The sequence below is a fragment of the Myxine glutinosa genome, chromosome 1, assembly GCF_964187855.1.
Source record: "Myxine glutinosa chromosome 1, kmMyxGlut1.1, whole genome shotgun sequence".
NCBI classification, from domain to species: Eukaryota; Metazoa; Chordata; class Myxini; order Myxiniformes; family Myxinidae; genus Myxine; species Myxine glutinosa.
This window is the reverse complement of record NC_136261.1, coordinates 351,079,228-351,223,406: the sequence shown is the minus strand read 5'-3', so window position 1 is coordinate 351,223,406 and position 144,179 is coordinate 351,079,228. Positions and strand designations below refer to the sequence as shown.

At 44.5% G+C, this 144,179-nt stretch overlaps 1 protein-coding gene across 16 annotated transcripts; it reads right to left on the bottom strand.

Annotated features, from left to right (window-relative positions):
• Window positions 1-27,358: 27,358 nt before the first annotated feature.
• Window positions 27,359-142,630, bottom strand: LOC137415977 (nuclear receptor subfamily 2 group C member 2). 16 transcript variants are annotated; one of them, XM_078769916.1, is made up of 15 exons: window positions 142,586-142,611; window positions 131,041-131,156; window positions 130,218-130,379; window positions 123,608-123,844; window positions 119,578-119,713; window positions 115,922-116,101; window positions 115,547-115,694; window positions 80,898-80,973; window positions 49,736-49,929; window positions 46,410-46,542; window positions 43,797-43,918; window positions 36,335-36,474; window positions 32,688-32,825; window positions 30,377-30,482; window positions 27,359-28,261 (listed from the first exon to the last, which is right to left on the bottom strand). In XM_078769916.1, exons 2-15 carry the CDS (start codon window positions 131,095-131,097, stop codon window positions 28,087-28,089), a joined length of 2,004 nt encoding a protein of 667 aa, XP_078626042.1. In that variant the 5' UTR covers window positions 131,098-131,156; window positions 142,586-142,611; the 3' UTR covers window positions 27,359-28,086. The 16 variants fall into 16 exon arrangements, with proteins under 16 accessions (XP_078626042.1, XP_078626040.1, XP_078626039.1 ...); XM_078769914.1 differs by lacking the exon at window positions 142,586-142,611 and adding an exon at window positions 142,425-142,565; XM_078769913.1 differs by lacking the exon at window positions 142,586-142,611 and adding an exon at window positions 142,191-142,414.
• Window positions 142,631-144,179: the final 1,549 nt, after the last annotated feature.

Genomic DNA, 144,179 nt, shown 5'->3' with positions numbered 1-144,179 from the left:
CGTACGGGGGCCGTAGCGGTGCCGGGTGGGCATCGTGCCGGACGAAAACGTACTCCGCCGTGCGAAGCTCCGGGGCGACGTGGGAGGACGGGCAACTGTGGTGTGCCGTCGGCACCGGGGCGAACCTCCGGGCGGTCTCCTGCAGGGTGGAGCGCTGTTGCGCCGCGGACCAAGGAGCCGTGGAGTCGGGGATAAATTCGCCCGGTACCCGCAGCGGTTGTCCGAAGACCAGCTCCGCCAAGGACGCACGCAGGTCGTCCTTGGGCGCCGTCCTGAGGCCCAGCAGGACCCAGGGGAGCCTGTCGGCCCAGCTGCCGTCGCGGAGGCTGGCCCGGAGCGCGGCCTTCATCGAGCGATGAAAGCGCTCGCACAGGCCATTGGCCTGGGGGTGGTAGGCCGTGGTGCGGTGCAGTTTGACACCGAGCCCTTGCGCCACCGCACCCCAGAGCTCCGAGGTAAACTGGGGGCCGCGGTCGGACGAGATGTCCGACGGGGCACCGAACCGGGCAACCCAAGTGGCGATGAAGGCTTGCGCCACATCAGCCGCAGACGTCGCCGCCAATGGCATGGCCTCCGGCCGCCGTGTGGTGTGGTCTACCATGGTGAGGAGGTGGGTGAACCCCTGCGAGGGGGGCAGAGGTCCCACCAAGTCGACGTGGACATGGTCGAACCGATGCTCGGGCACCGTAAACGGGGCCAACGGGACCTGGGTGTGGCGGTGGACCTTTGCGCGCTGGCACGCGAGGCACATCCTGGCCCAGTCGCGGACGACGTTCCTGAGGCCATGCCAGACGAACTTCGCCACGACGAGCTTCTGGGAGGCCTTCGTGCCCGGGTGGGACAGGCCGTGGATGGCATCGAAAACCGGGCGCTGCCAGCCAGCGGGCACGATGGGGCGAGGCCGGCCGAGGGAGACGTCGCACAGGAGGGCCGTGCCCGTGACATCGAACGGCACCTCGGTGACGCGGAGGCCCGTGATGGCGGTCCGCTAGGCCTGGACGCCGGGGTCGGCGGTCTGGTCCTCTGCCATCCGGGCATAGTCGATCCCGAGGTGGACTGCGTGCGCGACGGACCGGGAAAGGCAATCCGCCACCGGGTTGTCTTTACCCGCGACGTGACAGATGTCCGTCGTGTACTCGGACACGGCAGAGAGGTGACGTTGCTGCCGGGCCGACCATGGCTTGGTGACCTTAGCCATCGCGAACACAAGGGGCTTGTGATAAACGAAAGCCATGAACGGGCGGCCCTCGAGCAGATGGCGGAAGTGTCGGACCGCCAGGTGGAGCCCGAGCAGCTCGCGGTCGAAGGTGCTGTAGCGGCGTTCGTGCGGGCGAAGCTGCCGGCTAAAAAACGCCCGGGGCTGCCAAGCACCACGCACCCACTGCTCGTGCACCGCGCCCACCGCGTAGTCCGACGTGTCGGTGGTGAGGGCGATCGGTGCATCGGGCGCCGGGTGCGCCAGCATGGAGGCGTTGGCCAAGGCCAGCTTTGCGCCCGCAAATGCCGCGGCCATCGGCTCCGACCAGGCGATGTCACCTTTGCCCGGCTTCCCCCGGAGGGCCTTGTGCAGGGGGCGGAGGAGCTGGGCGACGCGGGGCACAAAGCGGTGGTAAAAATTGACAATGCCCAGGAATTCCTGGAGCCCCTTGATCGTGCGGGGGCGCGGAAAGCTCTTGACGGCCTCCACCTTGGCCGGTAAAGGGACGGCCCCGTGCCTGGTGATGCGGTGCCCCAAGAAGTCGATGGCCGCGGCGCCGAAGTGGCACTTTGCGGGGTTGATGATCAGGCCATGCTGGCCCAGGCATTCGAAAAGCGTGCGGAGGTGGAGCAGGTGCTCCTCCCGGGACGCGCTCGCGACTAGGATGTCGTGCAGGTAGACATAGATGAAAGGTAAGTCGGGAAAGACGCTGTCCATGAGCCGCTGGATTGCCTGGGCAGCATTCTTCAACCCAAAAGGCATCCGCAGGAACTCAAAGGGGCCGAAAGGGGTGATGACGGCCGTCTTTGGGACATCGTATCGTTGTACGGGGACCTGGTGGTAGCCCCGGATGAGGTCCACCTTGGAGAACACGGTCGTGTTTGCCAACTGGGCAGAAAAGTCTTGGATATGCGGGACCGGGTAGCGGTCAGGGGTGGTGGCATCATTGAACCGGCGGTAGTTACCGCATGGCCGCCATCCACCGCCGGGCTTCGGCACAATGTGCAGAGGAGAGGCGCAAGCGCTGTTGGAGCACCGTACGATACCCAGCCGTTCCAGCGTGGCGAACTCCGCTTTCGCCACGGCGAGCTTCGTGGGGTCGAGGCGGCGTGCCCGGGCGTAGACCGGCGGCCCGACCGTGGGGATATGGTGCTCCACCCCGTGTTTGACGGCCACCGCTGAAAAGGTGGGCCGCGTGAGGGCCGGGAAACTGGCGAGGAGGCGGGTAAACTCGTCCGCTGCCGGAAGCGTACAGACTAACCTCGCCAGGACGGAACCTTTCAGCAAGCCACTTGGCAAGCCGCTCGGTGAGCCGCTCAGCGAGCTGCTCAAAGAACCGCTCAGCGAACAAGCGAACGAGCTGAACGTTTCGGCCTGGACGACACGTCTGCGCTTAACGTCGACCAACAGCCCATGCGCACATAGGAAGTCTGCGCTGAGCAGGGCCATTGGCACGCTGGCGGTGACGAACGACCATTGAAAGCGCTGTCCTCCGAACCGCAGTGAGAGGCAACGCTTCTCGAATGTGTGGATGGGTGTACCGTTGGCGGCAAGAAAAGCGGGGCCCTGGCCCGCGGCTTGCTTGTCGGACGCGGAGGCAGGGAGGACGCTTACCTGCGCTCCCGTGTCGCAAAGAAAACGGCGCCCGGACGAGGTGTCCGTGATGAACAGGAGGCTGCCGGAATGGCCGACGCTCATGGCCGCAAGTGAGCGCCGGCCCGGTCGTTTCCCGACCCGTCAAAAGAACATGGCGGGTGGCACGTTTTAGCCTTGCGGCCGAACCTGGCATGGTAGTAGCATCAGGTTTGCGGCGGTGGCCCCCGCGGCGGCCGTGCCGGCGGCGGTGGTGGTGGCGGCGGCGGTAGTGGGTGGGGCGTAGCAGCAGCCACGAGGGAAACAGGGGGCGCTGTAAGCTCTGCGCCGGGATCCACTACGGCAGCACCGTACACCGACCGTGTGTCGCAGGCCGCAAAATACTTGTCGGCCTCTCCAGCCAGGGCGCGGGGTTCCGTTATTTTGGAACCGGCCAGCGCGAGGCGCACCTGTACAGGTAGCTGGCGTAGGAAAAGTGCTCAGAATAAGAAATCCGGGCGCTGGTCTCCAAGCAGGGACAGCATGAAATCCATCCGGACGGATGGTCGTGTGTCGCCGAGGGCGGGAAGGTCCAGGAGGCGGTTGGCACGTTCGACCTCCGTGAGCCCGAACGTGGCGAGGAGGAGACGTTTGAGTGCCTCGTACTTGTGGTCGCCCAGCGGGCACCGAAGGATGGACACGACGCGGGCGGCAGTGCCGGGCCCGAGGGCGGCGACCACGTGGTAGTGCCTGGTCTCGTCCGCCGTGATGCCCCGGAGTTGGAATTGAGCTTCGGCCTGCACAAAGCAAACGTCGGCTTGCGCTTCCCAAAACTCCGGGAGTTTGATTGCGATGGCGTTGGTAGCCATGGCACGTTCGGGGGTCAGCAACGGCTGAACCAATCGGGGTCACCAGTGTGGTGCTGTGCACACACGACTCGATTGCCAGAGAGGTAGGCCACAACGCGTGGATACAAACAAGTCTTTATTACAAGCTCGCATATCAGCACTGGCTGGGCTCGAGCTTAGAGCCCGCATATATGTCCCGAAGCCACGCCTTGCCCCCGGGCATGGCCGATCGGCCGAAAGGCGGGGCATGTATTTCAGTTCCCCGCCTGGACGCTCGCGCCACCCACTGGTGCACGGAATTATTGACCCTTGTGCCCGCCACAATATCACATTTTATAAACAATTGAAGTTGAAAAAAAAAAATTCCCCACAAAAATCCCCAAAAAATAAAAATAAAAATTCGAAAATTTTTCAAAAAAAATACCCTTAGGATATACCGACTGGAGAGATATGTGCATACCAGAAGTTTGGTACGATTTCACAAAAGTTTGAGAAAGTAGTTCAGTGACAACACAACACAGGACAGGACAGACACTGCACAGATATATATATATATATATATCTATATATATATATATATATATATATATATATATATATATATATATATATATATATATATATATATATATATATATATATATATATATATATAATATATATATATATATATATATACAGTATATATATATAAAAGCAAAATGTCTGTTTGTTTGTTTGTTCTCTGTGAACCTACGCCTTTGAGCTCGCAAGGTTAATCGACACGAAACTTTATAGGATAACATATTTTACCACCCTGCACCTAAATAGGGGTTTTAAAACAGTTATTTTCTCACAATTCCTAAATTAAGACCATCCGAGCCGCCACCTGTCACCATGATCTCCGAGGGTCAATCCACATGTGCAAATCTTTATAAAAAGCCCAATTTTGATCGGATTTCAACACGGATATCGATATAATTAGTTTGATGGTGAGCTCCGATCATCAAATATGTTATCAGATGTGAGAAACAACTCTTAACTAGAACGGCACTCAGTAGAGGGCATACCTCCACCTGGTTGGCCATATCACTCATTGGTGAAGAATGACTTTAAAAATTCTACGAGCCGGAACCGGATATTCACCAAAATTGAATCGATTCTTCTTTGTCACATACACAACATGTCCAACAAGTTTCGTCCCAATCCATCCATAACTTTTTGAGATATCCTGCTATGTATCGTCTTTGGCCCTATCTCCAAATGGGGCAGAATCGCTTAAAAAATTAAATAATTCTCATATCCGAATCCAGATTCAGATCTTCACCAAAATCTAATCATTTCGTTCTTGTCACATACGCTACATCTCTGCCAAATTTCGTCCGAATCCGTCCACAACCTTTTGAGGTATCTTGTTCACAAACAGACAGACAAACGGACAGACAGAGGGACAGACAGACAGACAGGGGTGAAAACATAACCTCCATCCACCTTTGGTGGCGGATGTAATTAAGACGTTACCATGATCGGTCAGTTCGGCAAAGAAGGTGTCACGTGACCCCTCAAATGCGCTAGTTATTCAAAAACCGAAAATAGTACAAACGCAACTATACTTCCTTTTAAAGGTAATTTTACTGTAAATCTAACTTCACCCTCAAGAGTGAAAAAATAGTTTGAAGCAAAAAGGACACACGTGATGCCAACTCCAAACCACCACTTGACAACGGGTGACCTCTTGAATGATTACCTCGTCCTCACAACAAGGTGAGTTGTTGTTTTGATGTGTTGTACACCGCTCCTTTCCTATGCCATCTCCAGGCATTGCAAATCGTCATTGCCGGGCACCAAAGGGGGCTCGGCAGTGACGCACGCTGAAAGAGAGTACTCAGTTTTCACTCTGGTTTCTTGTTTTCTTGTTTGTTTGTCCGGGCGATATCTCAGCCATCCTTTGAGCTAGGAAGCTGAAATTTCGGCACAAGAGTGAGCAAGTCCTTTGTCAAAAACGGTATTTTTTGTTTTTTAATTAATCAATTAATTGAGGAGTTATTTAATTATTAGCGATTAATTAAGTACTTATTTAATTAATTAAATTTCCTTTCTCTTCGTACCATTAACTCAGGCACCTTTTGAGTTAGGAAGCTGATATTTGGACATGCCAATGACCAGGTGATTGTGCTGCAAAGGATATTTTTGATTTATTAATTAATCAATTAATCGATTAATTATTTAATTATTCGAATAATGACAATTTTTTTATTTTTTTTAGAGTTACAGATTCTGATGAAATAGTGGTAGTTTATTTGTTCTCTGACCAAATTGATTAATAATTTAATTTTTTTATGATTATTATTTATTTATTTTCATTATTAATCATTTATTTATTTTCTTTCTCATTTGGCCAATATCTCAGGCACCTTTTGAGCTGGGAAGCTAATATTTGGACATGAGTGACCAAGTGATGTGGCTATCAAGGATATTTTTGATTTATTGATTAATCATTTCATCTATTAATTATTTATTGATTAATCGATTAATTATTTATTGAGTAATCAATTAATTATTTAATTTATTATAAATGACATATTTAATTAAATTTCTAAAAGATACATCTTCGGATGAAGCACTAGTGGTTTAGTTATGCGATTAGCCAATTGATTATGAAAATATTTTGTGATAATCTTTTATTGATTTTAATTATACAATTAATCAATCAATTAGTGTACACCTCTCCCTCCCAATGCAGCCTCAATGAGCTGCACTGCGGTATTGCCGGGCGCCGGAGGCGCCCCGGCAATGCCGCGCTGCAGCATATTTAATTATTTGGCATGGGGCGGTGTACTTTGAATGTATGTGTACTTGTCAAGGATATTTTTGATTTATTGATTAATCATTTCATCTATTAATTATTTATTGATTAATCGATTAATTATTTATTGAGTAATCAATTAATTATTTAATTTTTTATAAATGACTTATTTAATTAAATTTATAAAAGATACATCTTCGGATGACGCACTAGTGGTTTAGTTATGCGATTAGCCAATTGATTATGAAAATATTTTGTGATAATCTTTTATTGATTTTAATTATACAATTAATCAATCAATTAGTGTACACCTCTCCCTCCCAATGCAGCCTCAATGAGCTGCACTGCGGTATTGGCGGGCGCCAAAGGCGCCCCGGCAATGCCGCGCTGCAGCATATTTAATTATTTGGCATGGGGCGGTGTACTTTGAATGTATGTGTACTTGTTTCCTTGTTGTACACCGCTCCTTTCCTATGCCATCTCCAGGCATTGCAAATCGTCATTGCCGGGCACCAAAGGGGGCTCGGCAGTGACGCACGCTGAAAGAGAGTACTCAGTTTTCACTCTGGTTTCTTTCTTGTTTTCTTGTTTTCTTTCTTGTTTGTTTGTCCGGGCGATATCTCAGCCATCCTTTGAGCTAGGAAGCTGAAATTTCGGCACAATAGTGAGCAAGTCCTTTGTCAAAAACCGTATTTTTTTTTTTGATTAATCAATAAATTGAGGAGTTATTTAATTATTAGCGATTAATTACGTACTTATTTAATTAATCAAATTTCCTTTCTCTTCTGACCATTAACTCAGGCACCTTTTGAGTTAGGAAGCTGACATTTGGACATGCCAATGACCAGGTGATTTGGCTGCAAAGGATATTTTTGATTTATTAATTAATCAATAAATCGATTAATTATTTAATTATTCGATTAATGACCCAAATGTTTGTTTTTTTTAAGTTACAGATTCTGATGAAATAGTGGTAGTTTATGTGTTCTCTGACCAAATTGATTAATAATTTGATTTTTTTATGATTATTATTTATTTATTTTCATTATTAATCATTTATTTATTTTCTTTCTCATTTGGCCAATATCTCAGGCACCTTTTGAGCTGGGAAGCTAATATTTGGACATGAGTGACCAAGTGATGTGGCTATCAAGGATATTTTTGATTTATTGATTAATCATTTCATCTATTAATTATTTATTGATTAATCGATTAACAAGTACACATACATTCAAAGTACACCGCCCCCATGCCAAATAATTAAATATCCTACAGAGCGGCATTGCCGGGGCGCCTCAGGCGCCCGGCAATACTGCAGTGCAGCTCATTGAGGCTGCATTGGGAGGGAGAGGTGTACACTGATTGATTGATTAATTGTATAATTAAAATCAATAAAAGATTATCACAAAATATTTTCATAATCAATTGGCTAATAGCATAACTAAACCACTAGTGCTTCATCCGAAGATGTATCTTTCAGAAATTTAATTAAATAAGTCATTAATAAAAAATTAAATAATTAATTGATTACTCAATAAATAATTAATCGATGAATCAATAAATAATTAATCGATTAAATGATTAATCAATAAATCAAAAATATCCTTGATAGCCACATCACTTGGTCACTCATGTCCAAATATTAGCTTCCCAGCTCAAAAGGTGCCTGAGATATTGGCCAAATGAGAAAGAAAATAAATAAATGATTAATAATGAAAATAAATAAATAATAATCATTAAAAAATTAAATTATTAATCAATTTGGTCAGAGAACACATAAACTACCACTATTTCATCAGAATCTGTAACTTAAAAAAAAAAAATTTTTTTGTCATTAATCGAATAATTAAATAATTAATCGATTAATTGATTAATTAATAAATCAAAAACATCCTTTGCAGCCAAATCACCTGGTCATTGGCATGTCCAAATGTCAGCTTCCTAACTCAAAAGGTGCCTGAGTTAATGGTCAGAAGAGAAAGGAAATTTGATTAATTAAATAAGTACTTAATTAATCGCTAATAATTAAATAACTCCTCAATTTATTGATTAATCAAAAAAAAAAAATACAGTTTTTGACAAAGGACTTGCTCACTATTGTGCCGAAATTTCAGCTTCCTAGCTCAAAGGATGGCTGAGATATCGCCCGGACAAACAAACAAGAAAGAAAACAAGTACACATACATTCAAAGTACACCGCCCCATGCCAAATAATTAAATATGCTGCGGCGCGGCATTGCCGGGGCGCCTCCGGCGCCCGGCAATACCGCAGTGCAGCTCATTGAGGCTGCATTGGGAGGGAGAGGTGTACACTAATTGATTGATTAATTGTATAATTAAAATCAATTAAAGATTATCACAAAATATTTTCATAATCAATTGGCTAATCGTATAACTAAACCACTAGTGCTTCATCCGAAGATGTATCTTTTAGAAATGTAATTAAATAAGTCATTTATAAAAAATTAAATAATTAATTTATTACTCAATAAATAATTAATCGATTAATCAATAAATAATTAATAGATGAAATGATTAATCAATAAATCAAAAATATCCTTGATAGCCACATCACTTGGTCACTCATGTCCAAATATTAGCTTCCCAGCTCAAAAGGTGCCTGAGATATTGGCCAAATGAGAAAGAAAATAAATAAATGATTAATAATGAAAATAAATAAATAATAATCATAAAAAAATTAAATTATTAATCAATTTGGTCAGAGAACACATAAACTACCACTATTTCATCAGAATCTGCAACTTAAAAAAAAAAAAATTTTTGGTCATTAATCGAATAATTAAATAATTAATCGATTAATTGATTAATTAATAAATCAAAAACATCCTTTGCAGCCAAATCACCTGGTCATTGGCATGTCCAAATGTCAGCTTCCTAACTCAAAAGGTGCCTGAGTTAATGGTCAGAAGAGAAAGGAAATTTGATTAATTAAATAAGTACTTAATTAATCGCTAATAATTAAATAACTCCTCAATTGATTGATTAATCAAAAAAAAAAATACCGTTTTGGACAAAGGACTTGCTCACTATTGTGCCGAAATTTCAGCTTCCTAGCTCAAAGGATGGCTGAGATATCGCCCGGACAAACAAACAAGAAAGAAAACAAGTACACATACATTCAAAGTACACCGCCCCATGCCAAATAATTAAATATGCTGCAGCGCGGCATTGCCGGGGCGCCTCCGGCGCCCGGCAATACCGCAGTGCAGCTCATTGAGGCTGCATTGGGAGGGAGAGGTGTACACTAATTGATTGATTAATTGTATAATTAAAATCAATAAAAGATTATCACAAAATATTTTCATAATCAATTGGCTAATCGCATAACTAAACCAGTAGTGCTTCATCCGAAGATGTATCTTTTAGAAATTTAATTAAATAAGTCATTTATAAAAAATTAAATAATTAATTGATTACTCAATAAATAATTAATCGATTAATCAATAAATACTTAATAGATGAAATGATTAATCAATAAATCAAAAATATCCTTGATAGCCACATCACTTGGTCACTCATGTCCAAATATTAGCTTCCCAGCTCAAAAGGTGCCTGAGATATTGGCCAAATGAGAAAGAAAATAAATAAATGATTAATAATGAAAATAAATAAATAATAATCATAAAAAAATTAAATTATTAATCAATTTGGTCAGAGAACACATAAACTACCACTATTTCATCAGAATCTGTAACTTAAAAAAAAAAAATTTTTTTGTCATTAATCGAATAATTAAATAATTAATCGATTAATTGATTAATTAATAAATCAAAAATATCCTTTGCAGCCAAATCACCTGGTCATTGGCATGTCCAAATATCAGCTTCCTAACTCAAAAGGTGCCTGAGTTAATAATGGTCAGAAGATAAATGAAATTTAATTAATTAAATAAGTACTTAATTAAACGCTAATAATTAAATAACTCCTCAATTAATTGATTATTCAAAAAACAAAAAATACCGTATTTGACAAAGGACTTGCTCACTACTGTGCCGAAATTTCAGCTTCCTAGCTCAAAGGATGGCTGAGATATCGTCCGGACAACCAAGAAAGAAAACAAGAAACCAGAGTGAAAACTGAGTACTCTCTTTCAGCGTGCGTCACTGCCGAGCCCCCTTTGGTGCCCGGCAATGACGATTTGCAATGCCTGGAGATGGCATAGGAAAGGAGCGGTGTACAACAAGAAAACAAGAAAACAAGAAAGAAACCAGAGTGAAAACTGAGTACTCTCTTTCAGCGTGCGTCACTGCCGAGCCCCCTTTGGTGCCCGGCAATGACGATTTGCAATGCCTGGAGATGGCATAGGAAAGGAGCGGTGTACAATTATTTATTGAGTAATCAATTAATTATTTATTTTTTTATAAATAACTTATTTAATAAAATTTCTAAAAGATACATCTTCGGATGAAGCACTAGTGGTTTAGTTATGCGATTAGCCAATTGATTATGAAAATATTTTGTGATAATCTTTTATTGATTTTAATTATACAATTAATCAATCAATTAGTGTACACCTCTCCCTCCCAATGCAGCCTCAATGAGCTGCACTGCGGTATTGCCGGGCGCCGGAGGCGCCCCGGCAATGCCGCGCTGCAGCATATTTAATTATTTGGCATGGGGCGGTGTACTTTGAATGTATGTGTACTTGTTTGGGATCTTACTGCTTTGAGCTCCCCAGGTTAATCACAACGAGACTTTCTAACATCAGATTTTTAACCATGATACACCTGAATAGGGGTTTTATATCGTGACGGTGATGAGGATGTCATTTGGCCCGTTATTGTTTGTTGCACTCCCGAGGTAATTTATTTACTACACCTTCATGCCTTTACACACTTTAGACCCTTTCCACCCCTTAGACCCTTTTAGACCCTTTCCATCCCTTAGACCCCTTTGACTCTTTACACCCTCTTCGAAACCTTTGACCCTTTACACCCCTTATAACATCTTTAGACCCCCGAAGACCCCTCTTAACCCTTTACACTCCTTAGACATCTTTAGACCCTTTACACCCCTTATACCAGCGGTTCTTAACCTAGGGGGCGTGACCCCCATGGGGGTCGTTTGGGGGTTTCCAGGGGTCATTAAGGGGTCATAAATAACATATCAATTTGTTGAGCCCATTTTTAGGAACCTAACAAAGGTACATACCACACACAGTATTTTGTTCGCGTATGCACGTACGTCACGACCCCCAGGTTAAGAACCGCTGCCTTCGACGCTTTAAACCCCTTAGACCCTTTAAAACCCTTAAACTCCATTCGACCCTTTTCACCCCTTTAGACCCCTTAAACTCATTAGACCAGTGTTTCCCAACTTTTTTCGCTATGTGGCCCAACTGGCTTTTGACCTGTCATGTCATGGCCCAGTGGGGATCATTGCAATTTTTTGAAACCAAAGAAATGTCAATAAGAACCACAACCTAATTCAATTTAGACTTTTAGAGTATTTAATGGAACAATATTTCTCATTTGAACAATTTCTTTGTGAAATGAATTAATGCGAGTGAAGTAAAGCAAATTGTTTGTGACAAAGGGTCTTGCGAGAAATTTTTAGAACAGAACATCAAGAAAATCAATTGAAAAGGCAAATTAACACTTCAGACTTCATGGCTTTTCCAGAAAAAACAAATATTTATTTGAAATTAAGAAATGAAACTCTATTAACACATTGCAATAATAACCAGGAAAATAAAAAATATTTGAAAACTCATCTCCAGGGTGTGTTGCTTGTGGGCTGTAACACAAAACATTGCAGTAGCTGCCAATTGAAAAAAAACTCAAACCAGTTTAACCTGAAGCGACTTTAATGAGAGATGTTCTCCTGAATTTTCTGCACCAGTTTCCAAATCCTAGGTTCTGTTGTAGAAAACGCACATCTAAGATCTGCCTCACATTCAGGGCGGTTCCGAGCCTTTATCTTCAGCTGCACCAACGTTGAGAAGCCTGATTCACAAAGATAAGTTGTTGCAAAGGGCAGGAGTTTCCAAAGGCATTCCTTTGCAATGTTTTGGTAGCTTCCCATCATTTTTGGCCAAAACTCAGAGATAGAGGAAGCTTCAGACATCTCTGCATCCAGATACATTTTGAAATTCAATCAGTTCATCTTGCAGGTCATCCTGGACGTCACTGACTTTAACAAGAAAAGGATTTTTCATGAGCGCCAGTCCTTCTCTTCCAATTTCTGGAAAGTACTGCAGAAATTCTTCTCGGAGACAGCTGAGGTGTGTCACAACATCCTTTGCAATGCCAGGATCCAACGGCTCATTAATAGTGACTTCTGAAAGAGATTCGAACATGGTAAAGTTCCCTTCCTCAGCCTTTCGTTTCCAGTTTTCAAGCTTCTGTATAAATGCACTGAGAGAGTCAATGAACTCAATGTTCCAAACTCAAATGTTTGTTCCCTTTCCTTGCAGCTTTCGATTCAGTCTGTTCAGTTGATCAAAAATATCCACAAGGTATGCGAGGCGAAAGACCCACAGCTTTTCATGGAAGGAAGCTTTAAGTTTGTGCTTTTCTTGCATCTGTAGGAAACTCTGCATCTCTTCTCGGAGTTCAAACACTCATGCCACAACATTTCCTTTTGATAGCCAAAGCACCTTGGTGTAGTAAAGCAGGTTCTTAGGCTCTGAATCCATTTCTGTGCACAATTGCTTGAACAGTCGAGAATTCAAAGCACTGCTTTTCACGTAGTTCACAATTTTGATGATTTGTTCAAGAACATCCTGAAGATGAGATGGAAGGGTTTTTGAAGCAAGAGCTTGCCGATGAATCAGACAATGAACAGAAATGATGCCTGGAGATAGATTTTGAACAAGTGCTTGGAAGCCACTTTTTGCTCCGAGCATAGCTGGGGTGCCATCGGTGCACACTCCACAGAGATTGTGCCAGTTCAGTTCCTCATGGTCAAAGAACTGTTACTTTTTCCATCACATCCACAGCTCTGGTATTTCTTTCGAGAGACGGCAGAATAAGAATTCTTCCTTGATGGAATCACCCTTCACATACCGAACGAAGGCAAGAAGCTGGGATAAGGATGAAACATCTGTGGATTCATCCAACTGAATTGAGAACAATCCAAATGCAGCGTCTTTGATTACAACAATCACCTGTTCTTTTATGTCACTAGACAAGTCAGCAATCCTCCTTTGAACCGTATTATTTTACAGAGAGATTTTGTTGAACTTTTTTTCAGCTTCTTCTCCAAGCAGAATCCTAGCCATCTTTAGAGCACATGGCTTGATCAGAGTCTCTCCGACTGTGTGAGGTTTCTTCTGTTGCGCAATGAGGAGGCTGACGGCATAAGAAGCCTCCGTAAGACGCTTGTTTTGCTGAAATAATGTTCCACTTTGATCCAAGCGCTGGCGCTTCACGTTCTCTTCCATTTGCTTGAAGAAGTCCACATCCTTATGTTGATGATGTGGATGAATCTTCTCCAAATGGAGCTTTAACTTCGATGTCCGCAAAGATTGATTTCCGAGAACTTTCTGGCACAGGACGCAGTCCCTTTAATTCTCCACTATCATGTGAGGATGTGAATCCAAACTTTATGTATTGCTCATCATATCCTCGTTTTGTCATTTCAGAAGGGTTTCTGGAAAAAAAAATAAAAGGAAAAATATTGGGCAGTCTCTGTGGCCCACCTGGAAAACGTGCTGTGGCCCACCAATGGGCCATGGGCCAGTGATTGGGAACTCATGCCTTAGACCCTTTACACCCCTTAGACACCTTTAAACCCCTTAGACCATTTACACACCTTAGACCTATAAACCATTTAGACCCTTTCATACCCATTTCGACCCTTCTGAGACATATACACCTTTTGACACTTTTCAGACCGATTGACTTTTTAAGACACTTTGGCCAATTTAAGACCATTTGGACACTTTTGACCCCTTTTTCTCTTTCGTCCTTATACACCTTTATACCCCATTTGGCCCTTTTAAGATCCTTGATTCTTTAAACCCTTTAGACCCATTTCTGACCCAAAACATTTTTTAGACCCTTTCGATAATTGTAAAAAATTTCCTCCCAAAATAAGTTTTGTCGACCTTTTCCATGCACTATTCGCGTCGCATCACAAGTGGCGATGATGAATCTAAATTGATATCTCAAAGTGAAACTGATGTTGAAACGTGAAACTGAAACAACTGATCTATGGATCATCAAATGGGAAACCACAATGGAATGCTGTGGGAAATTGCTGAAAGCAAAGCTGTGGTGAATATAGAGATTGGGAAGGTTGGAGCTGAAGAAACGATGTGGAGAGGGATAGGTGCCTGGAGATGGTCGGTTGGTAAGGAAAGAACTTTGGTGATCTTACATCAGGCTGTAGGCCCAAAACATGCCTAAACCCGTTTCCCAGCGGAACTTTCATAATATCACCCTCACTCATGAGCAGTACTTTGGAGGTACAAAAAGCATGGATTGGAAATCCTAGCTGATAGAATGGAACAAGGTTGTCAAGGTTACCAGCTGCACCCATTGCGACATTTGCAAAATGAATATTTACACTGAATTCCCATTTCTATCAATACACACTCCAAAGGGAATTGCTCATTTCAGGTGAGACATTTATGCACGTTCCGATAACAAAACAGATTTCAAATATCTCAATAAAGTCGTGATGATCTAGACTAGAGTGGAATGATTAGGACAATTGGTGCGTATTTAACGAAGGCATTTATAAGTTCCCATAGGCTGTAGTTTGAAAATTACAAGTCGTACAGATTAAACAAATACAGTAAATTAAAGCCAGAACAGCCACACATTCAATGATACAATTGAAAAGGGCGAAAAAACGAGATTTGGTACAGCACATGTGGAAAATCATCAAACTAGAATAGATCCGAATATACAATGCCCGCCGTGCAACCCAAGTGTCACCATCTCCAAGCCACCACATGCTGACGTGTCAACCTCAAACACCCACCTAATGATAAGGTGAGTTGTTGTTTTGCTCTTTGTTTGGGATCATGATGCTTTGAGCTCCCTAAGGTTAATCACAACAAAAATTTCTACGATAAGAATTTTAACCACGATTCACCTGAATAGGGGTTTCAAACAGTCATGTAGCCCATTATTACGTCTTGCATTCCCGAGTTAATTTCTTTACTGCAGCTTCTTTTTTTTTTTGTATACAAGATCGAGGCTCGTGAAAGAGCTTACATGAATCACACAAAAATCAAACAGACACATAAAACATATAATAAGGGGAGCGGTAGCCAATATGGGGAGAGAGGGTGAAGCACATAAACACAACATTTGAGAGCAGGGACATCGGGAGATCTGTGGGAGGGAGAGGGCTTGGGGGGAGGAGGCGTGGGAAAGAGGTGGGGGGGGGGGGGGGAAGTAGTATAAAACACATGGACACTGCAAGGACTTCCAGGAAAGAAGTTGGTATTTCAAACAAGTGGATCTGGGGTGAATTAGCGGGGGTAGAAAAGATCAAGGTTTTGGATGGGGGAAGATAAGAGATGCTGGTGAACAGCTGTTTTAAAGACATGGAGGGAGGAGTGGGATTGAAGAGAGGGAGGGAGTTTGTTCCAGAGGCGGGAGAAAAGAGGAATGAAATAGTGAAGGTGAGCAGAGAGTCTTGATTTTGGCAGTTTAACCATAAGAGGGTTGCTGGCAGAACTTGTGTGACCTGTAGGAGTATTTGGGGGACAAAGCCCAGAGAGAGCTGGGGGAGCATGGCCGAAGAAGAGTCGGTAGAAGACAGTAAGACCACCAACCTGCCTGCGGTGAGTGAGTGAAAGGCCCTCGGAGTTAACTTCATCGCTGGAGATTCCAATGATTCTGAAAGCTTTGGTTTCAAAAGCGTGAAGCCGTGCTAGATGTGAGGCAGGAGCACCGGCCCAGAGGGGAGAACAGTATTCCATTGAGCTGCGGATGAACCCCTTGTATGTGGTGAGGAGCTCAGGTGTGCCAAGGAAGGACTTCGCATGATGGAGGATGCCCAGTCGGCCACTGGCTTCGGAGGCCAGCTTGGAAATGTGGTTTTCCCAGGAAATATCATGGCAGAGCTTCACTCCTTTAGATCCTTAAACACCTTAGACATTTACACCCTTTAGACCCCTTCATACAGATTTAGAAACTTTGAGATATACACATCTTTTTCAACACTTTTGAGGTCTATAGATTTTTTTTTTTAAGACGTTTTGGACAATTTAAGTCCATTTGAACACTTTTGACCCCTTTTGCTCTTTTGTCTGTAGACCCATTTAGACCCCATTTAAGAGCCTTAAACCCTTTTTACCCCTTTAAAACACTTCAGACTCCTTTGAAAATCGAAAAAAATCCCTCCCAAAATCTGTTTTGACAACCCTTTCCGCGCACTATTCACGTCGCAATACAAATTGCAATGACGAATCACAACTGATATCTCAAAGCGAAAGTGATGTTGAAAAGTGAAACACAAACTTATCTGGATAATCGAATGGGAAACTAGAATGAAATGTTGTGAGAAATAGCAAATGGAAATTGCTGAAAGCAAATTGGCATGCAAAGAACTTCAGTGATCTTCCATCAGGCAGGAGGCCCAACAATCAACATATGCCTTAACCTGTATTCCAGCTGAGCTTTCGTAGTGTTGACATAACAGGGGGTGGGGTGGTCACCAAGCAGGTGACAGGTACCTGCAATATAAAAATCACTCATCAACCAGTTTGAATGGAGAAAAGGAGTCATTCTGCTGTTTTGTGTCACTGTGTGTACCACAATGAGCATGTAAAAAAGAAAGAAAACCAGAGAATTGTCTGAGGAGGTCAGACACAAGATTGTAGCCAAGCATGGACAATCTCAAGGCTACAAGTCCATCTCCAGAGACCTTGATGTTCATGTGTCCACCGTACACAATGTTATCAGGAAGTTTAAGGCCCATGGCACTGTAACCAACCTCCCTGGATGTGGCCGCAAGAGAAAACTTGATTGAAGATTGCAGCGAAGGATTGTTCGAATGATGGAGAAAGCACCTCGATCAATGGCGAAACAGATTCAAGGTGACCTTCAGACACAATGGACGACAGTTTCAGCTCACACCATCCGTCACCAACTCCATGAAAGGGAGTTTTATAGTAGGAGACCCAGGAGGACCCCATTGCTGAGAGGGACATAAGAAAGCCTCACTGGAGTTTTCCAAAACACACCTGAACAAGCCAAAATCCTTCTGGGAGAATGTCCTGTGGACAGATGAGACAAAATTCGAGCTTTTTGGTAAAGCACATAATCTCTATGTTTACAGAAAACAAAATGAAGCCTTCAAAGAAAAGAACACCTTCCCTACAGTCAAACATGGAGGAGGTTCAGTGATGTTTGTTGTTGCTGTGTTGCCTCTGACATTGGGTTCCTTAAATGTGTGCATGTTATCATGAAATCAGGAGATTACCAAGGCATTTTGGAGTGCAATGTTCAACCCAGTGTCAGAAGGCTGGGTCTCCGTCAAATGTCATGGGTCTTGCAGCAGGAAAGTGACCAAACAATGACCCCAAACACTTCAAAAAGCACCCAGGAATGGTTCAAGACAAAACGCTGGACTGTTCTGAAGTGGCCAGCAATGAGTGCAGATCTAAATCCCATTGAACGCCTGTGGGGAGATCTGAAAACAGCAGTTGGGAGAAGGTACCCTTCAAAATCTGGGAGAACTGGAGCAGTTTGCACAAGAAGAGTGGGCTAAGCTGCCAGTGGAGAGGTGTAGGAAGCTCATTGATGGCTATAGGAAGCACTTGACTGTAGTTATTTTGTCTAAACTTTACTCTAAAGGCTGTGCTACCAAATAATAAGTCGACGGTGTCAATAATTTTGTCAATGCCATTTCTTTTCTTTTCTGATTTAAACGGATATATGAAGTTCTGAATCAAAAACAAAGGTTCTGTAATATCAACAGTGAAATAAAGAATTGTGGAGACCAAAAACTTTTGTTCATTTCAACTTGTTTTTGGGAAAATGTTGAGTTATTTGAAAAAAGTGCAAGATATTTTTGGCTTTTTTTTCTTTTTCTTTTTGTATACAGAATCGAGGCTCATGAAAGAGCTAACATTTATTTCACAAACAAATCAAACAGACAAACAAAATATATGAAAAGAGGGAGTGGAAGACAAGATGGGGAGAGAAGGGGAAGCACACAAACACAACATTTGAGAGCAGGGAGATGTGTGGGAGGGAGAGGGCTTGGGGGGAGGAGGCGTGGGAAAGGGGGTGGGGGGAGAAGTATAAAACACAAGGACACCAAGGACTTCCAGGACAGAAGTTGCTATTTCAAAAAAGTGGATTTGGTGTGAAATTAGCGGGGGTAGAAAAGATCAAGGTTTTGGATGGGGGAAGATAAGAGATGGTGGTGAACAGCTGTTTTAAAGACCTGGAGGGTGGAATGGGATTGAAGAGAGTGAGGGAGTTTGTTCCAGAGGCGGGAGAAAAGAGGAATGGAGTGAAGGTGAATAGAGAGTCTTGATTTTGGCAGTTTAACCATAAGAGGGTTGCAGGCAGATCTTGTGCGACCTGTAGGAATATTTGGGGGACAGAGCCCAGAGAGAGGTTGGGGGGGGGGGGTGGGCAAGGCCAGAGAGGAGTCGGTAGAAGACGGAAAGACCACCAACCTGCCTGCGGTGAGTGAGTGAAAGGCCCTTGGAGTTAGCTTCATCGCGGGAGATTCCAATGATTCTGAACGCTTTGGTTTCAACAGCGTGAAGACGAGCTTGGTGTGAGGCAGGAGTACCAGCCCAGAGGGGAGAGCAGTATTCCATTGAGCTGCGGATGAAAGCCTTGCCCGTATGTATGTCTTCGGCCCACCTTGAAAATAATTTTTTGTTATTGTCACATTGGCATATTTTGATAAATAAAAGCTGTTACAATGATCATGTTTTATTAAAGAAACAAAAATGAATTGTATTTTCCAATATCAATCCATGAAATTTCAATGTGGTGTGATCACCTTTTCATGTAAAACTGCAGATATCCATTTTCGAATGCTTTCCTGCAGTTTCTAGAGAAATTCCATTGGGAGGTTGTTTCCATGCATCCAGCACTTCCAATTTATCAGTTTCCATGTCCAAATAATCCCAGATATATTATGTGATGTTGAAGTCACGGCTTTGAGACGGCCATTCTAATAGTCGTGGAGTTCCTGAATCTGCTTTACTTTGTAAACATTCTAATAGTCGTGGAGTTCCTGAATCTGCTTTACTTTGTAAATGTTTTAATGACATTTGCAGTGTGTTTGGGGTTGTTGTTGAGCTGGTAAACAAAGTCGTCGCCAATTAGTTGCCTTCCTCATGGGTGGATTAGGATTTGTTTTGTTCTTTCAACTCAAGAAATCAATAACTCACAGCAGAAATACATCCCTAAACCTGAACAGAGTTTCCACCATGTTTCAAAGTCAGCTGTAGATTCATCCTTACACTTCTAACCAACCTTACGTCTGACATACCACCTTCTCTTTGTTCCAAAAATTTAATGTTTTGATTTTTCACTCCAAAGTACCTTTCCCCACTAATTAGCATCCCAACTCTGATGTTCTTTAGCATATTGTAATATCATAGTCTTATATGCATATTTGGACAGAAAGGGCTTTTTGACAGTAACGTGCCCATGGTGACCACTTTTGAAAAGAAAACTTCTAAAAGTAGATGAGTCCACTTAAATCCTGATTTATATGCCAGTTGTGTAAATTCAGCACTTGATTCATTTCAATTACTTGAGGAACATACACTACATGGCCAAAAGTATGCGGACACCACTTCTAATTAGTGGATTCGGCTGTTTCTGCCACAGCCATTTCTGACAGGTATATATATTCAACCACACAGCCATGCAATCTCTATTGACAAACATTGGCAGTAGAATGGGCCGTACTGGAGAGCTCAGTGACTTTCAACGTGGCACCATCATAGGATGCCACCTTTCCAACGTCAGTTCATCAAATTTCTGCCCTGCTAGATAGAGCTGCCCCGGTCAACTGTACGTGCTGTTATTGTGAAGTGGAAACGTCGAGGAGCAACAACAGCTCAGCCCCGAAGTGGTAGGCAACACAATCTCACAGAACGGGACCGCCGAGTACTGAAGCATGTAGAGCGTAAAAATCATCTGTCCTCGGTTGCAACACTCACTACCGAGTTCCAAACTGCCTCTGGAAGCAACGTCAGCACAATTGTTCATCGAGAGCTTCATGAAATGAGTTTCCATGGCCGAGCAGCCACACACAAGCCTAAGATCAGCATGCGCAATGCCAAGCATCGGCTGGAGTGGTGTAAAGCTCGCCGCCATTGGACTATGGAGCAGTGGAAACACGTTCTCTGGAGTGATGAATCACGCTTCACCATCTGGCAGTCTGACGGACGAATATGGGTTTGGTGGATGCCAGTAGAACGCTACCTGCCCGAATGCATAGTGCCAACTGTAAAGTTTGGTGGAGGAGGAATAATGGCATGAGGTTGTTTTTCATGGTTCAGGCTAGGCCCCTTAGTTTCAGTGAAGGTAAATCTTAACGCTACAGCATACAATGGCATTCTAGATGATTGTGTGCTTCCAACTTTGTGGCAAAAAGTTTGGGAAAGGCCCTTTCCTGTTTCAGCATGACTATGCCCCCGTGCACAAAGCGGTCAATACAGAAATGGTTTGTCGAGATCGGTGTGGAAGAACTTGACTGGCCTGCACAGTGCCCTGACCTCAACCCCATCGAACACCTTTGGGATGAATTGTAACGGCGACTGCGAGCCAGGCCTAATCGCCCAACATCAGTGCCCGACCTCACTTATGCTCTTGTGGCTGAATGGAAGCAAATCCCCGGAGAAATGTTCCAACATCTAGTTGAAAGCCTTCCCAGAAGAGTGGAGGCTGTTATAGCAGTAAAGGGGGGACCAACTCCATATTAATGCCCATGATTTTGGAATGAGATGTTCGACAAGCACATACGGGCATGGTGTTTGGGTGTCCACATAATTTTAGCCATGTAGTGTATCTTTAAGTAAGTATTGCTCACATTTTTTGCTGAGTTTATTTTGGCCTTCCAATTCCTTTTTCATCTTTGACTTCTCTTGTCTCATGTTTCTGTATATTGTTGCTTGAATGCTATGTCTGGAAATACCTGTTTTGTGGGATTTTTCTCTTTGGAATTACCTTCCTGGTGTAAAACTAACTTATGATAAGTCTCGTCAAGTTTGATGCCTTGGGAATAGTATATGAGTTTATAAAACCTGCAAGAGAAATTTAAACTAGTATCAATGGTGTCCACAACCATCCTTGACCATGTTTGTTTTTTCACTTTACTTTTTATTCACCTTTAAATTCTGAGAGACGAGAGACAAATTAGTCAGGTTTGCCTTTCAGAAGAATGCAAGTTTTACTGTGATGGCTTCACCACACAAATTAACGTACCTAACCCTCACCCTAACCAGCTATGGATACCAGGCACCCATTGTGTGCTCGACATGTGATTCAAATCTTCCTGTAATCAACAGATGAGAATCACAAATGCATTTAAAGAATGACGACAAATTTTGTTCCTGCGAATATTTTATTCTCGCTCATCTTTTATTGTAGTTCCAAACAACCAAGTGCGAGATCCACTATTTACATACAGAGAAAGTAAAACAATAATGACTATTTCGAGGTTGGCGGAGCATCAAAATATGAAAATAAAATAGGGGCATAGTGGAAGAAGACAAGATAAATTGAAAAATGTTAATTTTGTAAGGAAAGAAGGGCAAATAATGTGGAAGAAGGGGAAGCGAGGAAGGTTATTTGGGTAGAGACGAGTGGGGGTTATAAAAGAGGGAGGAAGGAGGAGGGAGGAGGGGTGAATGAAAAGTCATGGAGGGGGAGGGCTGCAAGATTATGGCAGGGGGATGGGGGTGAGTAAGTGGGAAGACCAGAAGGCAGGGACGTAAAGTTTTTGACAGGGGAGTGGCGGAAATCGGTTTCAGACAGGGAAGGGGCGGTAAGTTTTGGACAGGGGAAGGGCGGTAAATTTTGAACAGGAAAGGGGCGGTAAGTTTTGTACAGGGAAGGGGCGGTAAGTTTTGGACAGGCAAGGGGCGGTAAGTTTTTGGCAGGGAAGGGGGCATTAAGTTTTGGACAGGTAAGGGGTGATAAGTTTTAGACAGGGAAGGGGTGGTAAGTTTTGGACAGGGAAGGGGCGGTAAGTTTTGGACAGGGAAGGGGAGTTTTGGACAGGGAAGGGGTGGTAAGTTTTGGACAGGGAAGGGGGCATTAAGTTTTGGACAGGGAAGGGGCAGTAAGTTTTGGACAGGGAAAGGGGCATTAAGTTTTGGTAAGGGGCGGTAAGTTTTTGGCAGGGAAGGGGGCATTAAGTTTTGGACAGGTAAGGGGTGGTAAGTTTTAGACAGGGAAGGGGTGGTAAGTTTTGGACAAGGAAGGGGCGGTAAGTTTTGGACAGGGAAGGGGTGGTAAGTTTTGGACAGGGAAGGGGCAGTAAGTTTTGGACAGGGAAGGGGGCATTAAGTTTTGGACAAGTAAGGGGTGGTAAGTTTTGGACAGGTAAGGGGCGGTAAGTTTCAGATCAGGATAGTTAGGGAGGGGAGGCAGAAGAGTTGGAGAGGGAGCAAGAGAGTTAGCAAGGGGACACAACGGGAAAAAGATCGGGAGACACAAGTAAGGGAGGAGAGGTGATAAATACTGCATTGTGTTCATATGTAGATGGCCCCAAAATGAAAATAGACTCGGTTTATTTATAAACCAGACACTCACTGTACAGTGACAACCCCCCATTGTTATATAAGAAATTCCTGACTTCCGTGCAGTTGCCATTAAAAAAAAAAAAAAAAACCCATCAGCGCAACCATCGGAAACAAAATGCCTTCGGTTCTGGGAATTGGTCAAATAATTATAATGTCATTATATACACAGTGCTTAAAATCAAGCCATCATAGTTCAAATAAAACTAGGCTCACCATAACTTATACACAGGTGATAAAACGGCGTTGTGCGTACAAGGATTTGTGGACTCATCGATGCCAATCTGAAGAGTGCAATTTAAACCACATCCACACCCCCAATGTGAATGTCCTTTATTTAAAGGAGATAAAACGAGAGGCATGCCGAAAAAGAACAAAACTCAGAAACCAATCGGTGATGCGGAAAATCGGGTCACTTAATTTCGGGCGTGATTGAGAATGAAAACTTATGATTGTCAAAGCAGAGTTAATTTATCGATAACTGTATCTACATTTTAAACAAACGAGATAGTTGTAGAGGAAAGATTGCTTTTTTTTGCCTCATTGGCAGTTATTCGATGTAGATAAAAATACAGCACAAGGATAATGGCAAGGGCTCCTCTCCCTTCAGGTTGCAGTCACCTCCAGCTATTATCCTTCTAATAGATACAGATTGGCCCGATTCATTAATCTCGCTCCTTGGTTAGTTTTTGTACCATTTTAACAAAACGAATGCTCGTGCTGGTGGTTATGTTGTAGTCCACGTCAGAAGCTCCGTTTCCCATAGTCCCTGCTCCGCTCTGCCACCCCTGTCCCCAATCCTGATGGAATATCGCTAGATCCTGTCCATTTCCGTAGCTAACATCATCTCACTCTGCTTGAGGTAAGATATCAACTTGGTGTGTGCCTCTTGTTTTCAAAAACGTCTTCTTACATTGGCATTCAGTCAAACTGAGGTCAGGCGCTCAGACCCTCATCCTCCACAGTTGTCTATCCATTGTGTCAGTATCTTGGAATCCTTGCACTGCTATATGGTTCTGCACTACATCAATCCATCACAGCTTCCGTCTCCCTCTGCTTCGCTTTCTACTATTGGCTCTGCTAATGCTTTTCTGCTTGGATAATTTTCCTCTTTGTAATAGATGTCCGCAATACAAAGGAATTGAAAGCCGAGTGTTCCTCGGGTCTGAAGTCTGAACTGAATGTGTCTATGCGGCTGGGCAGAATGTCTTTGGGGGCCGGATCCAGCCCTCAGGTTGTCGACACCTAGGTTAGAACGTCCGTTCTGAGTCTGGGAGGTTGGCACTTCCAACCCCAGCAGTCATACCAAAGACTAAAAGGGGTATGTGCTGCTTCTTTGCTTGACATTCAACATTTAAAAGGTTAAGACAAGGTTGGCATCCATGAGGAGGGAGAAATTCCCCCTTCGGAAATTCCCCGCTGAGTGCGGTGAGAAAGGCAGTGCTATTGCAATGATGTCACTGGTACCCAGAGTACCCCAGGAAGTGCCTTACTCCAATCGATCTCAGAGATTGTGGTTGTCTCATCTAACAGTCTTGTGTTCTGTCGCGTATATGTTTGTCTGTTTGTCCGATAGACTTATAAATGGTGGTTCGGTTCTACAACCAAGCCAAGAAAATCCAGTTAACATTGTATAAAACTGAAATATTGTACATTTGCAATAAACGACAGCAAATAATACCCTTTAAATCCCCAGAAATTGTGATAAATACAATTAATAAAACATACTGTAAAACTAGAACGGCACTCAGTAGAGAGCATACCCCCACCCGGTTGGCCATATCACTCAATGGTGAAGAATCACTTTAAAAATTCTACTAGCCGGATCCAGATATTCACCAAAATTGAATTGATTCTTCCTTGTCACACACACAACCTGTCCAATAAGTTTCGTTGATGAAACTATCGGGCTTAATCGCGTAAGTACATCAATGGCTGTTCCCATTGTTCTCTACAGGTTGGTAAGATCGGAAAAGAGGAGAATATTCCAGACCTTCAACTGTGTCGTCAGTGTAAACCAGAAAGAGAAGGGATCCAAGTACTACAAGTACTGAGCCATGAGAGGCCCCATTCATGACTTCTGCCCACACGAAGTAGACACTATCCACGTACTCGCTGCTTATGTCCGTAAGGAAGATCCGCCGCCATGCTACAACATCCCAGTCTTGAATGCTTTTTAGAACCTCGCTGAGTGCCGTGGCAAGACTAACAGGCTGATAGTTGCCGATGCCCTGCTTACTAACTTTGTTGAAGATAGGACATATATAAGCTGTCTTTCAATCTTCCAGACATATTTACAGATCCAGCATTTTCTGGTGCAGCTCACATATCAGTTGTGCGATAACATACACCGACTCCAGAAGTAGCTTGTGGTGTAATCTGTCCGGGCCCAGAGATTTAATCGGTTCCGGGCTGCTGAGGCACTTTTCTACATCACATGCCGTAACCTCAATGCATTGAAGGACTGCACCATGCATCACCCTGCAGTCACGTGCTTCGGTGTCCGCAGGCGATTTCACAGTCAACACTATGAAATGGAATCTCGATAGTGCTTCAGTCTTTTCCACATTTCTGATGGCTCGTCCCTCAGTATCTCAGATGCCTGCAATTAACTATGTCCTCGAACCTGTCACCCAAGTTGAGTCATAGCTCAGATATGCGTTGTCACTGCTTCCAATTGGTGGCCTGACATAGAGATCCACAACATCCAGTTCCGCCTTCTTATTCTCAACTAGGTTGAAACATGACGGCTATTGGCCTGCCTCCTTCACACGGGTGCGTTCCATCACGTGTTGCACCAACAGTTCTTCATTCACCAAATTTACAAATTGTGCATCAAACAACCTCAGCACAGCAATGATGCCGTCTGTATTCTGCCCACGCTATATTTGGGGTATTCTAGTCTCCCATAATAATCTGATGCCTTCATGCAGCTCTATTGCATAACTCTCCCAGTCATCTTTTGAATGCTGCACAAGCCTGCGGCGTAGCATCATTGGCTGAGGGCAAGGTTGTGCCGCTTATGCAATGCTCTCTCGTAAGTGAGGACAGAACAGGACTTTGGAATTTGGCTAGGGTGCTGGTGATGCCTCACCTAATCTACCCCCAAAGGACACCATGTGATATTGAACGCCCACCAACTAATACCAGCAGGCGTGATGCCGAATCCATCTGAAGGATGGCACACATTGACAAACACGGAGCACTGCATCAGCGGCACTGCCACATTCCCAGCAATGGTGCAACCAACAGCCATGGGCTGCTTACAAAATAATAATTTTAATGCCTGCGTCAAGTTGACACCTTGACTCAGGCTCTTTGATGTGAACTCTGCGATGTTAAAGAGTATGCGGTTTGTCTCGTACCTGTGTCTGTCTAGCTCTTCCCAGCTTGACCGATCGTGCGTCATTGATGCACAAACAGGTGCTTGCTCTGCGCCCCTCCCAGGAGAATCCATTGCTGTGGGCACCTACAGGCCCTCCTTACTACCGTCACCCAAGTACCGGAACTATTCCCACTCTGCAACTGCCTCAAAACTCGGGATCTTTTGGGAAAGTCCGATTTATCCGCATGGGTTGATTTCTGGAAGGTCAACCGGGTCTGGAAGGTCGCATAGTTTTTTTGGTCTTTGATCAGCCGACCTTGCTGTTCATTTGCCCTCATTTTTGCAAGTCCGTAATGGGAGAACCAGCAGCAGACAACTGGAGGCGAGGAAAGAGGCAGTTCCCCGAGCAGCTTATCATATTTTTCAGCCCATCTGAATGTGCAATAACAATGTCATACATGACCTTAGAAACAGTGGGGCATGATCTCCCGATGAAACATCTGATCACATTATCACACTTCAGGCCCTTGCTTGAAGCTTCCAGTGGCATAATAGCACAAAGATTGCTTGCTTGCGTTGATACCACATAGGTCAGAGTACGTCTCAACACCGTCCTGATATCAGGTCTGAATACTTTTCAGTTTTCTTCATCGCTTTTTTTTTGGTGCAGCCTCAACTTGAACTTCAAACTCGTCCGGATCAGCACCTTTCCCCTCCACAGCCTTCTTCAGATGATCCACCAACACACTTTTCACACCGATAGCAAGGATTGTGTTGTTTTAGCTGCCTTAAGACTGATGATGCTCATATGAGCCATTTTCTTATTTATTGAAGATGCTGCCACTTCAGTTTTCACCTTTCTGACGCTGCACAAAATGGCCCCAATCAATAAGGCGTGGGGGTGACGGAGCAGAGGGTGAAATGACTTTATATCTTTTTTATTTTTGTAACAGAAGCTTTTGTGACTCCTCTTTACGTGATATTTGGTTAACTGTTTTCTACCATTTGGGATTTGTGGTACGCCTCCTTTTGTTTTATAACAGTTTGCATTCCCCCATTCAGCCACCACGTTTTTCTCCCTAGGTGTCTGCAATTCCTGTCCTTGTGCTGTAGTGCATACATTTGTTATGTCCAACTTCCCCCTTTGTTCGATTTCTCTCTCGATCCTTTTCCCCCTGCTGTTCTGCTCTTCCATGAGCCTTAATACCTGTACTTAAAAGACGTTTTTACCTCATGTGTATTACAAGGAAATAAATGACAACTTTTACAATCCAGGACAGATGACTGATGTAATATTATTAATTAAAAGCCGGAGGATCGGTTGCCTCTCGACTAGAATAAAAAAAAAATTCAGTTGGCATGTGCGCCCAGTAGGGGAAACTGGGGTGAATTTTGGACCTTGTGCAATGGGACGTCTCTCGAGCAGCTATGCTTGGCCAATGAGATTAAGTGCCAATATGTTGGTTCGAATATCATTGGCCATGGATACCTGTGATAAAATGACTCAATGTACCCCAGTTTCCATCAATGCAGAAGCAGTTGAAGCCGAACATTTCTCCTGCTAGAATGCCAACCAAAGTTTCATAGCCAGTTCTGACTGGGATAACTTTAAGCAAACACCTCTCCAGAATAGAGGGCAGAATGGTAAAATTAGGCTAAGCCACCAGAGATCTGGTTGTTGTACTCTGCAGCCTCCATGCGCAGGATGTATGGGATGATGGAGTCAATCTGTACATTACCAATGAGTCCTGCAAAGAAAAGCTCCTCCGTGATGGCGGAACTCATGAGGCGCAGTGCAGGTAGCCTTAGAAGAAGCCGTGCCAGCCTGAATTTGAGCAAGAAGGGAGACAAGAAGCAGTTCAAGCTGTCATACAAGTTACTTACATTAACATAGTGATTTATCCACAGATTTATCGATATTGGTTGAATTTCAGACTCCAAGATTGCCAATGAGTCGACAAGTTCTAAAATTGCATTTTTATATGAATACAAGGTCCAGTGGCACTAAATGACAAGCAATACAACATTAAAGGGACACTCTGGGTTGTGATGTCAAATATCTCTACCCCATCCCATATATAATGTCACTGCCATTTCATCCAACTATGTAAAATAAGGCAATGTCCATCTATGTCTGTTCCGTATGCAATCAAAAACGGTTTGGCCAACCTCCACCAAATTTTGCATTTGTGCATTCGTATGACAAATACATCTCCCTGTGATCCCAAGTGTGGGGAGACAACTTTATATTTTCACCTCTACATGTATAACCACCCATTCCTGCCGGAGGGAGGAGTATTGGGAATGGGAAAATATTCCAATTCTGAAAACAAATCCTCTCACTCCCGGACGGAGCGGATATTGACTAGTTATCACACAAAATGTAAGGAAACCAAGTGTGTATACATATACATATATATTGTTGCAGGAATGTGATGGGGGGTGACAGGTGTAATGTAGACTACTTATGCCATTAGTACATGTTTAAAGCAAGCATTGGGTATCTGTGTGAAAATGATAGGTCATGTGTTGAAGAATGTATTAAGATATGATAATCTGAGGGGGAGTTTTTAAGGGGAGGGGAGAGTGGGGTGTTTTGAAATGGAGGGGAAAGTGGGGGTTTTGAGGGAGAGGGGTGAGGGGGGGGGGAGTTTTAAAGGGGAGGGGTGAGGTGGGAGTTTTGAGGGAGAGGGGTGAGGGGGGAGTTTTAAAGGGAGGGGTGACGTGGAAGTTTTGAGGGAGAGAAGTGAGGGGAGTTTGAAAGGGAGGAGTGAGGTGGGAGTTTTGAGGGAGAGGAGTGAGGAGGGAGTTTGAAAGGGAGGGATGAGGTGGGAGTTTGAAAGGGAGGGATGAGGTGGGAGTTTGAAAGGGAGGGATGAGGTGGGAGTTTGAAAGGGAGGGATGAGGTGGGAGTTTTGATGGAGAGGGGTGAGGTGGGAGTTTTTAGGGAGAGGGGTGAGAGGGGAGTTTGAAAGGGAGGGATGAGGGGGGAGATGAGAGAAGGAGTTTTGAGGAAGAGGGGTGAGGTGGGAGTTTTGAAAGGGAGGGGTAGGGGGAATGTCATTCATGATGGAATAGGGGTAGGAGGGAGTAGGGGTAGGGGGGGGGGGGGGGAATGGAGTGGGATGAAGGTGTGTTGTACAAAAGGAATGATTAATTAAATACAAACATCCCTTGCAAGCTGGGGTTCTTGGAAATTTCCAGTCAAATATAGTGCATTCAGAAAGTATTCAGACCCCATCACTTTTTTCACATTTTGTTATGTTGCAGCCTGATGCTGAAATCGTTTAAATTCATTTTTTCCCTCATCAGTCTACACTCAATACCCCATAATGACAAAGAGAAAACAGGATTTTAGAAAGTTTTGCAAATTTATTAAAAAGAAAAAACTGAAATATCACATTGACATAAGTATTCAGACCCTTTGCCATGACACTTGAAATTTAGCTCAGGTGCCTCCCATTTCTCTTGATCTTTGAGATGTTTCTACACCTTGATTGGAGTCCACCGGTGGTAAATTCAATTGATTGGACATGATTTGGAAAGGCACACACCTGTCTATATAAGGTCTCACAGCTGACAATGCATATCAGAGCAAAAACCAAGCCATGAGGTCGAAGGAACTGCCTGCAGAGCTCAGAGACAGGATTGTGTCGAGGCACAGATCTGGGGAAGCCTACAAAATTTTTTTTCTGCTGCATTGAAGGTTCCCAAGAGCGCAGTGGCCTCCATAATTCTTAAATGGAAGAAGTTTGGAACAACCAGGACTCTTCCTCGAGCTGGCCGCCCGGCCAAACTGAGCTGATTTTAAAGGAAAATGAGCAGAAACCTGAGAATTGTGAAAAGTCTGGCAAGCAGTCTTAATGTTTAAAAACTTTCCCGGCTGGAGACTTAAAATCCGTTGGTACGTTCCAAAGCCTGCCAAGAGAAACCTACTTACCGTGCTGGGTCGTCTGGGGAGATCCTGCTCATGTAATCGAGGAGCTCCACATGTGCCTTTTCCTGGCATTTCTCTATTTGAGCAGTATTCATTAGCCCCGGGTGGTCTATTCAAACAGCAACAAGGGGACAGGTGTTTAAAATTAATAAAGTACAGTAAAACACCAGATCATCACGCAGTTGCGTTCCGCAGGAACACGCACGTGATCGGCTGAAACGAGATAGAGATGTAATATAAACTCTTGGGAATCACACGGTTCGTTTCTACATGGTTACATTGTAACACCATTCATTTTTATGCCTCGTCCCCTAAGGTGGCCGGAGGCATTATGTTTTTGGATTGTCCGGTCCATCCAACATCCATCCATATGGGCTAAACTTCGTTTTTCTCAGCAACCACATGTCCGATCGAGATGAAACTTTCAGGGTTGGAGTGACACCAATGAAAAATGTTTTTTTTAAATGATAATTGTGTTGTCATAGGTCACGTGGTATGGCAACCATCTTGGATTAAATGCAAATAATTAAAAAATTATTTCTCGGAAAGTGCTGAATGAAAAAATTTGAAACATGGCACACTGTGAAGTACTCCCAATGGGGAACAAAAGCATGATAATGATGACATCATAGGTGAAGTGGTATACAAGCCAAAAATATTTCAATTGAATTCCTTATCTTAAAAATCGGAAATTGCATGCACATGATCTATGACACATTTGTATTGAAATATTAAATATATGACATCATAGGTCACATGGTTTGGCAGCCGTATTTGATTTAACCTAAAACCCTAAAAAAACATCTTCTCCCAAACCACCAAATCGATTGACTCGAAACTTTACGTGTATCATTGATTAAGCATGGCGATTGAAAGATTATCAGGAAAACATCATTGGTCACATGGGTGGCAGTCATATTGGATTGAAGGAAAATATTAAATATTTATATCTCAGAAACCGCTTACCCTATCGTTGCAAAATTTTACAAATATAATCTAACACCATTGTTGCATACTAGGGCATGCCCGTACTATATATATATCTAAAATTATATCCCCCCCCCTCTATTTACATGAAATGGTTTGGTCCAAAGCGAACGGCTTGCGAGTACGGTGACAATCCCCCCCCCTCTATTTACATGAAATGGTTTGGTCCAAAGCGAACGGCTTGCGGAGTTTGGTAAAGAAATCGCCATAGCGTGCACAAACGCGCAGGAAAGCGAAAGAATCGCAAATTAGTTTTAATTAGTTTTAAAACATAGTTTAACGGCAACATAGTTTGCCAACGTGAAATAAATGAATACGCTCTCAAATGTGCCGTCCGAGGCAGAGTCTGTTCGCCACGTTCGGCACACGTGATAGCTCGCTGCTCTCTGATTGGTTGAATCGTTTTTTGGACATAGCTCGGTAACTACTTCTCCGATTAATATGAAACCTTGAAAAGGCACATCCTCGGGTCCCCAGCAATATACCTGGCAAGTTTAAAGTATATCGGACCCGTGGTTGTCGAGAAACAGCGGTCACAGACATACAGACATACAGAGATTACTGGAATTATAGATAGATAGTATGAAAATGATGATGTCGTAGGTCATGTGGTTTGGCAGGCATCTTGGATAGAAAAATAAGCCTTATCCAATCAACACGAAACTTCACAAACGTGAGCCCTGACCCATACATATGCAGAGTGAGACATTTTTTAAGGTCATATGTCACATGGTGTGGCAGCCATATTAGCTTGGAAGCCGATAATTTGAAAAATCCCTTCTCCGAAACCGCTTCACCGATTGATGTGAACTGGTGAAAATGTGATACTTGAAAACAGCTGAAGGGATTTAAATCAAACTTGTTTATTTTAGGACAGTAAATGAGGGCATATACTCGTTGTGGGACTACGGAGGAATATTGGCGATACAGTTACATTGCTGTAGTTTTATATTATCATACAAATAATTTCATAAAGAAACATGAACAACATTATACTACAACAAATGCAGCAATATAATCATTAAAAATGTTACAAAATGCGATTAAACATTAGCCGAAACATTCGGTTCCGATGCAAGATGATGGCAATTAATGCATCTGAAAGAAGAAGCCAGTTAGGTTTGATGTGCACTGCTAATCTGCAGCCAATGGAGTGATATAAATGAACAGTGCGATAAAAATGAACATTAAATTTAACACTTTAAATCACAATTTAACAAATTCCTGCCAAGACATGTGATTGAGTGTTCTACTGTAACCTTTAAAGGAGGTTGTAAGGTTGTGGTGTACGACTCGTGGTGCAACAACCAAGAAGCCCAATGCACACCTGGACTGAACAGTGTAATAGCCTTCAAGAAGGCGTACTCTGTTGGGTCCACAGCCAGCTTGGTCATGCTGTTACAAAACTCTTGCAACTTCCAGATGTGTTCCATGACTACCCTAACCCGTTCATTGGATAGCTTGTCTGTGGAGGGGCAGGGGAGGAAATAATAACAATAGTAATTGCATTCCAGAATTCAGGTGAATGGCACAGAAGGGCAAAGTACACACACACATTATATATATCTATACAGTCGTGGCCAAAAATATTGGCACCCTTGCACTTTTTTCAAATAATGCACCATTTCTTCGAGAAATTTGTTGAAATTAAATTTTTTTTCTTGGTATCCACAAATGTATTTCTTTGGTTTGCAGTGGAACAAAACAAAAAAAGCTGAAAACAAGTACAGATACATTCAAAGTACACCGCCCTCATGCCAAATAATTAAATATCCTACAGCGCGGCATTGCCGGGGCGCCACCGGCGCCCGGCAATACCGCAACCCTAACCCAACCTAAGCTCATAGAGGCTGCATTGGGAGGGAGAGGTGTACGCTAATTGATTGATTAATTGTATAATTAAAATCAATAAAAGATTATCACAAAATATTTTCTTAATCAATTGGCTAATGGCATAACTAAACCACTAGTGCTTCATCCGAAGATGTATCTTTTAGAAATTTAATTAAATAACTCATCAATAAAAAATTAAATAATTAATTGATTAATCAAGAAATAATTAATCGATGAATCAATAAATAATTAATCGATTAAATGATTAATCAATAAATCAAAAATATCCTTGATAGCCACATCACTTGGTCACTGTCATGTCCAAATATTAGCTTCCCAGCTCAAAAGGTGCCTGAGATATTGGCCAAATGAGAAAGAAAATAAATAAATGATTAATAATGAAAATAAATAAATAATAATCATGAAAAAATTAAATTATTAATCAATTCGGTCACAGAACACATAAACCACCACCATTTCATCAGAATCTGTAACTGTTTTTTTTTTTTTTTTTTTTTTTTAGTAATTAATCGAATAATTAAATAATTAATCGATTAATTGATTAATCAATAAATCAAAAATATCCTTGATAGCCACATCACTTTGTCACTCATGTCCAAATATTAGCTTCCGAGCTCAAAAGATGCGTGAGATATTGGCCAAATGACAAAGAAAATAAATAAATGATTAATAAGGAAAAGAAATAAATAGTAATCATTAAAAAATTAAATTATTAATCAATTCGGTCAAAGAACACATAAACCACCACCATTTCATCAGAATCTAACTTAAAAAAAAAAAAATTTTTAGTCATTAACCGAATAATTAAATAATTTATCGATTAATTGATTGATTCATTAATAAATCAAAAATAGCCTTTGCAGCCAAATCACCTGGTCATTGGCATGTCCAAATATCAGCTTCCTAACTCAAAAGGTGTCTGAGTTAATGGTCAGAAGAGAAAGGAAATTTGATTAATTAAATAAGTACTTCATGATTATTTTGATTATTCAAAAAACAAAAAATACCGTTTTTGACAAAGGACTTGCTCACTACTGTGCCAAAATTTCAGCTTCCTAGCTCAAAGGATGGCTGAGATATCGCCCGGACAAACAAACAAGAAAGAAAGAAAGAAAGAAAACAAGAAAACAAACAAACAACCAGAGTGAAAACCGAGTACTCCCTTTCAGCGTGCGTGACTGCCGAGCCCCCTTCGGTGCCCGGCAATGACGATTTGCAATGCCTGGAGATGGCATAGGAAAGGTGCGGTGTACAGAAATAATTAGATTTCAAGCAGGTGATTCCTCTTTACTTTGGAATTGAGCTCACCTGTGGTGAGTTGCAGGTGCCTGCAATATAAAAATCACTCAATCAACCAGTTTGAATGGAGGAAAGGAACCATGAGGTCGTTTTTTGAGCCAGGAGCCAGGAATCAGTCATTCAAACCTCATGGCTTGGTTTTAATAAATTTGCAAAACTTTCTAAAATCCTGTTTTCTCTTGGTCATTATGGGGTATTGAGTGCAGATTGATGAGGGAAAAAAATGAATTTAAACGATTTCAGCATAAGGCTGCAACATAACAAAATGTGAAAGGGTCTGAATACTTTCTGAATGCACTGTGTATATATATGTGTGTGTGTATGTGTGTATATATATATATATATATATATATATATATATATATATATGTGTGTGTGTGTGTGTGTGTGTGTGTGTGTGTGTGTGTGTGTGTGTGTGTGTGTGTGTGTGTGTGTGTGTGTGTGTGTGTGTGTGTGTATGTATATATATATATATATATATATATATATATATATATATATATATATATATATATATATATATATATATATATATATATAAAAAAAAAAATATATATATATATATATATATATATATAAAATATATATATATATATATATATATATATATATATATATATATATATATATATATATATATATATATATATATATATATATATATATATATATATATATATACATATATATATACATACATATGTATATATATATATATATATATATATATAGATATACATATGTATATATATATATATGTATATATATATATGTATATATATATATATAAATATATATATATATATAAAAATATATATATATAAATAAATAAATAGCAGCAGGCATTACATAAAACCATAACCACCTTCAGAGGCCATTTTTCCCCGCAAGCGGGGGTTGGCCTTTTTCGGGGACCGTGGTTGCTGTTGATTTTTGGTCCCCTTTTTGAAGCAATGTTTTACGGCCGGATGCCCTTCCTGCCCGCCAACCCTTTTTGTCGCCTTTTTACGACAAACAGGGAATTACCAGTGAACTGGTACTCAATTTGCCGACCTCGGAAGGATGACAGGCTGAGTCAACCCCCCTGGCGTTAATTCAGCGATCGACCGGGATTCGAACCCAGGATCCTAGGATCCTAAGCTGGCACCCTAGCCGCTAGCCCAACACCAGGTCTAATGGTGTTGTATGGCATTAATGTATGAACACCAGGCATTAATGTATGAAATCAATAGGACGCTAATCGAGGTATGCTAACCACAGTGAAAAACGAGGAGAAGCTGACATTTCAGGCATTAACACTTCATCTCTCGTTTTTGCTGTGACGGAGGGTTAATATCCCAAATGCCAACTTTGTCTCGTTTCCCATGGTGGTTAGCATTTATCACTCAACGGCCTGTTGATTTTATCCATTGTTCTACCTACTTGTCTGATGACCGATATCGACAATAATCATCAGCAAGACTAACTTTTCATTTCATATTGAAAGGCAATTAAGGCATTTTAGAACAAATGATGAAACAAAGCCAACACTTGTAACAATTTCTTCCATAATTTCCTCCTCACTTTGCAAACCTAGCCCAAACCACTTATGAGTACCATGGGCCATTCCACATATGAAAAAAATAAAGGGTGATCAGTTCACAATGGAATGAAATCAAACTGATGAGAATACTCATTTACGAGAATTATTGTTGTCTGTCTCGCTGACGAGCACTGATTATTACGAAAAACAAACTGACCTGTTATAGAAAGCAAGTTCCACTGCCAAACATTTGAGCAAGCAATGAACCGGCAAGACACTCTACACAATACATTGCTCACCCTGTTGCAGGCTGGCCTGGAGGTGGTTGACAATAGCGGTGAGTATCGTTGAAAGGTTCATTATGTGAGCGCATTGTGACAGGCCCAGCGTGAACAATTCATTCCAGCAAGCGCGCACCAGTGCTGTACTGCTGTCCTGCCTTAAAGAGGGAAAGAGAAACTCACTTTCACCTCAACGTTTTTAAGAGGGTGAATTTCGAATGCAGTATGTCGAATTGCAAATTATACTAAAATACCTGAAGTACTGTGAAACCCTACATTCATGGCTTAGACATTCGCGGACCCCATGTACTCAGTTCATAAAATGTGACCTGCTTCTACATTAGCGGCCCTGAGCTTCACATATTGCGTTTTTGCGGGCGCATAATAGTTTCTTGCATAATTATTTTATCATATATTTTGATCGGGAACAGAGTTCATATCAAAGGGAAGCGCAAAGCGCCCCTCCCTTTGTATAAGGAATAGTTTCTCTTTATGCAGCTTTAACATGGGGACTGAAAATGCGTTTCTCGGCTTTTACTGGATGAAATCGGCTGCAAGTTTCAGAAGTTAATGCGTTGTATATTGAGGTAATATGTTCCAAATTTCAGCAACGTCCGTTTATGCATTCTTGAGTTTTATTTAGAAAACCCTCTAATTCTCGTTGGTGTCTACCCAAAATGTGTTGGCGCTCATATTTCAAAGATGAAACATTGAAATTAGCTGAAACTTGGAATAGACATCGGCCAATTGATCTAATTAATGGCTTTCAAAACAAATTCCACCTAAGTGCCATAGTTTTTGCTTTAAAATTAAATTATATATAAATACACACATATACACACTTTATACCTCTTTACAAATATTATTACACAAATCCAACGTGCTGACCCAATGGCATAATGCATTGTTCTCCATAAAGGCCGGCGACCGGCGGTATACGTACACCTGTTGGAGACAGTACCACCGGCTGTTTTGGATAAATTAGCAAAAAATAAAACTGATTTTTGGGTAACTATACATTCGTACAATGTTTGTTGTTACTTCCCTCTCCATTGAAACTAAATCTCCATTCACATTATACTTTCTACGAACCAGATCTGTAAAAAAGATCGTTGTCGAAATCTGATCACTTTCCAATAGGAACGATTTCCTGTTCCATTTCATTACGCTTCTATTGGTTGGCGGATACTGGAAATGTAGTCAATCAGCGAGCGTGATACAATTAAGTCACCGTTCACTCCAAACGCACATGGTCTGTGTACTGGTGACTGTCATATTCGTTACAACAAAACAAACGTGTTATGAAACGAGTTAGACAAATCAGCTTGTCGGAAGCCTTCACCCAAAGTAAAAGACTTCACAATGAAAGTCAAGGGACAAATGACAACGAAACTGATGATGTGCATGACGATGACATGCCCACAACAACAGCAACAACAACAACAACAACAACAACAACAGACGTTGATGAAGTAGAACTTGGAGGTAAGCCTTTTGATCCGAAGTTGGTCAGTTACTATACGAGTTCATTTTCCATTAGTAATATATCGTTCACTATTATTTGTTGTCCAATGGATGGGTTGCACAAATTTTGTTACTTCCTATTATTTCATTTCCTAATTTCATTGTATCATTACTTAGTATCCACAATGCTAAGCATAAATATCAGTCCAATGGGTGGGATGGGTTTTGTTGGGGGAGGAGGGGGTGGGGGGGGGGGGGGGGGGAGGGTAGTCTGTAAATTCTGAACTGATATAATTATTCAATTCACATCGTTGACTTGAGCATAGTTGTTCATATGAATAATTAATAACAATAACATAATTCTCTGTGTACTTTTAAAACAATTTATTATTTCTTTCCACAGAAACTGTTGAGATCATCCATGATCAGCTGGAAAATGAAACTGAACACAGATTAACACCAAATGCATCCATACCAACTTCAAGTGATCACGCGAACATCCATTCCCATGATAGATGCATCCAAGAGAACTGCTGTGCAGTGTCCAGCACAAAACAGACAAGGCTGTCTAAGTTACCAGATCGATTTCAGCATAATTGGCTGATGAATAAAGTAACATTTTGTGAGAAGACCCAGTCATGGTGGCTTTTGTACGAGGAGGGACGGGGGATGTTCTGTTTGCTCCGTCAGAAGCCTTGATGCTAAGAACAGGCACAATCATCAAAAGAAGTGGATTGTGGAAGCTTCTGTCAGATATAAACGTAGCCAAGTAGACCTCCATAACAACTCTCAGCAACACCAGAATGCCATATCTGCAGAATTGAATCAACGTGTGCGTTTCTTCCACATGGAGAAAGAGAAGAAAGATCGGGTAAAAGACGAAGTCCTGTTTAATGCATTTCTTCGTGCTTACTGGATGGCGAAAGAAGAGGTCAGTAACAGAAAGCTGCCATCGCTTCTGGAACTTCTACAGACAGCTGGTCTCAAGGATATGAAATACTTTGCACACTGTTCCGCCAGTTCAGTGCAAGAAATATTTCTTGCCATTGGACAGACCATTCAACTAGACGTTCTGGATTCGGTTCAGAAGTCTCCTTCGTTCGGATTGCTAGCTGATGAAGTCACAGACATTGCTGATGAAGTCACGGACATTGCTGATGAAGTCACGTGCTTCTCAAACACGTTTGAATACATACTTTTGAAAAACTGTAACTGTTCAGTGTGTGATTATGGGACTGTGAAAATGATACTGATGACCTCTTAAAGGTATAGTCTTATTATACACATCATAAAACATAGGGCTGAAAAATCTTACATGTACAAGTGTTAGAAAACATGAAAATTAGAATGTTTTTACACCCTGCAACAAACAAGACTATAAATGGCTAGAATATCTGTCCAGAAATGTGCTAGATTGCACCATTGGCAATGTAGGATTCCAAAAATTTCCTTCCAAAAATTTCACTACGTGGCAGGCATTGATACAAACTTGGGAATTTCAACCACAGACATCTACTTTCCTTGCCACATACAGGTAAATGGAATTGAATGGAGAACACTGATAATGGATAAAGCATCAGACTCCCAAGCTGGGGATTGTTGGTTCACCCTACATCTGGGAAATAAAATACACTTACTTCTTCATGCAGCTGTATGAATCAAATTGACGCCCCTTTATATGAACTTTTCTCGAGGATTACTTGGTTCCTCCTCAGATCATAAGGGTAGTCCAGCATGCACACGAGATATTTTGAATGCCCCTTATTTTGTATCGTTTGGAATTTTCTACAAGCTATGGAATGTCCCTTCTTTTCTATACTTTGCCACATGGCACAACCCACAAGGTCAAAGGTCATCTTGAGGTCAAATTTCTAAAATTGGCATTTTCCATCCGATTAACTTGAAAATTAAACAGCAATTGTATAGTGCATCACTGGATTGGGAAGCCAACTATTTTTGAGGTCAAAAGGTCAAAGGTCAATTCAAGGCCAAACTTCTAATATCATTTTTCATCTGAAAAATCATCAATTTTAATCCGATTAACCCGAGCTTTCATCAAGATCGTCAATTTTAATCTTGATGAAATGGACAATTTTATGTATCCCTGGCAACTTTTTATTTTGGGAGGGGTGGATTTTGCAAGTATAGTGCTCTGCATGCGGTCTTCTTGTTTTCTTGTATATTTGTTGTTGTACACCGCTCCTTTCCTATGCTATCTCCAGGCGCTGCATAACGTCATTGCCGGGCACCGAAGGGGGCTCGGCAATGCCGCACGCTGAAAGGGCATACTCAGTTTTCACTCTGGTTGTTGTACACCGCTCCTTTCCTATGCCATCTCCAGGCGCTGCATAAAGTCATTGCCAGGCACCGAAGGGGGCTCGGCAATGACGCACGCTGAAAGGGAGTACTCAGTTTTCATTCCGGTTGTTTCTTTTCTTGTTTGTTTTCTTGGTTGTCCGGGCGATATCTCAGCCATCCTTTGAGCTAGGAAGCTGAAATTTTGGCACAATAGTGAGCAAGTACTTTGTCAAAAACAGAATTTTTTGTTTTTTTGATTAATCAATTAATTGATGAGTTAATTAATTATTATCGATTCATTAAGTACTTATATATTTCCTTTCTCTTCTGGGCATTATCTCAGGCATATTTTGAGTTAGGAAGCTGATATTTGGACATGCCAATGACCAAGTGGATTTTGCTGTAAAGGCTATTTTTGATTTATTGATTAATCAATTAATCGATTAATTATTTATTTATTTGATTAATGATAAAATTAATTACTGTTTTTTAAAGTTACAGATTCGGATGAAATGGTGGTGCTTTATGTGTTATATTAGCCCATTGATTAGTTATGTTATTTTTTTTACGATTATTATTTAGTTATTTTCATTATTAATCATTTATTTATTTTCTTTCTCATGTGGGCAATATCTCAGGCACCTTTTGAGCTAGGAAGCTGATATTTGAACTTGAAAATGACGAAATGATTGGGCTGTAAAGGGTATTTTTGATTTATTCATCAATCAATTAATGGATCAATTACTTTTTGATTAAATAAATTTTTTTCTTTTTTTTTAATGACTCATTTAATTAAATTTCTAAAAGTTACATCTTCGGATGAAGCACGAGTGGTTTAGTTATGCTTTTAGCCAATTCATTAAGAAAATATTTTTTGATAATCTTTTATTGATTTTAATTATGTAATTAATCAATCAATTATTGTGCACCTCTCCCTCCAAATACAGTCTCCATGAGCTGCACGGCGGTATTGCCAGGCGCCCCGGCAATGCCGCGCTGGAGGATATTTAATTATTTGGCAAAGGGGCGGTGTATTTTGAATGTATCGGTACTTGTTTTGTTTCAAGTCAGATGATTCCTTCATTCCGCACACATTTATAGTGCGATCCCAAAAGCGCGTCTTGATCCCAGAAATAGATGCCTTTTTAACTGCTCGGAGTTAAGCTTGAAGGAAGATACAATATTCTGTATTATCTTACAAAGATAGGCGTTGAGTTTAAATTGCATAATTTTAAACATCCTGGCATCAGTCCTTGTGTTAGAATTTCATATTATTTTAGATCTAAAACAAAAATTCATTTTTACTTACCCTGCCATGAACCAGCCTCACCGTTCAGCGCAAGATTTACATTTTGGATATGGTGACAAACGGTCAACAAATTAGCCTTTTTGTGTGTGACCATCAAAGCTTGCCCTTGCCCGTCTCTAATGACCAAAACTCGTTTGCCTGAGGAATAAACCTGTCGCGTTTCCTTCTTTGTAAGAAACATTAATTGGGAATTGTGTAAGGTGGAAGGTGGTGTGACTTGAAGTGTCCTACTGACAACCTTCAGAAAAATGGGCTACAGGTACACATGACTTTTCTTCAGAGCATCAAGGAGATTACAGAACTTGAGGCCTTGCACATAACATGCAGTTGGGCGTTAAAGGAGAAAGCACAGCTGGAATATATTTTTAAATATAGGTATATTAAGACATGCAAAGTGGCATAAACCCCGTTACTTGAAATTCACCCATTCTAATCTGAGAAGGGTGAGATAGAACAAACAGAAACATGACAACATTGCTGAGCCAGGTGATAGAGAACGTGAATGAAGGCATTCCAAACGGCAATCCCTCCATAGGTCTCCTACTCTAAATATCTGTATTGTATGCATGAACTCATCAAGGAAGCTGCACCAATGTTCCATTATGAAACTTGACCAAGACCTTAAAAGGATGGCCACGGAGTTACTGGACACAGTTACATGGCAAATACCTCAGGAGACTTGGTGGCAATCAATTCCAAATACAACCACAGCTGCCCGAATGCCTAAATAAACGGTTACAGGTCTCAGCAAAAGAGAAGTAAAAACGCTTCATAGATCAACAAGGATTGAATGCTGGAAGCCAGGCTTTTGCTGAACTCGTGTCATACATCGAATGTAGATTGGAAGACGGTGGCTGCCTTTAAAAGCTCTGTGAGCTGCTTGGCTTGCATGAAAATTGGCTGCAAGATCTGGGAGTTAGTAAAACCATAACCAAGTCCAGGCACAAGACAACTCCTGGGCCACTCTCGAGAGTACAGATGAATATTTGCTGCTCGTGTTTGTGATTGCGGGGCTGAAGCAATTTCCCCGACTTGAGAAAAGAAATGTTTGAGCTGGGTTCTTTTCATTTCACTGGCAGCTTTTCCTCTGACTGCCAAGATCAGTCAGTATATCCACTAGCCTCAATATCTCTGGTTTACATGCTGCTCACAGGACAAATTGGAGGCATCAGTATGGGTCTAACGTTCAGGTCAGATTGACCATCTCAGAATACTATTTTATTTTTGGGTGGAATTCCTTATATCACTTGCTATACTCCCCCCCCCCTCCCACCCCCAAGGGTGAGTATGCCAAATTTTAGTCGGTCGGTTGTTTTGTTCCAGTCGGTCACGACCATGGAAATATTTTGCCTTAAGCCAACTAACAAAAAGCAATAATAACTGGAGAGTTCATGGAACACCTTACCCCACCGAGTCTTGAGAAAAGGAACATGGGAAGGGTCTTTTAAAGTCTTGCTTTCCGTTTCCGAGCATGCTCTATATTTCCTATGGGCCGCCATTTTGCCTGAATCTCAATATTCCCCAAAGCTGTGAGCGTGAGCAGTAAGTTTGATTGGTTGAGATGGAGTAAAATGGCATAACATTTTGTCCAAATCCTGCTAAACTGGAGGTTTTTGGTAGTGGCAACAAGGCGATTTGTGTTTTAGTATGCAGTATAATTCAATTCTTAGGTTTTAACGGCTGTAGGGAAAAAAACAAAACTTTTGTCAGAAGTCTACCGCAGTTGATGCACCCTCTTTTACACCACCCTATTTAACACGTTACATTAGTTATTCGTGCCTATTGTTTGTGTCCTTTATGACAGCCATAAAAAACAGTAAGTTTTCTGTTTGGAATGTTTTTATAATATGTTTGAATGCCAGACAAGCGGACAGATGAAAACAATTACCTTACTCCTCTCTGCGCATGCATGATCGGGATGAGATTGCATACAATTTTCCAAATTCAGAGCGAAAGTGCTGCTAAGCTGCATAGCAGGTTTGTGTTCCGCGTAATGTTCTGTTTCGTGTTCTACAGCGTTGGATCACCTGGGCAGACCGAGTGAACCAATTGCTTAACCCTGCTTTGCACTTCGCACACCGTATGACGTTGTTTACGACGTTTTAAATCTTCAATCTCGCATGAAGGACAAACAATGTGTCATCCATCCATTCCCACTCTTGAAACAATTGAAAAATATTCTCAAAGGGAATAATCGTGACCAGTGCGGTAATCTTCATCCTGATGATGCAGCACTTACTGCATCGATTTACTGCATGTATACCATGACGGAAGGAAGGAATCAACCCACAAAATAAATTACTCTATTATACCAACCTCACTGTTCACAAAGATACATTTTAATTATCACCAACATTGATTATCAAATACCAACTTTTAAAAGTAATGTGCAAAGGAAAGTACACTCACCCAAGGACCTGAAATGCAGGGATAGAACGAGCCCAGTGCATGGACAAGAAGAGGAGACGAGAAGCCGATTCACAGATGTAATGTACATTGAGGAACTCGGGCATGGGCGAAGGCATCGTGAGCTAAAGGGAAAAGCATTCACAATCGATAAAATACACACGTGGAGAATATAAACATGGTGAAATAAATGGCATTTAAAAGGTGCATGCGGAAATTAAAGTCTGCTCGTGCCTGCATGAAAACAATTGTGCGTCACACACAGGGTATAATTTTACAGCAATATACTTTGAGGTTATAATGTATTTATACGGTATGTCAAAAGGGATATCTTATGTGTTGACATGTCTCCTGAGTGTTAATGTTCTTTTAATGCTCATGTTTTAGGTGCAATATTTTTCAAATATGGCTATACCAGTTGAATACACAAGTGAGGAGCTTGCAGTTGTTTCGACAAAACATTCAAAGTATTGATACAAAAGATTAATTTGCCAGTGTAGAACATGCTCAGGCCTGCCTTTTGGACTGCAGGGCAGTCTCGCAGCTGTAAAACTGCCCCAGGTAGTAAAGCCAAGAGGAAGCTTTGCAGTCCAAAAGGCAGGCCCATGGCCTGGTTTAAATTTCTGGGGAATCCCTTATATTTATTTGTTGCAAAACAGTTGTGGCTAATATGTGGGAGTAATTGGCATAGCTGCTTTCATGGGTCAAAGTCATGATCTCGATCTTAATCTTCAGATCGTGATCCATTACCTGTGATTGAAAGAATCTCAGAATCAAGCTTTTCGGCAATGATTCACCTCCAAATTTGTTTTGGGTCCAGCAATATACCCCCATAATGAAACGGATGATGTGGGTGTCCAAAGAACATACACCAATTATACAAATGTATGAACAAAGCAGGAGAATATGTTGAAAAGTGATGCAAATCTACAGATTGTGACAAATTACCTCTTGAGACTCAAAAAGACCTTAATTTCTGAACAAGCCTTGCAAATAACTCCCGACAACACATCCATTTTATTTTTATCTCTTAAATGACAACTGACCTGGAACAATATAATTGACGAGATAAATTAAAAGACTAAATGTTCTGCAGCTATTCACGTGTCAAAATTGATCCATAATTAAAGTTTAAACAAGAAAGCATCTGAAAATGCAAAGCCCGTCTGCATCCGTTTGTATTCAGACGTCTTCTTCTTCTTCTTCTTCTCCTGTATGCTCAAAATAACGAAAACAGTTTTTAAAAAAATACAAAATGAAAATTGATTTTATGCAGCCATGCCATTTGAGATTTAGATATAAAAATAAAATAAAAATCAGCTTCTAGCTTTTGATTGGTGAACCAATTCTGTGACCTGCAAATTCTTCAAATTTAATGTCAATTGAAGGAAAATTGATGATTTTATGCAACCTTGACCCTTGAGCTTTTGATCTAAAATAAATAAATAATTGGCTTCTAGCTTTTGATTGGTGAACCAATTCTGTGACTTGATATGAAAATGCTTAAAATTTCAGGTCAATTGGAGGAAAAACGATGATTTTATGTAACCTTGACCTTCGACCTTTTGATCAAAAATAATAATAATAATAATAATAATAATAATAATAAATCGGCTTCTAGCTTTTGATTGGTGAACTAATTCTGTGACTGGATTTGCAAATTCTTAAAATTTCAGGCCAATTGGAGGAAAATTCATGATTTTATGTGATGCTGACCTTTGACCTTTTGACAAAATTATTAATTTGCCTTCTCCATATTATCATAATAAAGCTTTGGTGAAAATTTGATGACAAAACAAATGGTAAAAAAAAAAGTTATGGCACGGACACGGACACACACACACGGACACACACACACACACACACACACACACACGGACGGACACACACACACACGGACGGGCACACACACACACACACGGACGGACACACACACACACACACGGACGGACACACACACACACACAAGGACGGACACACATACACACACAAGGACGGGCGCACACACACACACACACAAGGACGGGCACACACACACACACACAAGGACAAGGACAAAAACACTTCGTGCGGGGCTTATTTCCTCGTTTCTGGGCAGCGCGAGTAATTAGGTAATCGTGATTCTAGTCCTACGACCCTATTTCGCGCTGTCCGGGAAGGACGTCATAGGTCCCGGGTCCCGTCGGCCAGTCAAAGACAAGAGGACTAATCCCCCCTTGGTAAGGGGAAAAGGCCGGCGCAGAGATCCGCAACAATATATATATATTGTATCCAGACCTGGATCTTCACCAAAATCAAATCAATTCGTCAGTGTTACACACCCAACCTGTCCATCAAGTTTAATCCGAATCTGTCCATAACTGAGATATCCTGCTCATTGACAGACAGAGACAGACGAACAGACAGACAGTAGAGAAAAACATAACCTCCATTGACCTTCGGTGGCAGAGGTAAAAATCACAAATATCCTGAACCTACTTCAAAACAGGATCAATACATCCATCATCAGTTATGTTCATTATACGTGGCACAAATAATTAATCAATCCAATGGTAAATCGTGAACAAGATGAAAATTCCCACTTTCGTAACAATATCCCTGAACCTGAGGCATCACCTTGAACAACACGTGCATGTCAGTAAGCAGCGGCCCATCAATTTCAACAATGGGCAGAGCCTGGTCTCCCAAGGAAATCCCATCAGAGGTCGACTCTACAGGATTAAGGGCCTTAGCCAGAGTGTCAAACGCCCTACACAGACAGGCACATGGTCATGAATGACATGGAGCAATTCCATTTACAGTAAAAACAAATGTCTTTCTTGATCAATTCACCATATCGAGATTTTCAATTATTGTTTTCTGAAATCTTGCTAAAAAAAACAAAACAACAACAACAATAAAAGAATTGAACAACAAAGCAACTTCTCCTGACATCAAGAAGGACGACAGTTCGTAGCCAAAGATGGTCGTTCTCATGTGACATGCGATCACCTGGCAGTGAAAAGTTGTTTATAATGAGGGAGCTGAAGCCTGCACTAAAACCACACACTGTGATAGCAAAGCAGTGTTATCTAGTGTCAAAAAATATTACAGACCAGACCACTTGCTACTTGCAGTTTCCGAAGAAATTTGTAATTTGTTCATGGTGTCAGCAGGCAATAACTCGCCTTCTTTCCGTGAAGGAATCTGTGGTATCCTTAACCAGTGCTAGCACATGTCATTGCGATGTTTATGTGTGAGTTTATAGTAAAGGTCCTCAACATAACGTCTTTGCGATGGAGGGTGCACACAGATGCTTCCAGGTTATATAACCCAGGTTTATACAGATCAAATGAGAGTGGACACACCTCAGAACGTGACCTGACAGCATCTAGCACTCACTGTACCTGTAATTTCCAGTTGAAATGTATCCAAGGTTGGTTGATATACAGTAGGACCCCAACATTCGTGGGTTCTGCATATTCGCTGTTGATAAATTGCAACCTGCTTCTACATTCACGACTCTGTGTCCCACGTATTCACGGGTGCAAAAAAACATCTTTCACGAGCCGCGAGTATGACCGGCTTCCATATTCGCAGCCATGTACTTCGCGTTTGTCATGGCTTTTAGCAGCCACATAAAAATATTTTAGCCGCCTTATAAGCGAGCTTTGTGGGATATCCCACTACTCATACTGTGAACATTGCTTTGCGGGATATCCCACCAGCTGCATAACATGTCATCCCCAGCGAGTTATACTGTACAGAACGAAAACACACCACCGCATCTATTAGTGCAATTAGCTGTCTCCCTTTTCCCAATTGAAAGAATGCCCAGCCATTCGTGGATTTTCCTTAACATTCGTGGGATGTTCCACGAACCTAGGAACCACTGGGAACCTATGCCCCCCCCCCTTTTTTTACCATTGAAACAATGCCCCCACATTAGCGGTTCTGACATTCACGTCAATTTCCAGGAACGCATCCCCCGCGAATATTGGGGTCCGACTGTACTTTATATTTTTTATCTTTTCCATCTCTCATCAATGTCAGGCCTGTTGTTGTACGATACATGTTAGCATGTATGATATGTACATGCCGACTGGGCATCCTCCATCGTGCGAAGTCCTTCCTTGGCACACCTGAGCTCCTCACCACATACAAGGCTTTCATCCACAGCTCAATGGAATACTGTTCTCCCCTCTGGGCCGGTGCTCCTGCCTCACACCTAGCTCGGCTTCACGCTGTTGAAACCAAAGCATTCAGAATAATTGGAATCTCCTGTGATGAAGCTAACTCCGAAGGCCTTTCACTCACTCACTGCAGGCAGGTTGGTGGTCTTTCCGTCTTCTACCGACTCCTCTCCGGCCTTGCTCTCCCAGCTCTCTCTGTGCTCTGTCCCCCAAATATTCCTACAGGTCACACAAGATCTGCAAGCAACCCTCTTATGGTTAAACTGCCAAAATCTAGGCTCTCTGCTCACCTTCACTTTCATTCCCCTTTTCTCCCGCCTCTGGAACAAACTCCCCCACTCCCTTCAATCGCACTCCTCCCTCCAGGTCTTTAAAACAGCTGTTCACCACCATCTCTTATTTTCCCCCATCCAAAACCTTGATCTTTTCTACCCCCGCTAATTCACCCCAGATCCACTTTTTAGAAATTTCAACTTCTTTCCTGGAAGTCCTTGCAGTGTTCATATGGTTTATTCCTTTCCCACCTCCCCCCAAGCCCTCTCCCTCCCACAGTTCTCTCAATGTCGTTGCTCTCAAATGTTGTGCTTGTGTCCTTCCCCCTTTCGCCCCATATTGTCTACCGCTCCCATTATTTTGTGTTTTATGTGTCGGTTTGAATTTTTGTGTGATTAATGTTAGCTCTTTCACGAGCCTCGATCTTGTATGCAAAAAAATAAATAAAAAAAGCATCTAAAAGAAGCCAGATGAGGCTTCATGTGATGGAGTGTCTTTATTTTTTCAATTACTTGGCTATTCAAGCTTCCTGCTTAACCAACCCAGAGGAGCATGGTGGCATTATAGGCCAGTGTGACAAATGAAATGTCACAATCACGTTCCCAATGTCTCGTAAATTTTATCAATCGGTCATGTTTTTGTAGTCAGGCCTGGTGTTGGCTTAGCGGTTAGGGTGCCGGCTTGGGATCCTAGGATCCTGGGTTCGAATCCCAGTCGATCGCTGAATTAACGCCAAGGGGGTTGACTCAGCCTGTCATCCTTCCGAGGTCGGCAAATTGAGTACCAGCTTGCTGGGATGAATGATCACGGTGTGTATCCGGATTCAGCATAGGTACACCGTATCCCTGCGCATCGTAATAGCGTGACCAAGTGTTGGCGTCAGGAAGGGCATCGGCCATAAAAACATTGCCTCAAACAGGGAACCATGATTGTCATGGGGCCCGCAAGGCTAACCCCCGCTCAAGCGGGGAAAATGGCCTTAAAACGATCATTCATTCATTCATGTTTTTGTAGTCAGGCAGCCATGAAATGGCAGAGGTGTCAACTCCGCTCCAGCCAATCAGAGCCAGGGATAGTGGTGACCGAGTCAACCAATAATGATGAATGTATGTTGATACACAGGATTAAAAATAATGCTACCTTCCTGTCATGTCACCGTTCTCTGTCCAAAAAACGATGCACAAAAGGCGAAATATTCTCTTCATCTTGCTCGCACCTCACGAGAGCACAATTATCTCACGAGATTACAGTGACAGTCGATACATGAACAAAAGTAAGTACTGAAACAAGTTTGTGTGGATGCTTAATGTTCAAAGTCTTTGCTGCCGTCTTGTATTGTCTCACTGGCCTATTGGCTGGATCGGCTTGGATGCTAACACTATTATAAACAGGCCTATCAAAACTTCACCTACCGGGTGCAGATATTAGCAAAGGTTGACAAAGCCATTCCATTGCATTCAATTCAGAGTAAAATGCAATGGCAAACCATGAACATACCGTGTGATTTCATTGGCTGTCTGTTCCACGGGCATGACCTCACCAAAGGAGGCATCACCATTGCTTAGAGATTCAAGGCCCGAAAGGTCTGATGTGACAGCAGAGGCCTGGCTATCATCCTTCCCCTTGCTCAAAGTGGCCAATGATGTCACAACATTTGCTAGAGTACTCAAGTCCCCTTGGTTTGGTTCCATCTTCAGGTAAAAAAAAAAGGGAGAGAAAAGGGGAAGAGAGCAGGTATAAATAAGACCTTTGCTTAATTTTTTGTTCTCTTAAAATGTCGATGTGGTCACCAAGATGCACAAGCCGTCAGACCCATGAGGTCTGCATTTGACATACTTACGTTTGGTGAAAAATGGCTACCACCAAATAAACCAAAAAATAAAAAGTATTGCGAAGGGGAAGAAGAAGCTTAATGTGAACGTCTGTCTAAAATCGAAAACGAAGTGTAAATATTCGTTCTGAATATTTTAAAATACAGAACTGAATTTCCAGAAAATTATTTTAAGCCACTTTTGTTACAAAGTAAGAAAAATTGCAAAATCTTATCATTTTCTCAGTTTTGTGTGTACCTTATAGATGGTACTGTACTTTGCTGGGCAAGATGTGTATAAGGCCTTGGATGGGCTTAATTATGCCCTGCAAACAGTATACACATTTTATTTTATACTAGCAAATACCACCTGTCGCTTCGCTGACAGGAATACATGTTACCGGAAATCGAACATTTTCTTTTTGGGCCTTACTAGATTGATGTGAATGAAACTTGATGTGCATGATCTACAAGCCTTGGAGAATATAGTTTGTAAATTTAAACCTTGCAGGTCACATGGTCTTGCAGCCATATTTTGGTCTGGAAGGAAAGAATAAACCTTTCCATTTTATCTTCTCCAGAACAGCTGGACAAATCGAGGGGAAACTTCACACGTTCCACACCCATATTGGGGCTACCCGGGCGTTCACAAAAACATAATCGGTCACATGGCCTGGGAGCCATATTGGATTGAACAAGAATATTAAGAAAAATATTTCTCTCGAACTGATTAATTGATCCAAGTGAAACTTAACAAGTAACAAAAACGTTTTTTAAAAATGCAAAAGGATGTAGGGATGTTACTCCAAAAAGTATGGAAACAAGGTAGGGACGGTCACTATAAATAATTAATCATGTGAAACCATCCCACGTTTTTCTTTGAATAATGGTTGTCCCTCAAAAAGATAAAAGTTATTCCGAACATGAAAACAAAGACACAGACACACAGTGTTGTTTCTAAGGACAACCATTATTCAAAGAAAGATGTAGGGATGGTTTCATATGATCATATCTTGTGACCATCCCTGTGTTGTTTCCATACTTTTTGGACTAACATCCCAACATAATTTTGCATTAAAAAAAATGTTTTTATTAATTGTTTCTTTCCTTTTTTAAAAGATTATATATATATATATATATATATATATATATATATATATATATATATATATATATATATATATATATATATATATATATATATACTGAAACGCAAAAGAAACTTACCACCTTTGAAACCTTTAAATATCAACAATAACACTGCGTGTAGTAAATGTGTGAACTTATTTGTGGACAATAGTGTCCTCACTGTCAGACAAAACGGTCACTGATGGTCACTTGAACCTTCAATGGTCACTTCATAGCACAGCTGTTGAACAGCCGTTTTGACTGTCAGTGATTAGCCAAGGGGTACGGGATGATTTTAATGAGCTGCACGTGATGTCTTGATATTGGCTTTAAAAAGGCCAGTGCAAAATGGGCATTTCAATCAACATGCCACGATTGTCAAGGGATCAACGGCAGCGTGCCCTGGGCATGCTGCAAGGCGGACTGAGCTACCGTGAGGTGGCACGTCACCTTGGCTGTTCACACCAGACGATATCGGCCCTGGTGGACAGAGACACCCTCCACAACTCTGCAGATGACAGACCTCAATCAGGGAGGCCAGGAGTCACCACTGCAAGGCAGGACAGGCTGATGCTGCTGGCACCATCTCTGTCGGTTGCGGCGATGGGCAGCCGTCATCACGGGGCCTCTGTATGGTCTTCTGGCAGTCAGACCATAGCCATGCAGTCGTCTTCGTGCAGTATCATTGGAGATCCGTGGGTTTGCACGCCCCGGAGTTTCTGCCACAGTGCGGGATGCTGGACGGAATCGATCCCGCAGGTGACTTCGGACCATCTGCCTGTCCTGCCTTGCAGTGGTGACTCTTGGCCTCCCTGATCGAGGTCTGTCATCTGCAGAGTGTGGAGGGTGTCTCTGTCCACCAGGGCCGATATCGTCTGGTGTGAACAGCCAAGGCGACGTGCCACCTCACGGTAGCTCAGTCCGCCTTGCAGCATGCCCAGGGCACGCTGCCGTTGATCCCTTGACAATCGTGGCATGTTGATTGAAATGCCCATTTTGCACTGGCCTTTTTAAAGCCAATATCAAGACATCACGTGCAGCTCATTAAAATCATCCCGTACCCCTTGGCTAATCACTGACAGTCAAAACGGCTGTTCAACAGCTGTGCTATGAAGTGACCATTGAAGGTTCAAGTGACCATCCGTGACCGTTTTTTGTCTGACAGTGAGGACACTATTGTCCACAAATAAGTTCACACATTTACTACACGCAGTGTTATTGTTGATATTTAAAGGTTTCAAAGGTGGTAAGTTTCTTTTGCGTTTCAGTATATATATATGTGTGTGTGTGTGTGTGTGTGTGTGTGTGTGTGTGTGTGTGTGTGTGTGTGTGTGTGTGTGTGTGTATATGTATATATATATATATATATATACATACATACACATACATACACAGACTTGGCATTTAATATGGAATATTTTTTTTGTGGGGGTGAACTTACTTTTCAAGATGACTTAGAACCAAAAGTTCATTAGAATTATGTTGAAATTATTCTAGATTTTGTTAATGTGACCTTTAAAAGAAACAAAAACCACATTTGACATTTTGAAGTAAATAAATTGATCCTTGAAAGGGATGTAAACTGATATCGAACTCAATTCACGGAAAGTACTGTGATAAACTTCTGTACGTTTTCCAGAAGTATCTCTTTATTTTGCACATTAGCCAAATCTTTTTTCAACAAAAACAAAAGTTAAATTATGACTGGGATTACGGACAGTAAAATTACAGTTCAGTACTTCGTGTAACCCCCACGAGCATTCAGGAGAGCACGTAGACGTCGAAGCATGCTGTTCACGAGATTTGCCAAGGTTTGGACAGGAATCGCTTGCCATGCAGTGACAAAAGCCTGCTGCAATTCACGCACAGAGGCAGGCTGCTGGTCCACGTTGTCGATTTGACGCATTAATTCTGCCCACAAGTTCTCTATCGGATTCATATCCGCGGGGACATGGCAGGCCACTCCATATGCTCTACACCACGGTCAGCAAGAAAGTGTTGGATCATGCGAGCATGATGAGGCCATGCATTGTAATCTTGGAAGACAAAGTTTCCTCGAAAGGCTGCACGAGCAAATGGAAGCAATGTTTCTTCCAGAATGGCCCTGGACTTAAACTGGTTCAGGTTTCCATTCAGAACAACCAGGTCAGTTTTGCCCCTGTATGAAAAGCAGCCCAAACCGTCACCCCACCACCTCCAGCTTGGACTCTTGGCACTATACAATTTTCGTTGTAGGCTTCATGAACTTGTCTGCGCACTCGGCCATGGCCATCTTGACGATAGACCAGAAATCAAGACTCATCACTGAAGATCATGTGATTCCAGTGTCCTGGCTGCCATTGACGGTGCTCTCTGGCCCACTGCAATCGGCGCTGGCGGTGTTGTCTTGTCAGGCGTGGCTTTCTCAGGGGACGCCTGGCACGATAGCCTGCTTGAACCAGTCGTTGGTTGACTAGCCTTCTGGATACAGGCACATTTGTCAGTTGCTGCCACTCAGCCCTAAGCCGATTAGCTGACTTGGTACGGCCATTGCGGACTAACCGGTGCAGCTGGCAATCATCCCTCCTTGTGGTTCTGCGTGGACGTCCTGGCCTCGATATTGGAGTAGGGACACCCCTCTGAGCATTTCGTTTCGGGATCTTTGACACCTGACCTTGAGTGATGCCATACTGCCGAGCAATAGCACGCTGTTTCAAGCCGGAATTTCGTAAAGCCACCACTCCATGACAAACAGCATTGATGAGTTGACGGACCATCTCCAGAGGAAGCGGAAATAACTTTTGTAGACGTGCAGCAGTTGTTTTCCACTAATACAGAACGCAACAACCCTTATATACCCGATTGTCAAGCCAATCGTCAAATGTACCTGTCCGTACATTTTGTTACGCCGCCTGTGATATAATCCTGTTGTTGACTTCTTGCTACGACAGACAATCAATGACAATGTGCGACAGACAATATATATACATACATACATACAGTGAAACCTTGACTTACGAGTGCACCAACTTACGAGTTTTCCGAGATACGAGCTGTCGCTCGGTCGATTTTTTGCTTTGTGATGCGAGCCGATATCTGAGTTACGAGCGAGCGAGCTTGGATATAAAACACGTAATCGTCGAAAAACATGAGCGAGGTGTGCGTGTTGTCGACTTGGCGAGGCAGTACGATCGTAGTACTTCTACAATATGTACGATTTTGAAGCAGAAGGAGTCGATGAAGGCTATAACGCCAGCCAAGGGCGTTAAGATTATTTCAAAGCTCCGGACCTCTGTCCATGAAGAGATGGAGAAGTTGTTGTTTGTGTGGTTGACGGAGAAGCAGGTCGCAGGAGATACCGTGACCGAGAGCATCATCTATGAGAAGGCACGAGACATTTACGGGGATTTGGTGCAGCAGACGGCGGGAACATCAACGGACGAGGCATCGGAAGAGTCATTCAAAGGCAGTCGGGGATGGTTTGATAATTTTAAGAAGAGGACCGGCATTCACTCCGTCGTCAGGCAGGGTGAGGCAGCAAGCTCGGATGTGAAGGCAGCTGAAGATTTTATTATAACTTTTGCCGAACTGATAGAAGCCGAAGGATACATCCCCCAGCAAATCTTCAACTGTGACGAGACAGGGCTCTTCTGGAAAAAGATGCCGAGGAGGACGTATATAACGGCAGAGGAGAAGAGCATGCCAGGCCACAACTTGTTCAGAGTGCCGGCGATAGCTCGCCTTCTCTTTGTGGAAGACACGGTGAGATCCTTAACATCCAACAACTAATGGGACGCAAACGGGGCGCCCAGTTTAGCGGTACACACACTGATGAATCACCCTGCCTGTGAAACACCGACATGACAGGTTATAGCTGGGTCGGGATTCAAACCCAGGCTGGACAGTTTAGAGTCAAGTGTGCGTACCTCCAGTCCAGGCCATCCTGCCAACTTGTATGCTGCATACAGGTGAAATATAAAGCGCGAGATATTTATATATATATATATTTCAAAAAAAATTGGTGTGGTTTTTGGGGGGCTGGAACAGATTAATAGCATTTCAATTCATTTTAATGGGGAAATTTAATTTGAGAAACGAGCAAATTGAGTTACGAGCTCGGTCACAGAACGAATTAAACTCGTAAGTCCAGGTTTCAATGTATGTATGTATGTGTGTATGTATGTATGTGTGTGTGTGTGTATGTATGTGTGTGTGTGTATGTATGTATGTATGTATGTATGTATGTACATACATACATACATACATACATACATACATACATACATACATATATATATATATATATATATATATATATATATATATATATATATATTGTTACGGATCTCAAACGTCGGCCTTTTCCCCTTACCAAGAAGGGGTTAATCCCCTTGTCTTTTACTGACTGACGTGATCCTGAAGTTACCCCGTTCCTTCCGGTCGGTATTAGTTAGGGTTGCTGGTCAATTTGGTCCTAATACCTAATTACGAACACCGACCGCGAAGCAGAGAAATAACCCTCGCCCGAACCACGGCGTTAGTGGATACGCCGAGCGAAGCGAGCCGCGACCTGGGCCGTTAACAATGACTCCAAACCCGATTCTAGCGGTCGCGATCGTGCCACGTTTACCCAATGGAAGAAAAGACGGATGCGATCGGATGGAGAGGAAACCAGAAGGTAGGAAGAACAAAGATGGGTTTATTAACAAATATACAAGAGAAGAGGAAACGAAAGGATGTACAGGAAAGGAAGAGGAAGAAGCAGCACACAGGGCAGTCTTAACTTAGGACCCCAGACAAACATACACACTCACACAGGGATTGTAGCTGGTGGATGGTCAGGTAGAGGGTCCGGTGATGGGGTCCAGGCTCCAGTCCAGCGGCAAAACCCGGCAGGCAGCTCCGCGTATCTTGGAACGCGACCGGACCTTATATATAGCGGAGGGGGAAGCTGGTGTCCTTCGTACGTGATATTCGCACGTTCGTGCTGCACGCCCCCTCTCCCAAGTTCTCTTATCAGCGCCAGCGAGTGAGTCCTCTCCCAAATGTGCGCTCCGTATCAGTCTTTTGAAGCAACCAGCGCTCCCGACAAGTAGTCCATTGCAATGCGCTCGCTGAATAAGTCCTGTCAAAGGGCTTTGCGTTCGCGCTTATATAACGCGCCACGCGATCACTCCGCGCTCCACAAAGCCACGCCTGCCAGCGGTTACCTAAGCCCTGGTTGGCTGGTGAGGGCTTACCGGCCACGCCTTTGATGGCTGGTTGACAGGCCACAACTACTTCTTCTTGGCATTCCGCCCCCTTTTTCCTCGGGCCTAACCGCATGGCTTATGGCGTCGTTTGAGCGAGCTACGAGGCACCGACTGTAGGGGCGCGTAATGGCATCGCTTGGAGAGGGAGGTCGCAAAATGGATGGAATTGGGACCTACTCTTATTTAATTGATGCAACACAGATTCAACTATTGGAAACACGGCCTTATCTAAAACACATAATAATGAAATAACTGGAATTCTATGGTGTCCTACGTGTTGCTTGTGGCCTATCTAGGGGTGCTACCTTTAACCTTTATATATATAACCACCTTTAGAGGCCATTTTTCCCCGCAAAGCGGGGGTTAGCCTTTTTCGGGAACCGTGGTTGTTGTTGTTTTTTGGTCCCCTTTTTGAAGCAATGTTTTACGGCCGGATGCCCTTCCTGACGCCAACCCTTTTTGCCGCCTTTAACGACAAACAGGGAATTACCAGTGAACTGGTCCTCAATTAGCCGACCTCGGAAGGATGACAGGCTGAGTCAACCCCCCTGGCGTTAATTCAGCGATCGACCGGGATTCGAACCCAGGATCCTAGGATCCTAAGCTGGCACCCTAGCCGCTAGCCCAACACCAGCTACCTTTAACTACCTTTAACTACCTACCTTTAGCTACCTTTAACCTTTAATGATGAGAATTTATATACAAGAGTTATTTACAAGTGAGGGTTCTAAAACCGCAACACTGCACCCCCCCCACCCCCTTTTTTCCAAGCTCGCCCCAAGCCGAAACAAAAGGGACTATCTTTTAAATTAGTGTGACCCTTAGGTGTGGTTACCCTCTACTTTTAACCTCACCCTGAGTGCGACAGTTTTAACACTAGATATGTCCCACCTGCTGCGTAGCATCCTACCTAACTGACTCAAGCCCACAATTAACCGAATTACGGAATGGTCTTCAAACTAAACATTTAGCCGGTGGGGAGCATTATTTACAAAACACTAATTATTTACAAACTGCAACCCAGGACCTGTCTTTTGTGTGAAAAGAGAAGATGTTTTGAGAAGGGGAAAATGCCATTGCCTTGCACTGCACCGATACACCATACCATATGTACCCATAAAATGAATGCACCATAGTAAACAAAAAATGCACCAACAAGCACCATCCATGAAAAAGGCACAAAACACATTTCAAAAATACTAAATGGTGTCTTCTTCTTCTCTTCTCTGCTGGGCCGATGTTTCTGGCTGCCTTCTTGCTTGATGTTATTTATTTAATAAAAGGGCACACACCGCGTCCGCTTTTTATTATTTATATGGCCAGCAGGGCCAACTCAGGTGGTCCACTGCTGGGCATAGATGCCACTTAAAACAGTGGTCCGCAAGCCAGATACCGCTGGCAACAATTGTCGGTCCAAGCAGAGGTGCCAGGCCACAGAACGTGTGGTCCATAAGTGGTGCCAGGCCACAGAACGTGTGGTCCATATGGTGCATCAGTGCAGGCAGGAGGCAGCAAGGGTGCGGGCGCACAACTGCACACTCCCCTCGGGCACAAAAGAACATGGTCCATGAGCGGGGAAGGAAGACAAAGCAGATTAGCGGGGGAAGGGCGCAAGGGTACACAACAAAACAAGGCAATGTAAGATGAGGGGCGTGGGAGTGCGAGCCGAGAAAGCTCGTCCCTACTCGTACGTCACCCCCCTTGTCACCTACTCTACCCTTGCCCCTACCCCGTATTTACACAATCTACAACTTTGCAAATTCGTCGCTAACGTCTTGTCCCCCATATCTCCCCTAAACCAAATTTGTTCCCAATCCCTCCCAAGAAGGAAGGGATGGAATCCCCACAATGTCACACTCCGTCATGATGCATCTTACATTCCAAACATTTGCACAAAACATGGTGTGGAGTCTTATCACCTAGGTGAGTGGATGCGGATGGTGCGAAGAGATTTTCCTCCTAGCTAACTTCTAAATGACATTAACTCTCTTTACTCTACACGGGGTCTTGCCCTGCCAATTCCTTGGCCCTCATTACACTATGCGGTTCTAAAAACCAATTCCCAATCACCATCCCTGTGGTGCCTCCCAATTTGGGGTCTCACTCCCCCGGTTTTTCTCCCTGTGCCCTCGCACAATTTCGGGGCTGGGTTGTGTGGCTCACCAGCAGGTCCGCTCACCTGCACACCTCCGCCACTGTAGTTGCCACCCGAGCTTACCTAGCTCCTCACCCTAACCTGGGGAAGGCCCTCTGGCTCCCTAACCCCACTAATGCCCCCTCTGGCATCGGGCTACCCGGGTCCTCTCACGGGATCCACGGGCCCCACTGAACTCTACTACCTGGCTCCCAGAGCCTACCTGCGGCCTCACCTGGCCGACAGACTACCAGTGGCGGAGTGCCCATTTAACCATTCTCACTAACAGGCCACACGCTGAGCCATTTCACGTTACTCATGCACCAAACCAAGCAATACCTCGCTACTTTCAGCACCACAGATGTCAATATCCAACCAAATTTACCTACTCCCTCTACCTACTTTTAAACTACCCTCCCCGGGTATTCGTGAAAGGGTCCATCCTTCCCCCATCCACTCCTTCACACCATACACTCCACTCCACGTATTCCACAATACTCACTCCACACCATTCATTCCACACACCTGTACTTCACTTGCACATCATGCAGGTCAATCACTCAACACACACACACATCCCTCTCGAGCATTGCCTCATTTCATCACCCTCACCACAAAGATTCTCATGCACACAGCATCATCTGGCTATCTATCTCCCCTAATATTAGTGCTCTCCCTGTCATCCCTTATACTATGCACATCCCCCGTCATTATCAACCAACTACTCTACTCTATGTCCCCACTACAGGTACAATGTCACTACTTAAACCTCAGTCACCTATGGTCATCTTGAGGTCCCTATACATTTATCCTAACCCTCCCGGGCTAGTTTGTACCGCCACCCCATAAATCCTATAGCTCCTCTGCCCCAAGGTAGTGAATGGTAAAACTACCATCCATCACTACTGCTATTACCAATCGTCCACTATGCTTGAGCGTATCGGTGCGGGAAATACATTCTTACTGCTCGGCTTCGAAAAACCGAGCAATGCATACGGGCGGTCTGTCTTCTGCAGGTTGGGTCCGTCCGGCATTCGGATTCAGGGGAGGAGGTTTTGTGGGCCAAGGCTCCAGGCATCATCTCGGCGCAACGCTTTGCGCTCACAAGCGCGATGGCCCAGCCTTCCCCGGCCGGAGCGCCGCCACCGCAAGGGGGCGCCGCTCCGAACCCTCCTACCTCCCCTCGAACCAGGCCGTTCGCCGTGCCTGGCAAAGCGCGGCACTGACCGTGCAGGGCGGGGCCCGGCCCGGATCGTGCACGGCGCTCCTTGCAGAAGCGACGCGACAACGATCCCCGCCGGCTCCCGCAGCACACAACTAACACCACGCACCGAGAGCTCGCGTCGGCTACCTGTCAGCCTAAACGCTGTCCCGGTCAAGGTCGATGCCTTACCCGCATGCTCACACCACACGTTCCGTTTCCTACTCACACATCCAGGTGTCTCCATACACTCCGCACATTTCGTCACCGCACTCTCTCTCCGTGCACACCACCCAGGCACACTCATTCCGCTCACGGACTTCGTTACACACCTGACCACCGCACACCTTGGCGCACACTTGTCGTTCGCACACTTCTCGCGTGCGCTCTCCCCCGTTACGTACTCCGTAACCACCGCGGGCGTGAACTCTTCCGTTACATCCCCTGTAACACTCCCCATCACGCGCTCCACCACCAACTCAGGTGTGCCTCCTCGCACACGCTCAACCATTCCAAGTGTGCATTCTGTCTCACTCGCCACAACCAACTCACTCTCCGTGTCAAAATCACTCCCACTATCACACTCTGTAACACACTCACTCTTCGATGAACACTTTTTTCTTACACGCTCGACCTTTCGACTCACGCAGCACACAAAGAACCTTCCACCAGCGCCCGGGTGCTTTCGCGATCCCAAGCGTGCGAAAAATCCATTCGCACCAAGCACAGCCCGACTCACCTGGGCGCTTCCTCTTCTTCGTTCCTCCACCACCTGCAAACTTTCATTGGGGTTAACAAGCACGGCATCATGATGCAAACATGGACTTTGTACATGATCCATCTTTTCCTCCAATTCCTTTTCTAAATCTGCCGTCTCTCCCATTCCAATTTCCACTACAACCACGTCTTTTTCTTTATTCGGCTCGACGACCGCGGGCTCACATGAATTTGCCTTGTCCAATTCGGCGGCCGTCGGGTTTTTCACACCCCGTGTCGCGATTTCTATCCCGGTCCACCCGGCTGTGCTTTGCTCCAACTCGCTTCCTCCACGCTTCTCAAGCCGCGCTGCCTCGTCGCATACCCCCGCAACCTTTCCGCCCGATCTGCGGTCAATGTCTTTCTGTATTATTTTCGCCGTGGCGTTCATTTGCTCCTGAAATCCATCCGTGTTGTACCTTGCTTCGTGCCTCATTTTTCCAATGTCGACCCCCTGGGTAGCCATCATTGCATCCAATCCCTTATTGTCACCCTCCATTGATGCACTGAAATGCACCATAAACAGGTCCCAGTACATTGGCACTGCGGGTCCGGCTATCGCCGTCACGTACGGGAGGCCGCCATTTTCTTTGCCAGCTACATCAACCTTTCCAACCCCCATTTGCACAATGGGCGCGGCCCTCATGGCCATGTGCGAGGCGCCGCCATTTTGTGTGCCTGCAACCCCCGCTACCGCACCTTCTTTGCTTTCCTCCTGCATTACTCCCACTTCTTCCCTGGGGTGCTGGGTTGACGCGAACTCTTCTTCTATCTCCCCCACCGGCATCCGATCGCCTTGATTATCCATGGCACGACCTTCATTTGGGTTTTCATAAAAATTTTGACCGCTCCTAATTTTTGACCAAATTTTTCCAGATATTAAAAAAATTTGGTTCGGGTGCCAAATCCCACTCCCGGACACCAATTGTTGCGGAATCGGAGCGGCACCCCCGTTACCAAGGGGGGGGGGGGTTAGTCCCCTTGTCCTTTAAGCTGGCCGTCTCCATTCCTGGAAATGAGAACGCTCCTTTGCGGGGTTGTGATTGGCCAGGGTAATTGGTCAATGGGTTCCCAAATACCTTTGCCAATCCCTCTGCAAAGCAGGGATATAATTCCCTGCTCGGACCCGGACAAGATGGAGTTTGTCGAGCGGTTAGCAGTCCGAAATCCGAGCCGTTAGCAAACACTAACCCGATTCTGAGCGTTGGCCAAATCGTGCCACGTATATTCAATTGAAGGAAACAGACTAAGGCGATCAAATGGAGAAGGAACCAAAGTGAAAGGAAGAACACAGAATTTATTATACAGTACTAGAAGAGGAAACGAAAGGTAATGTACAGTTGAGGAGGAAGAAGCAGTAACACAGGGCAGCCTTATACAGTCTTATATAACACTCCGAAGACAATACGAACAGACTTACACGAAAGGGTAGTGATGGGAAGGAAGAGAAGGTTCATGCAGATGGCAGGGAAGGAAGGTCCGGCAGATGGCACAGGCGTCGAGGTCCCGCTCCAGGTGCACGCTCCACTCCGGTCCACGTTTTGGTTCGCGACGAAACCCGGCAAGCAGCGCGATTATTATCGTCGTGGTAGCGAAACGACCCCCCCCCCCCCCTCTCTCTCTCTCTCTCTCTCTCTCTCTCTTTGCTCTTGCTCATCTGCTCGTACCATCCACTGGGCTCATCTGGCTCTCTCGTTCTCCCGGGCACATCTCTTGTTCGTCTGCGGCTCCTCTCCTCTCTGATCTGCCGTTTTTCTCTCCCGAAGTAGTCCCCGGCGGTGCTTATATTGGGCTTTTACGTATCAAGCCGCCGCTTTTAGGACACACCCACCGGTGAGCTCGCCTCGGCCCTGATTGGTCGCGAGGGCCCCCGGACTCAGCCCATTGATGGTGCGTTGATGGGTCACGCCTTCGTTCCTGGCGCTCCTCGCCCTTCTTCTCCAACTCGGCCGCGTGGCTTATGGCGGCTTGCGGGATAGAAAACCACTAGCACCGCTTTTGAAAGGAACTTTGGGGCCTACTCTTATTTAATTAATACAACGCAGATTCAACTATTGGAAACAGATCCTTAACTGAAACATTAGTAAGGGAAACATATGAAAATCTGTTAACTAAATTGTTACCAAAAAATTTCTTCACCAATATGTTTGTAAAGGTGTGTAATAACATGTGTTAAAATGTTGAAGGTCAACTCCCGTGGGAAACCCAGAAAAAAAGCTGTTGAATTCGGGTACCGAAAAATTATTTTCGAGAATTTTTATTTTTTTTAAATCGGCCCTTAAGTAACTTATGAGGGGTCAAATAAGGGTTTTTCATGATTCTGAGTTGATTGTTAACATTTATATTTCACCACAGACACTCCTTTGTGGAAAAATAATTTCTAAATATATCTCATTTTCTACTTTGCAGGACATGGAGTCTAGCAATATGGATGAAGACGTTACTCCACCTGTGCTCAATTGCTTCATCTGTGCACGCTCGGATACACCAGCTGAAAGGCTCATACAGGCAACTCCAAAGGGATACTCAACTTTATTGAAACAAGCAGAAACTGTCGAAAATGTTACTGTTGTGGAACGTATGAAGGAGGCTCAAAAGGAAGGAAAACTGAGGTACCACCAGAAGTGTAAAAATGATCTGTACAACAACTTTGTTGCAACCACCAAGAAGTCAGCTCAAGCATCAAAGGCAGAGAAAGTCATCTAAGTTGAAGAGAAGACGCACTACTTGTGAGTTCAGTTCATCAACTGGCTGCAGTTCTAGAAGATCACAGTCAGTTTACCTCCTGTATAAGGATGCATTCTTTGCAACCAACCAGCCCAGCTCTCCAAAAATAATCCAGCACAAGCTAGAAAGAAATACAGAGTGCCAGATAATTTGACTGCAGATACACTGAAGGCAAGCTTGCTGAAGACAGCACGGAGTCGCAGGGATGACTGGGGCACTGAAGTCACTGGACGCCTGGAAGGGATCAACGACTTGGTAGCAGAAGTAACACTGTACCATTTGCGATGCAAACTTATGTTTGCGAGAGGTGACAGTTTGTCCAAGACTGATGAGGAAGGAAAAAGGAAGAGAGGACAGAGGAGTATTGATGAGGAGCGAGAGGCAGTTTTTATTGAATTCTGCGAATGGTTAGACTCAGAATTAGAGCATGGGGTAATGAACATGGACCAAGTCCATGAAAAGCTGCAGGAGTTTGATTAGTCACCAGAGAAGAGCCTTTCTTATTCAAAGCATTGGCTAAAGATAAAACTTCTAGAGAAATACGAAGACACCTTGTATTTCACAACACAGGAAAGAAGGGCAGATGTACTCTGTCTCAAAGATGGCACCGACAATATTCTGCGAGAGCATCATGCTAATCTTGACCATGGAGATGAGAAGACTCAGATCATAAAGACGGCACTCAGGTTCATATCCAATGATATTGCCTTGATTGATTTAGGTCCAAAGTCATACCCCACCACACACAGTATGACTGACATCGATAGTCAGCTGACACTTGTTCCTGCAAGCCTTCAGATGTTCTTGAGACCGATTGTCAAGACAGACGAAAGAGTTGCCGTTTGGGGGCAGAATTTTATTAAGGCCTGTCGACCTCGGTCTGGAGTATTGCCACACCAAATGGGGCTTGCCATACAACTTGATCATAGATTTGGGTCAAAATGGATGCTCAACAAGTTCCACCGGCTGGGATACACCGAGTCTTACACGGAGACACAAAACTACAAATACTGCTTCCTTAATAGTAGGAGTGGAGATGATGTTCCAGATACTTCTGGCACTCTTGACACCATTGTGGAGGAAACCGATGAACAGATCAATGATGAGGTTGCGGTTGATGCTGCGCTTGAGGATCAATCAGTGATGACAGCCAAAGTGCCAGCCAGTGAAAGTGAATTGTCAAGTAATGATCAGGTGGTCTTTATGGAGGTTGGGGAAACAAACAATGCAGTCACTCAGTTTGTTGGAGACAATATAGATTTAAACATTGTCTCTATTCACGGAAACACTCCCTTTCACTCAATGGGTTGGATCGAAGTCACCTCTCCGGCACCACCTTTGCCAGATCCAGACAACAGCAGCTTTCCCCCGGGTGAAGTTGAAGGCACTCGACAAAGCTAAGATCCTGAGAGGAACTGAAGTAAAGATTATTCCATTTACGAACAGGAAACAGATAGGAACGAACGCGATCATGTTTCTCCCCCTCGCTGAGCTTTCCTCCTCCCTGGCTCATGATCAGCCACTCCTCACTCCAGGTGACACACTCTGGGCAGCGGGGTGGGTGATCAAAGCCAACGATCCTGAGTCTGTAATGGTATTACATGCAGAAACTGCAGTCATGATGTTGTTGAGTCTGAAGAAGACATAGACAATGACTGTTGAAACTTCTGACATTGTGAATGAGAAATAACTCGAGTATTATATATGTATGTGAAATAAAAGCTACTTTGTGTGTAAATGTAAAAGTGAAAATATAAATGTTAACAATCAACTCAGAATCATGAAAAACCCTTATTTGACCCCTCATAAGTTACTTAAGGGCCAATTTAAAAAAATAAAAATTCTCGAAAATAATTTTTCGGTACCCGAATTCAACAGCTTTCTTTCTGGGTTTCCCACGGTAGTTGAACTTCAACATTTTAACACATGTTATTACACACCTTTACAAACATATTGGTGAAGAAATTTTTTGGTAACAATTTAGTTAACAGATTTGTGAAATATCTCATAAAATGCCCTTACTACATAGACTAATGAAATAACTAGAGAGGTTTCTACGGTGTCCTACGTGTTGTACATGGCCTAACTAGGGTGCAACCTTTACAAAGGGGGATATATACAAGGCTTATTATTATTTACAAGTGAAGGTTCTAAAAACCGTAACAATAGGCTATGTGGCCGCGGCCTCATGTGGGGTTGTTGGGGACAGGGAGAGGGGTATAAATTCTCTATGTAAATGTGTACCGTGTCACGCCACCTGGTGATGGTGGCAGAGGGTATTACCATTTCCTTTTTCACCTGTGCAACACTGAGGTTAAAGTACTCTTTGCACGGGTAATGTTTCCTCCTTCCCTTCCCTCCCTCCACCAAAATAGAGGGGCCTGTCAAAGCCACTTCCCATCCCCCCTCCCCAAAAGATGTTTATGTAGTATCAAAGGGAGGCACAATGCGCCCCTCCCTTTACATAAGGGATCGTTTCTCTGTATGCAGCTTCAACATGGGGACTGAAAATACGTTTATCGGCTTCAACTGGATGAAATTGGCTGCAAATTTCAGCAGTAAATTCTTTGTATGTTAAGGTAATATGTTCCAAATTTCACCAACGTCAATTTAAGCATTCTTGAGTTTAATTTAGAAAACCCTCAAAATCACGTTGGTGTCTGTCCGCCCATCCATCGGCCCAAAATGTGTTGGCGCTCATATCTCAAGGACTATACATTAAAAATAGCTGAAAATTGGAATATACATCGGCCAATAGGTCTAGTTAATGGCTTTCAAAACAAATTCCACCTAAGTGCTAAAGTTTTTGTTTTAAAATTAAATATACTAGGGCATGCCCGTACTATATATAAGCTAGGACGTGCCCGTACGTGGGTGCCCGTTCCTTGCCAAAAAAAAAAAAAAAAAAAAATTTGTGTAGGGGTGTGTGTGTGTAAACATCCTAGGGCGTGCCCGTACGTGGGTGCAAAAAAACATGCGTGCAAACAACAACAACAAAAAAAAACTTTGAAACCACGTGGCAGTAACGACCACAGAACCCCCCCCCCCCTCTATTTACATGAATGGTTTGGTCCATTCGCAACGACCACAGAACCCCCCCCTCTATTTACATGCAATGGTTTGGTCCAAAGCGAACGGCTTGCGGTGTTTGGTAAAGAAATCGCCATAGCTCGGTAAGTACTTGTCCGATTAATTTCAAACCTTGAAAAGGCACATCCTCGGGTCCCCAGCAATATACCTGGCAAGTTGCAAGTATATCGGACCCGTGGTTGTCGAGAAACAGCGGTCACAGACAAACAAACAAACGTACAAACAAACACACAGAGATTACTGGAATTATAGATAGATATATATATATATAAATATATAAACATAAATAAATATCTACAAATATAAATATTGTTGCAGTTTTAGAACCCCTCACTTGTAAATAATTCTCTTCATTTAATAAGGTCGCACCCATAGTTAGTCCACAAGCAACACGTAGGACACCATAGGACTTTAGTTATCTCCTTAATATGTGTTTCAGATAAGGGTGTGTTCCCAATAGTTGCATCTGCGTTGCATTAATTAAATAAGATAGGTCCTTTTCAATTCCATTCATTTTGCGGCTTGACTCTCTCCAAATTGTGGTACGCGCCTTGCCAGCAGCGTTCGCTGCCTTAGCGCCGCCATTACACACGCGGTCAAGCTTGGAGAAGAAGGGGGCGGAGCGCCCAGAACGAGGCGTAACCCTGTCATCGACCCGTAAGGGGCGGAGCCGGTGAGCCCTCGCTAACCAACCAGGGCTGAGGTGAGCTCACCGGTGGGCGGAGTGCGAGAATACGCGGCTTGATTTCAAAGCGCACTATATAAGCGCAAGCGCGGCGCCTTTACAAAGAGAAGTGCTGAGAGGGAGAGAAGTGCTGAGAGGAGGAGGTGCTAAGAGAGAGAAGTGCTGAGAGGAGAAGAGAGAGAGGGCACGCAGAAGAGAGAGACGTGGGGGTGCTCGCATTGCTGCAATAGGCTGAGGCCCTCTAGACCCCCATTGTTGCCGGTTGTTGAGCTCGGTTGTACCAGATGCGCGACGAATCGTTAAGCGGCGCTGAACACCTGAGAAGCTGAGTAAGGAGGTTACGAGTAGAGAACTGCGCATACGGACTTGCGAAGGACTATCCCCCCCCCCCCCCCCCCACCATATGTAAGGTCCGATCGTGCGCCACCAGCGACACGCAAGCTGCCTCCCATTCTTCAGCCTGGACCGGAGCCAGACCTCAACGCCCTACCATCTGCCTGGGCCCTTCTCCTCCTACCACTACCCTCCCGTGTAAGTCAGTCTGTTTGTCCTGGGGTTAAGTAAGACTGTATAGATAAGCTTGCTCTGTGTCCTGCTTATTCTTCTTCTTCTTGTATATTCTTTCCCTTTCGTTTCCTCTTTGGGCTTTTGTACATAATTAATAAATCATATTTGTTCTTCCTTTACTTTGGTTTCCTCTCCATTCGATCGTCTTCGTCCTTTCTCTCCATTGAGTACCTGTGGCACGATTTCGGACCCGCTCAGGATCGGGTTAGTCTTTTGTTAATGGCTCGGGCTTCGGATTGCTAAACCGCTCGGCAATTTCCATCTTGTCCGCGGTCCGAGCGGGAGTTATCTCCCTGCTTTGCGGTCGGATTGGCACTCAGGTATTTGGGACTCCATTGACCAATCACCCTGGCCAATCTCGACCGGAAAGGAGCGTTATAATTTCCAGGATTGGGGGACGGCCAGCTTAAAAGACAAGGGGATTATAACCCCCCCCCCTTGGTAAGGGGAGCGCCGACCCCCCGAATCCGCAACAATTGGTGTCAGGAGTGGGATTGGACCCGAGCCAAATTTTATATATCTAAAAATAATAATTTGGTCGAAATTACGAGTGGCCGAAATTTTATTAAAACATCCAAATTGAATCGTGCCATGGATAATCAAGGCGATCGGATGCCGGTGGGGGAAAATGAGGAGTTCGAGTCAACCCAGGACCCCAGTGAAGAAGTGGGAGAGATGGAGGAGGACGTTAATGAGGATGCAGCAGTAGGGGTTGCAGGTGCACAAAATGGCGGCGCCTCGCACATGACGGCGAGGGCCGCGCCCGCTGCGCAAATCGGGGGGATGAATGTGCAGGACCTCATGGCACAGATTCATGCAGCCATACAAATGGGGAATGCGGGATTGAGAAATGAATTGAGAAATGATATGGGAAATAAATTTGAGGGCCTAGAAGTCAAATTGGTAGGATTAGAGGATAAAGTAGGGGACCAATTGGAGGACATAAATGGCCAAGCCCGGGGAGTAAATGAGGGACTGGCGAGGGGGCAAGCCAGATATGAAACAAGGGAATGTGAGAGGGAGGTTAACCGCAGGTTGAGCAAGGAGGTCGCAATTGTACGCAACGAGGTAACGCGGCTGGAGGAGCGCGGGTTGAGCGACGTTGAGCAAGGCACAGCCGGGGTGGACCGGGGTAGAAATCGCGACCCGGGGTATAGAGAAGCCGACGACCGCCGAATTAAAAGATTTTATTTTATTGGCGCCAGCGGTCGTCGAGCTTAATAAAGAGAAATAATTAATTATAATGGAAAAAGAAATAGTGGAAATTGGGGCGGAAGAGACGGACTTAGAAGAGCACTCGCGGGGTGAAGAGATGGATGATGTACAAAGTCCGTATCCACATCATGATGCCGTGCTTAAGCCGAATAAAGATTTGCAGGTGGTGGCGGAGCGAGGAAGAAGAAGCGCCAAGGTGAGTCGGGCTGTATATGGCGCGAAAAGATTTTGCGGGAAAGTGTTTAGCGCCAAAAGAATTTTCGCGCGCTTGGGATTCCAGCGTAACCCGGGCTTTTGTGAAAGGTCCGTGGTGCGCTGTGTGAGTGGAAATGGCGCGTGTTTGCGAACGGCGCCAGAGCGCGAGTGTGTTACTGAGTGCGAGCCTGAATGCACATCGGAGCATGATAGTGAGGGTGAGTGTGACACGGAGAGTGAGTTGGTTGTGGAGCGTGTGCGAGAATGTACACCTGAGTTGGTTGTGGAGCGCGTGATTGGGTGTGCGATAGGGGATTGCACACCCGTGGGTAGGTGTGCGCTGAGTGGGTATGTGCATGAGTGCACTCCCACGAGTGGTACCGAGTATGTACCGGGAGAGTGTGCGCAAGGTGTGCGAGAGAGGTGTGTAACGGAGTGTGTGAATGTGCCTGGGTGGTGTGCACGGAGAGAGAGTGCGGTGACGGAAGGTGCGGAGTGTATGGAGACACCTGGATGTGTGAGTATGGGAAGAGTCGCGTGTAGATGTGAGCATGCGAGTAAAGCATCTACGTTGACCGGGACAGCGGTTCGGCCAACGTTTAGCCGACGCGAGTGCTCGGGGTGTGGTGCTCTTTGTTTGCTGCGGGGGCCGGCCGGGATCGTAGCCGTGTCGGTCCTGCACGGAGCGCCGTGCACGATTCGGGCCGGGCTCCGCCCTGCACGGTTGATTCCGCGCTTTGCCAGCCAAGGCGACCGGCCCGGTTCGAGGGGAGGTAGGAGGGGTCGGAGCAGCATCCCCTTGTGGTGGCGGTGTTCCGGCCGGGCAAGGCTGGGCCATCGCGCTTGGGAGCGCAAGGCCTTGCGCCGGGATGGTGCTTGGAGCCTTGGCCCGACAAAACCTCCTCCCCTGAATCGTAAATGCCGGACGGACCCAACCTGCAGGAGACCAACCACCCGTATGCATTGCTCGGTTTTTCGAAACCGAGCAGTAAAAATGTATTTGCACCAAGAGGCTTAAGTTTAATGGACATTTCGATAGCAGTGATAGTAATGGCGAATGGTATACGGTGTAGAGGGATGGTGGATCTACCATCCCTCACATCGTATCTTTGGGCACATGAGCTATAGTTTATGGGGTTTTGGCTGTACAAACTAGCCCGGGAGGGTTAGGATAATGATTAGGGATCTAGGAAATGACAATAGGTAACTGTAGATTTAAGTAGCGACATTATACCTGTAGTGGGGACGTTGGTAGATTAGATGGATAATAATGACGTGGGATGTGCATAGTGTAAGGGATGACTGGGAAGCACGAGTAATAGAAGGGCAGTAGTTAGATCAGATGATGCTCTGTGTTTGTAGTGAGAGTGATGAAATGAGGAATTGAACGAGAGTATTTGTGGTGAGCATGATGAATGGCATTGCGTTGAGTGGATTGACTTGCAAGGTGTGCAAGTGGAGAAGTACAGGTGTATGGAGAATGGTTGTGTGGAATAGATGGTATGGAATAAATAGTATGGAATGGATGGTGTGGAGTGAGTAGTGTGGAATATGTGGAGTGGAGTATATGGTGCGAAGGAGTGGATGGGGAAAGGATGGACCCCTTCACGAATACCCGGGGAGGGTAGCTTAAAAGTAGGTAGAGGGAGTAGGTAAATTGTGGTTGGATTGACATCTGTGGTGCGAGAGTAGCAGAGTACTGCTGTGATTGGTGCATGAGTAAAGTGGAATGGCTGGGCATGTGGCCTGTTAGTGAGAATGGTTAAATGGGCACTCCGCCACTGTTAGTCTGTCGGCCAGGTGAGGCCGCAGGTAGGCTCTGGGAGCCAGTTAGTGTTCAATGGGGCCCGAGGATCCAGAGGAGGATCCGGGTAGCCCGACGCCAGAGAGGGCGGTAGTGGGGGAAGGGAGCCAGAGGGCCTTCCCCAGGTTAGGGTGAGGAGCAGGTAAGCTCGGGTGGCGACGTACAGTGGCGGAGGTGTACAGGTGAGCGGACCTGCTGGTGAGCCACACGACCCAGCCCCGAAATTGTGCGAGGGCACAGGGGGAAAGAATCGGGGGAGTGAGACCCCAAATTTGGTGAGCGCCACAGTATGTTCAATGGGAATTGGTTTTTAAAACCGCAGAGTAAAGTGGCCAATTGTTTGGCAGGGAAAGACCCCGGGTAGAGTTAAAGTGTGTTAATGTCATTTAGAAGGTAGTTAGGAGAAAATCTCTTCGCACCATCCGCATCCACTCACCCAAGGTGACAGTACTCCACACCATGTTTTTGCAGATGTTTGGGAATGGTAAGACACATCATGACGTGGGGGTGACATTGTGTTTGTGATTCCATCTCTTCCTCCGTAGGAGGGATTGATGATGAATTTGGAACTAGAGGGACATATGGGGGACGAGACAGTAGAGACTAATTTGTAAATGGTGTAAATACGGGGTAGGGGCAAGGGTAGATTAGGTGACGGGGGGGGGGGGGGGTGGGAGGGATGTACGTTAGGGACGAGCTTTCTTGGCTCGCTCTCCGGCGCACCTCACCTTGCATTATCTTGTATTAATGTTTTGTTAAGGGTTAGTCTTTTGTTAATGGATCGGGCTTCGGATTGCTAAACCGCTCGGCAATTTCCATCTTGTCCGCGGTCCGAGCGGGAGTTATCTCCCTGCTTTGCGGTCGGATTGGCACTCAGGTATTTGGGACTCCATTGACCAATCACCCTGGCCAATCTCGACCGGAAAGGAGCGTTATAATTTCCAGGATTGGGGGACGGCCAGCTTAAAAGACAAGGGGATTAACCCCCCCTTGGTAAGGGGAGCGCCGACCCCCCTTATCCACAAGATATATATATATATATATATATATATATATATATATATATATATATATACACGCACGCACACACACACACACACACACACACACACACACACACACACACACACACACACACACACACACACACACACACACACACAAATATTATTACACAAATATAATGTGCTGGCCCAATGGCCTAATGGATAAGGCATCAGACTCCCAATCCGAGGGTTGTAGGTTTGAACCCGTCTGGGTTGAATCTTTTTTCCCTTATTTTATCAAGTCTTTTATATCGTCATGAACAAATGAACATCTTGTTCAATGATCAAATGCATTTTGTTTGTATTTAAACGTAATTATTCATAAACCTGAATTTCAGCATCATTATGAGTATTGTACCACATCAAATTGCTTATTGTATGGAAATAAAGGGAGGCGCAAAGCACCCCTTCCTTTTTTTGGGACGGTTTCTCTGCATGCAACTTTAACATGGGGACTGAAAATTCGTTTCTCGGCTTCTACTGGTATATTGTATATATAAATATACATATAGACAAACTGTATACCCCTTTAAAAGATTTTTAAAATAATTATAATGTGCTGGCTCAATGTCCTAATGGATAAAGCAAAAGACTCCCAAGCTGGGGATTGTGGGCTCAAATCCTGTCTGTGTTGAATGTTTTTTTTTTTCCCATTACTTTTTCAAGTCTTTTATATCGTCTTGAATAGTGTATTGTACGATGAACAAATGCATATTGTTTGTATTTAAAATGTATCTTGGCAAAAATGCCAGGGCCACAGAAAAGGCCCCTTTATATGGAATGTGCCATGTCTCAAACTATGGAAAAGAAGGGACATTCTTGGGTAAAATGCCAGGGGCATAGAAAAGGCCCCTTTATATAAGGCTATGTGCCATGTGGAAAAGTATAGAAAATAAGTGACATTCCAGAGCTTGTGTTACGTGGTCCTCCCGGTAACTACCTGGTCTTGGTGACCCCCGGACCGTGGGAGGACCCCGCCAGAAAGATATAGGATTTATACGCTTTCGTAATGCAATCAATATGAAAGACACAAACAATTCAGATCAATAAGCAACCCCACACCAAGGATCCGGATTAATTAATAATATATTCTCAATCCATCATCAGCAATCAACAATCCATCAACAATCTTACTAAGATGGCCATCTCATATATTTCCCCCCTTTCCCCACTCACGACCCCTCAATTGTCACTGTCCCTCACAATGTCTCTGGGCCCCTCCAGACCAAGGTGAAGGTCGACTTCTCCGCACACGGGCGGTTGAACGGACCCCTGGCTGACGTGCTCCAAACGTGCACGTCACGTACCGGGACCAGCTGCTGCAGCGCACACCTCCTTGCAAAGCAAAGCGGGCAAAGCAAAGCGCGGCTCGCAAAGCGCGCGAGGCCCAAGGTGCGACCCGTACACGCCCTCGGAGGCGTCGAGGCGAACAGTGCCGGACGCTTGGTTCCTTCCAAGAAGCCACGGCAACCTGACACGTAACAGGCAATCACCCCGCGCAGGTAATTCCTCTCGCCAGACGGGCTTTTCAAACTCAGCGTTCCCCACGCTAATCAATATCGACACCGCTCGCGTCGGAGCTGGGCGAGGAGCAGAAGATGGCCGCTTTCTCTCGGACCTCGTCTTTTTTCTTCTTCCGGGTCACCATCCCGTTTCCGGTCTCCTGTTATCCGGAGCCTCTCTAACCATTTAACCACAACAACCTTTAATAGAATAAACATTAATAAGCAATGACATGAATAGTAATTCACCTAAACCCGGAATCCGTAACACTCCCCCCCTTCAAGAAAGAAAGTTTGAACCCCGCGAAAACTTTCTGGGCCGGCCAACTTTGATAAACAAACCCGATACCCCAAATCATCAGTTCCCCCCGGGCACAATTATCACATCTCAAAAATAAAGCAACAAACTTTCACCAAAACCCCCCAGAGATTCCAAGGTAATTCCCTCTAGACCAAGCGTCAACAACTTCTAGTTGCTCCTGGATGGAGGCCCAGCTGAGTACTCACTACATGGACGCCTTAAGGAATGTGGGGTTCACGGTTAGTCCGGGGAGGAAAGTTCATTACATGGACGCCTTTAAGAACGTGGAGTTCCCGGTTAGTCCGTGCAGGAACGTTCCCTACCGGGACGCCTTTTAAGAACGTGGCGTTCACGGTTAACCCGTGTAGGAGCCCAGGCTCGGCGGCTCCGCCGTATATCGAGTGCTTCAACTTCTCCGGACTCCTAACAGTTACGGTGGGACCCCTTGTCCCAGCAGTCACCTGACTGTTGGTCTCCTCGGCCAGTCCTCTGCCAATCATTCTTTCGGGAGATGCCGTAACTCTGGGAGCCTCCATAGTAATATCGGCTGCTGCCAACACCAAAACTACCACCAAGTGGTCCTCTTCTGTAGACCTCTCGACGCCTACGAAATGCCTTCCCTACTGTTATGGTCCGACCCTCCAAATCCTTACCATTCCAATTCTTCTCTGCCTCCCTGGCGTCTTTTGTGCTTGCAAACGTGACAAAGCCGAACCCTCTTGACCGTTGCGTTTCCCTGTCTTTTACCACCCGCACTTCCACCAGCGGCCCATATCTGTTGAAGACAGGGGTTAGAACTTCTTCCTCTGTGTTGAAGTTCAGTCCCCCTACAAATAACTTGGCACTTTTGTCGTCATCCCGAGCTGGGGTGGTGTTATTTCCCCTGCGGTGCTCTTTACCCACCCTCGGGTTACCATAAATTTGCCCCCCGGCCAAATCATTTCCGATAATCACAGATACTCCCTCTACAGGAAGCGTGGCTTGTAAACCGACGGTGACCGGTCCTGACACCAAATCGGATTCCAAATGGATAACATGAAGTGGGGCACTAACACAGCCACCGATCCCTTGTAACCGAACCCTATCACCAGTTGCGGTACTCTTTGACAATGGCAAAATGCCTTCAAGCATTAAGGATTGATGGGCTCCTGTGTCTCTCAATACCCTAACATGTCTTGGGTTAGTCAAGTCTCCCTCGAGTGAGACCAACCCCTCATAAATAAATGGTTGGTAACTCTTCTGTGGGCAATTTCTTACGCTTGCCATCGCATTCGGAGTTGTAATAGTCGGACTCCGCTCTGGGTTGTCCCTTTTCATGAGGTAACAACTGGACATCAAGTGTCCAGGTTTTTTGCAAAAGGCGCAAGTAGGCCCGGAGGAAAAACTCGTGGTCTGCCTCGGGCCCCCCGGGAAATAAGTCTGTCTTGGGCCCGTAGCCCCCTGATTTCGAACAGTTGGGGTATCAGAGTGGTCCCCATAATCCTCTCGAGGCCGCCGCCATGTATTGTCGTTCTCCGCACCGGGTGTTCAAAAACTCCCCTGCTGAAGTCTAGGCGAGGAGCTAGGTTTGTGGACCCCTATCCGGTGTGTTAAGGCATAATCATCTGCCATGGTGGCTGCGTCCCACAACTTTGGTACTTTCTTTTCCTGCAGGTACACTTTGATGTCCTCGTGGACACTGTTGAAATTCCTCCACCAGGATCAAGTCACGCAATGCTTCGAAGTCTTTCCCGACTCCTTTTGACTCACACCACCGATCAAACATGTTTTCTTTCACTCTGGCAAACTCCACATGGGTCTCACTCTCCCTCTTCCTGGCATTCCTGAATTTTTGCCGGTAAGCTTCAGGAACCAACTCATAGGCTTTGAGGATGTGCTTCTTCAATACCTCATAATCTGCACATTGGTCCATTGGTAGCGCCGAATAAATCTATTGAGCTTTACCCACCAACACACTTTGCACTAGTATGGTCCAGGCCTCCTCCGGCCAGTTCAACTGTCGAGCCACTTTCTCAAAGTGTGGAAAAAATTAAGTGACTTCCTTTTCACTGAAGGGTGGAACCAGCCTCACATGTCTGCCCACATTCCAGGTGTTCTGGCTAGGTGTCGGCCCAGTCAGCAAGGGTGGTACCTCTCCCTGTTCTCTTTTTAACTCCAGCTCCTTGAATTTAATTTCTTGCTGAAGCTCCATGTCACGTTCCTTTAATTCCCTTTCGGCTTTTCTCTCCTCTGCTTCGAGTTCCCTTGCAGCTCTCCTCTCCTCTGCTTTTCTCCCTTCTAACCTTTCCTGGAGTTCTCGTTCCACTCTCCTTTCCTCTGCTTGTTTCTCTTCTCTCCTCTCTTCTGCTTTCCTTTCTTCTTCTGCTCTTTCCTTTTCTGCTTTCCTTTCTTCTTCTGCTCTTTCCTTTTCTGCTTTCCTTTCTTCTTCTGCTCTTTCCTTTCTTCTTCTTTGATCCGTTCCTGGCTCCGTAATTGCAACTCCAGTTTCCGGAGCTCAACGTCTTCTGGTTCTTCGGGTAGCCACTCCCAGGCTAACTCGTCCCATGTTCCTAATCCCACCATAGATTGTATCACCGAGGTCTGCAACTCTACCTTCCTCAAATTAGTTCGGACCTCCAAGTTAAAATGTTTGGCCAATTTCAAGAGGTCCGACTTTAGTAACGCTCGGAACTGTGCCTCACTCGGGGTTACCGCAAAGTTCTGTGCCACAAACGCCATGGTGCCTATCGTTAACACCTGTTAACCTTCACCCAAGACTTTACCACAATTTCCCCAAAATTTACCAATTAATAAATTTTAATTAATAAAAATATTATTTTATTATTTTATACAATTTTATATCCCGGAATTCAATTGGACGAGCCCCCAATTCTGTTACGTGGTCCTCCCGGTAACTACCTGGTCTTGGTGACCCCCGGACCGTGGGAGGACCCCGCCAGAAAGATATAGGATTTATACGCTTTCGTAATGCAATCAATATGAAAGACACAAACAATTCAGGTCAATAAGCAACCCCACACCAAGGATCCGGATTAATTAATAATATATTCTCAATCCATCATCAGCAATCAACAATCCATCAACAATCTTACTAAGATGGCCATCTCATATATTTCCCCCCTTTCCCCACTCACGACCCCTCAATTGTCACTGTCCCTCACAATGTCTCTGGGCCCCTCCAGACCAAGGTGAAGGTCGACTTCTCCGCACACGGGCGGTTGAACGGACCCCTGGCTGACGTGCCCCAAACGTGCACGTCACGTACCGGGACCAGCTGCTGCAGCGCACACCTCCTTGCAAAGCAAAGCGGGCAAAGCAAAGCGTGGCTCAAGGTGCGACCCGTACACGCCCTCGGAGGCGTCGAGGCGAACAGTGCCGGACACTTGGTTCCTTCCAAGAAGCCACGGCAACCTGACACGTAACAGGCAATCACCCCGCGCAGGTAATTCCTCTCGCCAGACAGGCTTTTCAAACTCAGCGTTCCCCACGCTAATCAATATCGACACCACTCGCGTCGGAGCTGGGCGAGGAGCAGAAGATGGCCACTTTCTCTCGGACCTCGTCTTTTTTCTTCTTCTGGGTCACCATCCCGTTTCCGGTCTCCTGTTATCCGGAGCCTCTCTAACCATTTAACCACAACAACCTTTAATAGAATAAACATTAATAAGCAATGACATGAATAGTAATTCACCTAAACCCGGAATCCGTAACAGGCCCCTTTATATGGAATGTGCCATGTCTCAAACTATGGAAAAGAAGGGACATTCTTGGGTAAAATGCCAGGGGCATAGAAAAGGCCCCTTTATATAAGGCTATGTGCCATGTGGAAAAGTATAGAAAATAAGTGACATTCCAGAGCTTGTAGAAAATGCCAAACGATGCAAAATAAGGGCCATTCAAAAAATATCGTGTGCATGCTGGACTACCCCCCTTGTGTTCTGAGGAGGAACCAAATGAATATGAATATGAATGATCATTTTAAGGCCATTTTCCCCACTAGAGCAGGGGCTAGCTTTGCGGACCCCATGACAATCATTGTTCCCTGTTTGAGGCAATGTTTTTAAGGCCGGATGCCCTTCCTGACGCCAACCCTTGGTCGCCTCTTACGATGCGCAGGGATACGGTGTACCTATTCTAAGCCGGGGTACACACCGGGATCATTCATCCCAGCAAGCTGGTACTCATTTTGCCGACCTCGGAAGGATGACAGGCTGAGTCAACCCCCCTGGTGTTAATTTAGCGATCGACCGGGATTCGAACCCAGGATCCTAGGATCCCAAGCCGGCACCCTAACCGCTAAGCCAACACCAGGCTTCCTCCTGAGGAGGAACCAAATAATGCTCTTAAAAAGTTCATATAAAGGGGAGCCCCACATCTGGCAAATAAAATACATTTACTTTTTCATGCAGCTGTATGAATCAAATTGGCACCCCTTTATATGAACTTTTCAGAGCATTATTTTGTTCCTCCTCATAACACAAGGGTAGTCCAGCATGCACACGAGATTTTTTGAATGCCCCTAATTTTGTATTGCAAGTTAAAATATATCATCTTCTCCATATTAAAGTAGCGGCAGTTTTGTGTCCGTTATGTCATTACGTCTATGATGTCATTACAACGGCTGAGTCCACCGACCGACATTTTAATTTACTAGTAGGCCTACACCCGCTCACTATGGGAGCGGCAGGAAGGGTCATTCCTCTTTGGGGTATATAGATTACAGTCGATCTATGGTCGGGTCTTAAGAACATTGGGTGTGTGTTCATTTACCAAGGTTCTTGTGGAGAGATCGCCAAGTGGTTTAAGCATTAGAGCAAGCACTGCATTCAAAACCCGAAAGGAATGGCTGGCTTGGCAAGCGCCAGCTAGCTGCTTGGTAAATGAGCACACCTCCAATCCTTGTGGGGTACATAGATTACAGTAGATCTTCGCTCAGTTCTGAAAGTAAAACTTACCTCATGGATGTTGGGATTCCTCCAAATTTCTTTCTTTAATCTATCTATAATTCCAGTAATCTCTGTACGTTTGTACGTTTGTACGTTTGTCTGTCTGTGACCGCTGTTTCTCGACAACCACGGGTCCGATATACTTTTAACTTGCCAGGTATATTGCTGGGGACCCGAGGATGTGCCTTTTCAAGGTTTCATATTAATCGGACAATTACTTACCGAGCTATGTCCAAAAAACGATTCAACCAATCAGAGAGCAGCGAACGATCGCGTGTGCCGGCGTTGCGAATGGACCAAACCATTCCATGTAAATAGAGGGGGGGGGGGGTTCTGTGGTCGTTGCGAATGGACGAAACCATTTCATGTAAATAGAGGGGGGGGGGATTGTCACTGTACTCGCAAGCCGTTCGCCGTTCGCTTTGGCGTTGCGAATGGACCAAACCATTTCATGTAAATAGAGGGGGGGGATATAATTTTAGATAGATATATAGTACGGGCATATATATAGTACGGGCATGCCCTAGTCTATCTATAATTCCAGTAATCTCTGTCTGTCTGTACGTTTGTCTGTGACCGCTGTTTCTCGACAACCACGGGTCCGATATACTTTTAACTTGCCAGGTATATTGCTGGGGACCCGAGGATGTGCCTTTTCAAGGTTTCATATTAATCGGACAATTACTTACCGAGCTATGTCCAAAAAACGATTCAACCAATCAGAGAGCAGCGAACGATCGCGTGTGCCGAACGTGGCGGACACACTCTGCCTCGGATGGCACATTTGAGAGCGTATTCATTTATTTCACGTTTGCAAACTATGTTGGCGTTAAACTATGTTTTACAACTAATAAAAACGAATTTGCGTTTCATTCGCTTTCCTGCGCGTTTGTGCACGCGATGGCGATTTCTTTACCAAACTCCGGAAGCCGTTCGCTTTGGACCAAACCATTGCATGTAAATAGAGGGGGGGGATTGTCACCACTCGCAAGCCGTTCGCTTTGGACCAAACCATTTCATGTAAATAGAGGGGGCGGGGGGGGATATAATTTTAGATATAGATATAGTACGGGCATGCCCTAGTGTTACAAATGGCATTAGCGACTGTTTGAAAAGCTAATCATTTGTGTTTGTGGTTTATAATATTTTACAAGCCCGGCTACGCCGCTGTTGGACTTTCGGTTGTAACGTCTTATATATCGTCTTGAATAAAGTATTGTACGATGATATGAATAAATGCATTCTGTTCATATTTAAAATGTATCTTGGGGAAAATGCCAGGGGCATATAAAAGGCTCCTTTATATGGTATGTGCCATGTGGAAACTATGGAAAAGAAGGGACATTCTTGGGGAAAATGCCAGGAGCATAGAAAAGGCCCCTTTATATAAGGGTATGTGCCATGTGGAAAAGAATGCCAAGGTATAGAAAAGAAGGGACATTCCATAGCTTGTAGAAAATGCCAAACACTACAAAAGAAGGGACATCACATGGCATGTGTAAAATTCCAGACGATAGAAAATAAGAGACATTCAAAATATCTTGTGTGGATGCTGTACAACCCTTGTGTTATTGGGAGGAACCAAGTAATGCTCCAGAAAAGTTAATATAAAGGGGTGCCAATTTGATTCTTACAGCTGCATGAAGAAGTAAATGTATTTTAGCCTATACATGTTAGGCGCCCCTTCAATGAACATTTCTAGAGCATTACTTGGTTCCTCCTAAGAACACGAGTGCAGCTAACGGTAGTATAGCGGTAGTAAGATAACGGTAGTACAGCATGCACACGAGATTTTTTGAATGTCCCTTATTTTCTATCGTCTGGCATTTTCCATAAGCCATGGAATGTCCCTTCTTTTCTATTGTTCAACATTTTCTACAAGCTATGGAAAGTCCCTTCTTTTATATAGTTTGCCACATGGCACATCTCATATAAAGGGGCCTTTTCTATGCTGCTGGCATTTTTCCCAAAAATGTCCCTTCTTTTCTATAGTTTGCCACATGGCACATACCAAATAAAGGGCCCTTTACTATGCCCCAGGCATTTTTCCCAAGAATATATTTTGAATCTGGATTTTGACTTCCGGACAGTCAAAACGTGTTGAAGTTTTAAAACAGACGTGTTGAATAAAAGCAGGATTGTATTAAAGTGGGGTGACTTGGTGCCCAGTCATAACTGCCCGCAGTTATAAAGTGGCATGTTTAGTGTCTGTTTTGTTGCAAATCGGTAACCAGATTCACATCACAATTTTGGACATTACAATTCACAACTCGTTTCAAAACATGAATGACAGTGAGGAACAGGAAGAAAACGGGACTCACCAGTACAGTATCTTCATTCCTCAGCATTGGCTGCTGAATGTTAACTAGCATCCCCGAATCAAACAGGCCTGCTGTCCTGTAACAGAGACAAATAGAATCAAGCTGTTATTGAAGGCATGTTATTTTCCTAATGTCTTATGACTAATGTATGAACAAAAATTATATGTAGGACATGATCATGGGCTTCAAGGACAAGTTTTCAGCCTCGAAAGCCCAAATAGACCAAAAAAAACAAAAAAAAACACAAAACGGTACGTACTGGTATGTCAAAAATAATAGCAATCATGAACACCATTTCTGACGAGATGATTTGCTACACTGGTATTCCCTGGCAAAGCTTGGAGAAATAATACATTATGTCTCAGATCAACATCACGGATCAAGATTGTTGATATGCTTCATTGCTAAACTCTGATTTGCGGGCTAAACCTCGCTGCATCCTAGGCAAGGCTCATATCGGTATGGGCAACGGGCGCAAGCTGATATCGGTATCGGTAATGGGCACAGGCTGATATCGGTATTGGAAATCGGCACATATTGGCAATCAAATAAAAACAAATTGGCAATCGGCACAATCTAATATCAGCTGATATCGGCATTGGCAATCGGCACAGGGCAATATCGGTATCGGCAACGGGGGCACAGGCTGATATCGGTGCTCGTCATTGGCACAGGCAGATATCAGTATCGGGAATGGGCACAGGCTGACATCAGTATGGGGAATCGGCACAGGGAGATATCGGCATCGTCAATGGGGGACAGGCTATCGGTATCGGCAAGGGGGGGAAGGCTGATATCGGTATCGGTAAGGGGGCAAAGGCTGATATCGGTATCGGTAAGGGGGCAAAGGCTGATATCGGTATCGGTAAGGGGGCAAAGGCTGATATCGGTATCGGTAAGGGGGCAAAGGCTGATATCGGTATCGGTAAGGGGGCAAAGGCTGATATCGGTATTGGTAACATATTGGTAAGGGGCCAAAGGCTGATATCGGTATGGGTAATCGGCACAGGCCGATATTGGTTAGGGCAATGGGCACATGCCGATATCGCTAACGGCAACCGTTGCAAGGCTGATATCGGTATCGGCAACTGCTACAGGCCGATATCGGTATCGGCAACGGCGCACAGGCTGATATTGGTATCGGCAATGGGACACAGGCTGATATCGGTATCAGCAATGGGCACAGGCCGATATTGGTATCGGCAATGGGACACAGGCGGATATCGGTATCGGCAATGGGGCACAGGCTGATATCGGTATCAGCAATGGGCACAGGCTGATATCGGTATCGGAAGCGGGGCACAGGCTAATATCGGTATGGGCAATGGGGCACAGGCCGATATCTGTATCGGCAGCGGGGCACAGGCTGATATCAGTAGCGGCAGTGGGCACAGGCCGATATCAGTAGCGGCAGTGGGCACAGGCTGATATCGGTATCGACAGCGGGGCACAGGCTGATACCGGTATCGACAATGGGCACAGGCTGATATTGGTATCGGCAATGGGCACAGGCTGATATTGGTATCGGCAATGGGCACAGGCTGATATTGGTATCGGCAATAAGCACAGGCTAATATCTGTATGGATAATCAGCACAGGCTGATATCGGTATCGACAATGGGAAACAGGCTGATATCGGCATCGGTAATCGGCACAGGCTGATATCGGTATCAGTAATTGGCACAGGCCGATATCGGTATCAGTAATCGGCATAGGCTGATATTGGTATCAGTAATCGGCACAGGCTTTCCAAAGCACACCCAATTCATATAAAATAAGCATTTGCTTTAAAAACAGCCACGAGGACAAAGGAAAACATGATCGCTTGTACACTGCTGAGGGTTAAAAGTTAAAACCTACTGGATATACTTCCTGGTACATCTTGATGTCATACATTCCACTGTTCCATGCATAGCCGGGTGCATAAAAACGTCAGTTAAATCATGTATTTAAGGATTGTAAACACCTTTCTTCAATTTGTTGGTGACATACAGATATTGTTGTACATCAAAAGTTGGTCCTTGAGCCACAAAATCGAAGGTTTTTTTCCATCTCAGCGATCACGCCACTCCTTTTTTCTTCGTAATTACCTTCAATTCCATTGGCGCAAATCCTTTCACATGTTCGAGAATTCATGCCTTGTGCTCGAGTATCATCCTATCATAGACCGGTTGAGTACAAGGATAGCGAACGTCCAATTTGCCTAGGAGTTTCCCCTCTCTCAGACCATTTTATCATTTCTCATTTCATTTCCAACAAGCGTTACGCCTAGGTCCCCCGTCGTTGAAGTGATGCGAGTTGACAAAGTGGAAGATGCAAGGCGGCCATCTTGGATTTTGACATGGCGACCCAATTTTCAATAGCGTTCTCCCTTATGTGTAGATACACCCACACACCAGATTAGAAGTTAGTAGTTCGTATATTTTTCAAGATATTTCGCTCACAAGGTTCAGACATATATATGGTGGCGGCCATCTTGGATTTTGACGTGGCGACCCAATTTTCAATAGCGTTCTTCCTTATGCCTGGATACACCCACACACCAGATTAGAAGTTGGTACTTCGCTTATTTTTCAAGATATTCCGCTCACAAGGTTCAGACATACAGTCACGTGAAAAAGTAAGTACACCCCATGTAAAGTTTTGACTTTTTCAACATATTTCAACATACAGCTATTTGATCTTCATTTCAACAATATTGATAGATAAAGGTGATATCATATAACAGATATCATGAAATATTTACATTTTGTCGTCCATTGTATAATTTAAATAAACATAAATGCAAATTTTGCATGTGGAAAAAGTAAGTACACCCTTGGATCTAATAGGTGGTATTGCCCCCTTTGGCAGAAACAACCTCAAGTAGGCGTTTCTTATAACTGTCTACCAGTCTCTGACATCGACTGGGAGAAATTTTTGCCCACTCCTCCATGCAGAATTTTCAGTTGTGTGATGTTTGAGGGGTTTCTTGAATGCACAGCTTGTTTCAAACCTCCCCCACAACATCTCGATGGGATTTAGATCCGGGCTTTGACTTGGCCATTCCAGAACCCTCCATTTCTTTCTTTTCAGCCATTCCTTGGTGGATTTACAGGTATATTTAGGATCATTGTCATGTTGCAAGTTCCACCTTCGGTTGAGCTTCAACTTTCCGACAGATGGCCTCACATTATCCTCAAGCACCCTCTGGTACAAGGAAGAATTCATAGTGGATTCTATGATGGTGAGCTGCCCAGGCCCTGATGCAGCAAAGCTGCCCCAAACCATAATATTTCCAACACCATGCTTTACAGTTGGTATCAGGTTATTGTGGTCAAATGCTGTCTTTGGTTTTCGCCAAATATCTCTTCTGGTACTGTGGCCAAATAGCTCTCCCTTTGACTCATCTGTCCAGAGCACATTGTTCCAGAAGTGCGGGTCTTTGCCTCGGTGTTCATTGGCAAACTTTAGTCTTGCCCTGATGTTCTTTCTGGACAGCAAAGGTTTCCTTCTGGCACACCTGCCATGTAGATCAAATTTGTGCAGCCTCTTTCTAATGGTAGACTCGTGCACTTTGACATCAACAGTGGCAAGAGCTACCTGTAGGTCCCGTGATGACATTCTGGGGTTCTGAGAGACTTCTTTCAGCATCTTGCGGTCTGCTCTCGGGCTGAACTTGCTGGGGCGGCCTGGTCTGAACAAGTTGGCAATTCTTTGGAATCTTCTCCACTTGTAGATGATCTTCCGGACAGTCAAATGATTGATTTCAAATTGTTTAGAGATCTTTATAAATCCCTTCCCAGACTCGGAGGCATCTATAACCTTCTTTCTGAAGGCCTCAGAGAGCTCTTTTGATCAAGACATGGTGACGCCGCACACTTCAACAACAAAGGGCAAACCAAACTAAATGTTGGAGGTTTAAATAAGACAGGTTCCTCCAAGATCCTCTCTAGCAATGTTCTAATCATTTGCCCCTGAGCTGGTGCAACTGATTCTAATTTTAGGTATTTGAAGTAGTGATAAATGTAGGGGTGTACTTACTTTTTCCAAATGCGAAATTTGCATTTATGTTTATTTAAATTATACAATGGACTACAAAATGTAAATGTTTCATGATATTTGTTGTATTATATCACCTTTATCTATCAATATTGTTGAAATGAAGATCAAATAGCTGTATGTTGAAATATGTTGAAAAAGTCAAAACTTTACAAGGGGTGTACTTACTTTTTCACGTGACTGTACATGGCGGCGGCCATCTTCGATTTTGACGTGGCGACCCAATTTTCAAAAGAGTTCTTCCTTATGCGTAGATACACCCACACACCAGATTAGAAGTTGGTACTTTGCTTATTTTTCAAGATATTTCGCTCACAAGGCTCAGACATATATATGGTGGCGGCCATCTTGGATTTCGACGTGGCGACCCAATTTTCAATAGCTTTCTTCGTTGTGCCTAAATACACCCACACACCAGATTAGAAGTTGGTACTTTGCTTATTTTTCAAGATATTCCGATCACAAGGTTCAGACATACATGGCGTCAGACATACATGGTGGCGGCCATCTTGGATTTTGACGTGGGTTGCACCCACACACCAAATTAGAATTCGGTCCTTCGCTTACGCACGCACGTTCACACACACGCCCGCACGGACGCACAGAGGGGAAAACCATAGTCCCCCTTTCACTCCGCGGTGCGACGGGTGACAACAAAAGGGTCTTACATGTCTTCAATGCACGAGCATCACTTGCTCGTATTCATGGTGTATTACGCTTCTCTGACATTCCGAGGGTCATGAAAACACGAGCAGAGAGGGTATAGCGCAGTACAAGTTAAACAAGACCAAAAGTCTAACAGCGGCGTAGCCGGGCTTGTAAAATATAATAAACCACAAACACATATGATTAGCTTTTTAAACAGTCGTTAATGCTGTTCATAACATTAAACAAAGACATTTTGAGGAATCCCGACATCCTTGAGGTAGGTTTTACTTACAGAACTGAGCGAAGATCTACTGTAATCTATGTGCCCCACAAGGGTTGGAGGTGTGCTCATTTACCAAGCAGCTAGCTAGCGCTTGCCAAGCTAGCCGTTCCGTAACGGTTTTGAATGGAGTGCTTGCTCGAATGCTTAAACCACTTAGCTTAAACCACTTAGCGATCTCTCCACAAGAACCTTGGTAAATGAACACACAACCAATGTTCTTGAGTCCCGACCATAGATCGACTGTAATCGATATACCCCAAAGATGAATGACCCTTCCTGCCACTCCCGTAGTGAGCGGGTGTACTTGTAAATTAAAATGATGGTCGGTGGACTCAGCCGTCGTAATGACATCATAGACGTAATGACGTAACGGACACAAAACTGATATATTTTAACTTCCAGTACTTTTGCAGTCACCACGAAGGGATTAGTATTACGATTAGATTTACTATAATATTGTGGCGGATATGGGATTTGCATCCATCCATATCCGCTTGTAAATATTCCCCTATTTCCTCAATACTTCCCAACTCTCCCCAATCCCCCATTCCCTAGTCCCATTTTCTGTAAACAACACTCTGTAGACCTGACCTCCCCCTATTTCCCCCATTAAATGTCGCATCCAGGTCCACCGCATCTCAGGTAGACAACGATATGACATCTTGCTAGTTATTCTTAGTCTATGTCAGTTAAGGATTCGTTTCCATTAATTCTGACCCTTCGTTGCACCAGAATGTGATTGTATGGCACCGTTAGGAAGTTTAGGACCTCCCAATACCTCCCCGCAGCTCTTCCTCACAGTTCTCTTCAGCAACAACAACAACAACAACGAGCGCAGGGAGTGCGCGTCCTCACTCCGGCTTGGTTGGTAGGAGTGGTGGGAGGGCACCAGGCCTTCCCAACGAGCCGCCATCGGACATGTGCTCGACGGGGTTACCCAACAGGGGCGGAACGTGGCTCCCTGTCGGCTCCTCGTCAAGGGCGGCGCCCGGTAACCCCCGCACCCAATAGAAGCGGCGGACCGGCCCCAGTTGGGGCGGAACCAACCAGCCGAGGGTGTGTCACTCCCCGTTGAGCATGCGCAGTAGAGAGAGAGGTGACGTCAGATGCGCGCTGAGCTTGGAGCAAGCAAGACGTACCCTCCGAGCGCTGTGAGACCTCGATGCATCTTTGGACTGTGCTTATCCTGTCCCCGAGCCAAGGTGCACCTTGTGCCCTCGATCTACCTGTCCATTCCTGCCATCAACTCCCGTGTGAGTCTACCTTGTCCGTTTGTCCGTGGTCTGTCTGGGATTAGATAAGACTGTATTTAAGTGCCCATCTCTTCTGTGTCTTTACCTCACTCTGCCTTGTAATCTACCCCCTTTTCTCCACCACTGTAATTACACCCTCCTCCAGAGGTCTAGAGAACTGTACCCCCTTGCGTCGTTTCATCTTTCCCAGTCGTCGTGTCCTTTCTATCATTGATTTAGCATAGCGCGATTTGGCCAACGTCTGGGTGAATCGGGTTTAGTCGGGGAACAACTGTTCGGCCGCGGTTACCTCCGCTCGGTAAATAACATCCAATCCACGGACCGTAACAATATTAACGTTACATTATCATTACTTTGAAAATGATATTACTATTAAAAAAACTGAGGCTAATTCCCTACTTCCTCGGTTATTAATATTAGTGCCGAACACCGCTCATCATTGATCATGAACCATACACCGCTTCAATCCATTAACTTTCCATTCATGACATTGGGATTGAAGTATTATGGTTATATTTACGACATTATTATTATTACTACGAAAACAATACTACTGAAACGATACACTACTGTATTAAGAAACCTGGGCTTAATTTGTCCGAAGCGGTCCAAAGACGAGTCATAACGCCTAAGGCATATACGTACCGTACCATATTGTTGGAAGAGCCGTAACATCTATGCTTTCGATATTTCATGATCAATTTAACAATCGGTTTGTTTGTGTTTCACACTGAATGAAAAACGTAAAGGTATAGCATGGCGCTTGTGATATATGACAGGTTCGACGATATGTTTGGCGTGAACGGCAAACAAATCAAAAATGGCGGAGTGTGGAGAGTCAGCCGCGTACGCCGTAATGACATCAGACATAATCACATCACCCTGTCAAGTGACCATATTCTCAGCTCTGATTGGTATACGTTTGAGGGGACATACATACACACATACATACATACAAACACTGTTCTCGACATCTTCGCCTGATGGGCTACGCCATAAAAAAATTTCGCCCCCATGAAAAAGCGTCAACACGAAAATGACGTGTTCACTGAAAACTAGTGCAAGTTCTTGAAAATCGTTAATGCAAAAAAGCATTGGTCGAATGAGCATATAAAGAGGACTCCCTGTATTGATGACTCCTGCAAATCCTATCAAAAGTACTTTATGTCTCTGAAGCACAGGTTCATTCCACCCTACCTGGAGCCAGCTTGCCTATCAGCATGCCCTTCACATTGGGATGGCATCCATCTATTTCGAAGGTGAGAAACATCAACACCATCCAAACGAAGGATGGAAGGACAGATCCACTAAACTATGCAATGGTCAGCCTGCTTCCATCAAAAGCAGGAGGGCCATTAAATCCATAATTCCTACTGACATAGTCATTCCTTTTCTCCAATGGTCCAATCAAAAATTACCAGTTCGGTTATCACTGGCGTTGCTCAACTCTGGACATGCTGCTTCTACTCTTAGAGCAATAGATGGAGGCCCTGCATCAGGCAATGGTTAAGAATATATCTCAGGAAATATACTGTGCCTTCAATACAGTTTTCTTTATTAAACCACAAGGGAGGGTCGAGCTCAAAAAGTAAGATGAACCTTGGGTGAAAAAACAAGTTCGGAAAATAAAGGATGGGGCAGTGCCGTACATAATGTCTGGCCAACTGAGCAATAGGCACCATGCTGCTCCCCAGCGAGCGGCAATCCATTGAACACGCAGAGAGAGATGTGAGCCGATGTGCATACTCGTACTATGTTTATCGCTGCAGATCTATGCAATCTACAAGTATGAAACTTGGTGATATCATTGAGACATTTTCTACCCTTTGATTCCATCCGAAGATGATCTTTTCAGTACTCTTCCTGTATTCACCAAATGAATTCAGGACATGCCGGCTGTAATTCAGCACATCAAATGGCAAGCTCTTGGAGAGGGAGGGGGAGAGGGAGGGGGAGGGGGACGGGGACGGGGAGGGGGAGGGGGAGGGGGACGGAGACGGAGACGGAGAGGGAGAGGGAGAGGGAGAGGGAGAGAGACAGAGAGAGAGACAGAGAGACAGAGAGAGGAAAATCTGCGTTTCCACTGGCAATTGAGTTATGTTCGTCTGGATGTAGGGATCAGTAAATAGACAACAATATCTTTGTATCTAGTGCATTAGGGGATTTGTACGAGACAATCTAGAAAGCGCCAGAATTTTATTGGAACAAATCGGGACACTGCAATTCAAATCAAGAGTACGAGAATATAAGACCTGTCACTTATCTGATGGGAATACCAATCTGTGCAATTGCTAAAGGAAACTGTTGTTGTTAATGGGAAAGAATACAATTAGGCGGTGTATAAGATCAAAATAAAAAATAGTGTCTCACCCTCGCCCTTTCTTCTTTATTTTGATCAAACGGTCTGGGGTACTGTATTAGGTATTGGCCATGGCAGGAAACAAACTCTAAAGTCTCCTAGTCTCTGCCATTGCGTAATTGCTAACAAAAAAAAAGAAGAAATAAGGGGGCTTTCCACTTCCTCAGCATAGTTGTGATGGCTAATCTATGGAGCAAGAACAAAAATTGGAGATCCTGGCTTCTGTGTGGGGATAGCCAGTGCCGGAAGTTGGCATTTGCAATTTTGTCCTGTGTGCCCAGGCACAAACTTTCCTTCCTTTTTTGTATTTTTTTTTTGCACCTCAAACCTCCCTGGGTACCCGTCGTCAATTTCATTTGAATCCGTTCTCAAATTATAGCACGCAAGACAGGCACAAACTTTCCTTCCTTTTTTGTATTTTTTTTTTGCACCTCAAACCTCCCTGGGTACCCGTCGTCAATTTCATTTGAATCCGTTCTCAAATTATAGCACGCAAGACAGACACGGCTCCTTTTATCATATAGATGAAGAACGAAAAAATCCATGACACTTGCGACAAAACATAGAGAATGAAAACTGAAATTTCCAAACAGACATCGTCATTAGTGCACATTTGTGGGGCATCATAGATGGGATGAACAGCGTCGCATGATGACGACCAGTCAGATACGGCTAATTATGCTATGGATGCATATCTAGCATTCGAGCGCTGACAATGGTTATAGGATGGTGGTCCAGAATCCTTGCACTCAACATGAACACAGTTGAAAACTCAGCAGTAAAAACAGATAATTTGAGGGTTTTTTTCCATGACGATATGCATGGCCACACACTTACTGCTGAGTTCACCTCCAGAATGTTTTGAATGTCTTGTTGCTTCCACGCAAAGATGTGTAGCCTCACTGTGTACAACTTTCATAGCAGTTTATCCTTCATATGGCAGAATAGAATAGGAACATCACGAGTGAGGTCATCAGGTTGCTCAACTAGTTTCACAAATAAGTTCTTCCCTTTCAGCTGGCCTTCGACCCCTCTAAAGTAGCGCTCTCCAGAGATGAAGATCTTCGTTTCATTGTTTTGTCTGAGCAATACGGGAGACAGTGTTACTGGTATTCCTTGAGCACAGTCAGAGCTGTTCAAATGAGTGGGGGAGAGGAGGGGGTGGGAGGAATGGTTGTGCAGCACTACGGCACCTTGAAACCATGTGGCTGCAATTGGTCAATTACAGTGCAACATGGAGAGAACAAAAGATGGTCAGACCCTATATACGACACTGGTATGAGAGTGCCGCAGATGATTGGTCGGCAGTGAAATAAAAGAGGAGGTGAATGGCATCATAACGTTGCAGACAAACAAGGTGCATTCCAGATGGCACCAATAATGCAAGCTAGTGGCCTCAGAAAGGCCTCCCAGAATCCCGTACTCAGTGCAGCTCTAGTCACAAACTGGAAGAGAAGGGGACCCTGGATTATTTGCTAGGTAATGGGTTGGCTTCCCAAGGCACTACATCCAGGTCAGGCCTTTAGCTTTCTGGTGGAAAGCCTGTGGGGAACACTGCTCCAATGGCACCCCTAGCAGGGACTGTAGAACTAATAGGCATCCCATAGGGCATAGGGCATAAAGAACAACCCAAAAATCCTTTGCCTTTTTCAGATGACAACATCTGAGTCGCACTAACAGCAGTTGCAACCCATACATCAAATCTCAAAAATATCAACAACTGGTCCACTACCTGGAACAGGACCTTAAATCTCAAGTAAATCACAAATCTTCAGTTAATCTGCGTAAGAACCATCAGGCAAACTGACCTATTTACTGTCCTGTGATCAACCACTGGAAGAAGTTTTCACTTTTGAACTTGCAGGCCTCACCATGAGCCATGACCTCCCCTGTGAACACTAAATCTCATGGTGCAGTGGCCTGCAAAGGTATTCAACCCTACCAATAATACCCCATTTAGATGAGTTATAAATTAAGCAGTAACACTTTTTGAAATGATCTTTTTTATTCACAACTGAAGAGATCAAACTAAACACCGTTAGAGTTGCAAGAGGTTACATGTCAGGAATAATGGTAAAAAACATGTAAAAATCAAAATCAACTGGTTGCAAAAGTATTTGGCCCCTTAGGCCAGTACTTGGTGGAAGCACCTTTTGCAGTAATGACTGCCATGAGGCCTTTTGAGTCGGTCTCTACCAGCTTTGCACAGCGAGATGGTGAAATCTTTGTCCATTCTTCATGTGAAAATTGCTCTAGTTCTGCCAAATTTGATGGGGATCGTAAATGTTTAATTGGGTTCAAGTCAAGACTGACTGGGCCACTCGAGAACATTTATTTTCTTCGTATTCAGCCACTCCAGCATGGCTTGAGCTTTGTCCTTCGGATCATTGGCCTGCTGAAAGGTGAATCTCCTTACCAGTTTCAGATTCATGGCTGTCTCAAGAGGTTTTCATCAAGGATTCTTCTGTACTTTTTACTGTCCATTTTCCCTTCTATCCTGACAAGCTTTCCAGTCCCTGCTGATGAAAATCAGCCCCATAACATGATGCTCCGATCACCATGCTTCACAGTAGAGATGGTGTTGATTGGGTGATGTTCAGTGCTAGGCTTGCGTCAGACATAACGCTTTGATTTTAGCCTCGCCTGACCACAAAACCTTTCATAATAAACCTGCAGTATCATGAAGATATTTTTTTGCAAACTCCATAGGAGCTTTCAGACGAAAAAAAATTCAGTGCGGGCTTCTTTTTGCCACCTGTCCAGATAGGCCAGCTTTGTGAAGGGAACGGGATACTGTTGCTTCATTAACTTAATCAACAATACTGACTAATCCCCATCTCGGACATACAGCCTTGCAGATCTTTCAAAGTCATTCTTGGATTTACATTGACATCCCGAACCAGTTTCCCGCTTGTCCGGCTGCTGAGTTTGGATGGGCGACCTGATCTGGGTGGAGTCTGGGTGGTATGATACGTCTTCCACTTCTTAATGATGGATTTCATCGCACTCAAAGGGTTAATGAGTGACTTTGAAATCTTCTTATAACCCTCTCCTGAACTGTGCTTCTCCACTACTTTATGTGTGACTTCTTTGGAAAGCTCCTTGGTCTTCATATTTGCCTTGTTGGTTGACCAAGTGAGTTGCACCTTAAAACTCTTTAGATAAGTGTGGGGAGCTTAATTTTTAAGTTAAACCAATGATTGCACACAGGTGAAACCTATTACACTTATTTTGTAACTTTTCGAACAAATAATATGTTCCTGAAGTATTCAAGGCAAAGGCAAAGGGCTTGAATACATATGCAACTGAGATTAATCGAATTTTCTATTAATCTAATGCATTTTCATTTCATCTGCATTTTTAAGCTTTATCACTTTGGAGTAGTTTGTGAAGACTACATATCAAGTTTGATTTAAAATCAGCATGAAATAAGCACAGGCAGCATCAAAATGTGAAAAACTTTGGAGGGGGTGAATACTTTTTCAGACCTTTGTACACAGGGCATTCAGTGGCAGGAAGAAAGATTCTGTGGTTCTGGAAACGTTCTCATGGGCTATACAAAGTGTTTGCTCCACAGTAGAGCATTTCTCGATCGTGTGGGCCCGTGTATGTACATTGTACATCACACACTTCATGCTTTTGGAAGTTGTAGAGATGACAATTAAAATAAAACAAGACCAAAAGTCTAACAGCGGCATAGCCAGGCTTGTAAAATATTATAAACCACAAACACATATGATTAGCTTTTTAAACAGTCATTAATGCTGTTTATTACATTAAACAAAGAGATTTTAAGGAATCCCGACATCTGCGAGTTAAGTTTTACTTACAGAACTGAGCGAAGATCGACTGTAATCTATGTACCCCACAAGGGTTGGAGGTGTGCTCATTTACCAAGCAGCTAGCTAGCACTTGCAAAGCTATCTGTTCTTTAACGGTTTTGAATGGAGTGCTTGCTCGAATGCTTAAACAACTTGGCGATCTCTCCACAAGAACCTTGGTAAATGAACACACAACCAATGTTCTTGTGACCCGACCACAGATCGACTGTAATCTATATAGCACAAAGAGGAATGACCCTTCCTGCCACCCCCGTCGTGAGTGAGTGCACTTGTAAATTAAAATGTTGGTCGGTGGACTCGGCCAGCATCGTAATGACGTAACGGACACAAAACTGATATATTTTAACTTCCAGTACGTTCGCAGTCACTCCCCAAAGGGATTAGTGTAACGATTAGATTTACTATAATATTAACGGTATGTTATCATTATTTAGAAAACGACATTACAATAAAAACAAAACTGAGGCAAATTCCCTACTTCCTCGGTTATTAATACCAGCAGAGTACCCGCCCTATGGGCGACCCTCTGCGCGTTCTTGTTCCAAGCGTACAACACATTTTTCTGCCATCTCTTATTGGAGGATATTTTCTGCTGATACAACAGATTTGACTTGGATTTCTTGATTATTTCCGTTGGTAATATTTCTGGATCTCTGTTCAACTTAGGTGGCCTTGGTTTTTGAGGCATCTCAATTTTCCAGAAAAAACAAACATCAACCGTCACCTTAGGTAATTGAGGCATCTCAATTTTCCAGAAAAAACAAACATCAACCGTCACCTTAGGTAACAACACCCACGGCCAAACCACATTTACCTCCTCCCTCTTCCACCATCTCCTCAAAATCCCCCTTCAACCGTCACCCGAGCTAGCAATACCCACGACAACCCCACACCTCTTCTCCCCCCCACCCTCCCTTCAAAATCACCCTAGCTAACAATACCCATGACAACCCCACACCACTCTCTTTCCTCCCCTCAACCATCTCTTCACAAACTCCCATCAACCGTCACCCGAGCTAACAATACCCACGACAACCCCACACCTCCCCTCCACCATCTCCTCAAAATCCTCCTTCAACCTATTAGTGCCAAATACCGCTCATCATTGATCATGAACCACACACCGCTTCAATCCATTAACTTTCCATTCACGACATTGGGATTAAAGTGTTATCGTTATATTTACTATATTATTATTATTATTATTACGAAAACGATACTACTGAAACGATACATACTGTATGAAGAAACCTGGGCTTAATTTGTCCCGTAACGTCTTTGCTTTCGATATTTCATGATCATTTTAACAATCGGTTTGTTTGTGTTTCACACTGAATGAAAAACATAAAGGTAGAGCATGGCGCTTGTGATATATGACAGGTTCGACGATATGTTCGGCATGAACAGCATATAAATCAAAATGACGGAGTGTGGAGAGTCAGTCGCGTACGCCGTAATCACATCACCTGTCATGTGACCATATCCTCAGCTCTGATTGGTATACGTTTGAGGGGACATACGAGGTGTGTTCAAAAAGTATCCGACCTTTGTGCATAAAAAATACTTGTTTCCAGATACAACAAACTTACACTAATCTCCTTCAAAGTAGTCCCCTTGGGCTGCCACACACTTCTCCCAACGGTTCTGCCACTGTATGAAGCAGCGCTGGAACGCCTCTTTTGGGATGGTGCGCAGCTGGTCCGTCGCATTCCGCATGATGTCTTCTCTGGACTGAAATCTGGTCCCTTTCAGGGGCATTTTCAGCTTGGAGAAAAGCCAGAAGTCACACGGAGCCATGTCGGGAGAGTAGGGAGCCTGACGAAGCACTGGTGTGTTGTGTTTGGCCAAGAAACTCTATCAAATGTGAAGAATGGGCGGGTGCGTTATCGTGATGGAGCTGCCAATTGCCCGCTGCCCACAGGTCCGGCCGTTTGCGTCGCACAGCGTCACGAAGGCGACGCAGAACCTCTTGGTAATACTCCTTGGTGATGGTTGTGCCATGTGGTGCGTACTCGTGATGAACCACGCCACTGGAGTCGAAGAAGACGGTCAGCATGACTGACATTGCTGCGGACCTGCCTTGCTTTTTTTGGCCTCGGGGATGTTGGATGCTTCCATTGTGATGACTGCAACTTGGTTTCTGGGTCGTACCCATAAACCCAGGACTCATCGCCAGTGATCACTGTGTTGAGGAAGCTGGGATCGCTGTTCACAGTCTCCAGCATGTCCTGTGCGATCTCCAAACGGAGTTGCTTCTGCTCAATCGTTAGCAGCTTTGGTACGAACTTCGCTGAGATTCTCCTGAAGCCCAAATCCTCCTTCATAATGGAATGAACGGATCCAATGCTGACGCCCACCTCGTCTGCAAGTTCTCTGATCGTGATTCAACGATCCTGCATCACCAGGGTCCTCAATTGGTCAATGACGATCTCATTTCGGGATGTTGAGGGCCTACCCGAACGTGCTTCACTCTCCACTGATGTGCGGCCATCTTTGAAGCGGTTGTACCACTCCTTTATCTGTGTGGTGCTCATTGCTTCGTCCCCGAAGGCCTGTTGAATCTTGCGGATCGTTTCCAGTTGGGAATCGCCAAGCTTTACACAAAATTTGATGCAGTAGCGTTGTTCAAGTTTTTCCGTCATTTTGTCAAAAACGAAAATCCGACGGCGCTCACTTACACTTCCTCACTCATCGGCGGTCTGCCGTCGAATGACAGCTTCTGCAGGTGGGAAAAAATTCACGCGTGCGCATTAGGATCGCCTACATACGTGCACCAATCAACGCCTCCCTAGCTTCATTTGTTTACGCACGACAAATTAAGGTCGCATACTTTTTGAACACACCTCGTACATACATACGGACAAATACTGTTCCAGACGGTTTCGCCCGATGGGCTATGCCATAAAAAAGCAATGGCATCACCCACAAGAGAGTCGCAGAGCCACCTGCTTTTACAGCACAGACTTGGTTAGGTGACGAGAACAAGCCGATTTGATTTCAATTAAAACCCGGATCCAGATCGGACCAATCAACAGGATACGAAAAGTAAGCTGTTCAGCCTGGCGGAGGAATGCGCTCCACCAAGTACTGTTCAAGCTCGTTTCCTCCGCCACCAAAGGTGGATGCAGGTTATGTTTTCACCACTGTCTGCTTGTGTCTATTTACTTGTGAACCGCATATCTCAAAAAAAAGTGGACGAATTTTGACGAAACTTGGTGGATAGGTTGGGTGTCTGACGATGAATCAATTTGGTTTTAGTGAAGATTCTGAATGCGGTTTCGATATGAGAATTGTAAAATTTTAAAGTGATTCTTCACTACTGAGTGATAGGGCAAAAATGATTTATAGCATATTTCAAAAGGTTGTGGACAGATTACAACAAAACTCGGTGAATGAGTTGGTTAGGCGACAAGACCAAGGAGATTAGATTTTGGTTCAGGTCCGAATCCAGATCTGGCCTTTCAGTGGGATAGAAAACGTAAACTGTTCAGCCTGGTGGTGGTATGCACTCTACCGAGTGCCGTTGTAGTATTTGCTTAGGGCTGACAGGCAGGATAGCTTAGTGGTATGCACACTCACCTTTGAGCTGTCTAGCCTGGATTCAAGTCTCAATCCTATGAGATAGAAACTGCCATCCTGGTGTTTCACAGGTGCGGCAAGGTATCAATGTGTGCACCGTCCCGCGGAACAACGTTAAGCCAGAGGGCCTATACGCCAGCACTGGGGGCATTTGTGGATGATAAATATCCCACGGTGCCTTTCACAAAGACCAGGAGAGTTATCAATGGCACCTTGAACAAATCAAATTAATGTCAGCTTTAGTCAAACATCATATGGTTGGCCTGTTTGTGAAAGACTAACAGCGCGACTGGGAAACACATTTAATGAGCTATTAAAAAATTAACTTGACACCTCTTATCCATGTCACCCTCCCCACGGTTATATCAGAACGAGCTGATTCATCACACTGTCATGGATTGTTTAACCCCAATATGGGGCCGTTCAAAAAATTACATCACGCTATTTTTTTAGGGAGCTGCGTGCATGCCGATAGGCTTGATTAAACCCGTCTAATATTTTTTATTCCACATTGATTAGATTTTTTGGTGTACCTCATCGTGAGGAATACATGACCCGAGCAAAGCCAATGGAAATCTTATGCAACAAACCCAGGCAGCATATAACCAGTAGAGGCCTACAGGCCTGATGTTTTTGGCCCACCAGAAAACCAAGATGGCGGCTATATTATTTTGTCTGGGAGACGTGGCCATGGTGGGCGGATTCCGACAGCCGTCTCGCCCATGGGTGCACATTTCAAAAATCGACCCCTACCAAGCACAACAACAACAACAAACACATGGAGCTCTTGTAGACCTGCGAAGTAAAAATAATCCATTTCATATTTGTATGCTGTGGTTCTTAGAATGTCAGGTAAAAACAAATTCTCAGGTAAATGCTTAGAGTAAAACACCATCACCCGAATACAACTTATACATAACAATAGATACCAGGTTTGTGTCTATGGCATTTGTTTTCCGATTAAAGTTTCTGTTGAGAGAAAGAGAAAGTGGGAAAAACATTGCTCTGGGATGGGCTCTGGGAAAATGGGACAAAAACATAACGCAAAGGTGCAATTTTTGAATAGGAATGTTGGTGGAATGAATGCAGCATGGGGAGGTACAATAAACAAAAAGAATTGTGAGATTATGGAGAAAAAGACTTTATTTAAAACTAATTCTGAATAGTCTACAGATATTTGCAAACATGAACTTAAACATTTTTATGCAGAGGTTGTTACCAAATAAATTTCATCAATGAACTCGATTACATTTTTGGATTAAACGTTTCTCCAAAGAGGATTTCAATTCTTGAAATTACCGAATTCCTGTAATGCAATTCCTGAAACTTTAACAATGATTGCCTCAGTGAAGTATTTTAAAAGTTTGCACGAGGTGGTCCACAAGATTGCCGGCCTCGTCGATTACAAGGGCGTTTCGATATAGAGGCGTTTTTTGATTGACGACGCAGAGGGGCCATGCAACGAGTTTCCATGCACGTCGCTTCGGTCAAAGCGGTGTCAGCGTTTTCAAAATTCTTGAAAATAGAAACACCCTCTCCCTACGGGAGCGGCAAAAGGAGGGGGGAAACTTTATTTTGTGTTGTACAACGTCCAGGAGTTAGATTTATATTTTAGCCATAACATCCAGTTTTCAAGTTATTAGGTCCAGCAGTGCAGGAGTGCATTAGCAGGTATGATGATTCATCCACTTATTATGATGATTCCCCACTTTAACATAAAAGTAACTAGAACGGCACTCTTCGCCATCGCAGTGTCGACTGATATGCCTCTGCCCACATTATTACATCATGATACAAATTTGTGCCAAGTTTGATTTAAATTTCGTCAGCTGTGCTCAAGTATCACATTTTTACCTGACATGACCTCTGACCTTTGACAACAAAACATAATCAGTTCATCTTTTTATCACAATATATTCTCATACAAAGTCTGGTCAAAATCCCATTAATGGTTTGGTTTACAAGTTAGCGCAGTAACATAATTTTTAAAGAACATGACATCTGACCTTTGACTGAGTGACCCCAAAATTAAATCAGTTCATCTTTACAACATAATACATACTTGTACCAACTTTGGTCAAGATCCCATCACTGGTTAACAAGTTATTGTGGTAATAATTATTTTTTTACCCAACATGACCTCTGACCTTTCACCTCATGACCCCAAAATCTAATCAGTTCATCTTTACCTCATTATACATACTTGCACCAAGTTTGACTTGGATCCTTTCAGCCATTCTCAAGTTATCGCAGTAACAAAAACCTATCACGGACGGACAGCCGGATGGATGGACAAACGGACGGACAATCTGAAAACATAATGCCTCCGGTGACTTCATCGGCGAAGGCATAAGCATCTAAGTTGGAGGTGGCCAACCAAATTTAGTAAAACTTTCCCATGCACACCCAGAGTACAACCACTACTTTTGAACTTATTTCGTCCAACGTTTTAAACAGCGCATGCAAAACGAAGAAAGGCACGCATGCACACAGAGTCAAATACGTGTGTCTGATTGAACGCCAATAATAACACAAGCATCTTACCATAATTCACCAAATGTCCGTCCGTCCGTTCGAAGGTACCGCAAAAACGGCTGACCGGATCACAACAATATTTTGGGTGGGTATTCCTGGGACCCCTTGGAGTAAAATAGGCTATATTGTTCTTCCAATTTTTTCCCCAATTTTCCAAGTTTTCCAATTTTCCCAAATACGATGGAATAATATTTACCGATATGAACAGTGATGTGGCTTTTGTTGAAATTATACGTACCAGGAGAGAGTAGATCGACTCCTGACAAACTCTTCCGATATAAACGTGCGGCTCCGAAGTAACACAGCAGCATGTGCAAAGCGACTGAGAAACAGGTGTAGCTACCGCTTCCGTGTTACAGATTCGGCGCGCACTCTTCACACATAAACGTGCGACTGAGAAAGACGTGTAGCGGCCACTTCCGTTTTGCAGAATTCAATCTTTTTTCAAAATGGGCGCCATGTACTGTTTAGATTTTGATGACTAGCAACGGTACCCGCCCTAAGGGCGGGGCTTCAAATGGGAAACCCAAATGAAAAGGCAAAATATCAGAAATTGAAGGCTTTTTATTTTATTTTAAACGATTCATATAAACATCCGTTGAATCATATCACACGCAAATCATCAAAATCTAAACAGTATATATGTATATTGTTGCAGTTTTGAGAAACCACTAAAAAGTAATGGCAACCACCATACAGGTCCTTTGGAATAGTTATTTCATAGCAGGCCATTATCTTATTCCTTCCCCATATTTCGGGTTAGTATGTTGTTATGCGTTGGGGAAAGGGAAGATAGGCCCTCCACTCATAAGGGATAATTTACCAGGCAGATGCACCAAGATTGCATCCACAGTTTGATTCTAAGTTTAGAAGGACAGAAGACCGGCCAACGGCCTCAAGAGTGGACGCCAGCAACATTTTGTGGACAGGGAACTTTTCTAACCCACCAATCAGGGCCTGAGGAATATCAGGGGAGCTTGAGGGGGCAGAGTGATGGGCTCCATCAATGTGGAGCTCAGACACCCTCGAACAGCAGCCCCACCCCTTGCCAGGGCCCTGACAGAAGGCCTGGCAGACTTGATTATTTGTCTTGGCCGGCCTCTCTTTTTGCAGGGTTGATTCAGCACGTGTGCATCTGCTCTCGACCGAACTCTCTCACAGGCCTCTACGTTATTCTCTCTCTCTGCCAGGTTCACTCAGCCTCTGCACGTGATTGCCCTCTGCTGGCTGCCGGACTTCCTCTCTGTGCACGTGTGCAGGATCGACCTCACTTGCCCAAGTCCGTGCTGACGATCGACCTTCACCTCCCTCCCTGTCCATGCTGGGATCGCCATTACCTGCTCGTGTTGGGGACTGCCGTTTGCCGGCCAGTTGTTCATTGATGAAGTCGAGACAAAGGGTGTCGTGAGAAGAGGAGTCTGGAACAACGTGCCCTTTGTGCTAACAGGTTTCCAATGTTCGTTTTCCCCTCCCCTCCCCCGTTAATGGGTGCTGGGCCCATGTAGTGTTTATTTGTTGTAATCTTAATAAGGCGTAGAATAAGCTAAGTTTCTGCTTCTTGTCCCTTTTTCTTTCCTATCGATAATAAGTTTCACTGTAAATATTTGTAAATAAATCAAATCGTTAAAAGTTTCCTTTTCTCTCTGTCCGTGATTGTCTTTTCCTTCATTGGTTCTCGATTAGGCGCCGTCCACCAGAAGACGGTCTCCTTGGGTTAACCTGAGGCGGTCCCTTCAGGTGGGTGCCTGGAACGTTCTTACTATAAGAGAGGATGATCACCTGTCTCCGCTATCATCTTAGCTCCAGCGTTTGAACATCAGTGTTTCAGCACTTTCTGAGGTACGGAGGCCGGATAGAGGATCATGGTGGGTGGTTACACCTACTACTGCTCTAGTCGCTTTGACAGTTACCATGCACAGGGTGTTGCTATAGCTGTGTCCAATAAGCTGATTCCCATGATAATCGATGTAACACCGGTCAACGAGCGTATTATGAGACCGAGGATTCGTCCCTCTTTGGGTATCATCTCCCTGGTCTCTATATATGCTCCGACTGAGGAAAGTGACCTCACTGTGAAGGAGGCATTCTACGCCACGCTCAAGTCTGTGTTTGATCAGTGCTCCAGGAGAGATACTCTTCCAGTTTTGGGGGATTTCAATGCATGGACTGCCACTGACAGGGATGGTTATGAGGCATGTGTTGGTCCCCATTGATCTGGGACTGTGAACCAGAATAGCACCAAGTTCCTCGGCTTTGCAAGAAGTGGTTTCATGGTTTCAGCGCCCACAGCCTCTTCGCTGGAATTGGTATTCCAATGCTGGTGGTGTGGCGAAGGAGATTGACCAATATGACCATGTGCTCATTGATGGTCGATGGCGGATGCTCCAGAATTGCAGGGTCTACCGGACTGCTCAGTTCCTCAACACTGACCACAGGCTTGTTGTAGCAACTCTGAAATTGCAGCTCAAATCCTAGAGAATGCTATCATCCCAGCCTATGCTGGATGTGGGCAAGCTCAAGGAGGAGAGGGTAGCTGAGGAGTTTGCGAGCAGGTTGAATGGGGTTTTGGTGGGTCTGGATGCTTCGGGGGATTCTGAGGAGTTGTGATTGTCAATCTGATCGGTCAACTGAGGAGTTGTCAACCCTGAGGAGCGCCTTCAAGACCACTATCCTTGATATTGCCGGTGGCTGCGTTGTAACCCACCATCAGGTGAAGAGGAACTTTGTCTCTCAGGAGACGCTTGACACCATCGACCAGAGTCGCAGGGCCAGGCTCGATGGCAGAGCGGAACTGTTCCAGGAGCTGAGGCGTAAAACTACGCTCTCTGAGGGTGGACAAGGTGACCTATGTGCGAGGAATCTGTGAAAGGCTAGAGCATCACTTGTGGACATGCGATTCTCGTCCTGCTTACAGAGGAATCCGTGCATCGTGTTCCTCTAAGCCTGTCCCGAGGTGTACTGCAGTTAGAGCAGAGGGTGGTGTCCTCTTGACAGAGCAGTCTGAAGTGAAGGCCCGCTGGGCCGGTTACTTTGAGTGGCTGTACCAGTGAACTGGTTGAAAGGGGGCAAAGCTACTGGGATTTGTGGCATCCATGCTGAGCTTCTCAAGGCTGGTGGAAATGCTGTACTTGAGTCGTTGCATGTAGTTCTGTGCTCTGTTTGGAGCACAGGCATCATCCCAACTGACTGGAAGAGGGGCCTTGTTGTCCACCTCTGGAAAGGGAAGGGTGATCACCAGGACTGCAACAACTACCGAGGGGTGACTCTACTCTCGGTGACGGACAAGGTCTTTGCTTGGATCATTCTTGAGGGTTCACCGCCATCTGCTGGAGCACCAGCGACCTGAGCAGTCGGGCTTTACACCAAAGATGTCAAAGATTGACCGTATCCTTAAGCTTCGGGTCCTCACTGAACTCAAGCAAGAGTTTCGTCAAGGGCTGCTTGCAGCCTATGCTGATCTCCACAAAGCGTTTGATTTGGTGAACCGGGATGCCCACTGGAGGATTCTTGGTCTTCTTGGGGAGCCACCAACGCTGATCAATCCGATCTCTGAACTATACTCTCGTACTGAGAGTGCTGTGAGGTGTGGTGGTTCCATTTCCGACTTCATTCCAGTTGTTACTGGAGTTCGGCAGGGGTGTGTACTCGCTCCCACACTCTTCAGCGCTTGTATGGACTGGATTCTGGGGAGGATGTCAGAGAGTCAGGCTGCGGTGCATTGTTTGGGAGTGTCAAGACCTCTGACCTTGATATCGCAGATTAGGGTGCAGTTAATGATGCAGTCATTTTTGCGGAGACGCTGGATATTCTTACGGAGGCCGCCCAGGCACTGAATGAGGAGGCGGAGCCGCTGGGGCTACAGCTTTCCTGGATCAAAACCAATATCCAGGCTTTCAATGACATCTTGGATACTGCTGTATTGTCTATGCCTGTTTGTGGCGAAGATGTTGAGGTCAGGAAGAGATTCACTTTAGTCTAGTAGGAAGACTAGGTCCCCCTGCACCCCCCGGAGATATACTTCTAATCAGTGTTTCTAGATTGGAAAAAATGTGTAGAAAATGACTAGCTATGGCCCCAAGCTGAAAAAATGTCCCACATACCATTTTTATGCAAATTACTGCTGCCATTATCAAAAAAACGATTTTTGACATATCTCAGCCAATATTGCAGATAATTGAAAAATGAAGGTGTCTAGACCCATGTTTTGAAGGGCATAGATCATGATAGAACTATTCATAACATGATTACATGTGTCTATGGTATACTAGTATGCTAATTAGTGCTTTATTTACAAAATAATCACAGTTTTACGAAATAATAGACTCATATTAAGGTCCGTCTACACAGACGTTAACACAAAGTTTTATTTTTCTAAATATTACAACTGTCAAAATAGTCCTAGCACTCAATGTGACCACTCTTCTCTTGCTTGTTTTAGATAAACATCATTAGCATTAGTGATTCTACACTGAGTCAGTCATCATCATTTTCATCGAAATCGTCAGAGTCAAACTCTTCTTCTCCTTCCTCTTCCTCCTCCTCTTCGTGCTCTCCTGTGTTCAGAAGATCCACCAGTGAGGTTGGTAGGATGGGACCACTGGACCACATTGGTTTCAACAGTCCTTCATCAGTCCTTATCCATCCTTGCTCCTCATAAGGTTGTGGCTTTTCGATGATAGGTTGATCGGCTCTTTTGTACAATGCTACGCGGTGGTTCACACGCTGGATGTGCGGCTTCAGGGCAGACTGGCATGGAGGAAGGCGAGCCAGATCAACCTTGGACTTGGATGTGAGGGTCTTGTCCTCTCCCACCATTTTTCGTAGCAGCTTGGCACGGACAATGTCCACTGATGACTCGCGACTCTGGCCGTACATCACACAGGTGAATTTTTCTAACTGCCTCTCCACCTCAGGGTTGGCATCCCAGTTGTCACCCAGTTCACCGAATGCCCTGTGAAACCTGGGATTCTTCTCCAGCTTTTTCAAGGGCCCGACTTTTCCCTTCCCTTTGAAGGCACTGGTGCAGTCTTCTCCGCTGAACACATAGTACCCCAGGAGAGTGGCACAGTAGTCCTCTCCCAGGGATTCTGCCAGCTCAGAGACGTTGACAAGTTGGCGATGCTTCCCTGACCCTGTATCCAGGTACACCGTCAGCTTGATGTTGTGGGCATGGTGGAGCAGGATCAGGAGGATGTCAGTTGCTGCCTCGGAACGCTTCAGTAGCTCACGAACAACTGCGTTGTCTGTGATCGGTTGGTGGATAGGCGTGCAGTAGTCGACTGTTGATTTGCTGGGTGGGGGAGAACCAGTTGCAGAGGTGAAACCCCCTAGCCCAGGCACAGGCTGCAGGCCACAGCTTCCGATGTATCTGATGAAGAGCCAGATGTAGTACTCTTGCATCGTAGTGGCATAGACTGTGTCATTCTCTGCTGGCGGTGTGAATGATGAGCCTTCAGGGAACTTCGGGCCAACGCGAGTAAAGTGCAAGGGTGGGAGAGTTTTTGGTGTGTCGACCTTCAGGCTACGCTGTTGTGACCTATTGATGGTAGGTAGCATTCGGTCCTTGCTGCTCTCGAACCCGGGCTTGACCTCCTGCACCATGATTCCTCCAGCACTGTTTACAATGTTGCTGCCGTGCACACTGGTAGTGGTTTTATTCAAGTTGTCCCACTCACAGTGGAATACAAGGTTGCCCTCTCCTGTCACAATTTGTGGTGTACGATAAGTTGAGACTTCATCCAGGACCTTGGCGAGAGCAGTTTCCAACTCCAAGGCGAAATCGTAGCTCTCAGAGTGTCCAAGCCTGTGTAGTATTGTGGTGAGCTGTTTGCTTCGGAACAGGTGCCTTACAGTCACACAGAGGAGAATGTGCTTTGGTAACTTCCATTTTCCATCTGACACTGCACGGCACAGATCTTGTCCAATGGAGAAGACCAGACGCTTCACCTTTTCTGTCTCGATGCCCTCCTTGCCAGTCATTAGCACGCTGAGAAAGCGGACAAGGTCTGGAGGTAGGATGTCTTCAGGATTGAGCTCCATGTCTTCAGCTGTTGGTGGCCATGGTTGGTCTTTACACTCTCTGAAAGCCTGTAGAATACCCTGGCGAAGTTGGAGGGCAACATTTTGGTTCTTGTTTGTGCTTCCGAGTGTGAATGCTCGTGCGAGAGCATTGGAAACTGTTATGTTTGAGCTGTGCACAAGCCAGAAAGAAATGACATCACATTTGTCATGATCAACCTTCGTGAAGTGGATATGCTCCTTGATTGGGTCATTCTGTAGGCGTTTCAGTAGTTTCTCTGACCGATAATTTGAGTTCTCATATCCATTCAGTTTCAGTTCCTCGACATAGAGCAAGCGCAAGGAAGAAAGCTGTAGAACTTTATTCTGCTGGATGACCTGGGTTTGAATGTGTTCCAGTACTGAGTTGAATGCCTTTTCATGGGCGGCTGACATGCAAGCCTGCTCCTTTGGTGCTTCGGCTCTGTGAATCGCACGCTCATAGTTGTAGAATGCTGTGCGGAAAGCTTTAAAACATGACGGATGGTGTTTGGCCTCACATGCAAAGAGGTCTTTGTTTTTCACCTTTCGATGGAGTCGATAGAGACCCATTTTCTCAGCCCGTGTTTCGATTTGCTCCCATGCATTTTCTTTGTTTTTAAAGGATGGGAAGGTTGTAGGCCTCTCAGTATTGCGATGAGCATCTTTGGTCTCAACTTTCTCACAAAATATACACTCTGGCGGGAAGATGGGTTCAGCAGAACCTCCTGGTTTACGAGGAGAGTGATGCCATGATGAGGTTGATGGCCCTGGTTCTGTATCATCTCCCAGACGATGAAAGTGGCGGACAAAGTGCTTATAACACTTGCTGTGATATCCTACTCTTTCTAGGTCATCAGGAAGAGTTGCCGGGATCTGATCACATACTGATTGCATACGACATGGGGAGTCATGCGGTTGGTTGAGACGTCTATCCCGGATCTTTTGAAGCAGTTGCAGTTTTTCTGAAGCAGATCCTTTAATTTTACGGAGGGGCGTGAAATCCCCATGATCAGACATGGATGGTACATGAAGGATGCATGTAGGAGGAGAGCTTTGGGCTGCAGGTTCTACACTCCGTTTTCTTTTGGGCATGCTTGCTGTCGATGTCTACCATCACTGTTAAATGACAAATAAGAAATCACGAATGATGTTAAAAGTGCCTGTGAAAGGAGGCTCTGAGTTTTCAGTGAGGTAACAGAGGTTCTGAGTCATGTTCTACACTAGGGTACTTTTTAGCTGACTAAACCATGTTTAGTGGCATCAAAAGTGCTAATAGCTAAAACATCTAAATTCTTCCACACTAACGTTAGCTATCTAGGCCAATGAAACATTGTGCTAAGTTACTGTAGCTAGCTCAGCTGTCGTGCCTCTTTCTGGTTCAATTCATATACAGAAGTCAACAGATATGTCTCATGTTTGGCATTAACAAAAGTTTAAGTTACACCGACATTAGGAACATACTGTACATAGATGAGGCTAGCTTTAACGTTAGCTAACATGGTGCTAGCTGGCTCAGCTGTTATTCTGCCTGTTTATGATTTCATGCAGAAACTGAAGTCAAGAGTGTGAGTAACATTATAGTTAGCATCTTACCTGGCTAGATTGGAGGATGAATACCAAGAACAACACACAGATGGAATGGAAGACTGAACTTTCAACTGAGGTATTCAATAACATCAACGTTACCAATTGATACGAGCGCGCGACATTACCAATTGATACGAGCGCGCGAGCGCGCATGTTACATGGATGGAAATGTAAAATGGCAGCTATAGCAGCACTAATTTGGATCTCTAGTCTGTCATTTCTGCACTGTGATTGGATAACATAAAAAAATATGTTTGGGAGTTAACAGCAGGAGTTGGTAGATTTTACGTGGGCTGGGTGAGAAACCTTTAAATAAGCAAGTGAAAATCTCTCGCAATACAAAGTCAATGGTGGGAAGAAAAGTTGAGTGGTACCAATGTTACTGCCAATGTCCCGCCCCTATGCAAGACTCAGGAGCATCTTGTTGACATTTAACCTTGAAAATACCTGGGTTTAGACCCCTTATGTACCATGTTAAGTTATCTGCAGTATTAACGTATCCTTATCATTTGTAAAACTGATTATTTTGTAATTACAGCATTAATATGCATACTAGTATACCATAGACACATGTAATCATGTTATGAATAGTTCTATCATGATCTATGCCCTTCAAAACATGGGTCTAGACACCTTCATTTTTCAATTATCTGCAATATTGGCTGAGATATGTCAAAAATCGTTTTTTTTATAATGGCAGCAGTAATTTGCATAAAAATGGTATGTGGGACATTTTTTCAGCTTGGGGCCATAGCTAGTCATTTTCTACACATTTTTTCCAATCTAGAAACACTGATTAGAAGTATATCTCCGGGGGGTGCAGGGGGACCTAGTCTTCCTACTAGACTACTTACTTTGGCAGTGTTATTCATGTCTCCGCATGTTGCGAGCCAGAGGTTGATGGACGTCTGGGTCGGGCCTGGGGAGTCATGGATTCACTGCATCATGCGGTGTGGCGCTGTCGGTATCTATGCAGGAGGATGAAAGTCAGTCTTTAAGTCCTTGGTGCTTCCAGTCTTGCTCTACGGATGCGAGACTTGGATCCTTACCATGGGCCAGAGAATGAGACTTAATACCTTTGGAACCAAGTCTCTTTGGAGAATCCTTGGCTCTTGCTGGTTGGACTTCGCGTCCAACGAGTGGTTGCTGAGAGAGACTCAGATGAGATTTGTTTCCTGTATGGTCCGTGAGCGTCAGCTGCAGCTGCATGGACATGAGGCTCGTTTTCCGGACGCTGATCCAGCCCAGCAGATACTCTCAGCAAGGGAGCCTTGTGAGTGGAGGAGGCCAAAGGGGCCGACCGCGTGCCTCGTGGTTGTAGCAGGTTGATCGGCATTTCAAGGAGATAGGGATGGGCCAGGCATCAGCCTGGGGGATAGCCAGACGGAGGCCCCTGGAGTACCGTCGGAAAGGGGATGCGGTGAGGCGCTGCCCCAGCACAAGCTCCCATACCTGACCTGACCCGTTCTCCATTACTCGCACCCAGGTTAACAATCGGGTGTAACAGAATTTGCATTCGCCTGGTGGGTACCAACGGTTGGCTCGGCCGTGTAAATTTGGAACCTTGGGCCGTAACATTTTGGTATTCAGGTGCGGGATTTCGAACCTCCGGACACCGTTAACAACATTGGTGTCTGGGAGTGTGATTGGACCTGAGGTGCGCTTCACGCACCTCGAAAATTACGAGCAAATAGGAAAAATTTTATTTCAATTTATTGGTGCGAACAATAGCGGATCAACGCGAACAGATCCCGGTGGGCCTTAGCGATGTGAATATGAATAAGGAATTAACGATCCAGGATGGAGAAACAAGAGAGGTGCCCTGTACAAATAATAGCCCCCCACTTTCATCCCCCACAAAATGGCAGATTGGCACAGGCTCAACAAGCCGGGTTGGAACTGTTCTTTGAACAATTGATGGCACAAATGGAAATGATGTACAGAAATTTGAGCGTGAAAATAGACGAGGCGATGAGCAAGGGAATGCAGGCGAATGAGGAGACTCGGTCGGCAGACCCTGACACGAACGTGGGGTGCGTGTGTGGTGCGCAGTGCGTAATGGCGGCTGGTGAGGCCAGTGGTAATGTCGAGGGAGAAATGGGAACATCGCCATTACTGGCCATGGGAGATAGAAAATTGTAAAAAGCCGCATCACGAGAGTGATAGTTCATTTATCACAGAAACGGAAAGAGGGTGTCGAAGCACGTACGGCGCAAAATATGTGCAGGGAGTGCATGGCCCCACAGGTGTGCGCTTCTGTGCTGTTGGAGTCAGCGGAGGAGTCCAATCATGGGGCGGGGCTGGCGTTTTTCACCGAGACCAGCTACGCATACACTCACCATTGGTGTCAATGGGGAGTGCAGGAATACCATAGGGACTCTAAATGGGGGTGTGTGCCTGCTTAAGGGTGATGGTGCACGTGTGCGGTGTGCAAGTTCTGCGGGCACGCCGTCCAAATTCGTGTCCGCAGTGCGGACGTGCGTGGCGGAGACCGAGCCGCCGTTTGGGTAAGCGGGCACTTTGGTGCGAGCCGAACCAGCTGCACGGGAGGTCGAAGCTGTGCACTCCGTCCATGCCGGCACGAGTAAGCGCACGTGCACCGATGAGTGTGAAGGGGTGAGTGTGGTGCCAGTGCGCGAGGGCGCAATCGGAGTGGATCGCGAGGAGGTGGAAGGAACACGACTTGGGGAGCCGTTCGTAGAGACAGACGTAGAGACAGACGGTTTAGTATTAAATTTAAAATGGCTTCCCCATTGTGTTACGGATACGAACTCAGTGCGGAATAAGCCGACCGGAGGGGTGGTGCAGAGGACGCTGCATGTGGGAGCATGCATGCAGGTCACCCTTTGCATCGATAGAATAGGGGTTTGGAAATAGTCCAGGCATTTTACGCAAAAAAAAGGGTCAACCTCACACTAATTGCAACAGAAGCAAACTCAACTGATTTTGTATCCTCAATATGTTCTGAAGGAGGAAAAAAAAGTGTTAAGGAATTGTATGGGTGGAAAGTTTTGAAAAATGCATAAATATGATCCTACCAAAAAACCGATTTTTAGCCCTTTCTGCGAGATTTGACAATGCTGTATTTCTTTTCCTTGAAGCAAAAAAACATCTATATAATAATAGCGTCCGCTGATTGGACAGTCGAAGGCGACAGCAAGCCGTCCGCTGATTGGACAGTCGAAGGCGACAGCAAGCCGTCCGCTGAATGGACAATCCTGAGCATGCATTTGTGCCGGTGTCATCGATCGCGGTGTACGCTATACTAACCTCATCAGGTGGGTTTTCCATAATTTCCTCCAGCTATAATAGTTAGCTAGCTATTTATTACATTATGTTACATTGTACATATTCTGCTAACTCGTTTAAACACACCGCGCACGCCACAACTAGAGTGCTCTTTTCTGAGTTATGAACCCTCTAACATCCTCTGCACATCCCTGACTAGGATCCAGTTCCAAACATGCACGTTTTCAACCGTGCGTGCATATTTTTCAACATGCATATTTTTTTTCCACTTTCAGGAAATGGAGGCATATGAACAGTGTGTCATTTGCAAGCAGTCTGTGGACGGAGGAGGGTCGTCAGTATCAACACTTGGAGAGAAGGGAAGTTCATCTATCAACCAGGCCAGTAAAAAAAGGGGAGACAATATTCATGCTGTACCTGGTGATAAGATACACAAAGACTGTCGCTGGACATACATTAATCCACAACAGATAGCCAAGGACACCAGGCAACAAGAGTCAGAAACAAGTACAAGCAGTGAGAGTCCTACACTAAGATCGACTACAGGGAGGTTCTCTTACAGTACTGATTGCCTGTTTTGTGGCACACCAGCTCAGTTTGGAAAAAAGAGAAAGAAGCCAAGTGAAGTCAGTGTTTTCCAAGTCAGGACAATTGAATTCAAGGACACGCTTTTGGCAACATGTCATGCACGAGGTGATGACTGGTCAGAGACTGTGAAGGCACGGATTCTGCATGTGTATGACCTACATGCAGCAGATGCAGTCTACCACCAGACTTGCAGTGTGAATTTTCGCACATACAAGCAGATACCAGTAGTGTATCAGACAAACACAGAAGACTCCAAGAGGATGAAGGCTGGTCGGCCTTTCGTTGATGAGAGGACAGCAGCATTCTTGGAGGTTGTGAAGTATATAGAAGAAAATGCTGACGAGCAGATCACCATAAATGATATAATTGACCTCATGCAGCAGAAGCTTGCACACAGTGAACATGAACCATACGGTTACACCCATATGAAGAGGAGTCTGCAAAAACACTTCGGTGAGAAGATAATATACACCGAGATCAATGGGAAACCAAACGTGGTTACCATCAGGACAACAGCCAGGGTGGTGCTGCAAGACTACTATGAGACACAGCAGAAACAAACAAACACAGAAGATCAAGAGAAGATCAAGCTTGTGCAGGCAGCTGCAAAGCTCATCAAACAAGATATCAAAGACATCGGGTTATCCTATGAGTCTTACCCAGCTCTTGATGACATAGAATCGCAAGAGGCTGGCGTCAGATTTCTTCCAGATACTCTTCGCGTGCTCCTGGAAGACCTATTTGCCGGGACCAAAACTCAAGCCAAAGTGGCGGCAATTGGACAAGCAATGATGCAGGCAACTAGACCAAGAGTCATGTTAGCACCACTTCAGTTTGGGGTGGGCGTGCAACTATATCACCACTTTGCATCGCGGTTCCTCATTGATACTCTTCATCACCTTGGGTTTTGTTGTGCATACCAGGAGGTGCACCAGTTTGAAAGAAATGCAGCCAAATTCCATGGAACAAACATTCCTGACCTATCGACAGAGTTTGTCCAATATGTAGCTGACAATGTCGACCATAACATCCGCACGCTTGATGGCCTTGGTACATTCCATGGTATAGGAATGATTGCAGCCATAACCCCTGGAATTAGATCAAGGCAGCCAATCCCCAGGATCAAGGCTACTTCCTTGGATGTGGTGGCAATGGTTGGAAGGGTACAAGTACGGTACCACAAAGACGAAAGGCACAATTTGACGGCACTGACCTACCAGAAGCTTGTCAACCTTCAGGTCCAGAACAGCTGTGAAAATCTTGATGTCCTGTGGAAAGCATCCGTCCTCTTTGGGTCTCCCAGACCTGCATGGTCAGGAATGATGCAGTTCGTGCATTATGGTGACCACCCTGGCAAAGCAACTGTTATGCTTCTGCCGATGATCGATCTGAATCCCAGTGATAGCACATGCATATTCTCGACCCTGACATTTGTTAGTGAGCATGCACGATGCCACAATGTCACCCCAATAATCACGTTTGATCAGCCACTCTGGTGGAAGGCTCTCATGATTATCAACTCTGAGCCAATGGAAAGTGATCTGAGACGAATAGTCTTGCGTTTGGGTGGCTTCCATGCAGAAATGAGCTTCCTCGGTTGCATCGGACACTTGATGGCCTCATCTGGGCTACAAGAACTGCTGGAGTTGATCTATGCCCCAAATACAGTAATCCACATGATGTGTGGCAAAGCTGTTGCGCGAGCAGTTCATGCACACTCAATTGTTGATGCAGCCCTCAATGCACTGATGCTATCAAACGTGTTCGATTTCCATCTACCACAGCAATCTGGAACTCCAGACAACAGTAAGGATGGAGAGTCAGAGTCAGCCGAAGCAGCTGCAGCTGCAAGGCCACCGGATCATCAGATAACAGATGGAAGCAGAGATGTGGACCTGGAGGGAGCTTATAAGATCTATGAGAAGCTGATAAATGGGGCTATATCTGCTGAAGAAGTTTGTCAGTCTGAAGTTCTAGTGAGAATCAAAGACCGCCTTCAAAAGCACATCGAGTCCACCAAGAAGTCCTCTAGAACTTCAGCTCTCTGGGTTCAGTGCATGGACATGCTGGACATCCTACGAAAATACATCAGTGCAGAACGCACTGGAAACTGGGCCTTACATCTGCAGGCTATCCAGGACATGCTACCCTATCTGGCAGCATCAGGACACAATCGTTACACCAAATCTGCCAGGGTGTACCTTCAGCAGATGCACAACCTCAAGACTGAACACCCAGAAGTCCAACAACGTTTCGAGGAAGGGTTCCACGTGATTCGGCGAAGCGATTGCCTATGGGCAGGTCTCTCACCTGACCTGGTCATTGAGCAGGTTCTGATGAGAAGTTTAAAAACCAGTGGTGGGCTCACACGAGGGCGAGGGGTTTGTGCCAGTTCAGACAACCCTACCCCCTGCTCCTGAAAAGCTTCTGCGGGTCATCAAGTGCAACTGCCAGGCTGACTGCAGCACCCTGAGATGCACATGCAAAAATAACAATATCGAGTGCACTCCGGCATGTGGAAACTGCAGGGGATCCAGCTGCACTAACTCAATACAGATGCCCTGTGACAACGATGATGACATTGTGTAGTGTTATATGTATTCTGTACACATATTTAATTGGTTCAATCGTTTGATCAACAGTTGATCAGTTATGTGATGATGTGATCAAAATAAATTATTATCACTGATACTCTGTATGTGTTTTTTTTGCTTCAAGGAAAAAAATACAGCATAGTCAAATCTAGCAGAAAGGGCTAAAAATCGGTTTTTGGGTAGGATCATATTTATGCATTTTTCAAAACTTTTCACCCATACAATTCCTTACTTTTTTTTCCTCCTTCAGGACATATTGAGGATACAAAATCAGTTGAGTTTGCTTCTGTTGCAATTAGTGTGAGGTCAAGTCACATTATTACTGGACTAAAATGCTCCCGTCGGGTTTTGTCGAACCCGGCAGTCGAAACAGAAATGCTGCCAATTGGGCGCGTTTCATCTCCCAGGTAAGTCTTACAGAGAAGAACGGGGCAGCAAGGCCAGATTTGGGCGACGGGGTATCCCGAGAGAACCCTGGAGAAAGGGTGCAGGAAGCTAGGGAGATTCCTGCGGTACCCCCATGCTAATTGGCGGGTTACCGGGGGCACTTGCAAGACTGCAGGTCAGGGTCACGTGGGGACCCAGGTTGGTGTGCGCGCCAGACCGTCAAGCGTGTGGGATAGCCGTGCTTGGAAGCACGGCGCACAGAACGGGAACGTGCCGTGGGGGCGGTGCTTTGTGCATGGCCAGAGAAGGCATGACTACCACGGCTGTGGGCGGGGTCTGCATGGTGCACTTCACGTTTCGCGCGGCCCTGTGAAACAGCACCGCGGGAGGTTCGCGGCACGAGTGGCGTGTGGCACATGATTGGCTTGTGTTGGTGACGTTTGATAAATAACGAGTTGATAATGGTGTGTTACTGTAGGGTTGTTATTGAATGGGCGCTCTGCTTTCCTCAGTTCGAACAGTACAACGCCTACCTGGTGGCTGTTTTGGAAGAATGCTGCCGGTTTCATCAAACTGCTTGTTACCCTCGTCTGAGGAGAGATATTGCATTCGAGACCGTTTGTCTGTTTGTTTCTCCACACAGAATAAATATGATTTTGTCTGCAAACATTGCTCCGATTGACAGGAAATTTTCACCAGATGTGCAACTCCACCTGGAGAATATTTAAATTATAATTTTGACGTCATAGGTCACGTGGTTGCACTTCTATATCAAAAACTTTGCACCTCTATATCTCCGAAAGCGCTGAATAGGAAAAATTGAGACATAGCTCATTGAAAAGAACTCTCCATGTGGAATAACATCTGTTAATGATGATGTCATAGGTGCCTTCATTATGACGTCATAATTCGACAAGTACAAAACTTCATCCAATCAAGATGGTTTCTTGAGCCGAACCCAGGGATAAATTGGTGGAGAAAAAAAATAATGACGTCATCGGTCACGTGGTTCGGCCGCCATATTTGTTTCTACACAAAAGCCTTAAAAACCACTTAAAACATCCTGGCGAGGGTCTGCAATCTCTGATTGCTCTTTCTTGTTTATTTTGCCGATGGTTCTTCTGTCAATTGCGTCGGGGCCTTATTATTTGACAAGTTGTCTGTGAACTAAAGCCAAATTTCCAGATACAGAATACCAGCGTACAGCACGAATTTTCTGTCTCACGATATCCTCTGTCATATTAGGGCGTCTAATTCACAATGAACTGAACTAATGCAAAGACCAACGCGTGCAGCACAGTGAGCAAAGCTCATCCCGATCTGGTGGGCCTTAGCGATGTGAATATGGATAAGGAATTAACGATCCAGGATGAAGAAACAAGAGAGGTGCCCTGTACAAATAATAACCCCCCACTTTCATCCCCCGCAAAATGGCAGATTGGCACAGGCGCAACAAGCCGGGTTGCTGGGACTACAGCTTTGACTCCTTCAGCTGTTCTTAAGTTATCGCAGTGTCAAAAACCTATCACGGATGCACGGACAACCAGGAAACATAATGCCTTTGGTGACTTCGTAAGCGGAAGCATAAAAACAAGAATTTGTAACAATACCCTTAAGATCCCAAATTAGAAAAGATTCCGAAAGATATTAATCAGAATTTCTCACCTGGTGCTTTCTCTGTCAGAAACAAAGGTCGGCATGGCTGCCAGTGGGCTCCGCAGGTCTTTGCGTATGTATATTTTGTCAGAAGACACTGCACAGTTTGATGACTTTTCTCGTGATGCCTCAATCGGCTTCCGCTCACACTGCACAGCTGGGCAAGTGATGGAGGCAGAGCCACAGAAAGTTAATGAATGTTACGTAAACTAAATTATAAAATTAAATCAGAGATTCAACACCATTAATATGCAGCACCAAGTACGAAATTTCGAGTTTGCAAAAATCAAATAAGAGTTGTTTTGAGTGACTGAAAAGGAATTTATGGTGCACCGGGAGAGCAGATGAATTGCAGACAAATCATTGAAGGCAGGTGTGACTCACAATCTTGCTTCATGCCAACATCGACACATTTCTGCAGACGGCAGAACTGGCAGCGGTTTCGATGATGCTTGTTTATGATGCAGTCACGACCACCACGACACACATATTTTAGGTTCTTACGCACACTGCGTTTGAAGAAACCCTTACACCCCTCACAGCTCACCGCACCATAATGCCGGCCTGTGGAGTGGGGATGAATGAAAACAACAATTCCATTAGAATGCCCCCCCATTGTCACTTTCATAGGTTAAAATGTAAAGTGAGTATACAGTGTGTCAAAACAAGGCAGACCAGACAGACGAAACAGACCAGACAAAAGGAACTGTTGTGAGAGGGGGGGCACCAACAGCGGAGTTGAAGGACAAAATAGAGGGAGACCAGGACAAACAATGGGGTGGCAGCAGTGGGGTGGACAGGATGGATACAGAAGGAAACTTCCCCTCTCTCCCTCGTCTCTCTTTCCCCCTCCCCAAGTCTCTCTTTCACCGCTCCAGCCCCAGCACCCCATACACCCCCCCCCCCCCACAACCACCCCCATCTCCTCTGTCCCCCCCCCCCACCCCCCTTCTCCTCTCTTTCTGCCCACACTTCTTCCACTATATGCCCGTGCTATCCCTTTCAAATGTCGAGTGTCAAGTCAGGAAGAAACATACATCATAGTTAAAGTCTCTCGAATAACTCATTTCTTGGCCGGGGTTTGAAAAGCCAAACTCCTCGACTTAATGAATTGCGTCGGAGTCGACCGATAATTAGACTTAAGCTTATTTTTCTTTTAAGTTTATTATGACATATTATCTTTAGGTCACATTAAATGTAGGTATACTTTGTGGTTTGCCATTGCCTTCCCAGCAGTAGTTCGGCAGTAATTTGTAATTTGGCCATGGCACTGTTAATAAAATTAAAGCACTGTTAATAAAAAAAACTACGATTCCATGTTATATTTACATGTTTAAAATGCATCTCGTTTGGTATCAGGTTCTTCTTCTGGTTGAATGTTGAGCTTTGCCTGCGTGCGCAGCTTTTGAAACGCAGGCTGGGAAGCAGTCGCCAGAAACGTGAGACGGCCAGACGTACAAACACACGGACAGACACTACACTTCACATGTTATACTTTTTACAAGTTTAGTTGTAATCCCTTCAGTATTTCAAAAGTTATCGCGGTAATAAAAATCTGCTGTGCATGAACAGACGGACGCACATCGAGATGGAAACTGGAAAACAATGCATCCGAAGCCTTCGGCTGTGGAAGCATAAAGATAAATTGGGAAATTAATAAATATATATCAGCCAACTCCAATCATATTTTGCAAATAGGATATCCTTTTGCAAGGTGAAACTCAATGGTTTTGTAAATTTTATTCAACCAGTACACCCATTATCTATGGGAGTGGCAGGAAGGGTCATTCCTCTCTGGGGTATATAGATCACAGTACATCTAGAGTCAGGGCTCAAGAACATTGGAGGTGTGTTCGGTTACCAAGTTTCTTGTACAGCACTTGCCAAGTGGCTTAAGCAAGCACTCCATTAAAAACCACTGGCAAGGAACGACTGGCTTGGCAAGCACTAGATAGCTCTTTGGTAACTGGAACATACACCGACCCGGGTTTCCTCACTTCCCTTTCAATTTAGTGTTAAACAGCAATAGCGACCGGTTCAACAGATAATAATACGTGCTTGTGGTTTATATTTTCTTACTTCCGGTAAGGGTTTTCCACAAAATGGTATGATAAGCTATTCATACACATTAACACGGTTGTCCAAGGAGGAAACACCCTTTAGGGAGAGGGGATATTAGTATTAATATTGTTTTGTCATAACATTAATATTACGCTATTATCTTGAATGTTATTACCCTCGCCAGAGGGGAGGGTATTGCATTTATGTCCATTTGTTACTTGAAAAATCGAAGATTGGTAACTAGAAATCGAAGGTTTTTCAAGTATATTGGTTGGTCTTGTGCGTTACTCTGCAAGTACAGGGAATTTTGCAAGTACCATGCTCTGCACGACGTCTTTCTTGGTTGTTTGTCTGTTTGTCCTCACAGAAAGTGAGAATGTTTTTGTCTGCAACCGTTGGTCCGATCGACATGAAAATTTCACCATAGGAGTGCCTCTTCCTGTAAAATTTTTAAAATTATAATTATGATGTCATAGGTCATGTGGAATGGGTGCCATCTGGGAAAAACTGAAAAACTTTGCACCCGTATCACCAACGCCACTCCATGGAAAAAATTGAACATGGCCCATTGTCAAATACTCCCCCATGGGGAACAACATGTATTCATGATGATGTCATTGATGCCTTCATTATGATGTCATAATTAGACGAGTAGAATGCTTGATCCGATCAACTTGAAATTTCTTGAGCATGATCTACACAAACATTGTATGTGAGAATTAAATGGATGATGTCATTGGTCACGTGGTTCGGCAGCAATATTGGATTGAAAATGAAAACCTTCAAAAATCTTTTCCAGAACGGCTTGTGAGATTGATGTGAAACTCCACACACATGATCAACTAGCCTTGGGGAATAAATCTTGAAAACGATTAAGATCATAGGTCACAAAGTCTGGCAGCCATATTGGATTTTATGCAAAAACTGCACAAATGAAATTATTGTTCTTCTCTGAAAGAAAGGAACTTTGAGGGGCTTGAGTACTAGCTTGCTGGGATGAATGATCCCGGTGTGTACCCAGATTTAGAATAGGTACACCGTATCCCTGCGCATCATAGGAGGTGACCAAGGGTTGGCATCAGGAAGGGCATCCGGCCATAAAAACATTGCCTCAAATAGGGAACCATGATTGTGATGGGCTAACCCGCGCTCTAGCAGGGAAAAATGGCCTTAAAATGATCATTCATTCAATCATTCATTCTGAAAGCAAAGAACAGATAAACGCAAAATTTTAACCATACGTTTGACTATCTTTTCAACATTATATCCCCACCCATGTTCGACGTGAGGATATAATGTTGAAAACAAAAATGCATTCAGTAACATGGTTTGGCAGCCATATTGCATTTAAGGAAATATTTTAAAAATTGTTTCTCTGAAAGCGTTTACCCTATCGATGCAAAGTTTTACAAATCATCACACACCATTGCTGCATGTAGTGCAAGAATGGTGATGTCATAGGCCACGTGGTTTGGCAGCCATCTTGGATATAAAAACGAACCTTATCCAAAACACAAAATAAACCACACAAACATGTCCTGGAGAGGGTCAGCAATCGCCGTTTGCTCTTTCTTGTTACTTTTGTTATTAGAAGTGGCCTTGTATAAACAAGCCCTGATAAGCTATCTTAATACGGATATACACCTCAGCACGGAGTTCGTCCAAGGTGCAAATCCCCTTGGAAAGGGGGTGCGGGGGTTGGGGGGGGGGGGGAGTTAAATCGCTACAACCTCCGTTGTATGACCCTGAGACTCCCTATCAAGTTTGGTTGCGATTGTATAAGTATCGACCAAATGTATTGCGGTCAAGAAAACAGTCAGACAGACAAACACCAAATTGCGTATTTTTGTATGATCAGTGGATCATTATCCAGGCCAGGATAAAGCTTCATCGTGCAAAGCGATGCGCCAATGGAGTGGTGTTGGTAGAAAATGGAGCAATGTGCATTGCTGCGAGAACGGCAAGTGGCCGATGCGTGCTACCCGAAGCCTTGTCTCCGCACACGACACAGTATTCCATTGGTAATTTGATCAAGCCAGAGTCATGCAGTCCTTGGTTCTGGTCATCCTTGCGCAGAATCCCGAGCTGCTCCACAACATTAGGGTCTGTGATGATCTGTGTGCATAAGAAATATCTATCAACGAGTGTAAATGAAACAAAAATGACATTCAGCTTAAAATAAACATTAAATTATTCTTACAGTACAGTAAGTGCTCTATATGTGCGAGGATGCTTTCCTGAAAAAGCTCGCATATAATGAATCCACATATTGCAAATAGTACTTTTAATGCAAAAAATAAGGATGCATGACTGGATTTGACTTTCCTATGACCCCATGTCTTCTCAAACAACAATAACTCTTCCCATGATATGCTTATTTAAACAATAACAACACAATGATATTATAAATGTACAATATGGTAGAGACAAACGATAATAAAACTACAGGAGTCTTATTTACAAACTAAAGGTGTCGGGTTGGAGGTTGATGGGCTACGAGCAGGTTGAGGTGTCGGGTTTTTTATTTTTTTTTTGTATACAAGTTTGAGGCTCGTGTAAGAGCTAACATTAACAACAACAAAACAAACGGACACATAAGATGAAATAAAGGGAGCGGGAGACAAGATGGGGAGAGAAGGGGAAGCACACAAGTACAACATTTGAGAGCAGGGACATCGGGAGATCTGTGGGAGGGAGAGGGCTTGGGGGGAGGAGCCGTGGGAAGGTGGGTGAGAGGGGGGGGGGGGGGGGGGAGGGTGAGAGGTAAAAAAAAAACACGGACACTGCTAGGACTTCCAGGAAAGAAGTCGCTATTTCAAAAAAGTGGATTTGGGGTGAATTAACGGGGGTAGAAAAGATCAAGGCTTTGGATGGGGGAAGACAAGAGATGGTGACCAGCTGTTTTAAAGACCTGGAGGAATGAGTGGGATTGAAGAGAGTGAGGGAGTTTGTTCCAGAGGTGGGAGAAAAGAGGAATGAAAGAGTGAAGGTGAGCAGAGTCTTGATTTTGGCAGTTTCACCAGGGTTGAAGGTTGATGGGCTAGGAGCAGGTTCAGGTGTGGGGTTGGAGGTTGATAGGCTAGGAGCAGGTTCAGGTGTGGGGTTGGAGGTTGATGGGTTAGGAGCAGGTTCAAGTGTCGGGTTGGAGGTTGATGTGCTAGGGGCAGGTTCAGATGTCGGGGTCGGAGAATGCTTGAAAAACTGCATTTTGCTTGACTGCTTAGGTAATCGCTATTTGTCATATACTTCTTTGCAAGGAGCAACGCTAGAGTTAAAGTGGCATTCAAATCGGAGGCTCCTTTCAAGACTCGGGTCCATGTCGAGTGCAGTTTGATTCAGCTATTCTGCAAGTGAGAAGAAGTTGGCCAATTTCTTCATAGTTAACATCTTGACTTCATGGACCTGCTCATCGTCTATCATCTTTGTCAGCATTTATTTCCTTGAGGTCTTCAACATCTGACTCTTCCGTATTATGTGAATCAATGAGCTCCAACGCATCAACTTCCTCTAGGTCTGCAAAGCCGCCACCTCCAACCTTACGTCCCAGCTGAGCAACACCTTTCAGTGTCGGCAAAACTGCGAATGCCTACAAATTTGTTGACACACATTTTCCAAATATTTTTCCATGCAGCGTTCATGGTGGATGGTCAAACTTCATCCCATAATGCCTTAATATTGTCTATTGCATCCTTAATGTTGTATGCCTCTCACCATGCATGAACATCTTTCTTTTTTGGTCCATCTGTGCCCTCCAGAAACTGGAAGAGCATTCTTCTGAGATAGTAGACCTTGAAAGCTGACATCACACCCTGGTCGAATGGCTGCAGCAACAAAGTGCATGGTGTTAGGTGGAAAGAACAGCTCGCCGACGTTGGGTTTGAGGTTCATCAGGTGTTTGGTGTGTCCTAGGGCATTATCAATTATGAGGAGCACCTTGAATGCCAGGTTATTTTCCCTGCAATAATGCTCTGCATCCACAATCAAGTTATTGATGAACCAATTTTCAAAAACCTGACTAATCACCCAAGCCTTCTTATTGGCTGCACAGTGCACAGCAAGAGGCTCTTACCAAGTCCTCTGAGAGAACACGGGGGTTCAGCGATTGGTGCACACATTTTGGTTTCATCTTGAAATCACCTGCAGGATTGCCACATAGTCGGAGCATCAGCCTGTCCTTGGCAGCTTTGAATACGGATGCACTATTTTCTTCGTTGCTGATGCAAGTTATTTTAGGCATTCACTTCCAAAATAACTGAGTTTCATCAGCGTTAAACAATTGCCTTGGATCATACCCCTCTTCCTTGATCACAGCTAGCAACTCCTGCAGAAACTTCAGAGCAGCTCTATGGTCGGCGCGAGCTGACTCACCACAGATTTTGACATTGCGTAGCTTTTGGCAGCATAGAAACTTGTCAAACCACTCCTTACATGCAATAAACAGCTCTGCAGGCCCCTCTTCTTCTCCAACAAGCTGTTCATAAATCTTCCGAGACTTAGTCCGAATTAACGCATTGCCAAGACTCATTTTTCATTGATTTTGGTCTTCAATCCAAACTCCAAAGCATCGTCTCCATCTCCAGCACGGTGCACCTCACTCATTATTTTCGCCGAGAGAAGTGTAGATGCACTCACTGAACTTCTGATCTCCTCAGCACTCTTCTTTTTGTTTGATGGTTCACTCACCAAGGTAGAAATCTCGCCCGCCCACTGTCGCAACATTACCACGATCCAAACATCTTTAAATCTCTAGTTTTCATCCTAAAGGTAATGATGTCCTCTTGCTCTTCATATTAGAACCAGCTGGATAGGGCTTGATGGTACAGGACACTTAGAGGCCATGGTTAAATGGGAAAAAAATGAGTGTAAGCCAAAGATCCACGCACTACGACCGACAATGCGAGAGTTAGGATGGCGCGTACAGCAACACCACACTGCTCCCACAATTCCCTACACATAACTGAACGACTGATTCACAGAGGCAAATCACATAGCAACGAACTTTTCTTGCATATATTTAACTTCTGGTAGAAGGGAGTCCTCGTACACTAGCGAATTTGCATATGCAGAATTCAAATATATAGAGGACTTACTGTATATGGAATCAAAATAAATTAAAAAGTAGTGGCTGCCACATTAATTCAAAAAAAAAAAAAAGGCGTTGGAATTTCATTTGTAACCATCACAATTTGTCCTAGCTCTCAATACAACTTTTTTTTTGCTATAAAAGTGAGGCTGATGGAAGAGCAAGGTTAAATCGACGGTGCAGTAGCAGGGCATCAATTGGACAACCATCAATTGGACAAGGGAATGACTAACAGGAAAGGAAGAGCGATGGGGAGGAAACAGTTCTTTAATGGCCACAATTATTCCGACGTTCTTGTGGGGTTTCACGAACTGGATGGTTAGGCACGACGTTCGACTAACGTTCTGGAAGGAATTTGGAAGTTGCCCATGGTGCCGGCGATGGCTCCCCTACTCTTCATGAAGGGCACCGTGGGATCTTTAACATCCACCAACTAATATAACCAGATGATTTGCCTAGTTCAACATCCATCTAAAGAACAGCACACACATTGATGAATAACCCGACTTCTGAAACACCAGGATGACAGTTTACAGCTGGGACGGGATTCAAACCCAGGCTAGACAGCTTAGAGGGGAGTATGCGTACCTCTAGGCTATCCTGACAGATCAGAAAGAGAGGAAACACTAAAACCAGCAAATAATAGGGTTGTGTTAGAGTTAATGGGGGGTAATAAATATTATGGGGCAGGACACCTTCATAGTGACATGGTGGTGAACTGCCTGCTTGAAACTCCAAAGGGAAGAGTGGGAAAGAACGGCCTTGAGAAGGCCGGTTCCACAGATGGGAGAAGCGAGGAATAAAGGAGTTGAGGTGTCCAGTAAAGCCTGGATATTGGAAGTTTAACCAGGTTACTGGAAGAAAATCTCTCCTCGTTAAACCTCTCGCTTTTGTCAAAATTTCACAAAAAAAAAGACATCACAAACCTCCAGCCGCTGTTGCCCTGATGTCAGGATGAATTGGCGGGTAGCACCGGTAGAGTCAGGTGAAGCCAGAATAACTTTGCCTTGTGACGCCATTTGGCCTCCATTGGATAAGAACAGCTTTCCACTGCCGACACTCTCCATGGGGGCTGCCATCACGAACTGCTTTGGTGCAACTCCTGCAGAGTCGAGTGCCGTCACAATTTGGATTTTCTGCCCAGACTGCTGCTCTGTTACAATCTGCAATGTCATAAATCATAAGGTAAATTAAAAATATGTTGTCCATTAAGTAGGTACCAACATTCCAAATTAGAGTTTTAACTCATAGCAGTCAGAATGGTTAGACTGCTATGGGAAAGAAGAAACATCAAACTAGAATGGCACTCGGTAGAGCGCATAACTCCGCCAGGCTCACCAGTTTATGTTTTGTATCCCAATGATAGGCTGGATCTGGATTAAGACCTGAACCAAAATCTAATCGGCTTCCTCTAGTCACCTAACCAACTCATCCACCAGGTTTACTCATAACTCGTCCACAACTCTTTTCAAATATCATGTTATATATATATCGCTTTTTACCCCATCTCTCAATGGTGAAGAATCACTAATAAATTAAACAACTCTCGTATCCAAATCCATACTCAGATATTCACCAAAATTGAATCGATTCTTCCTTGTCACAAACCCAACCTCTCCACCAAGTTTCATCCAAATCTGTCCACAACTTTTAGAGATATCCTGCTATACATCGTTTTTGCCCTATCTCCCAATGGTGAAGAATCACTTTAAAAATGATACGAGCTGAATCTGGATCTTCACCAAAATCGAAAAATTTCTTACTTGTCACACACAACCTAGCGCCACATTTCGTCCGAATCCGTACACAACTGTTTGAGATATCCTGTTCACAGACAGACAGACAAACAGACAGACAAACAGACAGACAGACATGGGTGAAAACATAAACTCCATCCACCTTCAGTGGCAGAGGTAACAACTGACTTTATTAGTTCGAGATATATTAAAGATTTCCTGGTTCCTAATTTCGGCATTCAAATTCTAAGACATTGCTAACCTTTGAAAGATATAATTTTCAATGGAAATACTGAATGAATCAAATGATGTTTAGCAAACTGTAAACTTTAGCAACAGGAACTAGAACGGCACTCGGTAGAGCACATACGTCCGCCAGGCTGAACAATTTATGTTTTGTATCCCAATGATAGGCCAGATCTAGATTCGGACCTGAACCAAAATCTAATCAGCTTGATCTCGTCACCTAACCAACTCGTCCACTAAGTTTAGTCGTAAATCGTGCATAACTTTTTTTATATCATGTTATATATTGCTTTTCGCACAATCTCTCAAAGGTAAAGAATCACTTAAAACATAGGGCAATACCCCTGGCGCTCACCTGGTAGAATAAATAGTATACTGCACTGACTAAAGATACCCATTTTGGGGGGCAACCCCCACCCCCCTCTGCCCCCCGTAGACACCCAAAGGGGAAGATTTTTTTTAATGGCGTGAACAAACATGATGCATCACGGGTGGTAAAGGTTGTGGTGAAGTTTCATCGGAATTGTATGTGTAGTTTCAGAGAAGAAAGAAAATACCTATTTTGGGGGTGTCAAACCTGGACCCACTTTGACCCCCGGTAAACCCCCTTAGACTCCGATCTTTTTAATGTCGTTAACAAACTTTCGTCACAACATAACAACTATCATTTGTGCTAAATTTGGTCGCAATCCCATCAGCGGTTTCGGAGAAGTTTCAAGTGTTTACCAACAGACGGACTGACGCGCCATCGCATAAGCTCCCCTGAACTTTGTCCCAGGTCAGCTAAAAATTAAATAAGTCTCATATCCGAATCCATATTCAGATCTTCACCAAAATCGAATCGATTAGTCCTTGTCACACACCCAATCTCTCCACCAAGTTTCGTCCAAATCCATCCATAACGTTATGAGATATCCTGCTATGTATCTCCCAATGGTGAAGAATCACTTAAAAAATTCTAGTAGCTGTATCCGAATCTGGATCTTCACCAAAATCTAATCATTTCATCCTTGTCACATATGCTACCTTTCCGCCAAATATCGTCCGAATCCGTCCACAACTTTTTGAGATGTCTTGTTCACAGACAAACAGACAGATAGGGGTGAAAACATAACCTTCATCCACTTTCGCGCTCGGTGGCATTGGTACCAATCAAAATAAAGTACAAACAGTAGTTATTAAATATTCATGGTCCTAAAGTTGAGATAATGTAAAATGCAAAAGTCATAAAATTTCACAACAGGATATTCAGGAAATCAGCTGCATATGTTAAATTGATTCCACTGCACTATTCCTTACAGCATTATGTACACGTGTATACACCATTTATCATAAGGCTCCAAACACAAATGCAAACAAGAAAGAGCAATCAGAGATTGCACACCCTCGCCAGGATGTTTTCAGTTGTTTAAGGCGTTTGTGTTAAAAACAAATATGGTGGCTGAACCACGTGACCGATGACGTCATCATTATTTATTTATTTTCACCGCCTATTTATCCCTATTACCAGGTCGGCATCATGGTGCATCAGGGGTCTGTACTAAGTCCACTACTATTTGTAGCTGTGATGGAGGTGCTGGCTCAGAACGTAAAGGAGGGTTTACCGTGGGAGTTGTTGTATGCAGATGATCTGGTGTTGATTGCGGAAAGTATGGATGGACTGAAGGAAAATATGAACAAGTGGAAGGAATGTATGGAGACAAAAGGTCTGAAGGTGAATATCGGAAAGACAAAGGTGCTGGCAAGTGGTAAAGCATGTGGTGAGGTGGAAAGAACTGGGAAGTGGCCATGTGCTGTGTGCAGGAAGGGTGTCGGAGTGAACTCCATTCAATGTACAATGTGCGCTGAGTGGGTTCATCAAAAATGTAGTGGTTTGAGAGGACCATTAACCAGTGTGGCAGCTACATTCAAATGTAAGGTGTGCACAGAGGGAGCTGCAGATGGACGAAATGTTGAGTTGGATCTTGGAGACGGCGTGAAGCTGGAAAGTGTGAAAACATTTTGCTACCTCGGAGACATGCTGACATGCCTCGGAGACTTGGATTCGGAAGAGGGTCAGAAAGCAGTATTCAGGATTGCAAAGCACATAGCGAAAGAGAGGTGTGATGTGATGGGGGTGAGTTGCTTGAAGGATGAAGTGGGACAAATCGTTGTCGACCCAGATGGAATTAAAGGAAGATGGAAAAGATATATGGAAATGCTGTTGAATACAGAGAATGAATGGGATGGCAACATAGAGAGTAACCCAGTTTTAGGACCGGCAGAGAAGATAACTGAGAAGGAAGTTGAGGAAGCGATAAAAGCAATGAAGAGTGGAAAAGCGGGAGGGCCAACGGGAGTTGTGGGAGATATGTTGAAGGCAGCAGGAAGTTGGGGTGTGAAGAGAATGACAGAGATCTGTAATCTGGTGGTGAAAGAAGGCCGCATTCCAGTGGATTGGGAACCGAGTACCCTCGTCCCTCTATACAAGGGGAAAGGTGACCCTCTGGAGTGTGGCTCATACCCAGCGATAAAGTTATTGGAGCATGGAATGAAGGTATTGGAAAGGGTGTTGGAGAGGAGGATAAGGAAGAAAGTGAAGATCGACAAAATGCAGTTTGGATTTATGCCAGGAAGAGGAACGACAGATGCGCTTTTCATTGTGAGGCAGTTGCAGGAGAAGTACATGGAGAAGAGGAAGAAGTTGTTTTTGGGGTTTGTTGATCTGGAGAAAGCATTCGATAGGGTTCCACGCAAAATATTGACATGGGCATTGAGGAAGTTAGGAGTGGAGGAATGGTTGATCAGAGTAGTGAAGGCAATGTACAAAAGAGCACGCACAGCTGTAAGGACGAAGGACGGGAACAGTGGTGAGTTTGAGGTGAAGGTGGGAGTGCATCAGGGGTCGCTACTAAGTCCACTACTATTTGTAGCTGTGATGGAGGTGCTGGCTCAGAACGTAAAGGAGGGTTTACCGTGGGAGTTGTTGTATGCAGATGATCTGGTGTTGATTGCGGAAAGTATGGATGGACTGAAGGAAAAGATGAAGAAGTGGAAGGAATGTATGGAGACAAAAGGTCTGAAGGTGAATATCGGAAAGACGAAGGTGATGGCAAGTGGTAAAGCATGTGGTGAGGTGGAAAGAACTGGGAAGTGGCCGTGTGCTGTGTGCAGGAAGGGTGTCGGAGTGAACTCCATTCAATGTACAATGTGCGCTGAGTGGGTTCATCAAAAATGTAGTGGTCTGAGAGGGTCATTTACCAGTGTGGCAGGTACATTCAAATGTAAGGTGTGCACAGAGGGAGCTGCAGATGGAGGAAATGTTGAGTTGGATCTTGGAGACGGCGTGAGGGTGGAAGGTGTGAAAACATTTTGCTACCTCGGAGACATGCTGAATGGAGAAGGTGGATCAGACTCGGCAACGGTTGCTCGAGTGAGATGTGCATGGAAGAAGTTTCGGGAACTGAGTGGCGTGCTGATGAGGAGAGTGTCGCTGAAGCTGAAGGGAAAGGTGTATGCTGCCTGTGTGAGAAGTGTTATGATTTATGGGAGCGAGACATGGGTAATGAACGTAGAGCAGCAACGAAGGCTGGAAAGGGTGGAAATGCGAATGGTTCGATGGATGTGCGGAGTATCGTTGAGAGAGAGGAAGACAAATGATGAATTGCGAAAGATGATGGGAATATTGCCTGTGATTGATGCTGTGAAGAGGAACAGGTTGAGATGGTTTGGTCATGTATTGAGGAAGGATGAAAGTGACTGGTTGAGAAGAGTGATGGAAGTTAATGTAGAAGGAAGTAGAGGACGGGGAAGACCGAGAAAGACTTGGCTAAAGATGGTGGAAGAAGAAATGCGGGCAAGGGGGTTAACAAGGAGAGATGCAGAAAATAGGGCAAAATGGAGAAGATTGTCATGGGGACCGCAAGGCTAACCCCCGCTCTAGCAGGGAACATGGCCTTAAAATGCATGTTGTGTTGTGTTGTTGGTGCTTTTGGAGATATAGAGGTGCAAAGTTTTTCAGTTTTTCCAAGATGGCGCCCATACCACGTGACCTATGACGTCATAATTATCATTAAAAATTATACAGGTGGAGTTGCACCTGTGGTGGAAATTTCCTGTCAATCAGACCAACGGTTGCCGAGAAAATCATTTATTCTGTGCAGACAAACAGACCCAAATGCAATACCCTCTCCTGCAAGGGTAACTAGAAATCATCTGAGAATACGAAGCCTGTCCACATCCACTTTGTATTCAGACTTCTTCTTCCGTATGATAAGCAAGCTAAAAACAACTAAAAATAATAATTGATTTTAGGTGACCATGACGACCCTGCTCAAATTTCACGTCAATCAGATGGAAAGTGACTATTTTGTTGCCTTGACCTTTGACTTCAAAACAATCAGCTTCTAACGTTTTATTGCTGAAGCAATTCAGTGAACCAATATGCAAATTCTTTAAATTTCAGGTTAATTGGATGAAAATTGACGATTTTATGTGGCGTTGACCTTTTGATCAAGTTATTAATCTGTCTTCTCCATATTCTCATAATAAAGCTTTGTTGAAAATTTGATGACAAAAGCTCAAATGGTAAAGTTATGGCCCAGACAGAAACAGACCGCTGCGCAGGGGACGGGCAAACTGGAGAGTTCATAGAACACAATACCCCAGGCAGTGTTCAAGTATATACAGCACTGTACTTCAATTTGAATGAATGAAGGAATGATCGTTGTAAGGCCATTTCCCCCGCTGGAGCGGGGGTTAGCCTTGCGGGCCCCATGACAATCATGGTTCCCTGTTTGAGGCAATGTTTTTATGGCCGGATTTAAATAAAATAATGATTTTAAAGATAGTTTTCAAAAAAAATCGGAAGTTTAGCTCGACTGAACCATCCTTATCCACTGTAACAAGACAACGTTGTCGCAGTTTAGGAGATGGAGGCTTTATTGCTCACCATATAATGCAGCGTCAATCAGCCTCAAACTTACATAGCCATATCTATCAGTGACCTCTTCCTCACCTCATTACTGCACCCTCCAACCGTAACCATAATAGTCAAAAATAGTCATATTTGGTCATTATATATATTTTTAAAACTGTCCTTTTGTCAGCGTTTTATATGTATACTGGATGCTGTCGAGATGTCTCGGAGAGCGTTTAGTTACCAAGCAGCTTGCTAGTGCTTGCCATGCCGGCCGTTCCTTATCAACGGTTTCAAATTGAATGCTTGCTCGAGTGCTTTAGTCACTTGGAGACTGCTGTAGAAGAAACTTGGCATCTGAACACACCCCAGATTCATTACATGGAGACGGGGATGAACATCTAGACCATGACCTCTTTCGGACATATTGATTCATTTGCCCCTGGGGGGGGAGGGGGGGGGGGGAAGGGAGGGGAGCAAATTAGAGGTGATGTCGAATTATTTATTTTCCCCAAATGTGGTTAAAAATGCTTTACTCACTGTCAGTGACACAAAATACACCACAATACTGAGATAGCTTTACTGACGAGTAACGATAAGGAGGTTCCGAGTAATAAAAGTTCAAACTCACTGATTGTGGTGATGCTATACCCTCACCTCCTCGCTCCTGCTCCCTCTTCTTACTGCCCACCCCATCCTTGCTCCCACCCCCTCCTCGCTCCCACCGCCTCTTGGTATTCCCGTCAGCGAAGCGATGTGGGATTTGCTTGTGAAGGGTAGTATTTTGAGAAAGACCTGCTCCACGGTGTTCTCACACATCTTTTTATGACGCAGCAGTGACGAGCGAGAAACGTGGTAATGTGAAGTGAACGACAAAGAATTACGTACACGGTTCAATCACCTGCGCTACCACACGCTACGTACAGTGTTAAATCACAGGGAAAAGTACCCAAAGGCGGCAAACACTGTCACTCTGTGAAACACAACCAAAAATACATCCTATTATCCTTTGTAATTAAATGGTTGATGGAGCAAAGTACAAAGTTCAGGCCTCCCACTTCTGTAGTGAGCCCCAGGTGTCGAGCGGTGTCTCGGTGTAACAAATAGTCAATGGACCAAAGTACAGAGTTAAGGTCCTACACGCCTGTGGTAGGGTCATGGTGTCGTGTGGTACCTCTGTGCCAACCGCTCCGCCTGCTGAAAATGTGATTTTATTTATTTTTATTTTTTACATACAAGATTGTCGCATTGTTTCACCTTTTTGTGCGATCTGCTTTCATTATACTCTGATGTGCTCCCTCCTCCTCCCTCTCTTAGTATTCCCATCAGCAAAGAGACAGGTGGTATTTGCTAGTACAGTATATGGATAAAGGCAGAAAGCAATCTCTATCTTGGGACATTACTGGATTATAAAAAGCATAAGAAAAAGGAAAGAGATGAAGACAAATGCAGACAAAGCAAAGGAGAAACCAAAGCTAACCTCGGTGACATGTTGTTCCACAATCTGTTGTGCAAGCTCATCAAGGTCATGAGCCATTGCAGTGCAGTAGAGGTCCCTTAGATCCTCTGCACCTCAAACACGGTCCTGTAGATCCTCTGCACCTCAAACACAATGCGGAATGACAAAATTTGTGAAGGAAACAACTCGTTCTGCAGGGATTAACCATCAATCTATGTATTCTTCCTAGAAGGAAAACAACCTCAATGTGACATAGATATGGTGAACAATCATCAAACCCTCTTATGGTTAAACTGCCAAAATCAAGACTCTCTGCTCACCTTCACTCCTCTTTTCTCCCGCCTCTGGAACAAACTCCCTCACTCTCTTCAATCCCACTCCACCCTCCAGGTCTTTAAAATAGCTGTTCACCACCATCGCTTATCTTCCCCCATCCAAAACCTTGATCTTTTCTACCCCCGCTAATTTCACCCCAAATCCACTTTTTTGAAATACCAACTTCTGTCTGGGAAGTCCTTGGTGTCCGTGTTTTATACTTCTCCCATCCCCCGCCCCCCCCCCTTCCCACGCCTCCTCCCCCTAAGCCCTCTCCCTCCCACACATCGCCCTGCTCTCAAATGTTATGTTTGTGTGCTTCCCCTTCTCTCCCCATCTTGTCTTCCGCTCCCTCTTTTTATATATTTTGTTTGTCTGGTTGATTTTTTTGTGAAATAAATGTTGGCTCTTTCACGAGCCTCGATTCAGTATACAAAAAAAAAAAAATATGCAATTTCAGCAACATCACCGGCATTTGGAATTGCTTGTCGAAAACAAAGTTTTCAAATGGTACAAAGGAAGTGATCAACTTAAACTTTTCAATGAAACACTTGAAACATGTTGTTTGAGCTTCAGGTTGACCTGTTTAACGTTCCCCTCTAAGCCCCCGGACTCACTTATGTTGGTAACCAAAGTTGAAAACCCAAATACCATGAATGTTTATATGATTACCATAATGTCCTTAAAATTCATTTAAAGTACACCGATGTCCACAACTGCCCTTCCTGTGATTCATGTGCAAGCTCCTCGATATGAACCTCAGATAGATTCCGAAGAAAAACATGTGTGACCTTTGTAGTTGCGGAAATTAAAGCAGAGACACTATTGGTTGCATCATACACTGCATCTGGCATTTATAAAATATTCAGAAGAAATCTCTTTCTGATGCAAAACTCACCAGTTCTTGCACAAAACATCATCAAGGTACTATGGGACCCTTGGTTCAACGCTTGGACCCTTGTTTTTTTTTTTGCTTTTTTTTGAAATTCCAACTTCTTTCCTGGAAGTCCTTGCAGTGTTCATATGTTTTATAGCTCTCCCACCTCCCCCCAAGCCCTCCCCCTCCCACATTTCTCCCGATGTCCCTGCTCTCAAAGTCGTGTTTGTGTCCTTCCCCCTCTCTCCCCATCTTGTCCACCGCTCCACTTATTTTGTGTTTTATGTGTCGGTTTGACTTTTTGTGTGATTAATGTTAGCTCTTGCACGAGCCTCGATCTTGTATACAAAAAAAAAAAAAACGCTCTAACGGTTGAAGCATTATTTCCCATCACTGGGCTGCAAAATCTATATTATAAAAGGAGCCGTGTCTGTCTGTTTGTTTGCTGTGTTATAACTTGAGAAAGGATTAACGGATTTCAATAAATCCAACTACGGTGGATTTGGGTAACTCCCGGGAGTGTTTGTGATCCAATTTTTATTATTATTATGGGTACATGGACACGCGCCAAAACTGCAAATGCCAACACGTGACGTTGGTTATCCCTGCAAGGAGAGCGAGATCTCCCAGGAATCCTTCTTTGTTAACTTGAGATCGGATTTCACTGAAACCACTCTCAGGAAGTAAAAATAACTACTTATCCCTCTCCCTACAAAGATGTTTTATCCACCACGTTGATTTGAAATCTCCACGAATCCAAATCATACATTTTCACCCATTTCTTTCATTTAATGTCTTTTTTAACACCAAACAACAACAACCTTTTTTTTTTTTTTTTCAATTATGTAAAGATTGGTGTTCCCGTCAGGGTAGCGACGGGTCTATAGTTATATGTTCGTCATCATAAAACTAGAACTGCACTCTTCAACATTACGAAGTCGACCGATAATGTCTCCTACCACATTACAACATCATTATACATACTTATACCAAGTTTGATATAAATCCCTTTAACTGTTCTCAAGTATCACATTTTTACCTGACATGACCTCTGCTCTCTTGAGCCCAAAATCGAATCAGTTTTTCATTGCATCATTACATATGTTTGTACATATTTGTACATACATATGTTTGTTTGTACATGTTTGTACATTACATATGTAAAGAAGGCCGCATTCGTGGATTGGGAACTGAGTACCCTCGTCCCTCTATACAAGGGGAAAGGTGACCCTCTGGAGTGTGGCTCGTACCGAGCGATAAAGTTATTGGAGCATGGAATGAAGGTATTGGAAAGGGTGTTGGAGAGGAGGATAAGGAAGAAGGTGAAGATCGACGAAATGCAGTTTGGATTTATGCCAGGAAGAGGAACGACAGACGCGCTCTTTATTGTGAGGCAGTTGCAGGAGAAGTACATGGAGAAGAGGAAGAAGTTGTTTCTTGTGTTTGTTGATCTGGAGAAAGCATTCGATAGGGTTCCACGCGAAGTATTGACATGGGCATTGAGGAAGTTAGGAGTGGAGGAATGGTTGATCAGAGTAGTGATGGCAATGTACAAAAGAGCGCGCACAGCTGTAAGGACGAAGGACGGGAACAGTGGCGAGTTTGAGGTGAAGGTGGGAGTGCATCAGGGGTCGCTACTAAGTCCACTACTATTTGTAGCTGTGATGGAGGTGCTGGCTCAGAACGTAAAGGAGGGTTTACCGTGGGAGTTGTTGTATGCAGATGATCTGGTGTTGATTGCGGAAAGTATGGATAGACTGAAGGAAAAGATGAACAACTGGAAGGAATGTATGGAGACAAAAGGTCTGACGGTGAATATCGGAAAGACGAAGGTGATGGCAAGTGGTAAAGCATGTGGTGAGGTGGAAAGAACTGGGAAGTGGCCATGTGCTGTGTGCAGGAAGGGTGTCGGAGTGAACTCCATTCAATGCACAATGTGCGCTGAGTGGGTTCATCAAAAATGTAGTGGTCTGAGAGGGTCATTAACCAGTGTGGCAGCTACATTCAAATGTAAGGTGTGCGCAGAGGGAGCTGCAGATGGAGGAAATGTTGAGTTGGATCTTGGAGACGCGTGAAGCTGGAAGGTGTGAAAACATTTTGCTACCTCGGAGACATGCTGAGGACGGGGAAGTGGAGGACGGGGAAGACCGAGAAAGACTTGGCTAAAGATGGTCGAAGAAGAAATGCGGGCCAGGGGGTTGACAAGGGGAGATGCAGAAAATAGGGCAAAATGGAGAAGATCGTCATGGGGACCGCAAGGCTAACCCCCGCTCTTGCAGGGAAAATGGCCTTTAAAATACCTGTTGTTGTTGTTGTTTGTTGGAGACATGCTGAATGGAGAAGGTGGATCAGACTCGGCAACGGTTGCAAGAGTGAGATGTGCATGGAAGAAGTTTCGGGAACTGAATGGCGTGCTGATGAGGAGGGGAGTGTTATTGAAGCTGAAGGGAAAGGTGTATGCTGCATGTGTGAGAAGTGTTATGATTTACGGGAGCGAGACATGGGTAATGAACGTAGAGCAGCAACCAAGGCTGGAAAGGGTGGAAATGCGAATGGTTCGGTGGATGTGCGGAGTATCGTTGAGAGAGAGGAAGACAAATGATGAATTGCGAAAAGCTGATGGGAATAGAGCCTGTGATTGATGCTGTGAAGAGAAACAGTTTGAGATGGTTTGGTCATGTGTTGAGGAAGGATCAAAGTGACTGGTTGAGAAGAGTGATGGAAATGAATGCAGAAGGAAGTAGAGGACGGGGAAGACCGAGAAAGACTTGGCTAAAGATGGTCGAAGAAGAAATGCGGGCCAGGGGGTTAACAAGGGGAGATGCAGAAAATAGGGCAAAATGGAGAAGATTGTCATGGGGACCGCAAGGCTAATCCCCGCTCTGGCAGGGAAAATGGCCTTAAAATGCATATTGTTGTTGTTGTTGTATTACATATGTTTGTACCAAGTTTGTCTGACTTCCCTTCAGCCATTCTCAAGTTGTGGCGTTAATGAAAACCTATCACGGATGGAAGGACGGACAATCAGAAAACACAACGCCTCCGGGGACTTCAATCGGTGGAGGCATAAGAGGTGTTGTGCCAACGAAAACAGGAATTGTAATAAGCTTGAGAACACAATCGAGCTTCATTAATTATCAAAACAAAACTCTATATACTGCATACTTATTCAAAGGCTGTTCAATCAATATTTAAATCTGCAGGATGATCATTTATGGGGTTACAAGTATGTACACACTGTTTACTTTATTAAATAGGTTTAAAGCCTGAAAGCTCCAACTTCAAAACTGACCCGTATGCCTCTGCCGGAGAGAACGGCATACAGGCATCACCCGCCATGTATGCAAGGCGAATGCAAGGTTAAAACTTTGAAATCTACTAAACGTCTAAACGACCAAGAGGGAGAATTGCAATGCAATACATGTTCCCTACCAAGTTTCAGTTCAATATGTTAAAGGGTAAGGGGGAAAACACCTGGAAAACTGACCCATCTATAATATGTGATATTTTCTTAGTCCAAAAAGAATATAACTCCGTGAAAAAACCCAAAACTCGAACTTGTTCTGTAACTTATATCATAATAAAGCCATGTACCAAGTTTCAGTTGAATAAGTTAAGGGGTATGGGAAAAAAGTCTGGAAAACCACAGGTGGGACGGACAGACGGACAGAGAGGAAACCCACAGTCACCTCCGGTGAAACTTCTAGGGGATTAAATAACTACCAAACCTCATCTTCAATTTTGTATTTTAAAGCATCCCATTTAAATACAGTGCAACCCAAGATAATCATCTTTATCAATATACCATACTTTTGACATGGTTGGTGCTGCCGAGACAGTCGCTTAGCCAATATTAAAAAACAATGGATGTTTTTTTTTGGCTTTAAAGCATGTGGCATATTGTTTTCACTATCGGTCTTTTATTTTTCAAGTTACTTTGTGTTACAGTCACAAACGGTGAGCATTGTTGTTTATGAAGTGTTAATTTCCACGATTCACTGGTCTGTGCGAAAATATCTGGTAGATTGTTTTTTGTTAGCAGTTGCGTCCTGCTGGGTGATTTGGCTGGCTTCAAAGCACGTGGCCGATACTTTTTGTTTCCAGCATATGGCCAACACTGTTTCTTTAAAGCACGAGGCCGATACTTTTTGTTTAAAGCACGAGGCCGATACTTTTTATTTACAGCACATGGCCAACACTGTTTCTGTGAAGCACGTGGCCGACACTTTGTTGCATGCGACCGATACTTTTCCTTTTACGCACATGGCCAATACTTTTTGTTTAAAGGATGTGACTGACACTTTTGTTACAAGCTTTTTTTCTCCTTCAAGTTACTTTGTGTATTGGTCTGACATTACACAATAAGCATTGTACGTGGTTATTAGGGTACCAAGCCTTACAAGCTGGTATCCTAATGATTTTGTCATGTTTATTATTCTATATTATTATTTCTAGCAGCGTACCCACCCTACTGGCAATAATGTTCCAAGCATGCAACACGTTCTTCTGACACATACCTTTATTTGGGCAGTGTATAGGCAGCTGACAGCTCGCTGCCAAAACCCCCGCCCAAAAAAAACCCGGTTTATGTGCCTAAAGCCTACGTGCCTAAAATGAGGTGAGATTACATGCCTAAAATAAAAAATATCACCTACCACCATTGCTGCATATATTGTGAAAATTATGACATGTCATGTCGTTTGGCACCCATATTGGATAGAAAAACAAACTTTATTTGATCAACACGAAACTTCACACACGTGATCCCCTACCCAATGATAGGCGGAGTGTAAATTTTGGATATCATAGGTCACGTGGTTTGGCAGCCATATTCATTTGAAAACCGATACTTAAAAAAAAAAAAAAACTAACAAAACGACTTAACCGACCAATGCGATACTTATCAGTTATCACAATGTATTCAGCGAGTGCAATGGATCATGTGTGTGAAGTCTCACACCAATAGCTTCAGTGGTTTCAGAGATATAATTATTTAATATTCTCCTTCAAACCAATGCACCCGAACCCTGGTGTTGGGCTAGCGGCTAGGGTGCCGGCTTAGGATCCTAGGATCCTGGGTTCGAATCCCGGTCGATTGCTGAATTAACGCCAGGGGGGTTGACTCAGCCTGTCATCCTTCCGAGGTCGGCTAATTTGAGTACCAGTTCACTGGTAATTCCCTGTTTGTCGTTAAAGGCGGCAAAAAGGGTTGGCGTCAGGAAAGGCATCCGGCCATAAAACATTGCTTCAAAAAGGGGACCAAAAAACAACAACAACCACGGCGCCCGAAAAAGGCCAACCCCCGCTTGCGGGGAAAAATGGCCTCTAAAGGTGTGGTTTTTTTTTTTTTTAAACCAATGGCTCTGCCACACCACTTTATTTTTTTTTTTTTTTTTTTTACAAAGTTGAAGAATAAAACTTACAAATTATTCTTCTCCAAAACTGTTTAGTAAATTGAAGTGAAACTTCACACACATAATCAATGAGTCTTTGGGAATATAGTTTGACAATGTAAACGTCATAAGTCGCATTCGCACTATTCCCACGTTCTTGAACTGGGCATTTAACAACCCGGCTAGCCAGGCCTGACGTTCAACTAGAAGGTTAGGGCAGAAATTTGAAATTTGTTCAGGATGCCAACAATAGCTCGCCGACTCTTCACGGCCATCGTAGGGATATTTCACTTTAACGCCCAACAACCAATGTTGGAAGATGGGACGCCCCGATTAACGTGCATCCGAGGGACGGCACACGCATAGTGTCCCTCACCCTGCCTCTGAAACACAAGGACACAGTTTATAGCTGGGTCAGCATTTGAGCCCAGACTAGACAGCACAGAAGGGAGTGTGCCAATCTCGAGACTATCCTGCCAGCCCTTCATTTAAGAGATACAATGTTGCAAAAACTCACATAAGAGCAACAGATTTTCACAAATAAATACCAACACTTTAATCTTCTTAATTTTTCTTGAAAGCACTAAAACATCGGGGTAATACCCCTGGCGCTCACCTGGTAGAATAAACAGCAAACTGCACCGACTAAGGGTATTTTAAACCAATTTCAATGGTTGCTAAAAGACAGGGCAGCATGTCGAATCATACTGGCATAATCATAAGACTTCAAACAAACATACCTAAGACACAAGAAAAACATACCTATTTTGGGGAGCAACCCACCTCCCTCAACCCCATATACCTCCTAAGACCCCGATTTTTCTAATGCCTTGAACAAACATTGGTACATCATGGGTGATTAAGGTTGTGGTGAAGTTTCGTCGAAATTGCGTGTGTAGTTTCTAAGAAGGAAGCAAAGACCTATTTTGGGGGGCAAACCACCACCCCCCCCCCCCGGAGACCCCTAAAGGGGCAGATTTTTTTAATGCCGTGAATATACTTTGGTATATCACGAGTGGTGAAGGTTGTGGTCAAGTTTCATAGAAATCGTGTGTAGTTTCAGAGGAAAAAGCAAATATCTATTTTGGGGGGGTCAAACCTGGATCCACTTTCACCCCGATTCCCCTTAGACCAAAAGCCCCCTTAGACCCCGATTTATTTAATGTCGTGAACAAACTTTAGTCTCAACACAACAAATATTATTTGTGCTAAATTTGGTCGCAATCCCATCAACGGTTTCGGAGAAGACGTTTCAAGTGTTTATGGACGGACGGACGGACAGACAACGCGCCATCGCATAAGCTCCCCTGAACTTCGTTCCAGGTGAGCTAATAAAGGAAGTATTGCAAAAAGTAGAGGTGTGTTTGTGCGTGTGTGCTATGTATATCTTTATTTTGTAGATAAGGTGGAGGAAGACATTTCAGAGGAAGAGCGAGGGAAGATCATCTGCCAAAGCAATCCCAAGTGCAAGTTAATGGTGAGGACACGAGGACAAAGCTAACTAGAATGGCACCAACTAACTCCACCAGGCTGAACAGTTTATGTATTGTATCCCACTGGATGGACCAGATCTGGATTCGGACCTGAACCAAAATCGAATTGGTTGTTCTCATCACCCAACACTCATCCACTAAGTTTTGCAAGAACTCGCTCACAACTTTTGAGACATCGTGCCATATATCGTTTTTGGCCACATCTCTCAATTATGAAGAATCAGTTAAAGAATTATCACTTTAAAATTTTTTAAATCGGATCCCGATCTTCACCAAAATTAAATTCAGCTGTCTTAGTCATGCAACCGACCTGTCCACAAAATTTTGTCCGAAACCATCCATAACTTTTTGAGATATCCTGTTCACAGACAGACGACAGACAGAGAAAGTGAAAGCATACATAACCTTCGTCCAGGGGGAGGGGGAGGAGGAGAGTGGGAGGGGAGCGGAAGGGGTGGAGGGGAGTGGATGGGGAGGAGAGGAGTGGGGAAGGGGAGTGGGAAAGGGGAGGGGAAGGGGGGAGAGGAGGAGAAGGGGAGAAGGGGAGTGGGAGGGAGGGAGTGGGAGGGAGGGAGTGGGAGGGGAGGGGAAGGGGGGAGGAGAGTGGGAGTGGGAGGAGGAGGGGAGTGGGAGGGAGGGAGTGGGAGGGAGGGAGTGGGAGGGAGGGAGTGGGAGGGAGGGAGTGGGAGGGAGGGAGTGGGAGGGGAGGGGAAGGGGGGAGGAGAGTGGGAGTGGGAGGAGGAGGGGAGTGGGAGAGGGAGGGGAGGAGGGGAGTGGGAGTGGGAGGAGAGGAGGGGAAGGTGAGTGGGAGGAGAGGAGGGGAAGGGGAGTGGGAGGAGAGGAGGGGAAGGGGAGTGGGAGGAGAGGAGGGGAAGGGGAGTGGGAGGAGAGGAGGGGAAGGGGAGTGGGAGGGGAGGGGAGTGGGAGGGAGGCGGAGGAGAATGGGAGGGGAGGGGAATGGGAAGGAGGAGGAGGAGAATGGCAGGGGAGGGGAGGGAAATGGGAGGGAAATGGGAGGGGAGGGGAGGGAAATGGGAGGGGAGGGAAATGGGAGGGGAGGGGAGTGGGAAGGAGGAGGAGGGGAGTGGAAGGGGAGGGGAGTGGAGTGGGAAGGGAGGGGAGTGGGAAGGGTTGGGAGTGGAGGAGAGTGGGGGAGGATAGGGGAAGGGGGGGAGGAGGGGAGTGGGGGGGGAGGAGGAGAGTGGGGGGGAGGAGGAGAGTGGGGGGGGAGGATGAGAGTGGGGGGTGGAGGAGGGTGGAGGGGGAGGAGAGTGGGGGGGGAGGAGGAGAGTGGGGGGGGGAGGAGGAGAGTGGGGGAGGGAGGAGGAGAGTGGGGGAGGGGGGAGGAGAGTGGGGGAGGGGGGAGGAGAGTGGGGGGGGGGAGGAGGAGAGTGGGGCGGGAGGAGGAGAGTGGGGGGGGGAGAGAAGTGAGGGGAGGAGAGGAGGAGAGGGAGGGAGAGAGGGAGGGAGGGAAAGAGGGAGGAGAGGGAGGAGAGGGAGGAGAGGGAGAAAGAGAAGGAGGAGAGTGAGGGAGAGAAGGAGAGTGAGGGAGAGAAGGAGAGTGAGGGAGAGAAGGAGAGTGAGGGAGAGGAGGAGAGTGAGGGAGAGAAGGAGAGGGAGGGAGAGAAGGAGAGGGAGGGAGAGAAGGAGAGGGAGGGAGAGAAGGAGAGGGAGGGAGAGAAGGAGAGGGAGGGAGAGAAGGAGGAGAGGAAGGGAGAGGGGCGGAGGAGGAGGGGGGAGAGGGGATGAGAGAGGGAGGGAAAGATATTATTGGGTAAAATGTCAGGGGAAAAGAATAGTCAGGCAGCTTAGCAGCATATTTATCGAAAATGGGGAACGTCTTGACAAAAGCGCCATTTTTATTTTGGTCGTCCAATAGACCATATACAATAGATTTAGGACCGGAGGCAAGAAATATACAGTGTTCTTCACCTTTTTATTGGACAAAAACCAATTATGTATATATTTTCAACAAGGAGGCTAACTTTTATTTCATTACCTGCAGTGTTATTTGTAAAACTTATGCATGCCTGCATAATAAATCTTACGCTTCCATGTAATAATAATTAGTAATATAATACCGAGTGTTTATACAAATGCGTTATACTTGTGACTCGCGCACCTCTCATATATCTAACATGGACGCAACTACAAGGATGTAATGACAATATAGCTTTAGAACAGACAGCATGTTGTTCACGGTAATTTGTCCAGCAATTTATGTATTTACGATTTTAGTCTAACGACAATAGCTGATGATTTATTTGTATGAATGTATTGCTCGATATTATGCTGTGCGACTCGTATTTGCGCAAAAGTCAAACACTGTATATGTCTTGCTTCCGGTCCTAATTCTATTGCATATGGTCCAATGAAGCACTAAAATAAAAATGGTACTTTTGTAAAGTCGTTCCCCCAAAAATTGCTAAGCTGCCTAACTATCAAAGGCTCCTTTATATAAGGGTATGGTCGTGCCATGTGGCAAAGTATAGAAAAAGAATGGACATTCCATAGCTTGTAGAAAATGCCAAACAATGCAAAATAATGAGCATTCAAAAAATCTCGTGCGCATGCTGAACTACCCTTGTGTTCTGCGGAGGAGCCAAGTAATGCTCACACACACCTAGACACACGCACACACATGTGCGACGTGCTTCGGAAAACAATTTGGATTTCTCTCAAAATCAATTATTCCTCCGATTAATAAATAATATCGTTATAAAAACTCGCATCGTGAAGCCTCATGTGCCTCATATCATCATCCTCGGTGGTTATAACAATCATGTCGCATGGTGAAAACGAAGGCCGCGGGTTTGCCTTTGCGTCGTCATAGTTTGCGCCCTCCGGGTTATCATCGCAAGCCGCTTTCCAAAGCAAAAGGCCGGAGCAGTTTGCGTAAACGGACGATCCCCGCCACTAAAATCGGTAAACTTTCACCCAATGGCGAAGTCCCCATCCGCAGGTTTCCCTCGGGCTAGAGCTCGAAGGGCGAGGGGCACAGGGCGAGGGGCACAGGGCAACGCTTCCGTCACACGAGCAAACGCATCCCGATGGCAAAGGTAAAAGGGCCGAGTTGAACGGGCACGGCCTTACCGCGTGACCGCAAGCGGCGTCGGTCCGGAGATAAAAAGAGCCAGAAACGGTGGGCAGAAGACGTCGGGAAGCGGTGAAGGGAATAAACGAAGGATGGGAGAACAGTGATGAAGAGGAGTGAGAATACAAAATTGTGAAAAAACCCCCACAAGAGCCGAAAAACCTCGTACGGGAGGCTAGGCCCAAGCCTAGGCTTCGGCCTAGTCAGCCGCCATTTCGCGAGTGCCTCCTTACCTTTGATTTTTTTATTATTATATTTTTTTCCTTCCTTCCACCGCAAACGTCTCTTCGCGTCGACTTCGTGGAATTTTTGTTTTCGTCGGAAGATTTATTTTTCTGTTTACGATTCCTCGTTTTAATTCTGGGGGTAAATGTCACGCAACGCGAGCACGTACGTCAGCAGGTCATGACCTCCTCCATCCAACGCGCCGTCTGAGCCTGAGGAACGGCGAGTGTTCATTGGTGCTTGGATGTTCATATTCCGTCACGCTATTGGTGCGCGAATGTAAGCGTGTACGCAACGTCACTGCGTCATCACGTATAGCATTCCAGTCTGTCAAGCTTTCCCAGCACCTCAGCAATAATTATTACGTACGAAGTTTGATTCCAGAATGTGATAAAATGCAATTACCCATCTAAATATCGACAGTAGAGCTGTGTTCGATGATATTATGGATGTATTTAAGCAACATTTACTTTCTTCTAATCGCTATACACGCCGTTTCGTTGATTCGTACAGACAAACAAATTTTGTTCTATAAGTATAACGACGAGTCCGAAGTCTGCAGACCAACAATTCACAATGTACATAAGGTATTTCGTTTTGGCATAACCCACGTCAGTCTGTAAACTTGCTGTCCTCTGTCAGTTAGCTCCTCCATGAGCCTAAACTTAAATATTCAAAAATCTTATCCCCAATTTGAGGAGGGATATTCAAACAGAAAGGATTCCCACACCTTTCCTCATGCTCTTACATCGGTGACATGGCAACAATCTACACTTACAAAGTTACACTATCACTATTAGTGTTAGCATTACTACTAGTACAATACTGCTACTATGTATTACTAGCTACTATCTACGATCCACTACAAGCTACGATCCAATACAAGCTACTACTACTACTACTACTGTCTACTACTACTACTACTACTACTACTACTACTACTACTACTACTACTACTACTCTCTACTACTACTCCTACTACTAGTACTACTACTACTACTACTACTACTACTACTACTACTACTACTACTACTACTACTGCTGTCTACTATTAGCTATTACTACTACTGCCTACTGTCTGCTACTACGACGACTGTCTACTGCTACTACTACTACTACTACTACTACTACTACTACTACTACTACTACTACTACAACAACTACTACTACTACTACTACTACTACTACTACTGCTGTCTACTATTAGCTATTACTACTACTGCCTACTGTCTGCTACTACGACGACTGTCTACTGCTACTACTACTACTACTACTACTACTACTACAACTACTACTACTACTACTACTACTGTCTACTATTAGCTATTACTACTACTGCCTACTGTCTGCTACTACGACTACTGTCTACTACTACTACTACTACTACTACTACTACTACTACTACTACTACTACTGTCTACCATTAGCTATTACTACTACTGCCTACTGCCTACTACTACTACTGTCTACTACTACTACTACTGTATACTACTACTTCTACTACTACTACTACTGTCTACGACTACTACTACTGCCTACTGTCTACTATTAGATATTACTATGACTGCCTAATGTCTACTAGTACTACTACTACTACTACTACTACTACTACTACTATGAGCTATTACTACTACTGCCTACTGTCTACTACTACTACTGTCTAGTACGACTACTGTCTGCTACTACTACTGCTACTGGCTACTACTACTACTACTACTACTACTGGCTACTATTAGCTATTACTACTACTGCCTACTGTCTAT

Coding starts and splice junctions, on each gene's coding strand:
- LOC137415977 (XM_078769916.1), bottom strand. CDS start 131,097: ATGGCTCATGACCTTGATGAGCTTGCACAACAGATTGTGGAACAACAT. Junction 49,930..80,897: donor GGAATGAAGATACTGTACTG/GTGAGTCCCGTT, acceptor TTTTACCTGAAG/ATGGAACCAAACCAAGGGGA. Junction 30,483..32,687: donor TATTACACTGTTCAGTCCAG/GTGTGCATTGGG, acceptor CTGTTTGAATAG/ACCACCCGGGGCTAATGAAT.